The sequence below is a fragment of the Lampetra planeri genome, chromosome 3 (assembly GCF_965212315.1).
Source record: "Lampetra planeri chromosome 3, kcLamPlan1.2.h2, whole genome shotgun sequence".
NCBI classification, from domain to species: Eukaryota; Metazoa; Chordata; class Hyperoartia; order Petromyzontiformes; family Petromyzontidae; genus Lampetra; species Lampetra planeri.
Window position 1 is genome coordinate 25,048,558 of NC_136109.1, and position 144,179 is coordinate 25,192,736.

At 44.2% G+C, this 144,179-nt stretch overlaps 1 protein-coding gene across 4 annotated transcripts; it reads right to left on the reverse strand.

Annotated features, from left to right (window-relative positions):
• Positions 1 to 16,673: 16,673 nt before the first annotated feature.
• On the reverse strand, positions 16,674 to 94,403 carry UACA (uveal autoantigen with coiled-coil domains and ankyrin repeats). Of its 4 annotated transcripts, none has more exons than XM_078624816.1 (21): positions 94,215 to 94,403; positions 90,147 to 90,207; positions 42,449 to 42,573; positions 39,871 to 39,959; positions 39,089 to 39,153; positions 37,938 to 37,995; positions 36,498 to 36,568; positions 35,022 to 35,128; positions 33,064 to 33,269; positions 32,333 to 32,361; positions 31,793 to 31,870; positions 30,671 to 30,790; positions 29,524 to 29,652; positions 28,833 to 28,877; positions 27,270 to 27,368; positions 25,797 to 25,854; positions 24,840 to 24,955; positions 20,210 to 23,953; positions 19,778 to 19,954; positions 19,147 to 19,212; positions 16,674 to 18,185 (listed from the first exon to the last, which is right to left on the reverse strand). In XM_078624816.1, the coding sequence occupies exons 2-21, from the start codon at positions 90,180 to 90,182 to the stop codon at positions 18,108 to 18,110; spliced, it is 5,496 nt and encodes a 1,831-aa protein (XP_078480942.1). In that variant the 5' UTR covers positions 90,183 to 90,207; positions 94,215 to 94,403; the 3' UTR covers positions 16,674 to 18,107. The 4 variants fall into 4 exon arrangements, with proteins under 4 accessions (XP_078480942.1, XP_078480943.1, XP_078480944.1 ...); XM_078624817.1 differs by having other exon boundaries at positions 94,155 to 94,376; XM_078624818.1 differs by lacking the exon at positions 31,793 to 31,870.
• Between the last annotated feature and the right edge of the window lie 49,776 nt (positions 94,404 to 144,179).

Consider the following 144,179-nt stretch of genomic DNA (forward strand, 5'->3'; position numbering starts at 1 on the left):
TAAATGATTATTATTATTAAGTTGTTGATGATGAAATATAGGCTTTGAAGAAATTTCGTTGCGAAATTTAAACGAAAAATTGATATAATTGCAGTTAACGCGGCCTTTATCAGAAGGCAGGTGATTTATTTACATCATTGCGAATGATTTACACATTCTACTGCCCAATTTCATTCACGTTCAATACGAAATGGCAAGAGTGTGACCGCATAAAGGCGGCGGAAAACAGGGGGGGTTAAAATACATAGTTGCAAGAGCCCGCGCTGTGCAGAAATGTCCTTTGGCTTGGCAGTGACAGTGACGTGGTGCTGTTGAGTGGCACGGCCGTTTGGCCCCAGTGACACATGGTATCGGTAAACGATCATTAAGCAGCGAGAGTTAAAAGAGCCCACAATCATCCAAGATATGCAGCAGGCAAAACAAGCAGGCGCCCCCACAGATAGATAACAGCCGTTTTTCACATGGTATGTGGTCACCTTTGATTCTTTATTACCAAGGCACAAAGTGTACTCTGAGTACACAAGCACGCACGCACATCTACAAAAATCCCCCGTGTAGCCTTAACAGACTGTTGGGGCAAGAGCTCTTAGCGAGCACCTATAATGGCCGACACAACACACGAGGGGGTGGGTGGCAAACACCACGCCCGGCCGCCTTCGTCTCCCTAGTGGAGATGTTTGCACATCGCACCAGGTACTCATTTGAGGCTGAGTCGACCTAGGTAAGGTCCAGGACCGGTTCAGATAATCGCCACTGGAGTTGGCCGTGAGTGGGATTCGAACTCGGGTCGCTGGGTTCGTAGCGCAGCACGCTCGCCATGACACTACTGCTCCTCACACACACGAAGACGTACACATGAACATTTCTTGTATTTAACCATGTATTATAACGAATATATAATATTAACAAGGCAGAGGCTGTCTGGAGAACCTTCTCCCAAATGTTCTTAATGACTTCCAGAGGTGGCTGTTTGGGTGCTGGACATTTGACAGCATTCGAGGAATCTTAAATATTCCTTGGTTAAGCTGAAGCATCTCATGGTGAACCACAGCTTTTAAGTAAACCAGTATTTTGCATTCCTTATTTGCCAGATGTATCCCAATTGTGGTATCAGCGTTGTAATGAAAAAATTATTAATTCGGAACACTCTCAGGTCAGTGAGTTTGGGAATGAGATATTGCAGAACGATAGTTCCGATATCTGTTCTGATGACTTCTTATCGATATTAAGGGATAATACTTGTCCACGTGCACCGCTACAAAAAGTAATGTTTGCCACGTGACAACCACATCTGATGCAGTATTTTAAATTCTCAGGGCTGTATTTAAAAGTTCAGGGTGCCAGGTGGCGAGATGTTACCTACCTCGCCTGGGATATAGGTTCAAACCCAACCCTGACGCCTGTATATTTGAAGTTTGCGGTGTCTCTCTCCCCATGGTCGTGTGGATTTTCTCCGGGTCCTCCGGGTTTTCCCTCCACATTTCGAGAAATGCGTTCTTGAGCATTTGCCTGCCATACATTTCCACATGATAAGCCACTTTATTGGTCTATCATTTGTGACCAGATCGCTTTTGAAAAAGAGTTATATATCTCAGAGGTAGAATTAAAAAAATAATCCTGTAGTTTATAGTTTTAACATGATGGGACATCGGTCATCGATGTTAGACCATCAATTCACGACACTTTTGAACCGATGTAATCATGGGTGGCTGCCCGGAATCAATTCTAGGATCTTAGCGCGATGACATTTGAGCTTCCTGGCCACTTCCTGTAAAGGTTTTTTTATATTAAAAAAATATAAATAATTATTTACGTAGGCCCTATTAATTATCTCGTGTTTAACACACACTGCCATCGTGGGAACTTTTGTTTACTTTCTAGTTATCCCTTCCCTCTTTGTAAAACAGTTCATAGGCATATCTTTGAAATTAATATTTTAAAAAGCTAGTCGTGCGAGAATGTTTTGTTTTTCATGAAGGGCAACTTAAAATTATTTGTCGCAGTTCAGTGCCACAATCACATCAGTAAGCCGTAGCAAGATGCAAATACACGCGTGCAGAATCACGGCTAAACATTGCCAAGCAAGGTTCGTGTGCAACACAGAGTCGTTTATAACCTGTTCGGGGCTGTTCACACGAATGCAAAAGTCCACTTTACAAAGCGAGTTCATTCAACAAGCAGCTGTTATCAAGTTTGTTATTTTAATGCATGTTTTTAAACTGTCGTGACGTTAGCAGCACCGACATTTGATTGCCACCCTCGACAATAAAGCTGAACGCAGGCGACGGCAGTGGGCAATTACAGCACGGAGTAAAACAGCGGTCAACGATGCACTTTATCTCCGCTGTCCACCTTGACCCGGGCAGATAGTAATAAAGCGAACTGCTGCCACCTTGTAAAAAGTGGCGGCCATTCTGAAGGGGCAGCAATCAGTGCTGATGGCGGGCTAAACCAGCAACACCTTGGAATAACCGGCCGTAAAGATTATTGTTAACCCCTGTGGGCATTTGAAGCCGCCCATTTAAAAGGGCGCATGAATAACTCAACTATCGAGAGGGGGGAGGGGGGAGGTTGCAAACAACAGCAGCTTCATCGCTTGAGTAAACAGCGGCTCGGGGACAGGCGTCGTCGTCAATGGCGAGAGGAAGGGATGGGAAAGGAGAAACACGCGATCTCCCCGCACCATTAACCGTGTTATTATTTTACAAGGGGGCCGGGCATTGCATTCGTGGCTCAGCCAAATAGCCACGTGACCTGTACCGCATGTACCTTGTGGTACGTGACGAACTTTAACATCATGGGACTTCAACGAGACAAATTCATCATAAAATAATGATAACCACGCATCTCTTTCGTTAGTCCACTCGTGGACGATGCACGCCTCGTGGGTGTTGTTTGACCGGACTTCAACACGCTGGTCACCATCGTGCGTTTGGTTGGTGAAGGGGAAATGGACAGGGCTGCCCGGAACTGGTCCAGATTATTATCGTTCGTCACCGCTGTTCGCAGCCGCGGCCTGGAATCCAACTCGGGTTGTTGTGTGGCCACGTTTCTCACCGCACCGACCGCTCGGCCACCCCAGAGGCAATTTAACATCGTGCGCGTGTTCGACATTGGTGGCCTACGTAGAACGCACGATGGCATCCACGCGCTCGGTGGCTCGCACGCGCCGTTTCGGCACGAATCAGAGGTCGCAATCGGGTACCCGATACCCGTACCCTACCCGATACCCGGCTACCCGTACCCGGCCGGGTACGGGTACCGGTTTGCGACCCTGGTGCGGCCGGGTACGGGTACGGGTAGGCCGTGAGTCACTGGTGAGTAACCGTTTGTCACTCATTTCGGGTAGGGTGCGGGTACGGGTAGGGAACGAGTACCCGGGTAGTACCCATTTGTGACCCTGGTGCGGCCGGGTACGGGTACGGGTAAGGAATCAAAACCCGTTTGCGACCTCTGGCACGAATGCTCTCCTGTGCCGCGGAGGAAAACGCGACGCGCCGTGTCAAAGAAAAACAACGTTCGCTGAACGGGGCCTTTTGTTGTTGTTGTTGTTCTTGTTTTGAAAACGTGTCAAGTATTCGGTGTGAGCTAACGGCTTGGCCTGCTGGCCGGCTGTGATGCGCGGAGACGCGTGGGGATAACAATTATCGAAGGGTGTGAATGTAATCAATCTCTAGGTTCCGTGTATTGCCTCAGCGTCTGCGCCTCAAGCTGCAGCTCCAATTTGAATTTATATAGCGTCTAAATGAAACCGCATCTCAAGACGTTTTACAAAATTGGTGGGGTGTACGGGGGGGGGGTCATTATGGGTAAGAAGGTGGTGGCGGTGGGGGGGATGGTGGCGGTGGCTGTGCAGGGAAATGGGGAGAGAGAAACTCCGCGGGGCAGCTCAATGGGCCTTCGAAGCAGTCGTTTGTCGTGAACCGGGAAGCAGCGATTGTCGTGGGGAGGCCCCATCCAGTGGCGTCCTGGTGTTTTACAGCCGTCACGGGGCGCGCCTGGTGAGCCGTCAATGGTCTAAATCTGCGGCACGCCGATGGGACCCGAGCAGTATTGAGACGAGAGCGCAAACCGCAGATTGCATCTCTCATAGCACACGGATCGTTGTGGGTAGGAGAGGGCAACGCATAGAAAAACACGAATTATTGTACCGTACCTCTATGCTCCCCACGTCTGTGCTCCCTGCCTTCATCAACCAGCACTGAACAGCGTGTTCAAGTATGGCCAAATAACTCCAAATAACTCCCTGTGAATCCGTACGCTGTGCGAGGAAGCCCTTTAATCAGCTGTCAAATTCATCCACGCCAATGGACAATTACGAATGTGTGACGCTGCGACTCCAGTCACCGATCTCAAACTAGGCACCACAGAGTAACACCACTGCCCGCTTCGGTAATTCACTGCCAGGTGTTTTTCACATCGGCACCAGGCTCAATGGCCAACCTCGGCACGAACATATAAGCTCCGCTTGATCTATTGCCCACCCAACGTATGTACGTTGAACTTCTTTCGCATCGTACGCAGCCAACAAATTAAATACAAACAGCAGTTTCTAAAAGATATGACTTTTCAATCTAGATTTAAAAGTGCATAGCTCCCAGTGGCTTCCTCGGACACAAGAAGATTCCCTGATATCCAACAACACTGTCACCACCCCGCACTCTCTCCCCCACAATCCCACACCTCTGACCTTCCCGCCCCGTGCTCCCTTTTCACACACACCGCAAAGTTTCCACAACTCGCCCTCCCCTCTGCATTAAGGAGATGCTCTTGAAACACGTTTGACTTCATAATGAACGTCAACTGTTAAATATTTAAGAGTCACGGTTTTATAATTGTATGCTAAAAAGGGGTGATTATGATCGTACAATGGGATGTGTGTGTGTGTGTGTTTGCTGTAAAAGCGTTAGGAGTGCACTCTGGTGGCTGTGTCTCAATTCCCCCCCCCCCCCCGGGTTCTGTCTTCATGCAGCAGCTTTCAGGAGGCTGTTTTTGAGCGATTGAACCTCAAACGTGGTGCTAATTATGACTAATTCCTGTTTTCCCTGCATCCATTTGAATTCTTAAAATATTCAGATCCCTGGAGTGTTTGGTAAAAGCTGCATGCTCGAGGCTAATTATGTTGTCATAGTGTCAGGAATAATACAAAACCCACCTGTTCTTTGATCACGGGGTTGACATTTCGTACACCGTATTCTGTTTCCTACTGCTTTCTTGTCGTCCCTTTTGTCAAAGTGCAAGTGATATACAGTAATAATAAACCCCTTACACGACATCACCCACGCTCATTGAGCACGGGAAAGCACGTGACAAGCGAAAGGCACTGACAGAGATAACTTCATCATCGTCAGTCACGATGAAGGCCTCCACAAGCCATCACCATCTCTCACGATCCTGTGATGCAATGTTCCACCTAGCACAGTCGCAACAGCTGATTTCATCGTTCCATCTTCTCGGTTAATGCCCTCTTGGATACGGTCCATTCCTTGCCGTGCCGGATTAAGCTAGTGCGGGGCCTGTAGCATATGTTATAAAGGGGCCCTAAATTAAAAAAAACTGAAGTTTTTAAAACATAATTTTTTTATTTACATAGTAAAGTCATTTTAGTTTTTCATTTGCTATACAGTCAGATAATACGACAAATCGCTAACCTTAAACACACAGTGGTTTATAAAAGTTGAAGGCACTATTGTACTATAGTAATAGAGCAAGTGCAGAATCACTGAACCGGAATTGATAGCTTGAAAGAATTGAGCGCGGGGCACTTGAAAGTGCAGGGCCCGTAGCATATGTAGCTACTTGTGCTACTAGGATTCCTCGGCTGCCAATCCATCGTTATTCTTGACCATCAACGACCATCAACGACCATCAACGACCATCAACGGCCATCGCTTCCAGCGACGTGTCTCACAAAGAAATATAACCTATACTCATTGCAATTCAACTGTCGGGCCTTCACCAAGACTGAAGGAACAGGGAAAATAATACTTGCTATGCAATTTCAAATCGGACATTGTTTTCACATTCATAAAGTTTCTGCATTCCAAGTGGCAATATTGCTCTTGAGTCTGATGTGTTGTTGCCAGCACTGCCCCTACAACTGTTGATTGGATGCAGGCTAAAGTTTGTCAGCTTACTGTGCCGAGATGCTTCCTCAATGTACCACTGATGGGCCATGTCATCATCACCATTGTCACCGCACCATTGCCACTGCTGCATTTTAGCCAGAACTGTCCGGGTCAATGACCTAAAACATACTTCCACGTTATGTACAGCACATCCAGTGTACCTCTCACTGTCATGTGCCATCTACTCCAGTCTACCAGCGACCTGGAAAATATTGTGTGAGAAACTAAGCCCTGATCACATCTCATTCCCCGAAGACCAGCCACAAGCTTGTTCAATCTGTTCTCATGCTGTCATTTCAGTTACGTACCATACATACTGTGATTGATCTGCTGCATGTAGCCTAGATTCACTTGTCATGTAAATTATTTTACCTATGGGTTTTTTTTTGCCAGTATCCGAAATAATGAAAAAAATTCTAGGGTTTGCCCTTTCTGGCAATAAAACAGGTGTTAAGGTGGTCAAACATCAAACAGATATCTTTTACAAGGTGAACAGATACTGGCAAAAATATCCTATAGATACGACTGCTCGACCCCTGCTATCTGTTCTGATACTTGCATCGTCTTTGTACCGTTCGCCTCTTCGTGTTCTTTGGTCTGACACTGGTGGTGAGACACGGCCATAAAGAAGGCTGTCTCTGGTGTTGGCCAATCAGTTTCAAAAACATTGCTTTTATTATAATCAGAGCATGTTTGCTTGCATGTTTTGGCACAATTATGTGTGGTTAATGCAGACTTAATTACCAAGAAGGGGAAAACCCTATGCAAATAATTTTATTTGCATTGCACGTGAAAAGTATGGAATTTTACCCTTGCGGTTTTGTTGAAATTTGCAATCTCTAGCTATTTTAGAGAGAGGAAAATAAGTTATATTTAGCACTTGGGTAGAGCTCTGATACAGAGTGATTACCACATTAAACTATGAACCCGAACATCTCAGTTAAATTCCTGGTCACAGTTGACATCCATGGTGATCAGTATCTGTAGTGGTCCTGGCCACAACTCCCTTTCCTTCGCAAACCCACACTGACCTGCGCAGTGAAGAATGGTTAAACAACCCCTATGAGCTACACAGCGTGGGCAGACTTTCATCCAGCAGTGGATGTACATTTTTAATATACAAAGGGTTTGTACATTATACACGTACACATTTATAAAGTGGAATGTGCTTGATTGCATTTTCTCTTTTGGTATCTAAATATGAGTATGCAGGCGTTCTTTGAGTTGGATAAAAAAAAACGATCTGTGCTCAGATATACAGGGTAATACATTTAAAGATACTCCCACTGCTCTAAAACGACCCTATTAACTTTCTTCTCAAAAGGTGCTTGGCAATTGTAAAAGGCTCAATATCTTGCAGGACAAAGTGTTTTCAAAAACATGTAATAAGTGCATTGAGACTGGTGGTGGGAGACACGGAGAGACGCTGAAATCTCGAATTACTCCCTGCTATGAGCGTTTCCCTTCTTTACTCCTATTTACGTATTTTTACTTCTCCACTTTTAGTGGTGTATATATATATATAAAATCGCAAATCTGTCTGTCTGTCCGTCTGTCTGTCTGTGTGTGTGTCTGTCTGTCTGTGTGTGTGTCTGTCTGTGTGTCGCCGGACCATACGCAGTTTCATTGGACGGCGGTTGCCCCTGGCAACGGGTAGCGACGCATTCGCTGCGGGGTGGACGCCATTTTTAATTTCCGTTAAAAATATGTGCACGCATTAACACGCGACTCTGAGGTAAATTCATCAAAGTTTCACGTCCTCTTCACTCCCCCCCCCACCACAATGTGTGCAATTACTATTATAGGGTCGGTAGATAATAAAATTATAGCGATTAGACAGTATTATTGTAGCGCGGGGGGGGGGGGGGGGTAACGGCCCCTGTACCCAGCCTCAGCCGGGTGGGCAATTTAGGCGAGGCCGGAGGCTCTGCACGGTACTAGGCCTCGACACCCCACCACACTATAGGCCGTACATATTACTGCACAGCGGCCCAGGAGATCGTGGCTGGGGGGGGGGGCAGGGGTAGCAGCCCATCTGTGTATATATGTAAGGTTATTAAGAAATATATTTTTCACCCGGGCAACGCCGGGTACTTATGCTAGTGTATCTATAAACGGATCAACACCGCGTAACCGTGTGGTCTCTCCAGTAATTTCCAGGGAGGGAAACTGAGATGAGCACTCGGACTGAAGTGAGAGCTAATTCTACTTACCCTGTTATCGTGTAGCACACATCATGCCGACAAACAAAAAACAAAGACAAAGATCCCCCGTATAGCTTTGCCATAATGTTGGGGCAAGTGCTGTTTACGAGCACCCATGAAGTCCGGCCAGCACGGCACACGAGGGCTTGGGTGATCAGCACCACGCCTGGCCGCCTTTGTCTCCCTCGTGGCGATGTTTACACATCGCACCGGGTTCTCATTTGATGATGAGTCGACCTAGGGGAGTCCCAGGACCGGTTCAGATAATCGTCACTGGTGTTGGCCGTGAGCGGAGGAATCGAACTCGGGTCGTGGGGTTCGTAGCGCAGCGCGCTCGCCGCTACACTACTGCTCCCCACATAGGGAAATTTAATAAAATGTTTACTTGCAACAAGGCTGTGTGTGTATAGGTACTCTGTATACCAAGAGTTTATTCACTAAGTACTCCCTGCCACCCCCATCTCTCGAGATTAGATGACATGTCACGATTCAAGGCCACAATCCAATGAAAGATTTACCATTATACATTTTCATATTGTGGTGAATGGTAACGTCTGAATGGCTGCAGTGGTGACATGAAGTGCTTATAACACACCCATATAACGTTGATTCTGATACGAAGCAACGTACTTATGACGATCTGAAGAATAATTAGCGTTCGATAAAGCAGTGCATCGTACCACCCGCACTCTATAATATGCTGTACAATCGTCAGACGTTTGCGATTCCCACTGAGAGCTGGCAGCCAAGGAAAGGAGCGCATTCGAGAGGAAGCCACTCCGCCAAGGAGATGGAGCGACGAAAGCAACTCGTGTGCTGGTGTTCGGTGGATTATTCCATTCCAGGATAGTGGGAGATAGTGGCAGCTTTGGGAGGACATCATCCAGCAGTCGATCAACCATGATGGCGATGATGAATGTGTGTAATAAGTTACAATCTTAGTGGGCTACAAGCAGTTCGTGACGTCGCGGCACAAGATCCGGCTGTAAATAGAGCAATAGGGCACAAGGTCTTCGTGACCAGAGATGCCCCTTGGATGGTGAGGTCCATTATCATTGGTTATGCAACCGTTTGTCAATCCACTGCTGGATGAAAACCTCTCAGGGCGGTCTCAGCCATGGGGGTTATTTTTTTTTATCAGACCTCACAACCCTTGGTTTTTTCGAGTTGGTAAAGGGAGCAGGGGCTCAGGACCGATTCAGATATCACTCACCATTGATCTCAACCGTGACCGGGAATTGAACTTATCAGGTAAAGTGCATAGTGCAGTGTGCTAACCACTACGCCGCTGCTTCCTCCACTCAATACCATTATTACCATAATGAATGTCTTTATCTAACCAATTCCAACTTGGGAGTAGATTTCGCGAGTTGGGTTTTTGTTGTTTTTGCTGTTGCCGATTTGGGTAACTTGTGTAAACGCACCCATTACTTTCGTGGATCTATAGGGTGATAGAGAAAGGGTCATTGTGGTGGTTAAGATCACAGTGTTAATCAGGGTCGATGCGATATCTTGTTTTATGGAAGCGGGTGTGAACAATTTAACTTGTGTTTCACGTGTGCCTGTTCTTCGGGGGGGAAAAAAGGCCCCATTTAACAAAGAGCATGACAACACATGAACAAATGGCTGAGCAATTCATCGTGATCATAACAAGAAGAAAAAGAAGAAGAAAAAAAAGTCTCGCAGTAAACATCACGAAAATTAAACGCTCAATAAAGTGAAGCGGAATGTGCACATTGTTTTTTTGGAAATCATTCACCTGAACGACCGAAAAGCGCAAATGCTGTAAAATTAAGCACAGAGTCAAGGTGCGCATGAAAGCAAACAAAACGACAGTAAAAAAAGAAAAAGCCAGGCAGATCACTGGACTTTGGCAATCTTTGTGGTTCGTTTGCGCTGTGCAAACACAGTAAAAACGCAAACTAAATAAAACAAAAGAACACGGCATAAAACCCAACGGCTCCTTCCATCTTCAACGTCGCCGTTACCCCTTATCCCCCAGAACGCCCAATTCTCTGTACGCGACGGGTAAAGGTGCAGCCCTGCAATTGCGCACTCACGACCACTGCCAGCGTGTCATTGCTCGCTCACGCCACCAGTCACCGCAGCGGGAATTCGGGCCTTTCTCTCCCACGTCGACCTGTCCATCGACTAACTGCAGTGGGTGAACAGAGGTGGCGGCGGGAGGGAAGGAGTTGAGGGGGGAGGGGAATTGAATAAACTTACTTTATTGTTTCCACCTGCTGTATTGTTTCTCGCACATCCGATTAGCACGATTGACTACGCACGGTGCGAAAGAAGCTCAATATACATACGAACAACTGCCGCGCCGGAAGATCGAATTTAAGTGATTGACCTCTGGATGGAAAGTCCAGTGTGCTAACCATTACACCACGGCAGGATCCCCCCCCCCCATGATGCCATCCGCTCACTGTAAAACGGGCTGTATAGTTGTGAGGTTTTTTGGTTTTATATGTTACGAGCCGTATAGGTGAGTCATCCACGTCCCTGTTTACAAGAAAGTGGATACAGCTCTCTGAACACCGATGAGAAGCTTCTTCAAACCGGCGGGTGTCAGCATTTCAGGCGGCGTTTGGCTTCGGTTCAGGCAATAAAAAAAACGACTCGAAAGTGCCAAGCATCGGCCAACGTAAACAGATGAATCGCTTACGTTAATCACGGGCGACACACGCATGGAAATCACGAGTTTGCGCATAAACTGCGGATGAGAAATCGTGTGAATGCATTTACACTGCAATCTCACTCCACCGTCTCAATGCTGGCTTCAAAACAGAGCTCAGACACGGGTGGTGGCGCCAAGCACAAGCAAAAGGTAGGGCCCCGTGTCGCTCAAGGGGGGCGATAGTCATGAAAAAATATGGATGCTGCAAAAATCGACCCAAATTCAGATCATAAAAAAAATGTCATCCGTAATTCTAATAACATCGGCAGCCGAAGCTGTCCAGGACTGAGCCGTGGAAAACATTGAATTCTGAATAACACTTAAAAAATTTATGTGCTTGTTATTAATCCCTTGGCTTAATGATTTCACACACCTGTGACGTTACGTAGCCGGTAAATAATATACCGCATCTGAAAATGTATTCTGCTTCGGGTACACAATCTCCTGAAACCACCATTGTGCAGAGATTCACACGGTTCTGTAACAACGCACGTGAAATCCGGTAGGGCCGGATTGATCTGCGGACCTGGTTGAGTGACGTTTCCACGAAAAGTCAACACACGGCGTTAAATAAACAGCTGATTAAATAGACCCCGAGCGAGCGATGATGAGGCTTCAGAAAGGGGCAACATGTGGCTGGCTTACAGCAGAACCACATCTGCCATCTAGTGTGCGCGGAGGGGAAGGCTGTTCGGGTTTGGAAAGGGGAACTTGATCGAGACAAGTGACAAATCGACTGCGCCCCGAGAAGAAGAGAGTGTACTCATTGTCTACCACCCGCTCTGATATATGGTTCATAAACATGGTCGTGAACATCAAAAGGCAAACACAAAGTGAATTGCACAGCGACGCACGGAGGAGAGATGTAAGTTGGAATTACATATTGATACATACAGAAAGAGGAATGTGAATTAAATAGCATACGCAGGTTAAGGACGTAACTTAACACATTTAAGAAAAAGCAAGTGATCAGGACACGTCGCTGAAAGTGATGAAGGCCGTTGTAGTGGCAGCCAAAAAGGTAGAAAATGCGCCAGAGTAAATGCCCACCAGAGTTGGAGTGATGGAATGATCAGCTCATGTGCACGTAGGTTATTGGTGGACTGTTGAATTTCGGGACCATGAGAGATGGCATAAAGAGCTTTGGTTGGCCTTCATCCAGCAGTGGATTGATCATGGCTGCTAACGCTGAAGGAGGCAGCAAGCAATTCCATTGTCAATCTTGATTTGAAGCTTTCGTGACTGCAGGAATCCATAAATTCCATTGTCAGTTGTGCAAAGGTTGTGCAAAGTCGGGTAAGGCTGTGTTCGGCAAGCCATCTCCCACTGCACGCACGGTGACACTGGAGGTGTCCATGTGTCAGTTTGACAGTGTTGGGATGCAGCCGGTTGGTGTCGCTATCGAGTGTACAGGTGATGCAATTGTGCCGTGGCAACATGGGCTAGGAGGGAGTCCAGACACTGGACTACAAATATTTATAAGAATTCAAATTTATAATGCGCATTCCATCCTATTATCCCAATGCGCAATGCATGAAAAGCAGTAAACAAAAACAGAACCAGGGCAACCGACCAAACTAAAGAGGGAAGGCCACTTTAAAGAGATGGGGTTTCAAAGCACTCAATATATATCTACAGACTCTGATTGCCTGATTTCAAGTGACAATGTGTTCCATAGCTTGGGTGCCATGCTAACAAAAGCCCGATCACCAAAAGAGCGCAACTTAGACCTGGGAGTGCTGAGCAGTTGGATACCAGAATATCTTAAGGACCTTGATTGAATATATACATGTATTAGTTCCTGCAAGTAATGTGGGGTGAGCCCTTTTAAAGTCGTATCGGTTAATTGCAGTATCTTAAAATCCACTCGGAATTTGACCGGAAGCCAATGAAGAGATAAGAGTCACGTAGGTAAAAAATGAAAATTAATAAAAGTAAAATGAAAATAAAATAAAAATCACGTTTCGGAGGCAACACAAGATTCCGTCTTCAGGTGGAACCGTCACAGCACGATAGCAGTATCAAGTGAGAGAAATTCCAAGGAAACAGTATTTGTATATATACTGGTTGAGGGTGGGAGGAGCCAAGGTAGGCCCTGAATATTATTTTGTGAGGTTCGGTGCGGCTGAAGCACGCTGTTAGGAATGCGCCTTTGTTGTGTAGACTGGAAAATAATATTCAGGGCCTACCTTGGTTCCTCCCACCCTCAACCAGTATACAGTATATACAAATACTGTTTCCTTGGAATTTCTCTCACTTGATACAGCTATCGTGCTGTGACGGTTCCACCTGAAGACGGAAGCTTGTGTTGCCTCCGAAACGTCGTGATTTTTATTTTATTTTTTATTTTACTTTTCTTAATTTTAATTTTTTACCTACGTCACTTTACCGAAAAAACCTAAGAATATGAATCATTGCAATCACGAAAGCTTCAAATCTAGAAGAGATAAGAGGATTGGTATAATGTGCTCACGTAATTGTGTGCATGGTGTAAGCACTCGAGCAACTGCATTCTGAACAAGCTGGAGTCTTCCAGTACTTTTCTCGGTATCCCAACCATTAAGGCGTTGCAGTAGTTGAGTCGGGATAACACAAACGCATGGACCAGCCTCTCCAAGTCAGCGGGTTACAGGAAGCAATACATTCTGGCAAGATTTCTGGGGTGTAAAAAGGACATTTTAACCACATTAGATATGTGTGCCTTAAAGGATGACTGGTCAAACTGAACACCAAGGTTTCTGACCTTCCATGTGGGACTGACATCCTGACCATCAATCAACAAACGAGGCGAACCAATGTTAGAAAGATGCAGAGGAGAGCCGATGAATATGGCTTCGGTAGTCGGCATTTAGTCGAAAAAAGTTTTGGAACAACCATGAATTCATTACTGTTAATGATGCAGACAGCGCAGAAGAATGCTGTTGTATAGTCTGGTCATAACCGGATATACATTTGAGCATCATCTGCATCGCAATGGTATGAATAAGCCAATATGTTGGGGCAGAATGCCCAATGGTGCCATATAGATGCTAAAAAATGATGGGTCAAGCCAGTGGCGGCTCCTGCAAAATCTCTCAGGGGGGGCAAATGTCTGGATGATTTATAAGGATAAGGTCCACCCATGCAAAGGATAAATTAACAGCTTAAGCATGTAAAGGCAACTTCACTTCTTTAATATTAATGAAAAATTAAGTGACTCTTACAATACATCTTGTTTGTTTCTATACTCACTATTAATACAATCCACTCAAGTTTCTTTTATTAAAGATTCCACTAGGTGGCGACAAATAATATTGTTGGATGCAATGTGCTTACGTATGATGACGTAAGCACGTTAGTGCGAGCCCTCCCGGAAGCCATAGAGAATGCATTGCAGCGCCCCCGTTCGAAAAAAAACATCTTTGAATGTAAGTCTATGGGGCCACTCGGGGCAATTCTCAGCCGGAGTGAAATCGCCCAAAAAGAGGCGGTACTCCACAGAACGTGACATGACGCTGATTGGACTATATCCAGAGGCACAGTGACGGCTAGCGTGACTCTGTGGTTGAATGACATTGGTGGTGCGTCGCCCAATCGCCCTAATGAAGAAACCGCCCCTGGGTCAAGCACAGATCCATGCGGAACACCACAGAGAACCTAATTGGTGATTTGAAGCCAGCCTTTGTGAAATTTGGGGGGGGGGGGGCGGGGGGGATGATGAGGCCTCCATTTCATTCTTTGCACCAGGGCCCATGCCGATCACGTTGGGGGGAGGGGGTGGGGAGGCCGGTGAAAGGTGAGTTGCTGGGAGGGCTCTGGGGATGGGGAAATGTTGGCAGGGGGATATCAATTGGTGGAATTTGAGTGTTGTGACAGAGCAATTGTCTATTTGCCTCCAGATGCAAAACAAGATACACACCTTAGGCAACACTGAGAACAGCCCTAGAAGAGAATTGCACTGTGGAGTGAGCAATGTCAAGAACCCTGTTATGGAATGTGACCCACAGGACATCCGTGTACACGTAACAAATAATTTGTGAGTTACAATACTTTGATCATTTTTGTCAGTCTAGTAAGGGCTAGCTCGTTCACCTGTGACAATGATGAACTAAGTACGGCCTTTGACCTTCAATTTATACTGGAACACCAGCCCACAGGGGATTATTGTGTCCGTCGTGCAGGGAGGGGAGGGTGAGGAGGAGCTGGGTGGGAAGGGGCTGGTCACCCCGTGGTGCCCTTATAAAACTCAACGTTTAACCTACTCACGCCGGCTTGTGCCCGCCCTCACAGTCGGGCATATTTGCAGAATACACCATGCCGCCGTTGACCCTGGCCATTGACCGAGCAACCCAACGTTCCTACCAGCTCCCTCCGCAGGAATGTGTTTATGTGCAGCTGTTTGTCACGCCACCGCCAGGATTCCCCATGTGGTCAACATCACCTCGTGGTCTTATTGGTGATCTAACCAGCGACCGACTTGGGTTAGGATTGGAGTCAGCGTTTTGTAATGAACAAAGTTAGGACAATATGCATTTATAATCTAAAGGTCGTAGATTACCACATATAAGCCACCTTTCTATATCTGTCCGGATATTACTTAATACAATGTGTACTTGAATTTAGTTCGTATTTATCTTGAGCTCAACTTGCAGGCTTCTACGATAACCTAGGTAAATTGGCTGTAACCTTTAACCTAAGTAGTCTATGGGTGACAGCATAAATTGGTACCGCTTAAGAAAGTAACACGCTAGCCGTACCTCTGTATTTATATGGCAAAGTAATATATTTTATAACCCTCTCATTTCAAATGGTTATCTCGTAATCCATTGTTTTCGGCCACGTAAGGAAATTGGAACCGCTAAAGTTAGGCCGCCTCAAGTGAAATACTGACATTGTATGTAGTACTAATCACATTCCTGCATTTCCCATAAATATGCTAAATTCCTCATGATATGCAAATTATTTTGTCGAAGCGCCCTTTCCCCCCCTCCCAACCCAGCTTATATATATGCTCCAAGCTCGTGTGCTGTTTCATTCAGACGCCGTCTCCCTGACAGACCTGGTTTTCACCTGAGGACGGCTGCTTGCGTTGTGGCCGAAACGTCGTGAGAATTATTTTATTATGTTTTATTTTATTATTTTATTACTTCCCTTCTACGTGACTTTACCAAAAGAACCAAGAAGAGAAATACTGACAATTTAAAAATTGCCTCCCTTTCTCCCACGACGCCACACCCATGTTGCCGGTGCTGGGTGGCGCGTGGCTAGCCAGCCAAACGTTTTGCAATATAGCACAGTATTCATAATCAACGTTTTTGGGTTTAGATCGCGTTATTTATAAATGTGTCGTAACCCTCCACCACCCGACACGGCCAATCAGTAAAAAAGTGTCACGTTGACAAAAGACAAATAGTTCACTGCTTTAGCCCACCGGTGTGTTGAAGCGTAAAACCACAACAATTTACAATTTGAGTACGACGTTTCGCTGGTAATTGCATCCAGCATCATCGGGCAATTCGCCAGAATGGTGAGGCTCTGCTGTGTCTCCCGTTCTTATATAGAGCAGCAGCAGGGTGACGTCATCATTAACTCATTAACTCATCATAGCACAGTATAATGTGACAATGTCGAATAAAAAAAAAATAACACGGCACAGAAGTAACCCGTTATGACACCAACCATATGCAACATATCATTTTATTTTAACATTTCTAATTTTACAAATACGCACCCCAAAAAAACATCATCAAGCAAGTATAAATAGTGTCAGCCTGTAGCAAATGGCATGTTTGTTTAAGCTTGAAATGGCCTGCACAAAAAGCCAAGCTGACAGAATGGTACATCAAAAAATATCACTATACTCTCTAAAGAAACAATACCGCACCACAGCAAAATATCCATTTCCGCAATCACTAACAGGAGGCAAAAGAGAAAAAAAATACTATGAAATAAAGTTTCTAGCCAACATAACTAGTACCTTGAATAAGAAGCAGTTTCATTGTCCAAGTTCGTTTTTACGAAAATTCACATTAGCTCATGAAAAGTTCGAGCATGATAAGTATGCCAAGTACTTGGCCAGCCAAGTAGCACTTATACATCAGTATCAAAAAATCTGAAAAATAGAGTTGCACACGTACGCACGTACACACACACACACACGAACACACGCGCATGCGTCGGAGAGTCTCGTGTCCCCGTTACGAAACACGCAAGGCAATTTATGATGCTGAATCTACAGCAATGTCCTCTTACTATTTGGCAAGGTGTTGGGTTGTTGGCTGCACTTTGTAGCAAGGAAGCATTTTTAAAATATGATTTTAAAATTTAGGCCTGGACAGAAATATCTCCCGTCTCGTAGTATAAACAAACAGCAATTACGTGTTGTTTTGTTGGTGCTGTCTCTAAAGTGGTTGGACGATTAATGTTCCCCAGTGCAAGGCCACAACTCAGTTTATTTTAATAATTGTAAGGGGACTGCATCAGCTGAATACGTTCAAATGTCGTGCTAATCGCGCCGAATGCCGCTGCGGACTTCACTTACTGAAGCCAACAGAAGGGGAGAGCATCAACAAAAGTGGGGGGTGAAATATCACCAAATCTTAGTCCACGTACACAAACACATGAATCAAAAATACAGACATTTGATGTTAGCTTACGCTGTACATAATGGAATCTTTTTAGACCAATGCATATCACAAACACTCGTAAGTATGTATGCAGTAGACTCTTGATTAACCACGCTTCTTGGTAGGGCTGGGGGGGAGGGGAGTTAAGGCCCTCACGGAAACGTGAAAGATTCAAGAAGGGCCAGAGTTGAAGGGGGAGCACGAGGGAGGGTGGCTGGGAAGATACGTTAACGAGTAGGGATAGTGCAGCAAGGGGACGATCCGACAGTTTCACAAAATCGAGTTCGTCCTGCAGCCACGGTTAAAAAATAAATTAACGGGCACGCGTGTGTGCGCGTGCGAGCGCGGTTTACCGAGAGCCCAGTGAACATACATACTACGTATCCCGTCAATGTGTTTAAGCAGGAACGAAAGAGTAGTGTGCACGTCCATCCTGTGATGGCGTTGTCCTGCGCGGTGGCAGCGCGGGACGTGAACTAACGCGGAATCAACGGAGTGGTTCCTTCGCCTTGTGCATCTTGAGGATGTGCAGGAGGGTCGACTGGATGTCCTCGTCCATTTGGCCCTGCGGTCGCAGAGATCAGTTTAAATGACTACCATTAATTACAATATAATCATTGCTTTGGGGGATTATCATCATCGGCATCATCGTTCGTGATCATCTATCCACTTCTCGATGGAGCGCCCCCCAATACCGTCGGCATCTGACGCGCTCTAGGGATGCCATGTTCCACTTCGCTCATGCGCATGAGCTAATCCCATCAATCCATCTACAATATTATCCAATCGTCCAATTACGAAATATATGCAATATTGCGGTGTGCATTATCCATGGCTTTATGGGCATGCGTAATGCACGTTTGTGATCTAACATTGTGGTGGCAAGGGTTGAGGGATCACACAAATATTGTCAAATTACCAAAAGCCTCTGCGCTGCGAATTGGCCAGGAGATGGCACAAATTTGTGGACCCTTCAGCGTTACCGTTCCCCCTGTATAAGAGCTTGTGTGTATAGCCTTCCACGCTAGATATAATTTTACTCACAGGCTCAAGAACCCTTATGAAAATGTTGAGAGCTTGCTCCGAGTCCCATCGCGCATTGAAACCAAAATCGGCTTAACACGCAAACAGAAACATTTTAACAAGTCTGCGATCAAAATCTTGCTTGAGCAATAATTGGGCGGGGGAGGGGGGGTGGAAAAAGTTTTTTTTAATTGTTTTTATTCCAACTCAATTGGAGCCGAGTACAAATCACCGACTGCGACGCAAGGAGGGGGGGGGGGGGTCGAACAGAAACTCTGTGGACAAAATCCCAGTCTCGGTACTCCAGGAGGGGGGGGGGGAGAATTGGGCTCAACGCCCCACCCATGTGGGGACCGTGAGCAAGCGCGTGGAAGTTCGTACAGGGAGGGAATGATGAGGGGAAAGTTAACTAACATACAGGGCCAAAGGGTACGGGGGCGGGGGAGAAATGTCTAGGGATGGGGATGAAAGAGGGGGGGAATGGGGGGGGACAAGGTACAGACCTGTACGGCGCAGAGCAGGTGGGTACGGTACACGGACACCACGTCCTTGTGCTGCTTGTCAGCCTCCTGGGGGGGGTGGGGGGCGGGGGGCGGGGGAACCCCAAGAAAAAAACATATAAAGTACTATCAGAGTTTCGCTATAACAACACGAACCGTGATTTTAAAAAATCCTTCAAACAGTGACACCGATAACAAATATCTATCATAAACAGGTCCAACAACAAATCACTGAAAGAAGCGTGCGTTGTTTTGTGAAGTCAGTCGTGTGGATTTTTTGTTGTTTACAGTCAAGGTGAAACGTAGCGTAAATAATAAATACGTGCGATTCGGCGCAGATCCCATATAAATCTAAGCACCGGCTATGGTTTAATACGGAACAGTGAATTTCACATATGCTGTCAAAAATGACCAAAACACGTTTGAATATTCTCCTCCTATTTCTCTCAAAGCAACACTTTCAAGTCGATTCAACATAACATCAAGGGACGTCCCAAACGCTCCCCTAAAAAAAAAAATCAGAGTCGGATCTCTTTTTAGCGTTCATTATGATGGCGGGAGGCGGGTGGGTGGGTGGGGGGGCGTGTTGGCCAAGGAGGGGGGCGGGTGAAGAGAAAGAAGCGAAGAAACTCACGGTGAGCTGCTGCTGCAGGCGCTTGACCTGGCTCTGCAGGACGTCAAGCTGCTGGCTCGCTCGCTTGTTGCCGCCGACGCCGCCGCCGCCGCCGCCACCACTCGTGGCGTACGGCAGTTGCGACAGGCTGTTGAGAGCCTGCCGCAGGGTCCCCACCTCCTCCTGCAGCTCCGTGAGCTGTGCGCACAAAACAACGGTCGCCAGGATTCATTTATAGAGGTTGGTGGGGACCGGGGGGGGGGGGGCTCATTATGTGTCTGTCAAGAGCACTTGAGCCAGTGCTGGGGATGGTGTTTAGTTTGGAATTCGGGCAGTCATTCAAGATTAGTTTCCAAAAAGCACAGCAAGTCGACGCGCCTAAGCCTGGACATCAATGGCAACAAGAAAAACATCATTACGGGGGGGGGGGGGGGTTCCACCCCTTAATATTACCTTCAAATCCTTTTGTTTCATCAGCGCAGCTGATTTATCCAAACGTTGTTGCAGCTCTTTGATTACCCTGCTGGCCTCGTCCAGCTTCTGCTTAAGGTTCGAGAGGTGTTTTTGCAGGTCCCCTGCCTTGGAGTCTGCCACTTCCCTCTCGTCTTGTGCTCCGTCAGCCTCCGATCGATATCTTGAAAACTCGAGTTGTGATTCCTCATACTTATTTCGCAGTTCCTCCAGCTGCTGCGTCAGCGAAAGAACCTCGGCTTCCAGTTCCAAATGCCTCTCGTCGGACGCCATCCGTTGCTCCATTTTCTCCAGAGACTGAATCTCTTTGTGCTTCTTGTTTAAGGCCTCCAATTGCTCACACAACGCCATGACCTCAGCCTCTTTTTGAAATCTCAATTCTTTAAACGCCTCAACGGACACAGTTTCTTTCTCCATCGTGGCTTTCAACTTTTCAACTTCACCCCTCAACCTCTGAATTTCATTATCCTTCTCCACAATGCCTTTCTCCACATTCGTCGATCCCCGCTCCAACTTTCGCGTCACCTTCTCCAGCTGCTCCTTGGTCCCAACATGCTGCTCCGTCAGCGCCGCGTGCTTCTGCACCCAACCCGCCACCTCCTTCTGCAGCCTCTGCGCGGTCTCCATCACCTCGCCGTGCTTCCCCATCATCTCCGACACCCTCTCGTTGAACGCGCTTTCCAGCTCCACGTACTTTTCAACAGGCACATACTCTGACCCGCATTTCTCAATCAACATATCCATCTCCTTCTTCTGGTTGGCCACAGTCGCCTCCAGGATTTTGGATTTTTCTTCCGCCGCTTTGCACTGTGCATTGAGTTTAACTGCATCATTCCCGAGACCTTTGATCACTTCTTGCAGCGATAGCACCATCTTTTCTTGCTCCGCCATCGGAGCCATCTGCTGCATGAGCTCAGATTGCAGCTTGGCCTCGGCCTCCTGGTGCACGTGCGTCGCTTGGATGCTGTGCTGCAGCGAATCCTCCATGATTTCCATACTCCGCTCCCTCTCCCTCAGCTTTTCATTCACTTCTCCGACAGACACCTCCAGGGCAGAATTTTCGTTCTGCAGCTCGGCAACCTGCCTCTGCATCTCTTTCAGTCGACTTTCCGAAACCTTCACCTCCTCCGTGAGTTTGGCGAGCTGGTTCTGCAGCTCTTTGCCGGCCCTCTCCAACTGGCCGTGCTCGTTCAGCGCTCGGTTCTTCTCCCCGAGCGCCTCCGCCAGCGCCTTGTCGGAATGCTCCTGCGCCTGCATCATCTCTGCGACGCGACCCTGCAGCTGAGCCACGCTCAACTTGGACAGGGCCTGCAGCTCCAAGTGCCGCTGGGGAGAGGTGCTCTGCTGCAGGATCGCGTCCCTGTTGGCCAGTTCCTGCTTCAGCTGTTCCACGTGGCTCTGCGCCGACGACAGATTTCTCTTCGCCTCTGCCAGTTGCGCGTCGGCGCCTTCCAACGAGCCCTGCAGGGACGTCCTGGCCCGCTCCGTCTCGGCGAGGTTCCGCAGGGCGTTTTCCAAGCGACGCTCAAGGTCTTTGGTGGCGGCCACCGCACCGGTGGACTCCTGCTGCAGTCGCGCCAGCTCGTTTTGGGTCACCTCGTTTTTATTCTTCCATGCCAAACGTTCAGATTCTTTCTGGGCTAAAATAGCCTTGAGCTCATCCATTTCCTTGTTATATTCTTCAAATTGTTCTTGTTTACTCCTGAGGTCGCCAATAGTGGTCTGCAGTGAAGTGTGCTCTGTTCGTAACCTACTGAGTTCATTCTGAAATTGATTGTTCTTAGACCTCAGCTCTTCCACGGTATTGCTCATCTCCTTGACGTGTTTCTGCAATGCTGCCCTCACCTTGTCGGCCTCCATGTACTTGTGCTCCGTTTCGCCAAGCTGCTGGTTAATATCATGAATCTCCCTCTGCAGTGACGCCGTTAATTCTTCATGCTTCTGCAAGGGGACCGAGCCCGTGAGCTCAGCCTGAGCACTTCGCAGCATTCCATTTACCCTGCTGACCTCCGCTTGCGATTCTGAATATTTCGCCTCCAGCTCCGGCAGCGCGTACAGTTTTTGCGACCATCTGGCATCCACCTCCTTCTTTTCATCCTCCAGTTCCACGACCCTCCTGGACATTTCCGAAATCTGCCTGCTCAGCATCATGGTTTCCTCCTGAAGCAGAGCCATCTCTTGCTCGTACACGCTCTTCGGCACCATTTCAGACTTGTTGCTCTCCAAATTCTGCGCCTTCAGGCTTATCTCGGTGAGTTTTGTTTCCGACACGGAGCGCTTTTCTGTCACTTCGGCCAATTTCTTCTGCAGATTTTCAATCTGAGATCTATGAGCAACCAGTGCCGTCTCCATGTCTGAATGTTTGGCTACCATCGAAGCCACCGCCTTATTCTTTGCCTCGAGCTCAGAGGCCAGGCTCGACTTGCTGTTCTTGGCCTCGGAAAGCTTATTCGACAAGTCGGCCGCCTCCTTCCTCTTCGCGTCGAGTTCCACTTTGAGTACTGTCTTTACCTTCTCGGACTCGGTAAACTTGTCCGTCATCGTGGACAGCTCCATTCTCTGCTGCTCCACGGTCGCGCTTAGAGCTTTCCTTGCCTTCTCCGCCACGGAATGCCTGGAAGAAATTTCGGCGAGCTGACGATCGAGGTCATCGAGCGTCGCCCGCGTCGCGGCTTTTGCGGCCTCGTGCTCTTGCCGATTCACGCTGCAGCTCCGCAGGCCGGCGAGCTCATGGCGGAGGCCGCCAATCTCGTCCTGAGCCGCGTTGTACTGCTCCGTGAGCCCCGCGAGCCTCTCGCTCGTCTCCTCCAGCGACAGGTTGAACGACGTCTCCAGCTCCTCGTACTGCCGAAGAGGCACCGACTCGGGAAGGGCTCTCTGCGAGTCCTCAAGCAGATTTTGGAGCTCTGTGGCACGTTCCTCGGTCGTCCTGCAAGACGCCCGTGCCGCCAGCAGCTGGCTCTCCAAGTCCCTTATCTGCTGCTCATAAGACACTTTAATCTTGTCAACGAGCCCTTCCGCACCCTTCTGGGAAGAGCGGGAGGAGGCGATCTGATTTTCCATTTCCCGCACCCGTTGCTCGAGGGACCTCTTCATATCGTCAACCTTCTTGTCCGCCTCCTGCCGCAGCGCCTGAGCGAGCGCAAGGCGCTTCTCCAGCTCGGCCACCTTGGCGCCGTACGTGCGCTTCAGCTCCTCCACCAGCTCCTGGTTGACGGCGCGGTTCATCGCCTTCACCTCGGACTGCAGGCGGCTCACGCTGGCCGCCGACGCCTCATACTTGGACGCGACCTCCTTGAGCTGCCGCTCGAGCTCGCCGGTGCGCTTCTGCGCGTGCTGCAGCTGCGCGTCCTTCTCGGCGTCGGCCGCAAACAGCGCCCCGATGCTCCCGGGTCCAGGCCCTGCCGCGCCGCCGCCCAGCGGCAGCGACAGCAGCTGCTGCTGCAGGCGGCGCATCTTGTTGTCGGAGTCCCGCGTCCTCTGCAGCACCTTTTCCAGGTCCTCCTGCAGCTGGCGGATCTGGCGCTCGGAGTCGCGCTTCAGGCCCTCGTACGCGGCTAGCGGCACCGCGCCAGCACCGGGCGACGCGGGGCCCGCGGGGTCGGCGATCTGGCCGCGCAGGTCCGAGAGCTCGAGGCGCGAGTGCTCCAGCTCCGACGCCAAGCTCAGGTGCTGCTGCAGGGGCACGCAGTCCTTGCTCAGGTGAACCAGGTCCGCCTCAGTCCTCTGCACAGACGACAAAGGGAATGGCGGCGGGAGGGAGAAGACCATCAGACCATCGTCAACATTCCGGCAGCAGGTTCTTAAAATATATACATATACTGTGTGACACCTGTGTACATCAATTAAAATATGCGAGGAGGCCGGGTGGCTAAGAGGTCAGGGAGCAGAGCCTGCAATGCTGAGATCCTGGTTCAAATCGAAGCAGCTGCCTGTGATTGAAGCTCGTTTTCAAGTTTAGTGAGTTGCTCGTCTCAGCCCGGGCGCCAATAACTGTACAGAAATAAAGTCGCATGAAACTTAGTTCTGCATTCAAATTGGCTCAATTCCATCTCTGAAAGTTGAAGATATTGGGTTTTACCATCATGCGATGGTCATTATTATTTTTGGAAGAGGACATACCCAATGGGTTAGGTGACTGAGATGGATCTCAGAAGTAGCTCTAGGCTGTTCTCTAGCATAGGGGGGTTGCACTGCTCTGTGAAAGTTGGAATAGACAAACTCAACTATAACTACAATCGTTTTATTTGACCAGGTAAGGTCTACTGAGATATATAGCTCTTTTTCAGTATTGACCTCGCCACAAATGATAGCAAACCAAACGCATGTTTCTAAATGTGGAGGTTAAAACTGGAGGACCCAGAGAAAAATCCACGCGACTCTAGGGAGAACATGCAAACTCCAAATGTACAGCAGCAGGTGTCATGGGTCGGGATCGAACCCACGACCTCTTGTATACCAGGCGAGGTAGTTAACATCTCGCCACCGTGGCGCCCCTCTCGCCACCGTAGAGCCCTGTGAAGAGCTCATCCCTCTCGCGTGAGGAGGATGAGGGGGCTTTCCTCGCGCCCTCCATCTATGGCCGGTGCCCCTGGAGCTCCGTGTGGCTCACCTGTAGGCGTACGTTGAGGTCGCGGTTTCGCAGGCTCAGCATGGTGACCTCGGCGTGCAGCGCCGAGATCAGATTCCGCGCCTTCTCCTCCAGCCCCGCCATCTCCCTTCCCGAATCTTTTACCAAAAATACAAATTCATAAACACGGAAGTTAGTTTCATCCGAAGGTTTTGCGTAATCATCGTCTTCATCATCAGCCATTAAACTAAAGCAAACTATATTTATTTTACTAGGTAAGGCCCAGCGCCACATAGCTATTTTTCAGTGGCAACCTGGCCACAAATGATAGCTCAACGAAGTGGCTTATCACGTGGAAATTTAAAGCAGCCAAATATGGAAGGAAAAACCTGAGGACATGGAGAAAAATCCACGCAACCACTATCTGTCCACTGCTAGATGAAGACCTCTGGCAAGCCATCGACCATGTTTCATTGCCCTGAAATACGACAATCCATCATAAGAGCTGAATTCATCGCTCCATTTCCATGGTGGGTACCATCTCAGGAGTTTTGCCTCCTTTGGCTGCAACTCTGTTATTAGTCTCTACCAACAACTTGTCCTGCCCCCGCCCACTTACTGTTCAAATTGGTCATCGTGATCCCTCCTACTTTCTTGTTTCTGTTCATATACATGTGCGACTGATTAAAAACAATGATAGCCCACTGAGGATTGTACACCCGCACCACGATGGCAAAAACCCATCGATTTTGAAATCTAATATTTACCACCAATAATGCACGCAGTAAACTTTTTTGCCTTAAAAGGCAAAAAAGTATATAATAGGTAAAGGGCCATTGCTTGAAATGTCACCCTTATATATATGTTTTTTCTTTTAAGGCGGTAGTATTATTGACGAATGTGCCGAGTTGTATTTTTAACCATGCTTGTGCACCATTGCTGACGTAGCATCTCTGTATAATTGGTTGACATGGGTAAATGTTGTAGCCATGAGCTCACCGCTGATCATGATGTCCTCTTCATCCTCCCAATCTCTCTTCACTCCGCTGGCGTCGACCTGATCACACGGTGCCAGCACCCAAATCACAACGCAGCTCATAAGTGTTTTTTTTCTGTTACATTTTTATTTACTTAAAATAATATTAATCCTCTCGAGCATCAATTATTACTGAAAGAACCAAAATAAGTCTACATTGTAGACTGCCAGTGCGCTCACTCGGGTTAAGAACCAGGCTACAGTCTGCATTATAGACTGCCAATACAATCACCAAGGTTAAGAACCAGGCAACAGTCTGCATTATGGACTGCCAGTACGCTCACTCGGGTTAAGAACCAGGCTACAGTCTGCATTATAGACTGCCAATACGCTCACCAGCTTAAAACCAGGCTACAGTCTACATTATAGACTGCCAGTACATTCACCAAGGTTAATAACCAGGCTACAGTCTGCATTTTAGATTGCCAGTACACTCACCCAGCTTAATAACCAGGCTACAGTCTACATTATAGACTGCCAGTACACTCACCCAGTTTAATAACCAGGCTACAGTCTACATTATAGACTGCCAGTACACTCACCCAGTTTAATAACCAGGCTACAGTCTACATTATAGACTGCCAGTACATTCACCCAGCTTAATAACCATGCTACAGTCTGCATTATAGACTACCAGTACACTCACCAAGATTAATAACCAGGCTACAGTCTACATTATAGACTGCCAGTATGCTCACCGAGGTTAATAACCAGGCTACAGTCCACATTATAGATTGCCAGTACACTCACTCCGATTAAGAACCAGGCTACAGTCTACATTAGTGTTTTTTTTGTTTTATTATTTTAAGTTTATTATTTTTATTCACTTTATTTATTATAATTTTTCTAACTACGTGACTTTATCTCATAATCTAACTGGATTGTTACTATTCTTAGGTTTTTTCGGTAAAGTCACGTAGGTAAAACATTAAAATTAATAAAAGTAAAATAAAATAAAAATCACGACGTTTCGGAGGCAACACAAGCTTCCGTCTTCAGGTGGAACCGTCACAGCCACGACAGCTGTATCAAGCTGTATCAAGCAGTCACGAAAGCTTCAAATCTAGAATGGATTGTTACTCTGAATGACCGTATACGTAAAGACCTAAGTGGTGGAGCTAAATGGCTGTGTATTATTGCGGAATTAATTTAAATGTCATGACAATTTTTGTAGATTGATCACAGATAATAATAATAATTATAATGATTTCACATTGTAACGTGCTGCCGCACAGTACTCGCTCACTCTCCAAGACAGAGAATGACTCAGGACCACGAGGATGAACCACAGACAAGTGGAAAACACAGCCAGGAGGTGAGCCGGTGCTAACTTCCACCCCCAAGCTCTGTGGTCCTCTATATATTAAGGTGTTATCGATGATGATGATGACGTTGCTCCAAAGGTTAGTATTGGATACCAGTCGTCAAAGTCTCACCGCTGACGTGTCAACAGCCTTCTTGAGCTTTTTGATTTCTTCAACAATCACCCACATGGCCTCTTCTTTTTCCCCCAGCTTGCTCTTCAACTGAGCGACCTGAAACAGAGAAAAACCCACGTGCTCTTTTCTTCCCGCAAACGTCTGCTGGAAATGCCACGTTTAATCTTACCTTATCTAGATTTATATATGTAGCACCTTATTCCAAGGCGCTATACAGCAACTATAACATTGTACATAAGATGGTGGTTGAAATAAAGAGTGGGGTTGTAATTAAAAGTGGCGGTGTAGTTATGGTGCCAGTTTTGAAAACAGGTGGGAGTAGTTAAGAAGAGGTTAAGAGGTTAGGGTAGTGATAGGGGTTGGGGTAGTGATAGGGGTTGGGGTAGTGATAGGGGTTGGGGTAGTGATAGGGGGTTGGGGTAGTGATAGGGGTTGGGGCAGTGATAGGGGTTGCGGTAGTGATAGGGGATGGGGTAGTGATAGGGGTTCGTGGATAGTGATAGGGGTTGGGGTAGTGATAGGGGTTGGGGTAGTGATAGGGGGTTGGGGTAAGCTTGGTCGTAGCTGGGGGGCTGGGGCAGAGAGTAGCAGTAGGAATGGGCTAGGGGAGAAGAGATGCATTATAAGGGAGGAGCGGAAGCAGGTTCGTGAAGATGATTGTTTGTTAATTGGTTTTTTAACCTTCTATCTGGCAACAAAACTGACACCTTTTTACAAGGAGCCATGTTTGCATAGACCGCAATACCTGCAGTCATAATACAAACAAAAGACATAACTCTGATAATGTGCACTGTCCTTGAAGTTGATTGGTCCACACCCGAGACAGCTTTCCTTAGAGCCTAGTCTCACATGGGTTGGACCAGATGACGCCAAAAGGCGCACAACTCAAAGACAATGCACCATCAGAGTATGAGAGCTCGGGGCAAGCATCTACACTATGGGAACCTCATTTGCCAGTAAAAATATGATAATTGGTTTTTTACCCTTCTATCTGGCAACAAAACTGACACCTTTTTACAAGGAGTCATGTTTGCATAGACCGCAATACCTGCAGTCATAATACAAACAAAAGACATAACTCTGATAATGTGCACTGTCCTTGAAGTTGATTGAGAAGGGTAAAAACCAATTATCATATTTTTACTGGCAAATGAGGTTCCCATAGTGTAGATGCTTGCCCCGAGCTCTCATACTCTGATGGTGCATTGTCTTTGAGTTGTGCGCCTTTTGGCGTCATCTGGTCCAACCCATGTGAGACTAGGCTCTAAGGAAAGCTGTCTCGGGTGTGGACCAATCAACTTCAAGGACAGTGCACATTATCAGAGTTATGTCTTTTGTTTGTATTATGACTGCAGGTATTGCGGTCTATGCAAACATGACTCCTTGTAAAAAGGTGTCAGTTTTGTTGCCAGATAGAAGGGTAAAAAACCAATTATCATATTTTTACTGGCAAATGAGGTTCCCATAGTGTATGATTGTTTGTATCGCACCATTCAATTAAGGGGTGGGTCTATATTATTTTAAATCATCGTGTGTTAGTGGATCCACGCGTTTCCTTACTTCGTTGTTGAGCTCAGCCTTCCTCTGTTTATCCGCTGCTTGCCTCTGTGTAAATGTGAACAGGAAAACAAGCGCGCCTTAAGCCGTTTGCGCCACTCTACAGATGATTTTCATGGCAACTTCGTCACTAGGCGCACACGTATTGTATCGAGTCATTGATTAACGTCAACTGTTTCGTTCACAACACATGCAACGCATTGGATCGTGTGCGTGAGAATTCATTAATTATAATTCGTTCACATTTTACGTAATGAGTCCACGAAAGTAAACTTTTTATTTTACCAGGTAAGGCCCACTTAGCTATATAGATTTTTTTCACAAGTGACCTGGCCACAAATGATAGCTCAAGTGGCTTATCAACTGGGATTTATAGCAGCCAAATGTGGAAGGAAAAACCGCAGGACCCGGATAAAAATCCACACAACCATCCCCGCCAGAACATGCAAACTCCAAATACACAGGCGCCAGGGTCGGGATCGAACCCACGACCTCGTGTATGCCAGGCGAGATAGTTAACATCTCGCCACCATGGCGTCCAAATGGGCCTGAGGCAGAGGTCGCAAACGGGTTTTAATTCCTTACCCGTACCCGGCCGCACCGGGTACGGGTAGCCGGGTATCGGGTAGGGTACGGGTATCGGGTACCCGGTTGCGACCTCTGGCCCGAGGTTGCATGCACGCGGAGCGCCCACCTCGCGGATCTCCAAGCTGCGGTTGGTGAGCTGCGTCTCGAGCCCGTGCGTCTTGTCCAGCAGTGTGCGGTGCTCCTTGCGGAGCTGAGCCAGTTCCGCCTGCAGAAGGCTGTTGTCGTCGTGCAGGGCCTGATGCACGCCAGCCAAAGCCACGACAGAGACAGACCGCATCGTAGCAGCCGATCGTCAGACCGTTTTCCCAAGCACTTTGAACTATGTATGTTGAACTTCTTTCGCACCGTACGTAGCAAACCATGCTAATCGGAGGTGCAATTTGCAAGGTTATCACGTAACGTTACATATGACGACATGGTTTATGGACATGCTGTATAGCACATGTAGAGAGAGGCCAGAGAGACAGAGTTGGGGGAGGGGGGCCTGATGATAATTACATTTTTATATTTTGTGATGACCCCTTTGTATGTCTTTTACGGTTTTTACAGGATTGCTATTGACCTTTTATCACAATTTCTGTGTGTTTTACCACAGTCACCTTTTGACAAGGGATGGTGAGGGCTCAATGGGCTCTCACCTGGCTTTATATCAATTACACGAATGAACACATTAATTAATAACCTCCTCTCTCACACAACGCATAATCCAATTGTCCACCACTTCCCTCTCTCCCATGATGATCCACAACATCTTTCCGACACGCTTCCAGGCTGTGTCCAAAACTGAATATTCAGTACACACAGTGTGTGTGTGTGAATAATACTAGTCTAAGTACACAAACGAATGAAAATTGGTGAACCGAAGTTCCCAGCATGTGCAGCGAAACGTCAGACATTGTGCCAAACTTCGATTCAAAGCTTTCGTGACTGCAGGGATTCATCTTCTTGGTTCTTTCGGTAAAGTCACGTAGAAGGGAAATAATAAAATAATACAATTTTAACATAATAAAATAATTCTCACGACGTTTCGGAGGCAACACAAGCTTCCGTCTTCAGGTGGAACCGTCACAGCACGATAGCTGCATCAAGTAAGAGAAATTCCAAGAAAACAGTCCTTCTATATATACTGGTTGACTTTACCGAAAGAACCAAGAAGATCGTGCCAAACAACGTGCAGTACAACCCAACAACACATTGGAGAGCTTTACAGAACTGTGAAAAACCTACGCAGCCATACATGATGAATCTGTTACCTGAAGGGACTGTCGTTCGGCAGCCAGCGGGGTGTAGAAAGCCCCGGACGTGTTCCCCGACATCGGGGAGCTAAAGCTGACGTTTTCGCTGCCGGGTGACGACAAACTGCTGCCGATACTCTGAAAACAACACAAACACACGCAAACCAATTCAGCCCACAAGCTCTTAACATAGAGTGCCCACATCCGGCTTTAAGAGGTTTTTCAAACACTTCTTCCGCTTCACTATTTACATTGTGTTGGGGGTGCAGAGGTGGTCAACACCCTGCGCCACGAACCCTACGGTCTGAGTTTGATTTCCGGCGACAGGCAAACGTCAATGAGCAGTGACATCTGAACCCGTCCCCACCCCCAGGCCTCGTCACCAATCCGCACTGACCAGCATGGTGAAGTATGATTAATGACGGGTGTGATGTGGGGTGGCCTTCATTCATCAGTGGATTGACCAACAGCTGTAAACTATTATTCTCCGTCGTTCTCTCTCTTCTCGTCAGTTGTTAGACTTTGGCTGACGAGGAGGCTGGTCAAATTTCTCCCACCTCTTCCTTTCTCTAGTCATTGTGATTGCTTCCTGTAGGCCTCTGTTTTTCTCTTTTAAGTCCTCCTTCATGCCTTCAATTCACGGTCTGTGTGGATGTCCAATATTATCATTACTAATATAAGATTATTACAGTGTGTGCACTTATTTCTGTCACATGTGTGTATAGATGTAAGTTTAACTTCTTTCGCTCCGTACAAAGCCAACCGCGCTAATCGGAGGTGCGGGGGAAGGACACAATTCTAAACTTAAAAAAGCATTTCTAAAGCAATTCGTTTTCAATCTAGATTTAAAAGCGCATAGCTCCAGCGGCTTCCTGATTTTGGAAGAGTGTTCCAGACGGCCGCAGAAGCGCCTCTGAAAGCGTGTGATGCAATGACCGATTTTGTTCAATGCCCAGCCAAAAGCCACTGCTGCGAGAATGACCGGAATTCGTGTGATGATGGTGTATGCTCCTTGACGAAATCAGCAAGCTATTGTGGTTCATTTGTGGGAAGCATTTTGTGTGTGATGATTGCAACCTTATAATGCATTCATTCGGCGAATGTAAAACTCGAGTGCGGTCCACCCTCTCATGCATTAACCTGGGCTGAACTGAGGGACGGTGGAGGAGCAGGGGCTTTCCGCTTCTTGCCAGGGTCATTCCGGTCCTTCCCTGTGGCCTGCACGGCAGCGGAGGGTTAAACACCACAGCCCGGCACAGACCGCTCGGCTCTACTGGTGATGATGTCGCGCTGCTGTTGTTCGCGATGAGGCGGGGGTGGGCGACGGTCATGGGACTTGAGAATTTGAGATGAAGCCGGATGAGAGGGGAACGACTCACTATTGCCCTCCGACCGTGATTTCAGGTTGCACCGCGCGCTGTATGAACTAGAGTGCGTGGAGTGGAACGTCAGACATCATGCCCAACAACATGTGGTTCGACCGGAAAACGCATCGGGAGAGCTATACAGAACAGCCTCTAAAAGCTAGCAGAAGCAGGCGTTCTATTATATATGATGCTATTATAACCATTACAATTTTTTTTTTTATCTGTGCTAGAATATGTTTCAATATTACATTGCCTTTACATCAATAATTAAGGTTTATGAGCAGGAATGGTGAAGTCACAAGCGTTTTCTCACCTGCACAGCTTTAACGTTGTACTTCTCCCCTGTTAAAAAAGAAATCAGTATTAAATGACCACCAACTCTACAAGGCAGCTGCATGGGCACTCTGAATACCGATCCCAATGGTGTTGACGTCTTGGCAGTGCAGTACATTGCCAGAACTTCAGCATAATTCAGCTGCAGTCGAGTTTGATTTTCATCATTCACCACCAGAGGGCCCTCTTGGCTCAACATTAGGTTCTTATTTTATTCCAGTGGTTGTTATTCTCCCCAAAACTGGCACCATCTTGAGGGGTAGCTATGCATTATTCAAAATAATAATCTCACAATTTATCAGGAGAGCCTCACTGTTTGTAAGAACTCATTCTGAGGAGCCCTGTTTGGGATAGTTGGCCAATTCTTTCCTTGAGTATTTTTGCATTTAGCAAAAAAACGAATGCTACATGTGAAGAAAAGAACACTAAAACTCAAGCAGACTTCCTGGATTGTTATTCTGACTTTCTCTCCTGATGATACTTGACGACATAGTTTCTAACGAAACGTAACATGTACCTGCTACATTTATTTAGTTTGTGAAAAAAATGTTTTTACTTATCAGTGAACCGAAACAACAACAATAATTGGCACGCTTGCGTGCGCACGACACTTTTAATTTGTCGTGCGGTGTCGGTCGGTCGTTGGAAGGGGTCTGAACGAGAAACATTTTTGCCGGCCGAATCGGGAACCCTGCTTTTGTGAGGACGCACCGGGGTGGTCGTGTGCGGCGGCGGGGACAGCGGGGAAGCCGGCGGCGCCCTGCAGCAGCGCCAGCATGTCCGGGTGCCCCGACAGCTTGGCATGGTGGAGCGCGTCGTGGCCCCGCGAGTCGGTGGCGCGCGTGTCCGCGCCCTTCCGCAGCAGCACCTCGGCGGCGTCGCAGCTCGCGTGCTCGCACGCCACCATCAGCGGGGTCCTGGGCGCACGTGGCAGAAGCCATGTAAATGAAGATTTCCCCCCCCCCCCACCTCGTCCCTCTCAGTGTAATGATAATGATAATGACTGATTAACTAACTTACAATTTTTTTTACCAGGTAAGGCCCACTGAGCTATATAGCTCTTTTCAAAAACAATTTAACCACAAATGATAGCTCAACGAAGTAGCTTATCATGTGAACATTTATAGCAGTCAAATACTCTAAACGCATGTTTCTACAGGTGGAGGGAAACACCAGAGAAAAATTACACGCAAACAAGGGGAAAATATTAAAACTCCAAATATACAGGTTTTAGGTTCAGGATTGAACCAACAAACTCTTGTATACCAGGCGAGGTAGTTAACATCTTGCCACCACGGCTTAAGTTCATAGACACAGGGGCAGGGAACATTTTATCCCTACCGAGCGGCGACTATGAATTTAGAATAATATTGATGCACACAACTCAGCATTACCCATTAACGCGAAATATAATGTGCGTGCCAATTGAGTAAATCGCAGAAGTGACCAAGCGCACTAACATTATAAACACAGTATGTTGCCTGGTCGAAAATATTCCTTCCGAGCACACAATAAGTGCAGCTAAGATTCTAACAGTACTGGTTCAGATTCCAGTTGCCGTTGATGCGATCCAGGACTCAGAAATTAACTCAGATTGCTGGGATCATAGCATCGTGCGTTCACCCCTACAACATTGCTCCCCACATATGCAAACGTACGCACACACACACACACACACGTGTTCGTAAATACAAGATCATCGCACAAGCACACAAACAGGCATAGGTTATTCAATAGTGCAAATTCAGCATTACATTGACTTCAATAAGCTGCCAATTCTGCCTGTCAGACCGATGTGTCAAAGTTCGTCCCACATTACGAAATACCACCATTGTCACTCTCCAGAAAAAATGTGCTAATTAGTCACGCACAAAGACACAGGCAATCCGTTACAGCACAGGAAATTCGTTTTGAATTTTGGACAGCAAAATTGAAGCCAAATGTCCAATTATGACAGCGAGGATAAAGCTCATTTGGTAGAGCAGCAGGGATCTCAATAATAATAACATTGTGAGATCACACTGAAAATATAAAACCTAATCACCGTGATAATTATCCCTGCCTTCCAACATAACAATTACACAGGCCAACATTTCAAGCGCCGACTTATTCTAAGCATTCTCTCTGCTGCTCCGATGAAGAGCCGTTAAAAGTCAAAACGTTAGCTTGCTAAATGTCGTTCCGTCACCATATAGACCGTTCGCAAGAAGGTGAATGGCGGCTTGGTAGTCGGTGGACGAGACTCGAGACAGATTGGCTGGCAAATCAGGCAGCATGCCCCTAGCAGTATGACCACCGCAGAGATGGCACAATGAGAAATCAATCATGCGCGGGAGCAAGATGTATTGCAACATCGTCGCGGGAACACGAAAGATGGTGGCGTCGTGAAGAGGCGGCCTTCATCCAGCAGTGCAAAGGACATGGCTGCTGATTATGTACATTGAACTTTTTTCGCACCGTACATAGCCAACCGTGCTAATCGGAGATGCGGGGGAAGGACAAACCAAACACCAAAAGAAAATACAAAAAGCATGATGATGACGACAGGACAGCATTAATTACGATGATAGAGGGGGACTTTTTTTAATCAATCTGTTCATATGTCACTCTCACAAAGATCCCTTAAGCTTCGGGCAAAGAAGGTCAGGCAGGCCCGCCCGCCCACGCACTTGTTGTGGTTGTCGCGTCCGTTGACCTCGGCGCCGCACTCTATGAGGTGGCTGCACACTTCGGGATGGCACATGCGGGCGGCCAGCGCCAGCGGAGTACAGCCATCCTTTGCAGGGGGGTCGAGAGGGTAGGGTAGAGTTGGGGGGGGGCGCAGAGAGGGTAAACCACCAGTGAGGCCTTTCAACGGAATGTATATATTGTATGTTGAACTTCTTTCTCACCGTACATAGGCAACCGTGCTAAATCGGAGGTGCGGTTAAAAAAATATGCAGTCAATTTTCTCACAACAAATTAAATGTCACGAATGTACTGTGGAAGCAATAAGGTGTATCTATTAATTAGATCTTTTACTGGATAACTGCCTGAATTAAAAAATATATAAACGCCCGAGGTTTCCTTAAGGTGCCCCGCCAAGCAGTGTGACAATGCGTAGATTTGTCGATCGAAATCGGTTGTTAAGTTCAAAAGTTAGTCGGGCACGCGCAAGAACCAGCTACTTTATACGATGCTCTTCATCCACAGATTATACACGTGTGAGATTGAACAAATGGGACAGAAACAAGCGAGAAAGACAGAACAAAGGAGAAAGAAAGAAAACGAGTAAGACAGAACAAAGGAGGGGGGGGGTACAAACGAGGCAGATGACACCACCCATTGTGTCATCTATACTGTACAATCTGGAATGAAAATTCATTTCTTTTCAACTGATATTTGTGTATAGTTTGTTGTCCTTCCCCCGCACCTCCGATTAACACAGTTGGCTGCGTACGGTGAAAAATAAGTTGAACATACATACTTACACAGTGTTCAGATGGTAACAAATTAGACGTACAGAATAGATGATACCATAGAGGCCGACTGTACAGACTACAAATGAGAAGCACAAATGAGATCGTACGAACGAGATATATATATATCAATAACAGCATCAAATGGTGACACTGAATTGTGTCAATTCATCAAAGGGATGAGGAATAAATTGTGAGATTGCCTCGTCCATTCACCAGTGTCGCTAAAGTGCAAGTTACGCACCGAGTTTGTGCCTCATGGAGAGGAAATGGATGCAGTTTAATGAGGCTGATATTGAATACCTACGAGTCGTTCTACGAGCTTTGCATTATTAAAGCGTACAACCTGTTTCAATGTTGCTCAACAGCCACGAGCCATTAAAATGGAATACATCCTTACAATCAATGATGCATGTCAATGTGTGCCTGTCAGGCCGCAAGGGTTATAATTACAATTGTGATAACCTGATAGCCTGACACATCAGTACGCGTCAACGTTGTGTTGCCCGAGTTTATAAAATTCCCAGCCGACAATCGGGAAACGGTGAAGCGATCGTGAAGCAAAAGCTAACACACTTTCGCATTAATATTTCACGTCTTTGACGTCGACCGTAAAACCACCGTAGGTGCGAAAGCTCGCGTGCAAACGTGTTGAAGTGGATAGCGTGCGCCGCATGGTGAACGTACTGCATCCTGGGAATTAACGGGAGCCTTGTAGTCGCACAGGAGCTGCACAGAGGCAACGTCGCCATGTATGGCTAACGGGGGAAGGCAGAAGCACAACACAAGAGGCGTTATTGGTAACGGCACGTTTCATCCAATCCATCATCTTACGAGCGCATTGCAAAAATCGCACAATATCCTTGCTCGGCGCGCCATGGGTGAACGAAACTGATCGCAGAGTTTTAACCAAGTTCAGCTTCGAGTATGTTGTCCACTCACACATGAGAGTATGGCAATATCGCATGAGAAAAAAACATGCTGCTGCTCAGGAAGTCAAAGGGAATGGTGGCGTAAAGAAATTGGAAAAAAAATACGTGAAGTCCGGCTCTTTGCGCTGCTAATTAAAGTGGTGCAGCTGGAAGCCTTATGAACAGTCAAATTCCCACGCAGCTACTCCTGCCAAACTAGGGCCTGGGGCTGCCATCTGCAGCTTCTGAATGGATTTGAGGCCTCCTGAATAGGTGCACACACACACACTCCCTATTTTCATCCGCTCCACACACCCCTCGCTCGGGCTCTGTTCAAGCTCCCAAACAATTGGGCCGTTCATCGGCATCGCTGAGCAACAGAGGGGCGACGGGCGGGAGGGTGCGCATGGGGCGGGGGGGGGATGGAAGGATTATTGTGCTGTTAATTTGCACAATGGCCACTACGGCTTGTACCCCACCATGGCCACCTCCCCATTAACTCAACCGCAAATCAATTGCGCACAAAGCGGCCAGTCGCCTGTGAACGTGTCCTCGCTACACGCGACACGTAAAACACGTAAGCCGAACGCGGTCAACTAAAAAAAAAATGCTCGCAATCCGGACGACTCAATGTTTGTTTTTTTTGACACCGACATCCCACCCACCGCCTTCCATCTCCATTCAAATTGGTTCCTTTTGCTAATTTGCTAATCTGTGCATCTTTAATTGAATTGTTTTTCCTCTGTGCCCATAAACATCAGTGCTTTTTCAGAGAAAAGGGATTAGTGTTGCTTCTCCGCGGCCAGGAAATGGTGTGGCCACGAACCAAAATGTAAATCCTTTGGATTAGGGCTGGGAGGAGGCTTGCTTCCATAACCCCAGCTGGAGTCAGATAACACGGCATCAACAAGCAGGGTTTATTCTGAGTGAGTGAGTAAAGAGAAATGTTTCGCTCGCCCATAGCGCCACGTGAATGGCCGTGCACAGCCAAAGCTGTGGGGGGGGGGGTGGGGGGGCTTTGGGAAACTGCTCACGGAGCATTCGACACAAATATTCGTAGGTTTTTTCGGTAAAGTCACGTAGGTAAAAAATAAAAATTAATAAAAGTAAAATAAAATAAAAATAAAATACAAAAATTAAAATCACGACGTTTCGGAGGCAACACAAGCTTCCGTCTTCAGGTGGAACCGACACAAAGCCCATTCATGCTGCTCACCTGCATAGTGCAGAGCTGTGCGCCCGGCTTGGTCCAAAATGCTTACGGGGCTTTTGTACTGTGGAAACAAGTTAGAAAACTTAAAATTTCGATTTAAAGCTTTCGTGACTGCAGGGATTCATCTTCTTGGTTCTTTCGGTAAAGTCACGTAGAAGAGAAATAATAAAATAAAAAAAATAAAACATAATAATTATTTTATTATGTTTTAAAAATAAAACATAATAAAATAATTATCATGTTTTAAAAATAAAACATAATAAAATAATTATCATGTTTTATTTGTATTATTTTATTATTTCTCTTCTACGTGACTTTACCGAAAGAACCAAGAATAAGTCAGAAAACATCAAGAACGTGTCAGCCAGATCATTCCTTCAGCGGGTATGTGGCGTTCCACACTGGGGGTGGTTTCAAAGGCAGGGGTGGATGGATGGGTGGATGGATGGGTGGGTGGCTGAGTAAGTGAGATGGCGAGCGGGTGAGTTGGGCGACTGGGTGGCAGAGTCAGTGACTAGATGGGCGAGTCAGTGAGATGGTGAGTGGAAGGGTGAGCGAGCGTTGAGAATGTTTTAATTTTATGAGATTTACATTTAAGGGGGAAATATACAAAAAACCAGATAAATATTTGAATACTATTTGTATTTTACCAGTTAAGGCCCACGGAGCGATACGGTTCTTTTTCAGAAGTAATCTGGCCACAAATGATAGCTCAACGAAGTGGCTTATCACGTGGAAATGTATAGCATACATATGTAGAAAACACAGCCGTGTATTCTTACAAGCACCGCACATATGGCACGCTGCCATCTCAAGGGGCAACCGTAACTAAACTCAATAATGCGCTGTGCTCTTTTGTTCATAGTCTAATATATTTTGTACCTATTTTAGTACACACTGGTCCAACCAAAGGAAGATTGCTTATGTATTCTGCACATGGTATCAACTTTGCACTTGACACAGTGCCCTTGCAGTGCACTCGGATACAAAACATATCCGCGCAGAGGCACGAAACAATCCCACAATATTGTCTACCAAAGCAGGAGCGGTCATTATTTGTGTTTTTGTGTTATGGTATAAAACGTATTCTGTGCACGTGTCCGCGTGACTTGGGCGCCCATCGGCGGTTTACAACTGCAACACATGGTGCTTGCCTGCAGGAGATGCCTCATGCATTGGCTTTGACCATTTTTCGCCGCCAGATGCAATGCGGTGCGACCTGGAAATAAACGCATCATATTACAGGCGGAGGGTTGGAGTTGATTGTTTTCAGTCTTTATTTTATTTTTTAAAACAGAAGCCTTTGTTATATGTTTTTAATTTTATATTTAACATCACAGGGGGATACAAACATGGTGTTAATGGCCAGCACATCGGGCTTGCGATCTTGGAGGAGGTCGTCAGTTCAATTTGATCTCCTGGAGCAGTGTGGGTAAGCCCAGCTCTTCCAAGACATCTCGCCAATGTAGAAGAGTTAGCCAAGATACCCTAGAGAGGGCCTCTCTATGGAGCTCTTTCTTAGTGGAGGCCCTTTCCGCCAGCAGCGGCGTGAGCAAGACATAAGCAGGGCTGCACCTTTACCTTTTAACATTGCTCCCAAAATATATATTAACTTAAACATTGTTCAATGTCGTGACATGTCACAGTTAATGGAAGCGGAGTTAATGTATCAAAGGAATGAAAGAAAACAAAATTTCCTCTCCCACGAGCAACCCCATGCACATTTTCTTTAGTGGGTTGTTTTGAAAACTTGTAACAGATAACAAGTGAACTCAGGATATCGATGGGCAGCAGATTACATAAACAGTGAATTAAGGACGGGAAATCGTTAAAGATTCCATTTGCTGGTATAATAAATCTTTACAAGCTTGCCAAACTACACAAAGTGAACTACTTTAATTTTCATCTCCGTCAGAGGGACTGCACACAAGCTCACCAGACCCATCAGTGGCCCCAGCGTCCGCCCCGTTTGACAGAAAGATATCCAGCAATTCATCATAGCCCTTCGCGGCAGCCAAGTGGAAACTACACGCACGCACGCACACATAAAAAAACATTATTATCCATCACCATCAAAACGCTGTCATATACTTCAACTCGGGACACTGAATTTGCAGTTCTCGAGGAGAGGAGCACCAGGAAAGCACACAAATTTCAGACTTGTAGACGTTATACCGCCAACTTACACGTGTTGCGTCGTTCTGGCCAACAGCTAAAAGCGTTACTTTTACATGACCGAGGCCTTCCGAAACACGTTCGTTTGCATCTAGAGTAAAAGTGCCATTAATAACAGTTCATACGTGTTTATTTGCCCACAGGTACATTCATGAAATATTCATGATGATAATTATAGGGGGGCTTCTGATAAACGCTCTACCTCCTCCCTCTTCTGCTCTATTTAAAAAAAACAAAAAATGTCAGGCTTTTAAAGATAGACAACGTCTGCCTTCTCAACCCTGTATTTAGCTCCGGGCTGGTCCTAAGTCTGGCCCCTTCTATTAGGGGGGCCCAAAACGAAGTGACATCGTAAACAGCAGAATGCTCGGTCACAGAGGACGTCGCTTGGATGATAACAAACAACTGTTTGTCGATCTATCGGCTGAAAATCGATTCTTACGCTCGCAGTGTATGGCTTGGTTATCGTGCGACGTGAGAGCGGTTTATTTACGACTCATATGCAAACGCCATCCAATTAGGATAATGGCGCCGACAAGACTGTACAAAGGAGACATAGAAAAATGTGAAACACTACAAAGTAGGCAGTAAATATTCGACAAAAAGGAACCGTTTATTGAATTTAATTGCAACCCCCGCATCGTGACAATGAATAGAATCACTATGAGTAATCTGGCAGGGGGGATATTTACATGCTTCGAAAACTGCAGCATGCAAAGCACAATCGTTCGGATGATTTATGTACAGAAAACAGGTCAGAGGATAGCAGCAGCATTTGCCTTTGTACTATGATCTGGAAACAGTTAATAAAATGCCCACTGATTATTATAAAAAAAATGTTTAAAAGCCTCGATACAAAACACAGAGAGGTTGTGCAACCATTATGCGAAAGAAAAAAAATACGCTAAGCGGCGAGAAAGAAACCTATTACGTTTTTATTGCCAAGTTTGAGTCCACTCAAACGGCCTTTCTCACGAACGGTTATATTTTTCAGGCCCCCCCCCCCCCATTTTTTTCAAGCAACCCAAAATTCCAGAAAGACCACAAATATCAACACCATCAACAGTCAGCACCTGACCCCATCTGTCTGGTGCACACGTACAGTGCGTCAGCGTTCTTTCTCGGAAATGCGCAGACAGTGGGCTCCAACGCCCTAGAAACTTATTCAGCTGAAAGGCTTTCAGCGCAAATGTTTTCCCCCAGCCAGTTATACAGTATTTTATTAGCTTTCCTAACCCATCGTACGATTTAAAGTGTAAAACTTCCTTCTGATAAACGTGGATTCCTTCCTGGATTTGAAAGTTCCACGTTGTATAGCACCACGTGTACGTTTTCGCGGTCGTGCTGCACAGCTAGTTCTATGTCATGTTCTTGGTTCTTTCGGTAAAGTCACGTAGTAGGAAAATAATAAAAATAAAACAATAAAATTCTCACGACGTTTCGATTGCAACACAAGCAATCGTCATCAGGTGTGAAAACCATAGCAAGACCATTTTAAAAACTGTATAACTGGCCGGGGGAAAAATTTAAAAACATTTCTTGCTGTGGTTTTCACACCTGATGATGATTGCTTGTGTTGCAATCGAAACGTCGTGATAATTGTATTGTTTTATTTGTATTATTTTAGTATTTCCCTTCTACGTGACTTTATCGAAAGAACCAAGAATATGAATCCCTGCAGTCACGAAAGCTTTAAATCGAAATTTAGTTCTACGTCGTGTTTTTTGAGATGTGTACTGCGTATTGTTCAGTATCAAGTGCGACAATTCAGTGTCATGTCCAAACATGCTGGAAACTTTTTTTTTTAGGAACTCATATCTGGAGAAAAACGTCAGACATAATTCCAAATAACACAACAAGTTAATTATTATTATGGTTCTTTACCCAGTAAAAGCCACAATGAGTCTCAATGCTATTTTTCAGGAGGGTCCTGCCAAGTTGTTCGCAGGAGGCCAAAAGCAATGGGAAGGAAAATGTTCTGCATTGGTATGTTTCGCCAGTACCACTGATATTGTGCGTTTGTCTCTTTATATATGGCAGGAAACTGGAGAACCCGGAGAAAACCCATGCATAAGAGGGGAAAGAACATACAAACTCAAAACATAGAAAGGCACCCAAGTCAGGAATTGAACCGAGGCTCTTCTTGTGCTACTACTGCGCCATCATGCCGCGGTACAACCTGAAAACACTTTGGCGACCTCATTCGCCGTTGTACCCTCCAAAGGGTAACGTTAGTGGCTCCAGAAAAGTTAGCGCCCTGCCATATTAAGGGCGCCATGGGAGATTGCCCTGCCATTGGGAGGGGACCACCACCAGGAGATGGAACAGAGCTCACTCACGCCGACTGTCCCTCCGCGTCGAGCTTCGTGGAAGAGACACCCTTCTTCTGCAGAGTGGAGGACACGCGCTCGGCGTCCCGGCTGTCCACGGCATGCAAAAGGCGATCGTCGTACTTGTTCCATTCCTAGCGAGGACATGAGGCATGACGAGTGAGCACGGGGCATAGGAACACAACTGTGACGATTCGTTACACGCGTGTCACCGCCCTCCACGGCCTGGGGAAAAAGCCACGTACGGTCATGCAGCGTTCGGAATCCAGGCTAATGTGAGCATTGTATAAAACCGTCAGACGGGAGGCTGGTAGGGCCTGGTTGTCAGCAGACTTGTCACAAATAATATTTTGAAAATATAAAGTGACGAAATACAGGCGCATCTCAAGAAGTTGGGATTCTGCCATATTATAATTATTAGCAGACTGTACTTATAAATTATATATTTTTGTAATATTACTCTTGATTACCCAGGAAAGACTCGCAGAGCTTCAACTAATTTTGGAAGGGTCCTGCCAAGTTTTGGCAGTAGGGGGAGAAATGTTGCTTTGTGTGATCCTAATTGAGTAATTTGCAGGTCTTTTTTTTTAGCAGTGGGATGTTTGGCCAGCACCAGTTTAATTAGATGATTTGTTTTTAGCTTTGGGAGGAAAATGCTAAACCTGAAGGAAACCCATGCAGAACACGGGGAGAACATTCAAACTCGACACAAAAAGGCACCAGAGTGAAGAGTCGAACCCAGGACAATCTTGATGTGAGGAACAAGTATTTCCACTGCATCACTCTGACTGACACCCACTTTCAATCCAGAGGTCACCGTTGTTAAATACCCAGTGCGGCAGATAATATCACGGCCAGGTTTCTTAAAGTCCCCCCAAGTATAAATGGGCACACCAGTTTCTTAATCAGCAGGAAACTTGGCCGTGATACTCCAAGACGTCCAGCCAACGTGGATTAGGCCAAAAATATAATCTAAAGCTTTTTCTAGTGAAGGGCCTTCCGCCAGAAAGTGAGCAAAAAAATCGCAGAGCTGCGCCTTTATCTTTAACTCAAGACGCTGCACAAGGCAGCTATATATAAAAATACTCTTTGGTTCTTTCGGTAAAGTCACGTAGGTAGAATAAATAATAGATCACGACGTTTCGGTTGCAACGCAAGCAATCGTCATCATCCTGCAGTCACGAAAGCTTCAAATCAAGATATATATAGTTGACACAAACTACAAGGAAATAAAGATAGCCCGTTTGCATGGAAATTATACAGACATATTTAATATGCACATATTTACCTGGATTAATTTTTACGTAATTAACAAAGATATTAGTAATTACTCTCTTCTGAAAATTGGACTATCAAAAACACATGTGCTATCCGTTGTAAGATTTAGCAACTGTTTTGCCAATTTCAAAATCCAAATCCCCAGACGATGCCCCAAGTATTCCTTTGCAGTAGAGAGCATGTCATTGGCATTTGAGGTTTCTACTGCAGAGAAGCACTCACAATTTATCAACTGCAGCGCCACACAGCTCCTGATAAGTCATCAACGCACATCCAGCTGTGATTGCAGCGTGAACACATAACCTGAGTTTGCAAAAGATTAATGTTTATGACACTCCACGACAAAACATCAAGATGCATGCTAGGTCATTTTATATATCCGTTGTTTGACGTTTATAAATGTTATGTTGCACTTCTGCCAAATGTAGAACACACACACACACAGACACAACAGGAAGCCACTCGGTTGGTTAATTTAGTGGCACCGAGCTTAGGGGTGCCAGATTCCGAAACCGTGGTGCTCAAATAGGACGGGATGCTGATGGATGGACGTGACCGAAGTGTTATGCAGGTTCAGCCCATGCTCAGTCTTGGGCTGTGAGCAACCGTTATTTATGAACATGGCGTTCTCTTCAAAAAAAAATCAGAGGCGGCGAGCCCGAGAGAAAAAAAACACACAATCTAAAACTTGGCGCACATTTTTCAGCCTGCGCCAGAGTCAATTTAACGAATGCCACCGCTGTAGTTTCATGCCACCAGTATTACAACCATAAGCACAAATCGTGAAGCATTGCATTGCTTTCCATGGCAGTGACATTTGCTTCCAATGTTTAGTTTTCCTGATAATACATTTTATTGTAAACTCGAGGCAGAAATCCAAAGAAAACCGACAGGGCGCAATCATCAAAGAGCTTAGTCTTATGAAGGGTACTTCAGCTCAGCTTCTGTTATGATGTTAAGCTTCTTAAAAGTGTATAAGGTTATTAGAGAAATGAAACTTTGGCTCAACGTAGACAGATTTCCAGTCTGTAATAATCGGTCTGAAAACAGACCCCTTCCACGTCGTACTAGGGCTTCCAAAAGCAATGCTGTAGCAAACACACACACACAAAAGAAGGCTGGGCCACACTCAATGAATACTAGAGTACGTGCACGAGGTCTTCATGAGGAACGATGCAGTACAAATAAAGAATTCACGAGGCATACCGCGATCCGCGCATTCACGGGGGTGCACGCTGGCGGTATCAGGCTAAAACACAACGGCAGGATAAACTACCTCTGTGGGAATTGCTGTGTGCCAGGATGAATGCCCTAATGCTGTGTTGCTACAAATGGGGTGTGTTTCATAATGACGCTCAATGGGATGTTCCGTGCTATTTTCTATATAAGGAACGAAACAGTAAGACTTCTCCACAAATCTGGCTGTCGCCTGATGAAGCTAGTTGTAATTACTGGCGAAACGTTGTACTCAGATTGTAAATGATGTGGCTTGGCTCTCCAACACACCGGTGTGCTGTACTAGTAACGAATTGGCCACGTTCTGTTTACGTGACAACCCTTACTAGTTGGCTGTGTCGGGTGGTGGCGGGTTTTAACGACACATTTAGCTATTTACGCGATCTAACCCAAAAAACCCTATTATGGATGATATTGGTCGCGAAAGCCGACGTGTTAAACTATTTTCTGATTGTATGGAGTGGAGATGTAGGAACAATAATGTCGTCATCTCCTTTCAATCTGGGGGGTTGGCGATCCAACAACCTCCTTAATCCATCACAACTTTCGAATTCGATCAGTCAAAGACAAAACAAGTCGAATGTTACATGGCACCGGGTGCTGTTCATCTCTGTTCTCAAACGAGAACGAGTGGTGGAGACTGCGTATTACGACTGGTCTCTGAAGAGAAAACCCTTTGGTGAATTCCCACCATTTGCCACAACCCTGTTAGGCTGATCGGCTCAGCTGACCCCTGAATGGGGTTTCAACTTATGTATTCCTGCCGGAAGGCAGCCACACTATGACAGTCTCATTAGCACGAGTGACCGGGGAAGAACAATTCTTGCGGGGTTAAGACCTTCCCATGTTGTGTCTTGGTGGGTGTTTGTGACTATTCTACGCCAACACTGGTCAGTGGGGGCTTGTGGGTTGACCGCTTCAGATAATCACTCGCAACCAATGTGACCAAAGACTGGGACTCGAACTCAGGCCCCTGGGTTCAGAGCGCAGTCACGCCGACCACTGCGTCATCGCCCCTCCACCCTCCACTGAAGCACAGAATAATTATGGGGTCAGTTGTCTGTTTACTTCCGCGAGATTATTTATATTCCGGCTTATATTCATTCACCATCTGGACCCAGCCAAGACACCCTTTGAACTTCACAGCCGACCAACCCACACCCTCGCCTGCACAGCGCCCTCAGCTGGATGGACAGCTAACCACAGCCCTTTTTCTGGATTTAATTTTGCCTTTTCACATTGGCTCATTCTGGCAGCATTGGTTAACTGTCTTCTGCTGCTGCTGCTGCATGCTCGGGTGTATGCAGGCATGTAGCTGTGACTATGGAACAAACAGATGAGGGGAAAATATATATTCCGTGGCGGACTTAGGGTAATCTGATAGGGGCACGACCTCGCAATCTGCTATACTCGTTACGCCCCAGGGGACAGGCAAGACCCTGTTGATTTGGTGGTGTCAGCGTTTGAAATAAGTCTCAGTCACTTCACACGGGACCTTGAACTGCCTTAATTGAACAAGTGGCTGCAATTAGGTTCTCAAGCGCAATTAGATTCCGATTCACCGTTGCAAAAGTGTGTGAAAACAGCAGGATTCTCTGCACCACACCGCACTGATGGACAACATTAGGATATAAATGAAAAATTGTTGTCAAATTCATTTTGCACAATGCTTACTCTCCATAAAATACTTGTAGCGTAATTGCTCACCAGATTTAGCACTTATGCATGACAGAGTTGTTTTAAAATAAATAAATAACACTGCCAATACGGGGACTACTCCAGGTTATCCACTTACAGTCTCACATATTTTTATTGCAAAAAAACAGAAATTTACTGCTCGAAAATTCACACGCAAAACCACATGAATTGCATGGAGCAGCGATCCAGTATGGCACCGTAATCTCTTAATACAGTAGGCTAAACTGTATAATCCCTATCGCATGGAAAACGTAGACGTCAGATTGGGATGCCAGCTGCATGCTATAGGAAAACTGACAATATCTAATTTTAACGCAATAAAATTTAAACTTGTCTTTGTGCAAACGCCAACATTTTCGGAGCAGAAGGTTAACCTCCTGTTGAAAGCGATACCGTTCACATTCAACACGTTCCAAAGCCATGCATTTTTGTTTTAAGTGTATGCGAAGCAGATAAAATAACAGAGACGAGGAATGTGAGCCATGTTTGGGTAAACTGAAAAGAGATGGGCGATGAAGGGTCACGCGAGGTCGGTGGTGCGAGGCTTGCAAAAAGACATTACGTACGGTCCTGGAGGAGTTGCAGAGGAGAAACCGCTTCATTTTTCGGCACCGGTTCAAGCCGTCCGCGAAAAGCCCTTCCTGCCAGCTCCCGGCAATGAGAGGCAGGCGAGCGAGCCCGCGAGCATTCCCCCACCACGACCTGCCGCCCCACGGACCCCAACGGAGCTTTGCAGCCACCGCCGGAGCAGAGCCACCCTTCTCCCCCCCCGAGCGACCTCACCCCACTGCTCGCTTCTCCCCGCCGGCGAAGCCGCAAAGCTCCGGTCCTGACTCTCACTTTCCCTTGGGCGAAGCGGGCATACCCTGGGCATGCATTGGGCGCTGCGTAAAACGCACCGGCTGTTACGAATCTGCGAATGCGCCGCCAACGGAATGCACGTCGCCGCTGTCGGCGCAATCGAAGCGCTCACGGGTTTTCCCCTGAAATACGCCGCTCGGATTCGCTTGCTGATGGCATGACAGCGTTCTCTGCTGTCTACTCTTTGAGTCCCTAAAAACCTTGCTCTTCTCCAGCCCCGGATCTAATGCGGTACCCCCCACCCGCCCGCCCCCCGCTGCGATCGCTTGCCTGCTTATCAATCCGGCACGCTGCACAGCGCAGCGCTCTCAGGCAGACGATACAATGGTTAAAACATTTAATAGTCAACTCACGGCTACAGTGAATTCCTGCCACAGCCACAGGCTATGACGTACAGCGCGACAAAGGTAAACCCCCAAAACTGTTTGCTCCGTGCTCGTTTCACTGAAGCTTAACCTTTTAACTACACCCGGCTCCCTTTGCAACCATTTCTCTTATGCATTGGGCTGCTTTCAAGTGCCGCAGTAGACACAGCGGAAAGAAGTGAGCCTCGGACACATGCGCACACGCACGCGTGCACGGAGGCTTATCTGTTAATCAATTTCCCTGGGCTCTCAACTGATGCAGCAGCGCAAGCCCTCACACGTTTCACCCACCCGTTTCACGCACACCCGGCCCCCACGAAATCCGCCCTCAGCCAAAGACACCCGGTATGAAATTCTATCACGCGAGTTGTCTTGCTGACATCCGCACGGTCAATGCAGAGAGAGAGAGAGTCGGGGCGCCCAGCGCCCAAGCTGCCCGCAGCTTCTCTCTCCCTGTCCGTGCCCGTGTTGTATGGTCGCTGCTGCCCCCCCGCCCCCGCAAAATGCAGACCCTTATTTAACGCCGACCATAATCCCCGTCTCCCCACGGACAGCCAGTGGCCAATCCAAGCCCCACCACGACAATGCTGTCAGTGGGGGCTGGCCAATCAGCCTCCAGACTTGTTGTTACGTTTTTTTGGTTGCTCACCCACCCACCCATTTCCCTCGCTCCTGCTTTCTTTCTGAACAAGATATCACACCATCCTTTCCGAGTTCCAGTGTCACGCAATCTTTCCGAGACCCTGACCGCCACTCCCCCGCCCCTCGACCCCACCCCAACACCTGCCCCCCCCCCCTCAGTCCCTATCCTTTACACTCCCATAAAACCTCCCAATCCATCCCCTCTCAGTGACCATTACAAGTTTAGGTCCTGACCAAAAATTTGCACGCAAAAAAAAACTGCGGGCACTCGCTCGCTCGCTCACACCCTGCCCGAGTCAACCCGTACACCCATGGACATTGAATCGTTAGCGTTGATGCGTGCACGAGTGGTGATTTCAGAACCTCCGGGTTCGATTGTAACGGTCCAGCCGCAGTGCAAGCTGACACGGAAGCTGCCGGCACGCCGGGGCGAGCTAAATCTGTTGCCGCCGTCCACGGGCGTTCCCCTCTGGGACATTATCACGATTAGGGAGATCAGCACTGATGGCCTCTCGCGGAGGATAAGGGCTAATGAAATCCGTTACGCTGCCAGGTGGAGCTTTGCCCAATTTGGGGTCCTCAACTCGTCTCCGACATTCGCTATCGGCTGCCATCGCACGGCAACGCCGTGTGGCGAAACGACGTGTAAACGAGCGCGCGTGAAGACCGTAGATTGTCTGCGCCGAGTCAAACGATGGTCGCCAGAGGTATATAAATACGTCCCTGAGATATGCAATTTGGAAAAGGGTACAGTGCTTTGTGAACAATAACACCGCACACTGAATGCAAATTTAATGAACATCTACGCAGTGGTTCATTTCAGATTCATTGTTGTGCCAAGTCCCTTCCTGCATGGCTCCTTTGGACTTGTAATGCATGAATGCAGGGGACAGCGAATTGATCGCAACAGCCAGAAAAGCTAAGCATTGTTCATTTGCAATGTTTTTGACCTTTTTAATTTCCCCCTGCCATTGTACCGTGACTCTGAGCATCGCAGCAATGAATGGTGAATTATAACCTCCACACTGTGCATGTGGTCTTCCGCATCCATGCTGCTGTGGTGAAAACAAAAATCGGCAATGCCTTTGAAAGGTTCCACCTCGATTTACACACAATTATGGATAAAACAGAGCTGACCATATTGGACAGAGAATGGGAATTCAATAGCAATTTCCACAGCCTGTGCCGACTGAAGAGCCCAGCATAGAACACTCGTGCAGCTCCTGCACCACGCTCGCCACTGTGAGCCGGCTTGCATGAGGTCATCGGTTCGATTCTTTGCCACCGGCTGGGGAAGTTCTGTGGGGAATTTCCCAAGTACATCTTCTGCTATAAAGAGGACATTAAAGACCCCCATGTGGAATCACCATTTACAAGCAGAGACCATCGCACGCCAATGTCATAACCATCAATCTAAAAATGAAAATCATTGGCAGAGTAGGGAAAGCGACGAAATAACTGCTAAATATAAGTACTTTACGATAATGGTGAGGTAGCGGTTAGCGCACTGCGCTATGAACACAGTGACCGATTCAATGCCACGGCTAGCATTAATGGCAAGTGATATCCGAACTCACCTTGCCCACCCCTCTATTTTACTCATCTGCACTAGCCAGCTTGGTGAAGTATGGTCGAACAACCCCCCCATGAATGACATAGCATGGGGGAGCCCTTCATCTAGCCCTTGTATTTCAGGCTGTAAATTATTGTTTCATTATTGCAATAAATCGTTAAATAAGAGGCCACAAATTAAAATGCAAGTGTCACGTCTTCCCAATATCTGAACGTAAACAACCTCAATTCTCAAATGATGATATCGATTGCATGGTCATGCAACTGGCAGTGATCCCTAAAAGATGGCAGGCCTACGACTACTTTGTGCAATAGTTCAGGAGAGGAGGGCAGTTGCTGTGGCATTATGGTGCGTGCCATCTCCTGAATGCCGAATAGGATGACGAAGGTCATGTTAGTCAGCTGCACAGAAAAACAAAACTTTTCTAAAAGGGCCCTTCTAAGGTCTGACCCTTGTTGGAAGTGCATAACGGAGCGCGAATTCTAAAATACAATGATTACATCACACTGCTGGGCACTCAGTAGTCTAATCCTGTAATTATTTGTTTACAAGTTATTTGATTTCAAAGAAACTCTCAACATGTTTCTTTTTTTAGGAGAGTGAATTGGAAGTTCAGCCTATTTTCTAAAAATGTTGCATTAGGGAAGAAACTGCAGTGCCTAAGAAGAAAGGAATATGCATGCTAAAGAATAACACATGCAAACTATCACAGATGTATCAGACATCTACTGTATGGACTGAAATTTACTGTCATTCATTTAATCATCATTAGCCATGTTCAATCCCCTGCTGTGTGAAGGCCTCTTCAATCAACTGTCATCTCTCACATCTCTGCGGCTTAAATAATCCACATAGCACCTGCACACAAGCTGATATCATCTCCATCTCCCCGCTCAGGTGCTCGCCCTGATGTTTATTCCTGACCATCATCCATCATTCCTTCTCGTCACATGTCCTGCCCAAGCAAACAGACTTTTTTTAAGAGCCTAAATATTGTCAGTCTGCATATAATCAACGATTTTTGGGTTTAGATCGCGTTATTTATAAATGTGTCGTAACCCTCCACCACCCGACACGGCCAATCAGTAAAAAAAGTGTCACGTTGACAAAAGACAAATAGTTCACTGCTTTAGCCCACCGGTGTGTTGAAGCGTGAAACCACAACATTTACAATTTGAGTACGACGTTTCGCTGGTAATTGCATCCAGCATCATCGGGCAATTCGCCAGAATGGTGAGGCTCTGCTGTGTCTCCCGTTCTTATATAGAGCAGCAGCAGGGTGACGTCATCATTAACTCATTAACTCATCAGGTGCAAAGATTTGAGGGGGGGGGTTATTGTAATTATATACTTGATTAGTAATAAGGCTATTGTTACGATGCGAGTTGTAGATTAGTAATCATTTGGAATGTGTTCTATTGTGATTATGCTACATTAATAATCAGTTAGTGCTTGTTTCCCTTATAAGGAATTGTAATGCATCTTATTTAATAATACGCTTCCAGGCCGCACTAAGCCTGTAGCTGTCTGAGCGATTAAAGTTATTTCTGTTTCTCTCAATCTCAATGGATTCTCTAATTAGTCTTTGCCAGTAGTAACTAGTTTTACACAACACTTCAACGTTGTCAAAATCAATTGAGTGTCCCTGTTGACAAGCATGTTCTGCCACTGCCGACAGTTGTGTTTGCGATAGTTTAATATTTCTCTGGTGTTCTTTTAGTCTTACACTAACGTTACGCCCTGTCTGTCCAATATAGCATCTGCCACATACACAATTAATCCGATATACACCTTCTGTTGATAATTTAGGTAATTCGTCTTTAGTGCACGTTACTAGTTGTTGAATTTTGTGTACTGTACCAAATCTTACTGTAATGTTTTGCTTTTGCAAAACACGGGCTAATTTGTCAGTTACTCCTGAGATAAATGGTATTTTTATTGTTTTAATAATCTGATCGCTTTCAGCAGTGTTGCTTTGCGATCGTGATTTGGCATTTAGTGCTCTGTTAATTTGAGCATTATTGTAGCCATTCTGTCTTAGTGCTTCTTTAACATGTTTAATCTCTCTCACTAGACTTTCATCATCTGACACTGTTTTAGCCCGATGTATGAGCGTCTTGATTAGAGAGGATTTCTGAGCTCATACATCGGGCTAAAACAGTGTCAGATGATGAAAGTCTAGTGAGAGAGATTAAACATGTTAAAGAAGCACTAAGACAGAATGGCTACAATAATGCTCAAATTAACAGAGCACTAAATGCCAAATCACGATCGCAAAGCAACACTGCTGAAAGCGATCAGATTATTAAAACAATAAAAATACCATTTATCTCAGGAGTAACTGACAAATTAGCCCGTGTTTTGCAAAAGCAAAACATTACAGTAAGATTTGGTACAGTACACAAAATTCAACAACTAGTAACGTGCACTAAAGACGAATTACCTAAATTATCAACAGAAGGTGTATATCGGATTAATTGTGTATGTGGCAGATGCTATATTGGACAGACAGGGCGTAACGTTAGTGTAAGACTAAAAGAACACCAGAGAAATATTAAACTATCGCAAACACAACTGTCGGCAGTGGCAGAACATGCTTGTCAACAGGGACACTCAATTGATTTTGACAACGTTGAAGTGTTGTGTAAAACTAGTTACTACTGGCAAAGACTAATTAGAGAATCCATTGAGATTGAGAGAAACAGAAATAACTTTAATCGCTCAGACAGCTACAGGCTTAGTGCGGCCTGGAAGCGTATTATTAAATAAGATGCATTACAATTCCTTATAAGGGAAACAAGCACTAACTGATTATTAATGTAGCATAATCACAATAGAACACATTCCAAATGATTACTAATCTACAACTCGCATCGTAACAATAGCCTTATTACTAATCAAGTATATAATTACAATAACCCCCCCCCTCAAATCTTTGCACCTGATGAGTTAATGAGTTAATGATGACGTCACCCTGCTGCTGCTCTATATAAGAACGGGAGACACAGCAGAGCCTCACCATTCTGGCGAATTGCCCGATGATGCTGGATGCAATTACCAGCGAAACGTCGTACTCAAATTGTAAATGTTGTGGTTTCACGCTTCAACACACCGGTGGGCTAAAGCAGTGAACTATTTGTCTTTTGTCAACGTGACACTTTTTTTACTGATTGGCCGTGTCGGGTGGTGGAGGGTTACGACACATTTATAAATAACGCGATCTAAACCCAAAAATCGTTGATTATGAACAATATTGGTCGCGAAAGCCTACGTGTTAAACAGTCTGCATATGTTCTCTATTTCACGTGGTCCTTTTTATGCCTTTCAACGCAATTCAAAGCGTGGATCTCTCTGCGCTTCATTGCGCGCTTTCATTTATTTACACAAGACATGTTTACCGTCGCCTCTATTCATGTGGGCGTTGTATAACCTGTACATTTATCATTTTTCATAGCTCCATCTCCACCACACCGCATTCCGTTCGGCAGTTTAAACCAAAACTTTGCCCACAGCCGAGTGCCCTGGTGTTTCTACCATACACAGGAGAGGAAGGCGCTTGGCTGAAATAGGGAACCGATGCCCTTGACACTGCACCAAGCTGGAAGAGATCAGCAAAAAAATGTTCGGCCCGCTCCGTATATTTAAAAAAAGGTGCTGCACGTGGAATGCGTTTAATGGTGTCAGTCCGGTTTCTGATGACGACGTGAAAAATACCCATCCTGAAATGGCACTGGCACCTGATTTGGAGTACTCGGCCCTGAGAGGGCAGAGTCATGACAGAGATGGAACGAAGCGGTAACTCGCTTCTTCGGCACGGCGGGCAGAGTTGGGGAGGGGGTGGGGGAGCGAGCAACAGAAATTGAACGAGACGGCGGGAGATGTCTCGAGGTGTCTCGGCGTGGAAATGTTCCCGGACTGGAGGGAGTTTTCTGAGCACGAGTGAGTGGTGGGATTAGAGCGAACCTCCTTGCCCACTGAACATACTTTTGCAGGTTTTTTTGGCACACGCACACACAGGGATAGGTCAGTCGATGCTAAAAAAAAAATCAAGTCTTACATGCTTGTAGCGGCTTGTTTTCAACCCGGATTGTACAAATGCGATTGTATTTCTTCTCTCATGCCACTCCGCATGTAGGTAGATGCTTTCAGGCAATACACTAAGGGTATTATGAATCTGTGTTTTAAGCCAACCTGCCCCACCATTTTTACTTGCTCTGTAATAAATGTCAATCTTCCCGCACCATGGCTCAGATTCCAAATGAAAACCTGTCAAATCTGGTGTGACGCACCCCAAGGCGAGCACAGCTGTTAAATATCCTTAACCCTTCTGTATCCCTCCATAACTTACATTACCGTACTGCTGTGTGTTGAACCACTGTTGTGTCTGTCCAGTTTCTACGCATGCAGACTTTACGTTTATGTACTGTATAAAAGCGTGCAGCCTGTCAACTTTTGGCACACGATGCTAATTGTTCGTATTTAGTATTCACAGCATATTACTTGCTACAAGTTTAACAAATTAATAAATGCGTACATCGATGTGCACAATTATGCTGCTTGTTACAATGCTTGTGGCACACGTGCGTTTCGAATGCAAGCACGTGAAATCACGTATATTCAAATGACTTTCGAGTGATAGCATTTCATCCCAGAAATGGCAGCCGATGTTTGAAAGTCACAGTTAAATGTTCTGCCAGTCACTGAGCAGAGTTCTTTTAAGTTTTCGATGAAAGAAGCGGTGTTCGCACAAGGTTCCCACGGACCATCAGGACCATGACTTTAATTAATATAGCGAAATGAAGTTAATTAATGAGTTCATTACTATTCCATTTTTCTACGCCTTCCACCGTGCCAAGAATTTTCTATAAAAGCTGGTGACGTCAGTGCAAATCAGTCGGCTTTGCTCTTTCTGCACGCCTTTGTTTTGGAAACACTTTTCATTAAGATAACCTTTCACGTGATGTGTAATCGCACGGTGGGTAAAAAAGTACTTATTTTATCATTTAATTGAAACGTAACCATTGTGCCCTTTCTAGCATGGCATTTCTTAAATTCGCAGGCATTTGTGGTATCAATTACCATTTACAGTTTGCCTTTCCTCCCAAACAAACACAAACAAACGTCTTTACCACTTTTCGAATAAAATATTACGCATCGAATAAACTGCTGGAATTACTCCCACAAAACCGTTATTCAGGGTGATGCCGAAAATTGACTTGGCATATTTTTCGAATAACAAATATGAGTATACAGCCCCACATGAATTATATAATGACATCCAGCCACACTGCAGGTTATATATCTATGTTGAACCGTGCTAATCGGATGGTAATTGTTTATCAGCAAAAATGTTGGGGAAAAAAAAATCCATGACAAGTCGCATGGCCCCCCAACTTTTCACGATTTCATTTTTAGTTACACTTCACACGAAGGTACCGAAAATAAATGCAGAACAGTATATTCACAGCAGTTGTTTAATGTTCTGTTAGGGAGTATATTTTTTATTTGAACAGATTACAAAATTCAATATTTAATCAAGTTCCTAGTAATGTAAGAGATAATCCAACCATACTATGAGTAAATATCAATTATAATACAGCTCACGACAAGACTAAACAATCAGTGACAAATGTTTAATACTGCCTAGTGTCGTGGCATGGTTTCTTCCAGTATTACCAATTCACATTTCTGTAATTAAACTAAAAATCACATGCAGTAATTTTCAAGTGGATGTCCCACCGAGCCATAAGACCTTCCAAAGTTACTAAAACATGATTAGCCTAAGTTTTGCTAATTTAAGTTATTGCACCTTTGTATAAATATATACACGACTGCCATTATACTTTAAATAAATTGAAAACTATTTTGGTATGTGAATTATGTTGAAGTTTATTTTATCTGTTACAAGGATGATCCCATTTACCCAGTTTTCTGGATACTTTACATGGGAGATCCGTGGTGCATGAGCACAGCAACAACGAAACAAAGACAACAACGTTAAATATTTCAGAGAACGCATACCGGGTCCTGGAGGAATAGTGCATAACTAGGTACAGGTACAAGTATGCTCTGTTTTTTGGTTTAATAGAGTAAAAGAGAGCGGGAGAGAACGGAGGGAGAACCAGGCTGTAGATTGGCAGCATAGGTATTGCAGAATAGGGTATGTATTGTGAATTGACTTCATGGCATGGTTTATCGTCAGGCCAGTCCTTGGCCACTTATTACGGAACCCTGCAAAAGCTGCAGCGGTTTTCCCTACCACCGCCATCAGTATGCAAGGGATGCTCCGTGTTGATGCAATGTGCATCACAAATGACCCAGAGACAATCCACACATCTCGCAATGGCTTCAGTAAACACGCGCGCGCACACACGCACGCGCGGGTAAACATGCCCGCACACGTACACGTGCGTGGGTGGGGAATAGCCCCTTACGAGGCATAGGAGGAGTCAGAATTAAGCATGGCTGCTGTTGCATATTAAATAAATAAGACAGGCACCCCTGTGCCAAGAAATGGTTTTAAAAAACACTTAGAAAATAAGGGCGGCTCCGCAGAGATATGTTTAGAAATCATGTTGAAAATATTACGGCAATGCCCCCGCGTCGTAAATCCATCGTCCAGCATGCGACCGCCGCTCGGCTCTTTTTTTAGGCTGCATCGTATTTAGGAGTGAGGCTGCCGACACTGATGATGCAATTTGGCAAGGATAACCGGGAATATACATCTGAGCCGGTGCCATCACGGCACGATAACCCAACGCGGGCCGAGCCCCGCTCATCCATCAACAAGCACCCGGCCTCCCCGAGCCTGGCAGGGGGTGGGCGCGTGAGCGAGGTTCTGGTGAGGACCAACAGGGGAGGGCACACAGGGCGAGATGAGTGTTGGGTGGCCTTGCTGCTGCCGTACACGAGGCATATTTGTCACCATAGGTCATGGAAAATGAGCGGTCAGTGAACCCGTTATAGTTCATCCGAGGTTTTAATGTCACCTTCTTAAAAACATATCTATTACATGACATAATGCAAAAGCCAGTCTGGTTGATATGTATGTACAAGGTCATACATTCTGAACATTAGTTTACCCTATTGGTTAGTTGGCTTTGAAATTGACCATTGCTTGGTTATCTTTGATCTTGGTGAATGGGGTTATGTAACTGTGATACGAGGGAAATGGGTCTGTAATTCTTAAAATTAATTTTTTCTCAGTTTGTTTTCATAGCAGAATGACCGAATCATCATTCTATGAGTGAGGAGTTTCATTACTGTGCAAAAATTTAGTAAATAAGTCCAATAATTCGAATTCAACAGCTGGTCCCAACTTCTTTGATGCTCAAGATCAAGATGTCATCATGGCCAAAGCCGTTGATGCCACTACAACTCACCAACGCTTTCTACCCTTTGCCAGATCCCACAGCTGTTGCGCAGCTGACACGTAACTTCCAAGAGCTGCACTAACAGTATCCCACAATCTGGTCTTTGGTCCTTCCCCTTTGGTAGCTAGACACCGTGGAAACTATTCCAGAATCTGTCTCATCAATCAGCCCAGCCCCATCTTTCACATCGGCTCACCCAGCGCATCGTTCATATCCGTATTATACATCTCTAGGCATTTGCATGTGTTGCTCAGAGCAAGTCAAAATTATTCACCTGTAAGAACGACATATTTTATGGTCACCGTCTTTTTAAACCCTGTCATTATCTTCGTCCTGTCTTTGGCCATGTTGAAGAGTAATAAGCATTGCAACATTCTCTGATACCGTCCTTTGTTGAAGGGACGATGACAGCAGATGGACGAGAGCGGAGATTAAATTGCAGCCAAAGGAGGGAACACGTCCAAGAGACGGGCTACCACACAGATGGAGCGATAAGATAATCTCATGCGCAGCAGCGAGATTGATTGTGGCATCACAAGAACAGGAGAAATTGTGAAGATGTGGGAAGGCCTATCATCCAGCGGTCGATAGAACATGGCCGACGGAGATGATGGTGCTGAACAATGAATGCAAAAGCTACAAAATATAAACGGGAATACTTTGAAAAACTTTAACACGTGCACATTTCGCGTGATATATTAAGCGACTGAGGGCCGCAGCGTAATCTATACATGGCCGCAGCTGACGTTTTCCTGGCTCAACGCGAGCCATGCAAAAGCACTCATGTCAGCACCTAGCTATTAGTCAGGACTGACGATTCACTAATTTAACATTTTACAAAGCCTTGACAAAAGGTTAGGACATGTTCAACCAGAGTGTGTGCTGTGCAAAGTTCCAAACAAACAGCTATCTCCGTCATAAAACATTTTTGGGAGTTTTATTTTGCGTCTACTAAAGTTACGGCATTACTCTCAAACAGGGATTGGCCACAAATAGTCAGCGGTAATGTCACATGGTATTGTGGCTACAACTGATGTTTACTTGGGCAAGACTGTATTTCTGTGCGAATCACATGATGTTCTTGGCATACAAGTTTAGGAAGTATCAGCTGTTACGGTTAATATTTGTTTGTTTTAGAATGTTTAATTGTTTCGATGCTGCCCACAAAATGTATTGTGTCATAATCTAAATATGTCTGATCACAAGGCCTGTGGAAAAAGTGGCAAGCCTTATATTTTAATAAGCACATGAAAACATACTAATCTCCACATTAAGATATCCGTGTCAGCATTTCAGAGACAACGCTGGTGTTGGTGTAAATCCAATATCCGAGGACTAATTATGTGGTAAATTTCTTGTTTGCAATTCAGCTCCAACTTACCGAAATCTGAAGAAACATTACGGGATCTCTAACAGGGCCATAACAGTGTATGCAGCAGTATTTTACACAAGCAGGCCGAATAATTAGCCACCCGTTCATTAGCACCCAGCGGCTAAATGTGGAAAATCACGACAGCAGCCGAATAATGCATATTGTGCAACACGTGTCAAGATAATATTGTAACGTGACACACTTAAAAAACAAATCAGATATATATTTTTGGATTAGGTTCAGAGTAAATCACATCTCTATGGCAACGCAAGGCGATTAGCAGAACATGTTACGTCAACAAAACGACCGTATACACTGTGCATGAAAAACTGTCACGTTGCATAATACATTTTCTATGTTTATAGCATCACAAATGGTAGCTGTTTGCTGTATATCGAATCAAATGATTATTATATTTATGCTTCTAAAAAACCCTCAAAGGTCAGTGGAAGCGTTCAAAATACGTAAAAATGTAAAGGTTCAGCCTTGTAATTATTTTCTCATGCCACTGCTGCCAGACGGGCCTTGATGAGAGGGAGCTCCAGAGAGCCCCACTTAAATGGTATCTGGTCTACTCTTCCAAACTGGCCAGATGACTCGGAAGAGGTGGGAATACCTACAATTTAAACAAAAACTATTTAAACTGTAAACTATTTGTATTTCAACAGGTAAGGCCCACTGAGCTACATAGCTCTTTTTCAGAAGTGACCTGTGGAGGGAAAAACCGCAGGACCCAGAGAAAAATTCACTCGACCACAGGGAGAACATGCAAACTCCAAATATTAATGCGTCAAGGTCAGGACCAAACTCACGACCTCCTGTATACCAGGCGAGGTAGTAAACATCTCGCCAGCGTGGCGACAACACGTGACCTGCCGATCGACCAACTGTGGTTGTACCATTTACTCTGCTCGAATGATAGAGGCGGTGGTTGGTGGGTTTCAGAAACACGCCCCTTGTTTTAGCTTCCACACCAGGAGATCAAACCGGCAACCTCTGGTTTGCTGTTTGAGTGTGCTAAACCAATCACACCAGGGCAGCATCCAAAATAAATTACAGGTTTCTAATACATGTGTGTTCTTCAAATAAGTGCCACTTGTGCAAAATAAATAAATTGTAAAATCAGTAGTTGGATAAAATGTATAACCATCATTTACAGCCCTTTGTCAATACACTGTAGGATTAAGGCCACCTTCCCATGCTTACTGTCACGGGGGAATACAGTATTTGATTAAGTCACTGGACCTATATGAATACATTTTAATTTGAATAAACCGAGTTAACCCTCCATCTTCTTATTGGGAATCCGGTGTATCGGTAACAAATGAACTGTAATTGCTTTCCCAGACACTTACAAATTTCCACACAAGGAGGCAGAAGCCACAATATCACTGCCATTTTCTTCAGGAACTGACAAGGGTATCCAGATATTGCCAGAAATGGTATATAAAGCTTAACTGAAGGTGCAAGACAACATCGCTTTGTGGTTCACGACAACAGAAGAGAAAGGAGGAATATTTGGCTTAAACATATCCGGATGATCTGCCACAGATAGCACCAAGAGCCTTCACTGCCGCTATGGCTAAAATCCACGTGGGCAAAACAGTGTTGTGAAAACCTAAATGTAGATTCAACAAAACCCAACATTGTGATACTGCGTTGGCAGTGATGCACAAACACACGTAACAAAAACTCACATTCACCAATGCCACACTAAAGCAGGGAAAAAAATACTATTATCGATTTGTATTTCACTACCTATTTATGTGAAGTTGAATTGCCCGAAAAGTCGCCTATTATGCGTTTTCCTATGTAAGCCAATGTTAATAATGAATGTGTTGAGCTTTTTGTTATAAAAAGAGGCAGATTGGTGACACAAAAGCTCAACGGTTTTCCCCTTGCGATGAAAAATAAGACCACCAGGTGGCATTATACGCATTCATGAAAACAGCATTGTCTGAGGCCATTATGAATAAGCAGTTGCTTGGACGCAGAAGTTTTTAGGGGCCAGGTGGCGTGACATGTTTGATTGGTCCCAAAAAGGCAGCTTTGGTGGCCTGGAAAAGGCAAACACACAAAGGCCCTGCAGACACTGTATGAACCTTTGTACCTGGGTAACGCACCGCAGGTGTAAAAGAAGAGTGCAATCCGCTGCGCAGAAAAGAGTACAATACACCACCACGTTTAGGAACACAGTAACAAGCACTGCAGGCTTCACCGGCTCATTGGGTTCACCAAACGGGTGGGGAAGGGAGCAGCCATGAAAAAAAACGACTTCTTTTTTGGATTGGCTCTGCATGCCTGCACAAACCCTCGGACTTACAGCACATTAGCTGATTTGAAGACAAAGGTGGTGTTTAAAACCCGCCTCGTACGTATGGTGTGAAAGAAGTTCAACATACTATATAGCTCTTATCATAAGTGGCCTGGCCACAAATGATAACTCAACGAAGTGGCTTATCATGTGGAAATTTATAGCAGCCAAATACTCTCAACACATGTTTATAAATGTGGAGGGAAAAATCGGAGTACGCGGAGAAAAATCCACGCGACCACGGGGAGAACAAGCAAACTCCAAATATACAGCAGGCGTCACAGGGTGGGGATCAAACCCACGACCTCCTGCAAACCAGGCGAGGTAGTTAACATCTTGCCCAATGGCGCTCATACAAGACGGCATTTCTTTTCCATTACTTTTGGTTCTCTCAACTTGACAGTTGTTTGAATTGCACAGTTGAATGTTGGAGACATGGGAAAGATAACGTTTTTGCTACACTTCCCCCCAAGACGCTTGAGTGATCATGAACAGCACATGACAGAAAGCAACAGTCAAAAGTCACAGCCAAGATGCTGGTAAACACCAAGATTTTGGAGGGGATGAGCCTGAAATGGCGAAATATTCACACCACGAAGTGTGTGTGTGTATAGCTATATTGACCCAGCTCAAATAACTGTCTACAGTGATTACAATTATTCCATCGTGGTTACATTTTTGGCTGCCCTGTTTATGCAAATGTTTTTTTTTGTAAGATCTTTCTCATTGCAATTTATGCCAGGCACAGATCTAGTGGAAATAAGCAAGAGCTAGATAAGCCGGTTGCTCTTTCAAGCTCTTTGACAGTATTCCAAATCCTAAAGTATGAATTTCAGTTGCGTATATAACTCACGAAGGCCATACACCACGTGATTAATTTTGCTTACTTTGAACCTTAACCCTCTCGTGCATTAATGATTTAAAAGTAATACCAAAAAACGTTTTGTTGTTTAATGTGATTGAACGCCCCCAGAATGTATTAAAATTTTGTCGTATAGTTTCATAGCAATCATGTAAGCAATAGAGGTCAACCCCAGTGGACACTGAAAGCAGCAGACAAGTAAAGCTTTCACCTGGCCTCGTCTGTCAACATTTCTTGGCCTGTGCAGATTCTGAAAGCTAGTGAGAAAAGTGAATGGCACTACAGTAACTCAAATATCGGATTGAGAGCCAAAGGTGTTGAGTTATACTGTCATGGGCTGATTTATAATATTTTTTATTTTATTGTCATTTTTAATAAATCAAATTTCATTAATATTAAGTGATCAGTTTGGCGCTCATTATATTGTGCCGTATACTGTATGGTATGAAATTAATATAAACATTTCCCTTAAACAAGTGTTGACATGAATTTAGCGATGTGCAAATACAGCATAGCATCATGCAATTAGCACTAATTGTGAGGTTTTTTATAATTACTGAATAGAGTAGTCAATTGATTTTGTTTTGTTCTGCATGAATATTGCACCCTTAAAACAATTTTCCTCGTGGTTTTCCCACGGCTCTAAATGAGTTGTAAAATAACGTCATGGATTTCGACCAAACTTACCATTAAGCCTTGTTTATGTCATCCTGCATACCGACCGGTTTCCCACCTCCAGTCCCTTATGACTCTGACTGCACAGCTTTCCGTGATCACGGCCACCCAATAAAGATTTTTCGAGGCCTGGAGTGAAATGTCAGATGATGCCCCTGAGGTCCCCCCTTGGCTTTTCTAAAGCCCACTCAGGTCTGAGGGTCTCTGCCTGAGATCCCTTGCCCGAGGTCCTTGTCTTCAGGTGGATGCCGTGTCTTAATTTGCATATGAATTGCAAAGATTGGTCATTTAAAAAAAAAAAGGTGCACCACGAGGGGTCGTGTGGACTGGAGTTGAGGAACACTGATATGAGGACTCGTGAAAATTACATAGAAAATTACAATGGACGCTATCTCTCCGACAGACCTGTTCTTCACCTGAGGACGGCTGCTTGCGTTGTAGCCGAAACGTCGTGAGAATTATTTTATTGGTTTATTTTTATTATTTTATTATTTCCCTTCTACGTGACTTTACCGAAAGAACCAAGAAGATGAATTACAATGGTGTTCTAAAAGGGGCACCAGATGTGAAATGTTGCACAACTATATTCAAGCCTTCCACTTGTACTTTCATATATGTATCTGGAAACCAAAATGTTTAAATATTATAAGCCCACAAAATTAATTTATGGAGATTGATAGGTTTCAATCATAGAGTGGAGCCAACCTAAAGTCCTACATTGCATCAAGACTGATGCCAAAAGGCAATATAAAGCAGGCAAAGCTCGCTACTTCTGCAGTTACAAGTAACGAACAGCATGAATATGTTTTGGATTAAGTGCACACTGTTTGGCAGGTTGCGTGTGGTCGGATATCAAGTGCGGGTACCTAAACCCTCTTCCAAAGTGCCTGGCCAGTGTGAAAGAGTAGGCCAAAATACCCTCGAGTTCCCCCTAGTGGAGGCCCTTCCACAAGTAGACCAGTAGTTGTGCGAGTAAGAATGCATAGCGTTGAACCTTTTACCCCTTTTTTTAAAATCCTTTATATTAAGTTCACTTGCTTGCTTGCGCGCTTACGACCGTGCAAATATTTCAGTCGTTTTTTAACCCACTTCCCGTGATCCAATCGAGCTGACATTTTGCACACAGACTCGTTGTGCGTGACAATTTCTTTTCTTGAAAACTTTTTTCCAAAATGTTACACTTTTTAGGTAAGATTTTTTGATATTTAATTACCAATTGCTTAATGGTGGCAGGCAATCATCTGACCCATAGGTGGCAGCCATCTCAAGCCAGAGGACGAGAGGACTCTAGCCGCCCGTTTCAAAGACCAATGTGGGCTGGGTTGTGGCCCATTGAACACACATATAAAGGATTTATAGTGAAAAACTTAGTTTTTACGGGTTAATTTTTTTACACTGCATTCAGGAAACGGTAATGGCAGTGGTGCCGTGATTAACACACTGTGAAGTGCACCCTGCGACCCGAGTTCTATTTCTGGCCACATTTAACATCAGTGGCGAGTGACATTTGAACCAGTCCTGGGCCCTTAGACCTTCACCAACCCGCACTGTGGCCAGCATGGAGAAGCATGGTCAAACAAAGCACCATGAACGACACGGCATGTTAATCCCGCTTGGATTGACAAAAGGCTGTACAAAAATACAGTCCCTGTATTCACTAGGTGACGTAATTGATGTGCAGGTTCAGACAATGGGCAGAAACTGAGGCCTTTTAGAGTAGTCTCGCCTCAGCCAATGGAATTACTTTTAGCATCTTTGGACAAGTTGAGATTGAATGTTTTTTACCAACTTGTGGTGTACATAAACACATGATTGTAAGTGACACTGAGAGCCACATTGAACCTTTTTTTCATAGTATTACATTTTTAGACATATTCCCACAATATTTCACATCGGAGTCATTATTAGACATAATGAACAATGTCTCATACTCAATAACTGCATTACCAAATGAGTCATTCGGTCACAGGAGCGTATCGCATTGTCTTCCTAAATAGCATGCGGCCTGGCGATAAAAACAGAGGCCATTTGCATGCCTATAACCATAAAACAGCTCAAGTGGAATTCCATTCCATTTTTGTCTCTTTCCTCCCTTCTTTTGCTTTTCTTTTAAATATAACTTATTTCATACTTCTCCAAGAATGCAAACCCGAGTCCTTTTTCACATTTGTCGACACAAGCCAAGTGCCGTTTGAGCGTTCGTAAAATGAACGCGCGCATCAGCGACCGCCAGAGGAGATGAAGTAATAAGAAACACGCTCAGACATGAAACACGTCACCAGTTGCAACTATTTAATCGAATTTCTTAATAATTTACTTAATGGCGAGATATCAAACGAGATAATCTCTGAAAGTTGTTTTTATCCGTATCCGGTGTTATTTTCCGTCTAGGTTACCACTCTCTTTTCTGTCACGTTGTGGGCTTTTTTTGCAGCCATTGTTCACACAACCTATGGCACGGCATGTTTATTTTGTCGTTTGAAGGCAAAGCAGTCTCTCATCCATTTCAGTTTATGAAAAATAAACTCTCTCAAAGCTGAGGTTCACTTGAAAAACAGCCATCATTGAAATGTTCACATTTATTGGTTTACAAACACACAATTAAAGTTTAATTTCAGATACTCCACGAATATTCGTTAAAAATTCAGCAAAAATACAAGAGGTTTATTTTAAAACTTCAAAACCCCAAAATGCACAAGATAGCCAACACCCCTTAGATGCTTTACATTCGTAAGGAATTCGTCACTGTACCCACGCCTGTAAGCGAAAACAGAAATTCATCTTGTCATTCTTTTCTATTTTAAGGATAATTACCTTTGTCAAAAACATATTGTATCACTCCTAAAATATTTGACTGAGCTTGTAACAGAAATACCAAGGTTTGTCCCAAAAATCGAACTTTTAAATTGCACCGTGAACTATATAGGTTAGTCATTAAATAATTGTAATACCTTACTTTCATACAAGTTCTGTTTTGCCAACATAACATATGGCCATAGAGCTCACTGATGTGTGTCCATGTTGCCCTGCCCATTGCTCTGTATGCTTCTGGGGTGCTTCTTCAATAATTGAATTCAGTTCCTGAAGAAAGCTCTCAGGACATGGTTCGAAACGTCAGACATCCTCTTCATGTAGAAGTTAACTAATGCCAAACGGCGGTCATCAAAGTTGTCGCGTTGCGAAATCGGTCATTCCGTCCTCGTGTCTGCCTGGCGTTTCCCATGAGCTGTGGGCCGTGGTGGGTCTGCGTTGCTGCCAAGGGTGTGGGGAGGAGACGCGTGATCGGAATGCAAAACCCCTATGTTATGATATCCAAGTGTTGTCGAATTGATTTGCTGACACTTTCTCATAAAACGAAGAGAAGCAGAAATTAAAAACAGAAGAAAGTTTTTTTTTCTTTTTTTTACCAAAGCAAAACATATTTGTGTCCACAAAGGCCTCGTAGATCTCGTGCCAATTTAAAACTGAAACTTAACACAAACTTGGACATGTCAGTAGTATGTTTTCCCTTATGCCACAATGCAGCTGCCCTCCCATCCTGTTTAGGAGCCAATCAGCTGCAAGCTACCCAGGTATGTTGATTGCATCTGACTAAGAGGGATTGCAGTAATAAAATCTAAGTTGTAAATGCTCTGTTTTGCCCGTAACTGTTACCTACAACTTTGCTCCCTACAACAAGCGATAAGTTAAATATATGTTTGCAAGACATGGTTTTTAAAACACATTAAAAACGTACGTTTAATTCTACGATGCAGACAGATGGAATGTGCTCGATTCATGGTCATTGTGCGACTGGGTTCGCGGGTCTGCCAGCAGAACTACATGCTTTAAAAAAAAAACACAAAAAAAACTGGAATTTTAATGGTTGTTAATCATGACTTAGCCAGAAGGAAATACGCCAACCTTTTATAGAAACCCTACTTATGACCGTGCAGTGGAAATGCTGGTTGCTCGACTTTTAACAGATTAGCACAACTTATTTAACTATTTTTTTTAATGTTTTGACGCTACAGTATTTACTAACCACAACTGAAGATATGTGCAAAAACATCACATTTTAACTGGAAATGCGTGTTCTCAAAATCGACATTTCAAACTAGAATTGTTGTCTCAGGTACAATAAACTAGGATATATTTTGGAAAGAACAATATCTCTCAACACCGGAGGAGGGAACTACATGTAAATTGTCAATGAATTTGTCACAAGCGGCGTATTGCTATACAACTGACAAAAACCTCGATTTTAAATGTCCCAGGAGACCTTACTGATTTTTACGGGATGATTCTGGAAAAATTAGGACCGGTGGCAACCCTCTCTCCAATAAATTACTGGAATTTCCGAAGTGAAATTGATATAAAACATTCTGCGGCAAGGCTGTACATTGTACAACATGCATTGACCGAACACCTGCATCGTTCCACTTTACAACTCATTCCTAAAATAAATTTCATCAAATCCCTTTGTGAGCTGGAAGTGTTTCAGAATCACCAACTCAATTCTACCCTGGGGGTCTTGCCCAGGCCTCCCAGAGGCCACAGAATAATCTAGTTCCCAGCCCGGCACGGCGGCTTTCATTTCTTAGCGAGGAAGTGGGAATCGATGGTGTCTCATGGCGAGGGAGCCCTGCCTGGCATCACAGCTGCATCAGGCAAGCCGAGAGACCACGCATCGATTTTTCGCGATGGATCAAGCCTTCCAATGGCCACTGAGAAACATGCGTTCATTAAAATAAATGGTCGGTAAATTGCGGCGCTATAAACCGTTTCGCGACGATAATGCTTCTATTTGGATCGCCTGCCACCGCAAGTATTGTCCTGGGAAAATACTGAAAATGCTTCGGCCGTGACGAAAATTAATTACAGTGATTCGCTGACCTACCTCTAAAAAATGTACATTAGTAGATGCGTTACTTCCAAAATGTTGTTCACAATGCTGCGTTATACAGGATTCTCATTTTTACAGTAGTTTATTAGATGGACCCTTTTGTCAATCCACTGCTGGATGAGGGCCTCCCCCCACCCCCACACCCCCCACACCGTGTGGATTATAAGCGATTATTTTACTATACTTTCCCACGCTGTTCAGTGCGCATTGGTGAAGGAGGGAAACATCGACATGGGAGCACACAAGGCCACTACAGAAATTGATTTTGCTGCATTGCCCTCTGCTGCTCGCCACATGGCTGCAAAGCCTATAACACCTGCAGTTAAGCATGGTGGTTGCCCATCCAAGCACTTTCTTCGGCTCAATCCTCCCTGACCAGACTGGGCACATTCCGGGTGATTTGGTGATAGGCTTGCAGTTTTATTACCAGCTTCAAATCTGCCCACTGTGTTCTCGACACAGTGATAATATGTGGCACACTGAGAGTGGTAGAACCACTGCTGTTCTGTTCTTGGATGTTTATAGTGTATTTGATAAGGCTGAACAAAAAATGTCATTGCAGCATCTGGAACATCTCATTGGAATAACAGACAGTCCTTGCATAGTTCCAGTCAAAAGATGCATGGTCTAGACATTGGGCAAACATTGCAAGGTCTACCACGTGGTTCTGTATCAGACCCGATGTTATTTTCAATTCATCGCAGCTTGCACCACATCTATGAGGGATGTCCTGCAGGATCTGATAATCCACAAAATCCATTGGCCATAAAAGTCGGCTTTTGTTGAGAGCAGGTGGATAAAGTGATTTTGTTTTAAGTTCATTGTATGACCATCTGCGGGGACATAATATAATAAAAATTATCAATAGTGGATTCCAATGAAGCTATCATGGGTTATATTTGAAAAATATACACATGTGGTTTGTCAACATTTTCCGGGGTAAAATATCATTTGCTGACCATGTGCATATCTATGTAACCGTCTCACTCAGATCTGATACCACTAAATTACGACTTAATGAGTATCTTAAAACACACACTACATACATGTGTTTAATGAAATAAAAGGCTTAAGTTTGAATATAGTCAATCCCTCCATTTTATTTTTTGGCCCAAAATTAAAAGTTTAAGTCAAATTTGGAAACGTGGACCTTGGCAGAATCCCAGAAGCCTGTCAATGTTTGGGTGTTCATTTTGATTCTGGTCTCACTGTGTCTTATCAAATAAAAAGTACAGTAAAAAGACCTTCATATTTTGAACTGTGTGAAATGTCAAAACTGTCACTTGCTGTTTTCTACGTGATTTGTTGCACACGTTGGGGTACACTTATCTTCCCTTTCCAGACCGAACCAACATAATGCTCTTTTGTGTCATCTTACCAGCTTAGCAAATCAAAACAGGAATGACTCGTCCAAAGTGTGGTTTGCTAGAATGATTTACCAATGAATTAACCGTTTGCCAGTGCATTTTTAGAACACATTTTTTTTAATGCATTGGGTTACATACATATCACTTAATTGTTTAGCGGTTCCATATATTTGCGATCTGATGAAGCCATATAAAAGTTGACAAAAACACTCTGCTCAAAACGATGTGTGAATTTGGTGGCTCCACAGGCATGGACATGGTTGTGCGGTGGTTGCATTTGCCTACACTGCACGGAGGTTTTGGAACAGTGCTTTCCAAAATCTCGGTGCACGTCATAGTCTGGTGTTGCGATTTTCAATTCAGGTCTTATCAAAGACATAATTTTTCGCACCGGATTTTTCCACAATGATTTGTATGTTTATTGCAAAGGGATTTTGCTTAATTTGCAAAGTTGTATATGTTTTTCTACCCTGATTTTTTTAGTTTTTGCACCTCTGACTAGCATGTTTGGCTACGTACAGTAAGAAAGAAGTTCAACATACATACATACCCATCGTTACAATGCAATGTTCTCAATAATGCTTAACAAGATTGGATTAAAATGGACGGCAGAATACGACAATAAATTGTTGTATCGCAGGATCATCCAACATCCAGCAGTGGACTGACCATGGCTGATGAGGAGTATAATAACAACAAAATAAATATTCTTGTGAAAATAGCTCAAGTAGTCACATCCTCCTTCAAAACTATGTTGCCCCAACGGAACAGTTAAACTTTCAAATGTTATTACAACTTGCCTTTGTGTATGGGTGTGTGGGTTTGGTTATGCGGGCGTGTGAGTTTGAGGATGTGGGCGTATCAATCCTATGACTCATACCAGCGACAGATACAAGGCATGGTTGTGGTTTATGGATTTCCTGCCTGCCTTAAATGGTCATTTAAAATCACAGATCTTTAGTCGGCATTGTAGAAAATTGGCTTATGAAGAACTGAACAGTTGACCAATTGCTCTCCCTTTTATCCCCAACGCATGTTCCCCAGTCCATTGGTTGTATCATTACGCGGTGGACATCCATGAAAGACCTGCACAAACTACCCATACAGGTTGGATAGTTTTACAGATGCAGAACTCTTGTCCAGTTGCAAAATGATTTAGGTAAAAATATATTTCCATATTCTTCTAGTTATAAAATAAAAAAAACTAAAACACACAAATCAAACTTCTTCCCAGTCCCAATAAGGTTATAACAACAATCTGGTCAAGCTATAAGAAGTACAGCTCTAACTCGTGCTTTAAATTGCAGGGAAACGGTCCATCTTGTAATCCAGAGAATACGGTACATCATGAAAGCATGATTTTTTAATGCATTTTTAACCTGCAACAAATAACAATTACAGCAACTGCTCTCTTGAAAAAGCTTTACGATAATGTAGAAGTAACTGGGACAATTTTAAATGGTATATCAAAAGAGCAATGTTGTCATTAGAAATTACACAAGGCTCTTTCCAATTAGAAATGAACGTTATTTCAAGTAAAATTTTTTTTTTTCTATCAACAAAGCACCCAGTTAAAATGCAAATGGTTTTGCATGAATAAACATGTGTATTATCATACGTACACATGCTTTTGTTACTCATTATTTTGCCACGAATGTAATACAAATTCACATTTAAATGTGAAGCAATTGCAAATCCAAGCGAGCAATATGATAAAGATGAGGCATAAACCTAACAAGCAATCAACTGAACTGCAGAAGAATCATGCAAATCCAATTCATCCGTTCGAGAGCTGCATGGGCCGGGGAGACTCATGATTTCGCAATGAGAGCCCTGTGCAGAGGTCGCAAACGGGTTTTGATTCCTTACCCGTACCCGGCCGCACCAGGGTCGCAAACGGGTACCCGTACCCGGCCGTACCCGTACCCTACCCGTACCCGGCCGGGTATGGGTAGGGTACGGGTATCGGGTACCTGATTGCGACCTCTGGGATGAAGCCATGTTGCAGGCGCGGGTGGGTTGATTCTAGGAACTTGAATTGTGAGAAGAGACAAGACGTTGGGAAATGAGTGACAAACAGTTACTCACCAGTGACTCACGGCCTACCCGTACCCAGCCGCACCAGGGTCGCAAACGGGTACCCGTACCCGGCCGGGTACGGGTAGCCGGATTTCGGGTAGGGTACGAGTATCGGGTACCCGATTGCGACCTCTGGCCCTGTGCCACCTCAAACCGGGAGCCTGAGTTGCAGTCTGGGCTCTGGTGAACCGACACCAAACCAGGCCCTCGAGCTGAGCAACCACGATATGTACATGATGGCTGATAATATTTAAACTTTTAACGGACACAATTCTTGCTCAATTTCAAAGAGAGAACGACTCAAGAGACGCGAGGAAGAACGACAGACTGGTGGCGAGCCGGCGGCAAATCCCCCCCCCACCCAAGTTCTGCAGTCCTCTATATATATTAAAGTGTTATCAGGCAATTAAAAGGTACAGTTGATCAGTAATTATCCGGCGCGCGATGATCAGGCTTCCAACATTATCTGGCGGTCCCGGGCTGATCCGGGGAAACCGGCAAAACCGCTCCAGTGATCGGTACCATGCGGGTAACAAAAAAAAATAGCTACGCTTCATTTCAGTGTTAGATATATAGTACATTATACACGACATACAACTTAAACAACGAAAATACCGCACGTATATGCATCACCCCACGGAGAGTCTTCGAGATTGGAGTGGTAAGTACGGTAGTAAATAAAGTAACTTTTTAAAGTAGGAATGTTATTTTTGTTTGTTTGTACTGTATGTTTATGCCAATTCCATATAGTAAAGAACTAAAAAACACGTGACACCTAAAAACATGTCATACAAAACTGTGCAAAAATAATCTATTTTAAATAATCACGTATTGATTATCCGGCGTTTTTGTAAATCCGGCACCCCTTTTCCCCTGAAGCCGCCGGATGAATCGATGACCTACTGTATTTACATCACGTGGGAGAGACCCCACGCATGCGAGGGAGCAACACTCTATCCTACACAGGATGGACGGATAACATTAGTCTGCACTATGCCACCTTCTCCTAGCAAGTCAGCGAATACACCTCGAGGCCCACGGGAAGGGAGCTCCACAACATTTCTGTGATTCACCAACCCTCTTCCTCAACAGTGCTGGATTACAGGCGTTCTGGCAAGGACGCTTCTACGTCTCGTGACATTACTCTGATAGCACACAATTATTGATGATTTTAAGAAAAAAGTTACATAAAAAAAACAAATCGGCTCAGTCTGGGCTGATTCCGGCCACCTGTCTCCTTCACAGAGCAGCAGCCTGCTACGACCCCCCCCCACTACAGGCGAGACGCAGAGCTTTCTGCAGCATTCCAAGTGCGTCTGCGGTTACTGGCTCAGATTTCTCTAAACGTGCCCAACCCCGCCGCATACTACCGCACACCAGCGAGTCAACACCATCCTTTTTTTTCTATCAAGGAGACCGATTTAAACAGCCCAAGTGAACATTTCCCCCAAACAATCCAAGGGAACACTTCGGCAAATTTTTTTTGTGCTCACAACTTCATGAAAATCTCGTACACAAGGGGGGGGGGGAGGGGGGGGCATGCCCCAGCTCTTGGCTGAGTGAACGCTGCACTTCAGCTCACGGATGCGTTTTTCTGGTTGTATCGCGTACTGTTCAGCATTACGTTCTAGATTTCGCTCCACGTGCTGGGAACTTCCGTCGATTTAGTCCCTGAACAGCCCTGGTCTCAGAATGTGGACCGAGAGCTCTCAGGACACGGAGAGACAACGTGGAGACATCAGGCCGAGCAACACGATGCAACTCGAACACACTCCAGAGATCAACACAGAACCACCGCGAAAACCTACACGGTGGGAGCTGCATACTCCTCTTGTGAGATGGGAGGATGGCAATATAACACTGCCATGGACAGCTTTCAGTTTCAAGGCTTTACAAATACATTTCACAAATCGTTTTCGACTCATGGCCCTGCTTTGAAAACTCATCGGATACATAGTTAGATTGATAAGAGTTATCTGAAACTTTTGAAATATCAGTGGATAATTACCGTATATTGCCTTCCGATTGTTCGAACAGATTTATTTTTGTTAATATTTGCGATATATCTAATTTCTATGTTCGTAAGTGGTATCTTGTTGGCAGAAAGTGAATGGCAGATGGGGCGTTGTGACGTCACAGCTCACGTAGCCTCACCAAACCTGTCAGATATTAAAGCGTCACCGTATAAATTGTGGTTTTATATTTAAATTCTGTCCCAGAAATTAGTCTGAAGACATGACCAGTCACCGCACGTATCCTGTACATATATACACCGAGTAACTTCTATGCAATAATACACGTAGGCAACTTGAAGATTTTAAGATTCGATGTTATTGCACAAGCATGAAGAGCAACACAGCCACAGGAAACCACCTCTCATGTGCAGCAGCAGCAGCAGCAGCTATGTTTTACCCAGAGCTGATTAACGCCTCCCCAAACTATCGCCATCTCCCACGTTCTCGCTAAGCGACAATCCACGCAGCACCATAACACAAGCTGATTTCATTGCTCAATCTTCACGCTGGATTTAAACTCAGGCGTGTTCTCTCCTTTGGCTGCCACACATTGCTCAACCACGAGCAAGCATCCCTCCCTCCTGCTGACATGTCCTATCCAAGCCCAGAAACAATTCCTAACGGTCGATATAATGTCTTTAAATGTGCACATTTACCGATCGATGTGTTCCTCCTTCCTCTCTCTTCGTGCAAATCAAACCATGCACCTCTCTTTGTACAATCTTAGGAAGCCACTGGAGCTATGCACTTTGAAATCTTGATGGAATAGTAATTTCTTAAGAACTGCTTTTTGTCTTCTTGGTTCTTTCGGTAAAGTCACGTAGAAGGGAAATAATAATTTTATTATGTTTTATTTTTATTACTTTATTATTTCCCTTCTACGTGACTTTACCGAAAGAACCAAGAAAATGAATCCCTGCAGTCACGAAAGCTTTAAATCGAAATTTAACTGCTTTTTGTGTTGAGTTCGTTGTCCTTCCCCCGCACCTCTTGTTAGCGCAGTTGGCTGTGTACGGTGCGAAAGAAGTTCAACGTACATGTTTGCGCACTTTTCTGACTTTGTTCCTTTTTCTGTATCAACGTCCATGTCTCTGAATCGCACATCACAGCAGGTGATATAAACAACCTAGCAGATCGTAACACCTATTATGGACTTATGATGCATCATACCTCGAGCTCTATTTAAACCAAATGGTGGGAAAGAGGTACCCCCACACCAATTTCAAAACTAGCATTAAAATCTAGATGTGAAGCTTTCGCAACTGCAGGAATCCATACTCTTTGGTTCTTTCGGTAAAGTCACGTAGGTAGAAAAAAAGAATAGATCACGACGTTTCGATCGTAGCAACAAGCGACCGTCTTCAGGTGAGAGAATCAGACTGAATAATGCCTCGTCCACATCAGTCTGATTCTCTCACCTGAAGACGGTCGCATGTTGTTGCGATCGAAACGTCGTGATTTTCTTTTTCTACCTACGTGACTTTACCAAAAGAACGAAAGAGTAAGCATTAAAATGTTTTAAAAGAGAAATTGACATTTAGGGACCATTACATAATCAGCATAAAATCAGACTGACCCAAGAGCTGCGATGGTAATTCGAGATGTCACAGGTGCAGCTGACAGATTAAGTGGCTAATTACCATAAAATTAGTGTTCACATGAAGCAATTGTGTGATTATTACATTAAACATATTAGTTGCAGCATACGATAGTACGGGGGGGGGGGGGGGGAAAGGCCAGCGCAATTATGTACTTTGCCGAGGCTGCCATTTAGTTTTTACTTGGCACTGAGCGCACAGAACTATAATGCGGAAATAAGTTCATATTGCACGAGAGAGAGGCGTGAAATGGCATTTAAAATTGTACAGTACAACACTGCAGCGCATTGCTGCTGTTGTTGCAGGCGACTGAGTGAATTACACGGTCGTTGAGCGTTGTTGCAGTCATGCAACATCATGTATTTACTACTTACACCATTCTCTGTTTGGGATGCTGCCAAAGGGTTATGGTTTAAGCACAGACTGGCAGCGTGGGCAAGAGGGTGGAAGGCTGCAACTTTACTCTTACATAATTTTTATTCTCGATTTAATTTTGAATCTGAGAGGTTGTGGCCGAGGGCATAATTAATCTTCTCAAACTATCAATTAATTACCAAGAACACTTTACTACAGCACAATATTATTTTTGTACGGTATTTTTTCGTGTGCTGACAAGGAGTTCTTAATTTAGAATCAGTGCTCTCATTGATAGTATCGAAGCAGTGGAAATTGCGTGACGACATCGCGGTCCAAATTTGGCAAAATTAGATGAAAATTACACCGCCAATGACGTAATTGCGAAATACTGCACATAGCAGCATCGCCCGGCGACTGCGGAATCTTAGCAGACCCTCCTGAAAAAGAGTTGAGACTCAGTGACGTTTTTCTAGCCAAACAAATGAATGCATCTGAAAAACATGTATTCATTTAGCAAGCCTAACTGCTGGTGGCCAAATACAAGGAGCATAAACCATCACGCGAACTTCAGTCATCCTCGCAGCGACTTTTTGCTGGCCATCGAACAAAGACGGTCACCCATCAAACAAAGACGCTTCTGCGGCCGTCTGGAACGCTCTTCCTTCTGATATTAGGAATCCATTGGAGCTTTGCACTTTTACATTTAGATTGAAAACTAATTTCTAGAAAGGCTTTTTGTGTTTAGCTTATTGTCGTTCCCCCATATCTCCAATTAGCACGGTTTGCTACATACGGTGCGAAAGAAGTTCAACATGCATACATAGATGATACCATGGTGAGATCCACAACTGCTGCTGATGAGAGCTGCGAGGTCAAAAACTGGTACATTGACAAATGCTGCTGCCAATGTATTTATGGAAGGCCAATGCAGTAGTTTGAAGTATTGCATTCATGTAGAGATATAGAATAGACAACCATCTATTTATTTAATGTAATGCTCACAGACAATGATCAACATACAGACAATTCAAAGAGTGAAAGTCTGTTTGACATTCAAAGCTTTAGGGAGTATATAAAGAAAGCGCAAATTACATTCTTGTACTCGGCATACATGCATGGAGTAACTCGTATATGAACAGATTACAGGATTCACAACTCGTGAAAATTATTTGCAAATTTTGTTTAGTATTTTAGACTAATGCCATGAACTAGACAGAACAAATGAAACAAAATTTAACGGACAACAATGCATTTTAAAATCGAATTGTGACCTTCAATTGTAATCATTCATTGAATCGGCACATTGGCACTTTCCTACACTGGAAATAAAGTGACCTCTCTGCCTATGGACAAGCATCCGGTCCACTCTGACCTTGATGGGTAGCCCCTGTAGGTTTAGTTTGTTTAACCAGGGTGAGAACTCAAGAATACCGGGGCAGCGGTGTCATTTGCACGAGTGACGTGGATAACCCAAACGACAAAAGCAAAAATAAATAAAATTAAAGAAGATTATCCTTGGAGTATGCACTGTAGCGATAATAAGCACGTGTTTTTTTTGTATCCGAGACAAGTAGGAACTGTAATATAAAAGAGCCACCCAATACATGATTTATGACGAAGGTATTCAGAAATAAACCAAAAGCGTCAATGAGATGAATGTTGGAGTCATTAAAGCAAGGATGATTCTGACAGGCAATCTCATACATGAGGGTTTTTTCCCTCTGGGTACTCCAGTTTCCTCCTACACACGAACAAAAAAAACCCAAAAGAAATTCATCAAACATCCGAAGGCGGGACCCTCTGGAAAAAAAAAACATCATGAGTGTCAGTGAGGAATTATTGGGTAAAGGTTACTTTGTATAGACACTACACAAAAGCCGATTACTGTAGTACTACTTATTGTGTGTAATATATTGTGATGTAGATTCAATATTGCTGCATCATGCCTCACTTTTACTGGGAGTTATTTAAAAAAAACAAGTCACACACACAAAGACAAAGCATTGTGGGTTTGTAAATCACTTAATGAAATGCAACAAGCTCTGTCTTGACAATCTCTGTTTGCTAAAAAGATGCCTGTGATCCAACCAAGTTAGCCCCCCCCCCCCCCCCGTGACGTAATGGTAAGGCTCCAGCACCGCCGCCACCACCACTCCTGTGGTGGGGTCAAATTAAAGGGTGCGGTGGTGGCGACGGCGGCGGCAGCAAGCCCCCAAGTGTTTCATCACACGAGCTCGTGAAGACCTGTCCGGGCACGGCAGCGGTCTCTCTCTCTCTTCCTCTCCAAAATCCCATCCCCACGCCGCACCCTGGCCCATTCCCAACCCTACCCTGACAAACGGCACAAGCTCCGCAGGATTATCAACTTACGACGGAGACAATGCGGCGCTCGTAAACGCATGTAACGGCGCCCGTCGTCACAGCGCCATCTCGCTCGCAGCCGGGCGGAGGTGGCTATGCACACCCGTGATCCAGCACTGTGGAGGAAGTGAAGGTTGGTGGATCACCAGACAAATGACAAGATGTTGCAAGACTACCTTCCCGTGGGCACCGTGGTGCAATACCCTGGCTCGTCAACAGAATGCTGAACGGCAAAGTGTGGACTGACATCATCTGTCCGTTCTGCATGGGATGGAGTGCTGCCCCCTTGCATGTGTGGGTTTTCTCCGGATGATCCGGTTTACACCCACATGCATAAACACTCACTAATTGGCTGAAAACATCTTAATATGTAGAGAACCGCCGAGCAATTGTTGGACATGGTTCACCGCCTGGCAGCCTTCCAGCTTCGTCTATGTTTTCTACTCAGTGATTGTCAGATGCAATTTGCAAGTACAACACTGTATACAAACGAAACATTGGATTGTTGTCTTAGCAGCTCCCCCACCTGTCCTTAACTGAACCACAGCAAGGAGCAAACTCTCAAGGTGGACACATCACCCGCGAGCCACAACCATGAACACCCACACCGTGCAATGGAAGCCACGCACAGCTGTTCAAGGACTAACAATGTGCCATGCTGCTGAAGACGTCACAGCAGGGCTGTAAAAACTACGGCCCATGGGCCATATTGGGCACCAGCTGAATTAAGCCAGCTCACGATGACATTGAAATCAACTTTTTGTGTACGACTCTCACTGCAACTTTTTATGAAGGTGATGATGATATGAAGATGATGTGCCGTTACATTTAGCCTAGTGGCCGCAAACAAAACTGTATAAATCATAAACGATATTAGAAGCAAAACAAATGAGATGTTATCAATGAACTACAATAAAAAAAACACTAAGAAGGTAGCACGAAAGAATTATGAATCGAATCATGGCCCCAAATCTTGAAAATTAAATAAATCACTCTTTGGGAAGGGTGGAGGGGGAGGAAGTTAATTGTTAAATGCCTCCTATGCAACACTTAAAATACTGAGCACAGAGCAATAATTAAAATATATATTTTATGAATATTGCAATAAAAAATTCCTTAGTTGGAACTGCCATAGCTCCCTCCCCCCACGAAGCCGTGCTCGGGGTGATTTAATAAGGGTTTTTTTTCTGAACTTGGCACTGCAACACTTAGAATTTGCCAACAATTTCACGCGATCGCACAAATCCGGTCTTGCTAATTATATGCCACAAGAACCTCTCGAGTCGCATCAGTGGCACACAACTTAATTCTGACACATGATGCCAGCCCTTACCAAAATTCTCTGAAAGATCTTCATGGAAAAGTTAGGGCAAGACTGTCAAAAGTTTGCAAAAAAGTAAAAATAAAAGATTACCATTGCCACCTTCAAGAGCCATGGGATGCACCTGCTAGGGAAGCTTCAGAATACAGATTATAGATTCGACAATGCATTTTGCGTGCCTGTGCATGTAAAAAGAAGCTGGTGAACGTTGTGGAAATTAAACTTTCATAAGGCCTCACAGTAACCTGGCTTCAATTTCTGATCATGCAAAACAATGCCAATGTAAGTTATGATCTATCAACCTAGTTATGGGCCTCTGCTGATAGGTTAACTCAGGCAAAAATAAGTACCTAGTACATTAGATCAACACGAGCATGGAAAAAGACCAAACCAGCCACTTAACACATCCACGCTAACAACATTTGTCCAAACTTTCAACTCATGCTGAGAGCAGGATTCTTTGTATTATTTGTTTATGTACAGTGATCATTTCATTCACAAAGTTTATTCATATTTCAGGAGTAAGACCGATGCTCACTTGGGAAATTATTCAGTAGAAAATGGTCAATATATAGCAGGTCATGTGTGTGAAATATCATTTATATGTATATGTGGGCATTCAAAATATGTAGAATTTTCTTTCCAATGATGGCCTTTTTTCATTGCGCAGTATCACATCTTTCAGTGTTATCACCCCCAGGGTGAGTTTCTATCACTCAAAAATCCATTTTCACATTAGAGCACTGCAAAAATTGTGATTTTGCCAAAGGTTTTGTATAACAAATTGCAGGTCCTGTACAGATTATATGCAGAGTGCAGAAATAAATGTTTTCACCATTTATTCAGAACATAAAATAACATGTAAAAAAAATACGATGAAATTTCCACTCAGATGAAATATTACAAAAAATATTAAAATCAGGAAATATAGCACTACACTCTAATACTGAAATTTGATGTTAGGGTATGAACACAAATATCCTTGGTAAAATGTAGGAAATTTTACAAGTGTAAAATGATACTGGATTTTAAGTTTTAGAGATATTGTTACTACCATTATCCAGAACCAATATCTTTCCACTGCTGGATGAAGGCCTCACAAGGTCATCACTATTCCTCATGGTCTTGAGATGCCACTCTCCATCCATCTTCACGACTTGTTGCAATTGTGACTGTATACTTATGTTATACTCATAGAAAATACATAGATTTCCTTATATTATTAGGAATTATCTTTTTTGATCCAATTATAAAACAAGTGTTCCACTGGCACCTTTTGCAAGTCAAAGATGAATTACATCTGCAACTCAACTTGATGGGAGAATTGTGCATCCTGTAACGGAGAAATCATAAATAGAATACCGCAAGAATGTGCAAAGCTATTATATCTTTAAACATACAACGCCCTCGGTAGAGATGAGTGCTTGTTTTGATTTATCTCCGATTCGTGTCATATCAAAAGCTCAGGATGATCAAATTAAGCACACAGTAATTGCAGTTTTTTATGTTCTGGTAAAACCATCAGTAACCCAAAAGAGAATATCAAATTACGAGAGTACATGAGAATTCTATTACACTAAGTGGCATTTGCAGATATCTCAGATCAGTATCTGCATGTGGCCCTTAGTCCCCTGAGTCACCCAGCATCCTCGATCCTCTTACACACAACCATAAATTTTACACTGCACACAATAATGGAAGTTTCAATCGAGCGAAGATGCACGTGCTAGCTTTCTCCACAGGCGTGCAAAATGCATTTAAAAAACGTCAGAAGCGGTCGGACGCATGACTTGGTAAACAGAGGGCTTTTAATATAAATAACCCTCAAACACTTCATACCTACTCAGGCGAAATATTTTTTTTTTCAAAGAAACTACCAGAGCTAATGAAGTAAAGATTTTTAAAAAATATAACCTAATACCTTGAACACGTATGTTACTAAGCAGCGTCCTTTCGTATCCCCAGTAATGTTTAAAAAAAAATCGAACAACTCATTCACACGAGTGCAACAAAGCAGATTCAATGCCTCAAGATGTAAAAACACTAAATAAGCTTATTTTCGGCCACATGCTGCAGGCATTCCCCAGAAGGAAGACACATTTACGATCCCAAATATGTGCCAATGCTCTTTCACAAGAACACTGCACTTTTGAGAATAAAATGTACATTGTGTACAAGGACAAGAGACCGTACTGTCCTAATGTTCTGTAATTGGAAATTTTCAACGGCACGGTCCATCTGCTTCCGAGGCCATCAACAGATTTAGGACATCAACAACATGCAAGGTGCTTGGTGCACATGGCAGGTATTATGGCTTTAAAGTCGGTGTTTTATTACACTGAAAGATGTATAATGAGCTGTTTATAAATTTCGAAAACCGCATGCTTGCCCGTAATACATGTGAGTAATGAAATTATTGGCTGTACATGGTAAGCAGCAAAAACATTACATCGGTTGGGTTACACCGTTACAGGAACTACAGAACGGTATTATTTATAGACCAAATCATTTACTCCCAACAAAATGACCTTGGAACACGTGTATTTGAGAACATACGGAGGTAAAATACGTTACAGCTGTTATTAAAAGTAACTGAGCATGGACAAAATACGTCATCGCTAGGAGAGACAATGATCAATGGTCAAGACTAATGATGGCGTGGCAGCCAAGAAATGGAACGCATCCACTGTGGAGATAAAAGCGATTACCAGTAAATCAGTTTCTTGTGCGGGTACTAGGTGGATTATTACATCATAACAGATGGTGGTAATTCTAGATTTGAAGTTTTCGTGACTGCAAGGGTCCATACTCTTTGGTTTTTTCGGTAAAGTCACGTGGGTGTTCATACAGCAAAATTACTGTGACGGTGCCACCTGAAGACGGAAGCTTGTGTTGCCTCCGAAACGTCGTGATTTAATTTCTTTTAATTTCTTTTTTTACCTACGTGATTTTACCGAAAAAACCAAAGAGATGGTGGTAAATTGGGCAGGGCTTCATCCAGCAGTGACTTGAGCATGTCTTATGATGATGATAATACAATCATCCTGATTACAAGGTCAATCTCCAAAGAAAGACAGCATGTCCTCAAACATTCAGAGTGTGTGTAGACAAATAATGCCGAGTGGATGAAAACCGGGTCAAAGTGAAGCATCAAATCAACGATTTTTTAAAAATCGTACTCGTTCATAAATATATATAAACTGCGCGTAAGAATGAATGAATGGGGAAACAGAAAGAGTTATATACCTTCTTGTTGGATACTAGTAGGAAAAAAATATTATCACAGAACGAACAAGCTGTGTTGATTTTAAATTGTATTCAAGATAAAACTTTTAACAATGAGCGGAGCTCGCTGCTTGCCAAGTGCATGTGCGCGGCACAGTTAAATATTTTTCCCCATGTCACAATGCCATTCAGTGGATATTATCACATCTGCCACGAACAATGGGGGGACGTTTCAAACGTCCAAGTGCAAACACAAAAGCAAAGTGCAGAAGATGCTTTTGTGCACAGCATAACCCACTGTACCCACACAAAGGCCCATTGTGTAGGCGTCAAATGCAACAATAAGCAGGGCCAGGGGGGGGGATTAACTATCCCATCCGAAAACAACATTTGAATAATGACAAAACCTCATAAAATGTGTGTGTTTTTTTTAAAGAACATAAAGCACAAAGATTGTATTTATGCGAGTGGCGTTGTAAAAAGTATTAAATAACCTTCGAGCTTTGTTGGAATAGGTGTAAACTACGGGCAAGCCATTGTGCAAAGAGTTATTATCACCTTTGGGGAGTTTGCCATTACCAGCTGTTTCCTGACAAACTGATAAATGCACCAAAAATACTTTAATTTATGCCCGAATAGATTTGGAACAGGGCGACCTACTTTGTGTGCTGGAATATTAATGTTTTACAGAGACCACTTGTTCAGCACAGCTCACCCCCGAGCTGTTTCAGGTATCCTTCATTCATCGCGGTCGAAATGTGTGGACCCTCAGTTCCTACAAAAGTATAAAGAGACCTTGTGCACGTTTTGAAGTTGGGCCAAGTGAACGCGTCCTCTGCAAAATCAATTGCAGATTTGTCGGGTTTTTTTCCCTTTCAGTCAGCATAAACTAGCGAGCCTTCATGTTAAGACTTTGAAGTTGCGTGCATTTTTTTGTGAATCTGACCATGCTTTTCTTGTAGAAGGATGCTAGTAATTATGTGGTCAACCACTGTCCCCCCCCCCGTCCCGACTGCAGGCTCAAGAAAGGGGATATATGTTTATAGACGGTGGAATTATGCAAAGAAAACAGGTCACGGTACCCCCAAGTGTGCCATGACGGCACAAATCCAGGCCAGAAATTGAACCCCTGTGCTCACAGCTGCTTCGAAAAAAGCATAAGTGCTGTTACTTTTGTGTTCTTTTTTCTTCACCAGTGCCAATTTGGACAGCGAACTAAATTGCCTCAAATCTATCCTTGTCAACAGCACCTTGCCAACAGCCTTCTCTCGTCTCCAAAGTTCAAAGCAGCCAAAGTACATACAGCTTTTATGGTTTTTTTCTGCTTTCTCACATGCATGCTACACAACTAACTAAAAGCAGTTCCAACTTAATAATAAACAACAAAATCCATATCAACAATGCTGGTCTAAAAGTTCTAGCAACACCAGACATCAACACGTTGTTAATAATGATTAATACAGTACATCCGCTATTTTCAGACTGGATTAACGGAAAAATAATTGTCTTTCCAACCCCAAGCCCTGCACATTACAGTGCCATAGCGACATGACATGGAGAAGACCCCTTCCTGACAAAATGCACACAATTGCTGCCAACTCTGGCCAGGAGACTTTGTGGTCTTTTTTTATTTTGTCAGGATGCCTCTGAACCGTCGATGATGAACTAACAAAACAAAAAACCCTGGGTGCTCGAGTCACTCGAGCGAAAAGGACATCTGTCCGGTCTGAGCTGCAACTGTGCTCACGCGGGAATTATCGAGCGCGGCACCGAAATGGCGCCGCAGTTGCGGGTGGAACGGCGGCGGCGGCGCGTCGGGGATCAATGAGCGGAGTGGGGGGCCTCTCAACGCCGCATCTCATGGCCGAGCAGAGCGTGGGCTTTGGCGCACGGATTCACTCGTGCACAAAGCTCGCGGTGGTCGACACGCCGGCCTTGGAGCGCGTTTTCAAGCCGTCATGCAGCCACTGGGAGGGAGGGGTGTTCTAAATTGTGCTCTGCGTCTGTCCTTGGATTAATGTACAGGGTCGCACGCAGAGGGCTTTTGTAGTGCATCAACACGTAAAGTATTGTTATTTTGTGAACACCAAAAAAGACAATTTTAAGTTAAATACTGGAGGAGTGATGCAGTGATTTGTTAGTTAGATATCGCTTCTTATGCTTGCTATACGTGCAACCCATTGCAGGTTCCAAAATCTTTTTGTATTTCATTCGTATATGCAATATTCAATAATTACATTGCAGGATTGCGAGGGATGGTGGCAGATTGGGGAGGCCTTCCTCCAACAGTGTATTGGCACTGATGTTGATGATGTATCCAACGTGTACACGTGTCTTCTACGACTACGGTACATTCACTACAATGTTAAAAGAAAATAATTGATTCTGGAATCAAATCAAGGCCACAAATCCTGACAATGCAGTGAACGATATCAGGGAGACATGAAATCATTACAGACCTAGAATGCAGGAATTTGCAGTGTATAAGCATGGAATGTATTTATTAAATACCAAAAAGAACGATCTTAAATGTCACAGGAAAGTAATGACAGTAAAATGACAATACTTTATTGAAGTCCTGTTCACTTAGGTTGCTTTGAAATCCAAGATTCTGTTTATTTTTGGACATAATACATTCCAGGCAATTCTAAAAAAAATAATCTTGGATGTCTGATGAAACATCGCTTAAGGTGGAATCTGCAGTTTTATCACAAAGATGTTTTATATTTGTTTGGGCGCCCAGTTCACTCGACTGGCACGGAATTTGGCACAGAGAAATATAACAAAACCAACACATACATGTTCAGTACTGCACAAATATTCTAATGCACGACTACATTTGGGATTAAAGTACATGTTAAAACAGATGATTGCTCATAGAACGTACCACTAAAATGATCGTAAAGTTGTCAAGCATTTTGTTTCCTGTTACGAGTGTAAATACACTGTACGCACGTGCCACTTTTGCTAACTACATGTACAGGACATGCCCATAGAAACTTCGATTCTAACAATAATTTACATCCATTAGTCAATACACTTTTTAAATGGTTCTCCCCATGCTCTTATTGGTCATGGGGCTTTTTGCCCACACAAAACCCATGTTGGTCAGTATGAGTTGAAGGGAGATGGCACGGCGCTGTGGTTTAGATAGACGTCGTCGCTGAAGTTAGCCATGGCCAGGATTTGAACTCAAATTTGCCAGGTTTCATGGTGCAGCAAGGTGAGCCACTCTGCCCCACAATGTCACTCTTCTTGATAGGGTTAATCGCTTCAGGCAATATTTTGAAATCACACATTGTTATGAACGTATTCCATTTCAATTACAATATAATTAAGTTTTACAATATACTTCCAACCCCACTAAATTTGCAAAATAGCATGAAAATATTTTTCTCAAAACTGCAAGGTCATCCTGTTCCTCATGTACCGCAAGGATTGACAGCAGGTGCAGTAATAAAGGTATTAAGAATATACTGGCATGCAACCATTTTCAATTACAGTACCTCTATTGGACACACCTGGAGTAAGAACGCAATTTTTAAAAAATAGTTTTGTATGAAAGCTCCGTATGTGCCACTGTGGAACACTATGGGTAATAACAGGAATACATACACTTCCATTTTTCCCTCGGCAGCATGTGTCTGCTGATGAGACCCGGAAGAGATCGAAACTCGTCCAAAATTTTCTTATTTAAACAAATGCTGCTCAAAATCATAGGGCTGCAAAAGTTAATCCTTTTTTATGCGAGGAGATGGAACTGGGGTTTGGAAAGTATTTTAAAGCTTGAGTAAATCCAGTATATAGAGTCGTAATGTATTGTAATGAGAAAGACTTTGCCTAGAATTTAAAACCTTATAGAAAATTGGCTCAACAGACTAGATAAGTCTAAGAATGTGATATCAGTTTCAGACAGTTTAAGTGCAGGCATTTTTAGTGCTTCACTTGTTTACTTTTTTACTTTCAACATTTGTAGATGTTGCCTCTTAGGTGCTTTACCAAGCCCCGTTGTGTAACTTAAAGAATTCCTGTGCATACATTCCTGAGAAAACATTTAATACACCAACAAGATATAATCGATCTACAATATTAGGACAGAGCTAGCCAAAGTTTGTTTAATACATTTCTCACTTGCAGCGCAACAAGAAACCGTTTTTTCTACGCCCTACAATAATAAAACTTGTCCAACAACGTGCATTAACAAAAGCGCATGTGACACATTCCTCCACAGCTCTACCCTTTCACATTGACCACGTGCCATGGCACTGTCGGACTCTGCGCTGTGTGGTTGCCAAGCTTCGTACAGGGGCCTAAGACACAAAGTAGCAACAACTAGAACTACAGTACAACACCTTTCAACAGGGACACTTGAGCTGCCGTGCTTAGGTTATCTGAAGAGTTGTTTTCATGCACAGCAGAACAGATCGCATAGGCCTCACCTGTTATTCTTAAGCATGCCCACTCTAAGGAATGTCCTTGCCGCAAGCGCGCTTGGGAACACTCAATGCTGCTGGCAGATTTCTACAAGCAGCCGCATTTCCACCCACTGAGGTATAACTGCCCAGAGGCAAGAGGCCAAATGCGATGTTTTCGTTTTTTAACCTTGCTTTTTACAAACACAGGTAGTATAACACGAATATAATTGTGCCAGCTTTTATGAGACGTCCAACAAAAGCCAGTACGTACATTTTCTTAAGTAGAATTCCATAAATACCGAACTCTGTGGCGCCTTGCTTAAGAATGCAACAAAATATTTGTTGCAAAAGCCGCCAAAAGGTTGGATTATTATTAGCAGCAATTATTTGTTGAAAGAACGCCTGCCCTTTCACGGACAGTGGGCGGCAAGTTCTGGGGCAGTGCTTACATCCAAGCACAAAATCCTACACTTTCAATGCAAATTATTCACAAGGAGTGCAGATGAAGATGGGAAAGATTTTGCAATGGCATGGCCTAACTGTGCAGGCACAGAGAGCAAGTCAATCCTATCGTAAAACACCTGACTTGACCCCATGCAATCAGCAGGCAAGTCTGCTCATTGAAGAATGGAATGGGACAAGCAGGCTTCCTCCTGATGGCTCAGACCTTTGTACTTATTCGAGAAAATGTTCTTAGCAAGTCGCTGGACTTGCATGCGACCATATGGTCCATCACGTGGGGGCCATCGAGTGCAATATCGATTGCACTAAAATCCTTGCACCAGGCAAGAGCTCAAGGTTCGCCAGACTAAAACCCAGTCATTGCACTTGTGTTGCAGACAGGGCAGTGCAAAAGGACACCGTCTTCCAGAGAATGTATAATGCTTTCCAACCCATCTGCTCGCACAAACTCATAATTCTAGAACAAGAGGTAGCCAGTGTGGCCTGAGGGAGGGGGGGGGGTGATGTTATGACTGTGGTGGAGTACTGAGCTAGCTCTGCTGATATTCTATAGATGAATCCAGGCAGCCACCAGAGAATAGTATCCATGAAATAATGAGATGAAATACCTTGGCGATTGCAGAAATGCTGGAAGAATGTTTCCATGGGCTGATTAGTAAAATTGGGCTTATGGATAGTGAAGTAAAAAATACCCAAGGCGAAAAATCAAACCCAAGCAAGCATTGTGTGCCAGTGTCACAGCCAAATTAACCCCCCCCCCCCCCCAGAATGTCAAACACTCACTATTAACTACGTTGTCCTTTAAATGAGCATACCACTACCATCTGATAGTGTTTTGTCTGTGTAGTTACCACTACAAATATGTGAATACATCTATTTAAATAATTTGTTATGCATTTGTTTTTATTCAGCATATCTGGCACTGTGTTCTAATTCTCATGTTCTAATTCATATTGAGTGACGCACTTGCCCAGTGGACTGCCTTGCCTCTGAGTGAACAGCAGCCTAAAGTGGCGTTATGATGACTCTGGGCATATGTTGAAATAGCTGGCTATAAAATGTAATGCTTTGATTCATAGCTCTTAAAATTAATCCCTAGGCTTTACACAGAGACTTCATGATCTGTTGATGTCTTTGCAATTCATTAAAAGTCTATTCAATCTGTGCTCAACAATGGCCATAAACAAGGTTTAACCATACAATTTTTTTTAACAAGTTCCACAACTATTGGTAATGTCAAAGGTCACATTTCGGATAATGGCCAGGACACTTGTTTACCTTCAGCAATAAAATTAAATAATTTGATATGGGGGTCAAAATCAAACCAAAAAAATGCCACCAATACTTAAATGAGCACAGGGCAGATGAGGGCACAATTTCCTACCCCATGCACCCAAATCAGAGCTCCTTGACACTTACTCTGCATATATCACTGCTGCTCTGATAACGCCATTGGCTCATTCAGGTGAGCCTTTTACAGAAGCGGGTGAAAGCAGCGATTTTACCTGTCTAAGGCGACGAATGCACCAGTTCAGTGAACAGGAAGGTCAATGGAAAGCCACTGGAGTGGAAAATTGTGAAAGGCACGTAAATAAAGCAACACAGGCATATGAATTTGCAATTTCTGCTGCTCCAATAGCCAACACCACTTCTGAGATTTTCACACGTTTTTTCACACAAATGGCTGTTTTACGAACTGGATCTGTCACAGTGTATGTGGTGTTTTGGAAATGGGAAATTGCTCAAGGGGAAAAATAAACAATTGCACGACAAAAATACGACTACTTTTTTTCCTGTGGATGATTATATAGCCTTCTCTCCACAACGAGCATGAACAGTACTTTTACTGAACTCTGTTGGCAACAAATACGAGTTATATTTTTTAATCTAATAAATAATTCCAGTGGATAAAATAAAAACATGAACCGCAGAAGCAATCAAATTTAAATTAAATCGATACATTTGATTTACTCAACTTTATTTGAATCAAACATTATTTTGCTACAAACATAAAAATGCAAAACATTTTTGCATTCAAGTTGGAACATAAATTTTCCAGTATCTGGACATTTACTGTAGCAAAAGCAATTACGGCATCATTTACAACCAAGCTGGAGGCAATGTTGACATCAGCATTGTCACAACGCTGGGATGTTTAAGCGGTTCGTAATCGCCAAAAGTCTCTCTATGAATCACCTCACTAAAATTGAATTTATAAATCGGTCAAACCGCGTCGGCTCTGCTTACATAACTGAAACTAATTCACCACTCAAGCCATAAACACTGTCTCATAACTGAAAACTATGCAGCAGGCTAAACATTTGAGGCAATTAACTATTCTTCACAGCAAAGGGTCACTGTCAGAAACATTTGGTCTTCTACTGCACTGTGTACGTTATTCTCGCCAAAGGAGCGAACGGGGGCACGTTCACCGCGGAGATGGAGCGGTAAAAGTGGCTCACGTACACGTGCTAAATAGATTTGTCGCGGCGCAAGACTATGAGAGATCATGGGCGCCTCAGGAGGGTTTCATCGAACAATTCGCAGATCACGGCTGATGAAGCATTGCTGTTTTAATGACGCTCGTGAGTTTCTTTTGTTGGCGTGCGCTTGTGAACCACAGCCAGAGTACATGAACAAATGCATTGATTTCTCTTTACCCTTTAAAGAAATTGTCAATTTAGAGTGCTTTTGTCACATTGTTAAACTGCAATGTGCTCACACGCCTGCGTGCGCACCTGTTCTCGTGAAAGGTAGTGCTTGTCATTTCACGCTTGGGGGCTTCCGTCTCTGGCGGTGTGTGGCTTGTGCTGGACTCAATTTTACCGCCCCGATTTGCAGGTGCGCCACTAGTAGCCACGCTTCAAGTTTCACATTTTGTGGCAGGCACATTAGGCTGCCAGTGGCATTTGAAAACTGCGGCCACCTACCATGTACACCTGTGACTGTTACAGTGTCCAACAGAAACTCACCTGGTCGTTCTCACTCAAGTCTGGGAGCAAAAAAAGCAAACAACCTTCTGGCTATCTGTAACAAAATATATTTGAACCAACATTGCACTGCCCAGGCATCTCGCGCAAATGGTTAGTTGCACTGTGCCCACCACTGCGTGCCTGTGATCAAATCACCCTGAAGAGAGTTTGGATGGGTAACCAGTACGGTGAACTATGGTCAAACACAACCCCCGCAAGCCACATGGCAAGAGGAGGTGCTAATCCAGCAGTAGTTTGACAAAACAGCACATTACCCACTGGGAAGTCTACTGGTCTCAAAATGTACAGTTTGGTCTAATACATGACTAATACTTTGTTTTCCACAAAATATAATGCAGCAAGATTTAAAGTTCGACGTTAATTTCCACAAAAACACTCACCTCACTCTTCTTAAACCTGGCTCTTAAACTCTTCATTTCTGGAATGCAGCTTTACAACCACCTGGAAGAGAGGCAGATACGACCTTGAAGTCACCTGTGGGAAGTTGATTTAAAATTTAAATCACCGCAATAACACTTACCAAGCCCGCAGAGTTGCGTCTCGAGACTGCATGGCATGGGACTCGAGAGATTACGGAGAATTATGTCCTTTTTTTTATCGCACGTGCTAACCTCCTCAATATCCTTCCAACACCGCCACAACAATTCAATCGCACGTTCCAGAATATGCATCCTTTCTCATACTGTACTTAATAAGTGGCCTTGAAAAGTAAAACACCTTATTAGCACATGCTGTGCAATTTAGCACAAGCTACACCATGGCATATTCCACACACAATTTTCATACATTTTGAAATAGTAACCGTAGCTTAGGCTAATTGTAAGAATACAAAATAACGGGTACAAACGAGCGTCTGGAGAGCAACACCACAGCTAATTTAGAGCATTTGAATGCGTGCGCTGTAGTGGTTTCTGCACTGCACTTCGAGCCCAGCCACCCGAGTTAAATTCCCCACCAAGGATAGTTAAGTAAATCAGTGGTGACTTATATCTAAATTGGTCCTAGGCTCCCCATTTCACCAACCCACACGGACAGCTGATTTGGTTATTAACACTGTGCATTTTAAATATATATAGCATTTGCAGATACAGGCAGGACCAAAATGATGTCCGTGTTTTTCACTCTTGAGCAAGGGAGCAGCTTGGTACCCAAAGACGTGGGATTTGGCTCGTAAGTTAAGGCAGTGCCAACTACCTTAATCTGTTTTTGAAAAAGAACCCCTACCAACAAAAACACCTATGTTTCTATTTTAAGTGTTTTAAAATACTCCAGTTGCAGTTCATGCATTCCTTGACATTTAAGGCACTGGGCACTGCAGAATGATTTTTTTCCTTAAGCGTTAAAAACGTTTACACCCATACCGCTTGTTATGTTTTCGTTACTTAATTCATATTAAACTGCGCATTTGTGGTGAAAAATGAGCCGTCTGATTTTCCTTTCCTGTTTGGCGCAGTTCTTGATATATAAAAAACTGCCCATTATTTAAGCAAGTACAAAAAGCGTGTATATCGTGTACCTCGTTTTAAAACCTAAATATCTCAAATTATATTTCGAGAAGCAGTTTACCTCTGAACAAGGCAGCGATTGCAATGTTGTGCATAGAGATATATAAACATACACACAGCCACGCTCAAGATTTTTTCAAGTATGTGCGATTCACAGAGGAATACTTTTCAAAGTTTAAGATTCAAAATGCCCCAACACCGACTGGATTGGAATGAGCCAAAAAATGCGAAGCAAAAAAGAATCAGAGTAAACTTACACATTTGCTATAAACTACAGATTGTGAAGGGCATGTTTTAATATCGGTGCATATTAGTCTGCTTTAAGAAGCTGAAGCTGACCCTACCATTCTACAAACGTGTGACATACATAAATGTGATTGTGAACACACACACACACGTTAACAACACGTATTGCACATCACTGATGGAAAGAATAATGTTCGAGAAAGGCTGACTGCAAAGATGGAATTTGGCATGAGTGTAGTCGCAGCATAATTGCATTGATAACAACAAGCACATTAAGAACTTAATCACATATCAGATGGGGATAGCCTTTGCTAACAGGACTGTAACGTAGATATGTGGGCTAACACGTGGGCTGTCACTACGACGCCACTCTTCAGCCTAACAACGCAACGCTGTAGCACACACACACACAGGCAGTCTCACACACACTTAGACAAACACTGTACACAAACAATCTCATGTACATGCACGCAGATACACACACACATAAAGACATATAACGTATAAATATAAAGATCCCTAGCATTAACAGGCTGCTGCAGCAAGTGTTGTTTCAAATACCTGTCAACCCCTTATCAGTGCCTCCCTTATTACAGCCCAATTCAGAGCTTATTGGTCACCCCGTGCCCTTATAAATCTCATCTTACAAAGTCCCATCACAAGGGAGAAACACAAACAAAGACAATTTTTATTGTTGTTGCCCCTATTCAAACGGCTGTACACGCCGTGTAGACCTTCAAACTCAATTTCCCTGTACAAGAATACGGGGTACACCGTATGGGTTGACAGGTACAGTATTTAATTTATTTTATACCTACGTGACTTTACCGAAAGAACCAAAGAGTATGGATCCCTGCAGTCACGAAAACTTCAAATCTAGATAGGTTCAGTATGTTGTGAACGAGCGTCTATTAAGGCGGGCACGGCACAAGATGGAATGTGTGGGCCAACACCACGCCCGGCCGCCTTTGTCTCCCCAGTGGCGATGTCAACTACACATCGCCGCACCGGGTACTCATTTGAGGCCGAGTCGACCTAGGGGGAGGCACAGGACCGGTTCAGATAATCGTCGCTTGGTGTTGGCCACGTGCGCGCACACTCACACACAGACACTCGCATGCCACGTGCTGGGTCTTGTCACATTAAAAGTGAAAAACAGCAATTATAGAGTACTCTTAAATTAAAAGTGCCACATGCAATGTTTTATTCCCAGAAAGTGTCTCAGTCGCGTGGCCTGTTAATTATTGTTCCGACAAAATGAGTGGAACAACACCTATGCGAGCCACGAGACATGAAACACACACACACACACAACACGTGTGATGATATGTCACTCGCCACTTAACGTGTTATCCCCGGCCGGGTGTCGAACTTAACTTTCATGGCACAACACCAGAACGAACCAGTTCTGACGCCCCTTGCCCTGCCCCCCACACACATTGCCCTCATCAATCCGCAATGACCAGCGTGGTGAAGTATGTCTAACAACACCAGAGCCGTGTCGATCAAATGGGGGGCTTGTATGTAACATAAATCACCCTGTTGGTAAAACAACCCCCACGTTGTGTATCTGTCACGGGATTATTATTTTGCCAGCGTGGTGAGGTTTGTAGAAACAAACCTCGCGACTAAACAATACATCGCCTGCTGCCTTTATTTAGTCCAGCAGTGGATTGACATTTCAAGGGATACTTTATAATGCATACAAAGACAAATCTCCCCCGTGTAGCCTCAACAAACTGTTGGGGCAAGTGCTGTTAGCGAGCACCTACGAAGGCCGGCACGGCACACTAAAGGGGGTGTGTGGGTGGCCAACACCACGCCCGGCCGCCTTTGTCTCCCCGGTGGCGGTGTTTTTACGCACCGCACCGGGTACTCATTTGAGGCCGAGTCGACCTAGGAGAGGCCCAGGAACGGTTCAGACAATCGTCACCCGGTGGTGTCGGCCGTCAGCTGGAATCGAACTCGGGTGGCCGGGTTCGTAGCCCACAGACCGTCTAATGCAGAAGAAGAAAAGACTCATTGAGTGTGGACATCTCGCACACGTGCACGTGAAATCTCATTAAACGGCGGAGTTTCACAGGCAGCCAAACCACCCCCACACACACGGGCTCGGGCGGGCAGGCAGGCAGGCAAACATTCACACGTACGTGTACAAGACAGTGTCTTTCTCTCACACTTCACAGTCTATCTCGATCTCTCTCTCGCACAGGCACACACACACACGCGTGATCTCATTCAAGTTTTTCAGGCAGCCAGTCACACAGCCTCAGGCAACACGCACATTCGCTCACATACTAGACAATCTCTCCATTGCGCGCACACTGTAATTGTTTCACACTTTGTAATTGTTTCACACCTACAGTGTCTCTCCCCACACAAGAAAAAAACATGTTTAAGCCATTGTATCGCACTACAATCTCTCCGTCTCACAGACACACACGTATAATACATTGTCTCACTCACCGTCCATCTCGTACACACACACACGTGTTTCACACTTACATGGGTATCCACGTCTCACACGTTAGCACACGATAGTCTGTGTGTGTGTGCGTGTCTTACAGGCGCACAAGATAGTTTAAGACGACAGCGTCTCACACTCACAATCTGTCTGCCTCTCACACAGTCACATACCTCCCAGCCATTCAGCCGCACACGCGCACACTCGATTGTTCAAAGTGCGCTCGCAAATACCGCATGCCCCGGCTCCCCTTCCTCCTCCTCCTCTCGCAGCTCTCGGACTCCGCTCGCTCGTCCCCACGTAACCCGAGCAAGGGCAGAGAGCCGCCTTTCTTCCAGGGAACACAGCAGCGGTAGCTTCACCGGTCTCACCAGCCCTGCATCTCAACCTAAGAGGCAGCAGCAGCAGCATCATCATCACCACCATCCCGCCCACCGCAGCCCCTCCCTGCCTGCCCTGCCTGCCCTACCCCGAACTCAAGCCCTCCCCCCTCGCCTTCCATATACTTTGCCTTGCTCTCTGCCGTACCCCGAAGCCTGCCAAACCCACAGCGCTACGCTCGTCCGTCCACAACTCCCCTCGCTAGACGCAACTCTCCGTCTTGCCAACAACCCTCGCTGTACCCACTGGGTTAGCCTCCGAGCCTTGCCCCTCCATCGCCAGACCTTGCCCTGTTCCTCCCATACCACCAGCTTCTCCGTGCCATTGGTGGCTGCCTGTCCAGTTCAGTTTCATTTATTTGGTGTAGCCCTGTGAGCCATTCGGCTCTTGAATCGGGTGCAACCACAACAAACAAAAGACAAAAACATGAACAAAAAAACGTCTTAAAGTGACTATGTGACTATGTGCAATCAGAAAATCTAGGGAAAAACAGCAAAATATTCCAGAAAAAAGCACCGTACACCAACGCTGTGTGCAAAAATCCCGGTGGGATGCAAGTCAAACAACAACCACAAGACAACTTAGATTAAGGCCATCAGTCTAACTCCGTACTACAACAAACACACATGGTCAAACCAAAAAACTTTTCGAAATCACCAAAATAAAGCCATAAAAGCAATGTAACAGTGATCATAGGAACTGTGACCGAATTTTCACAATAAACGACATAAACAACATACACCACCAAACCCTGCAGCCACATGCTGCCCTACTGATAGAGCCTCATCTTTCCAACCCAAGCTGAACATTTTCCTATCCCTTCACCTGCCAATCACTAGCTTAGCCATTCCTATAGTTTTGCCAAACCATAATCCTACCTATCCACACTGCACTGAGTACAGACCTGTCGTGCCAACTATTCTAAACAACCTCACTTAGTCTTGCACTGCCATAACTTAGTCATTACCTCCCTTAAGAAACATGCTCAGTGTGTGATATCATAACCCCTTTCACTCTCATTCCTTACCCTACCCTCTCCATTACATTCCTGCTCAATCAGCCCACCTTGCCCCGAACCTACAACTGTAAATTACATTAACATATTCATCATAACACTGCTGTGTTATGATGAATATAAAAGCATTTCTAGCAGGCTAAAGTTTCAGACACTGGTCCGTCTTCGGAGTATATATGGAGAGATGGCAGCGATAGTAACAGTAATGGGTTAGAGTCCTAGTACTCTACACTGTGGGACCCTGATAAAACGTTATGCTAACATAGCAGTACAATGCATCAATATTCCACCATATCCCTGGCTAACATATGCACTGTAGTGCCCACCACCACCTACATCTGGGCAATGTCCACCTCACTAACGAAAAAGATCCCCCGTATAGCCTTAGGGCCCGTCCATAAATGACGTCACGCGAGTTTGGACGATATTTGACCCCCCCCCCCTCGTCACACGGCGTCACAAAAAGTCAGACCCCCCCCCCCGTCAAATATGACGTCACAAAGCTCTGCCCTCGCCCCAAAACCATATTTCCATTTTTAAAATAAAACATGTTTCAAATCGCTTTAAACTATTGTCATTGTAGTGCGTATTTAATGTGGCGCTGCACTCTGATGTTGTAGGAGAAAACATGTATTAAAAAGTCTATTTAATTAAGTAGAACGTGTTGTTTATATTTATTAAAAGTTGGGACAAGTGCCGTTAACGAGCCCCTCTGAAGGCGGGCACGGCGCCATGAGTGGGGTGGGTGGCCACCACCACCACCACCCACGCCCGACTGGCCTTTGCCTCCAGAGTGGCGATGCTGACACACACAGCACAGCACCAGCGCCTCATTCCAGAGGCTGAGTCGACCGAAGAGAGGAGGAGGAGGAAGCCCCTTCCCACCCCCCCCCCGGGGGACCGGTGGCGAATAATAATTCGCGAATAATAATTCGCCACCGGTGTTGGCCCGTGAGCGGAGAATGGAACTCGGGTGGCCGGGTTTGTAGCGCAGCGTGGCTGGCCGCTACACCGCCGCTCCCCCTGCCAACCCACGCAACACCCCACGGAACCATCTCCTATTCACCCCTCCCCAAGCTCCTGTAGCCCAGTTCATTGTCTCCTCTCTGCACCCCGCGGGGCTGGGGAGTGAACGCGACTTCTCTCCCACCCACCCACCCCCCAGTCTCATTACAATGCACGGTGTGACGAGCTGCAAACAAAGCGTAAAAGCTGCGGTTTGCACGGCGGGATTTTCAAAATTCCCGCCGTTTTCCACGCCAGATTTGCAAAGGGGCGAAGATGAACATTTGTGATGCTTATCGCGATGTTCTTCGATTATTGCGAACGGCGTTACCACGTATTACGGAGATGAAAGCCAATGTCGAAGTGTGCCAGTGACGACGACGGGGCTTTAGGACAGAGTTCGTGTAGGTTTGCTTTCACTGGACATCTGTGAAAATAGCATCGTAGCTCATCGGATATCTGCGGAATAAATAAAGATTCTGATTATGACATTCCTACGTTGAAGGAGTGCAGACGACAGTCGTTTACTTTATGCTCCATAGTTTGAGTTGCATGGCCACAATCGCACTATTGTACTGTACTATGGTTTGTCTTTAATGCATCTCTATGTTTCTATATGAGTACGGTACGTGTATATGTATCTTCGTGTTTCTATGGGTTTATTCTATGGTCCATAGTTTGGGATGCATGGCCACATTTATGAAGATGTGCGCATAGGCATGTCGATGTTTTGATGCGGTTGATGGTTACACCGGTGTCACTATGTAACAAACAATAACTTTACCAAATAAGATACTTATCGCTGCATGACTGTCAGATAATTTGCAGGAGGGTCCTTACTATGACAAGTCTGGTTTATCTGTAATAACAAATTATCATACAAGATTCGAAGCCTTCGTGACTGCAGGTTCTTTCGGTAAAGTCGTGTAGAAAATAATAATAGAATACGACGTTTCGGTTGCAACACAAGCAGCCATCATCAGGTAAGAATGAATGATAAAACACAGACACGGAAACAACATGGGCAGACACACATGCAGAGACACACCGACACACATGCAGAGACACACCGACAGTGTGTGTCGGTGTGTCTCTGCATGTGTGTCTGCCCATGTTGTTTCCGTGTCTGTGTTTTATCATTCATTCTTACCTGATGATGGCTGCTTGTGTTGCAACCGAAACGTCGTATTCTATTATAATTTTATTTTCTACGTGACTTTACCGAAAGAACCAAAGAACAATTTCGATTTAAAGCTTTCGTGACTGCAGGGGTTCATCTTCTTGGTTCTTTCGGAAAAGTCACGTGACTTTACCGAAAGAACCAAGCAAACCAAACAACAATTATCATGTCTTTGTTTAGACATAAAAGATCACTTGACGACGTTTCAGGAGGTTCCAATTTTGGGGTGGTGGAGGGTATTTATTCTATTTGTATCAGTGACAAAACGATCCACGATTAAAGTTTCACTTCACTGTTGTAAAACGATTTCCTGGGTGCGCCTGTTTTCGGATGTTTAAATGTCAGGTTTGTTTCGTTTGTTGGAATTTGGTTACAGCTTTTTTTTTAAGGGCAACACCCTACATTTTCCCGGTATAGTATTTGTTTTATAAACATTTTATCAGCCCATGTTTGTATACGCATCACATTTGCACTGGTTGGTTTGTTTTTGGTCACCCAGTGCATTACTTTACAGCATAAAGTAATATCCAGTATATTTTAACTACAGTCCTCTATACACAATATTGCAGAATTCTTTGTAAAGATCTGCGGGGCCAGCAGCCAGTCGCTCTATAAAGTATTGAAACTCATAATGGTTGGCTTTCGGAATTATTTTAAAAGCATAATTTCTGATGTTATGGTCATTTACATTACACATACATTTCTAATGCATTCGCGTTAACGATAGTGACACAAACTGACAGCACGTGTTGACGAGGGTGGTGTTGAGTTTTTTTTGTTAATTCCTCATCATTTTTTTGGATAAATTCGAAACAAACATTTCGGATAGTCCAAAATTTGGCATCTGGCCTCGAGATGCGAATTAATCTTAAGCTCTGGAAAATATCCCTAATCACTAAATGCCGTACAGAATCCCCATGTCCTGTTTCACGCATGCAATCTATTTGTACCGCGGTGAGAAGGGCTCCAATTCAATTTTATGCAAAACACAATAAAAGCAATGTACGAGATGGGAGTGGTGTGGTCGGCCCTCTGCATGGATGACACAATACAATACCCTATTGGCATTGGCTTCTACAATACTACGACACTCCAATACAATTTTTTTTATATAATTCATGTTAAAATGTTGTGGCTTGGTTCTCCAACACACTGTTGTGCTGTACTCATGACGAATTGGCATGTTCTGTTTACGTGACAACCCTTACTAGTTGGCTGTGTCGGGTGGTGGCGGGTTTTAACGACACATTTATATATTTACGCGATCTAACCCAAAAAAACCTCTATTATGGATGATATTGGTAGCGAAAGCCTACGTGTTAAAAAGCCTACGTGTTGAACTAAAATCTTACTGTGAATGCTCAGTCGTTACAAGCATAGCTACAGCACACCGATGGGTAAGCGTTGCAGCTCTACGTACAGGTTGGTCTAGATGCCTAGTGACCCACATTTAAATCTCAAAAACTTAATATATATTTAAGTAAGGTTCTTTAAAACAGAAATTAATATCAAAAGGTACAAAAATACTCCGGCTCAATTAATTCGGCGTCACAAAACATCTGGGCCATCCTGTACTCAGACCTGATACATTTCAACTCATATGAACACAATCACAGCACTGCTTATTGTATTTCTTTAAATGTGTGGTGTGCGTTTGTAACCGAGGACTCGCTTTTACCAGAATGACTGTTTCGTCTCATCTGTACTGTGTTCTTGCAACCTTGCTAAATTCAGGAAACGTATTACCCCTCACATAATTACAACTTTATACGTGCTGCTTATTGCTGGCAGCTTGGCCTTTTGGACTTTTTGATCAGCAACCGTGATATTAAAATAGTGATTTAACGCGTGTGTATTTTCTTTCTCTCTCTCTTGCCAAGTCGTTATTTGAAACGTCTCGCATAGACTGACGCATCAGCAACACATAACAACTATGTAAGTGGTATGATCCAGAGCAGGTGAATTGTTTTCTTAGTAAATACTGTAACGCTTTAATAATATGTTATGTAGTTCAGGCGGAGAGTGAAGATATGTCGGAATTTAACGATAATACTTCAATGATAGGGCAGTTCTTCGAATGCAATAGCACTAGTAAGAGGACACTGACCGACATATTCCAATCCCTTTATTTTCTAAAGTATGTACAGTATTTCTTTTTTTCCTTAGCCTTATTTATTTCACAGTGGACCACGGCTCGATGTGCTTCTTCAAGGTTCTAAAACGTAATCGTTTTTTTTCATCTCCCCCCTAATTATTGCCGGCAATGTCATGGAACAACCCACATTCAATTCAATTCAGTGAGCAGTGCACCTTCTTGCGTCTCCGGACCATCTTTTCAAGTCCCTGTCAATAATGCCGACCTAATTGTCGCACGGCAAACGCTAAAATGCGTAATCCTCAACAGCTGGGAAGAGCGAAAGCGAATCAAGTGGAGAGCAAACTTAATCAAATGTGATGGATTTTATTTCGGTGCAGTCATTGGTGACCCGCCTAAGGCCGCCGACATCTCGCTATGGTTTTATCACGGGTGGTTTCCCAGCGTAAAAAAGCCAGAACGTATGCAGTGTCGGCTCAGTGTTCCGACACGGTATTAGCCCTCGTGAGCCACCTTCATGCCAAGTGATTCTAAAAGGGCTTACTTACGCAACGAAGGAGGCTACTGCATTGGAATGTTTGTCTCGCTCCGATTTCTAAAATCATTTTTTTTTCATGGTGGGAGTACCCGACCGTGTCCGGGGAAACCCCCACGTTTACAAAATGATGACTTCTCACACTCTCCTGCAACCGAGAAGGGTATGGCAGAAACCTACTTGCTATACGGCCAACTGCTTGTCCACATCGGTGAACATCTTCCATCCACGTGTGCTCCATCAACTTCGCCCCCTTCTACGCCCCAATCTAATTTTATGGATGTCAGGCATGCACCGCCAATTTTGGCATATTTTTGCATCTCTACTTGTTCCTCAAGTCTCCTTTGGTGTTCTGGGTTGATGTTTTTTCCTGAATTTTTCTGTTGCGTGTAGTCACTTTATGATGTTTCTTGTTTTTGTTTGTTGCGGTTGCACCCGAGTCAAGAGCCGCATGGCTCACAGGGTTACACCTAATAAATGAAACTGAAAACTGAAAACATACTACTCTAATACTGTAGAATTGTACTTTAATTAGGTAATGTGATATTTAATGTTCATCAACTACCTGTTTATGTTAAGTTGTATAGCAATGATAACATACCGATCAATGGATAAGATTGCCCTCTGTGGTGTCATCCGAAGCGTTTGCTTATTTTATATTCAACGTTTAGTAAACAAAGTACAGTGCTAATTTTTGCGGTACAATGTGTGGTTGCTGTGTGTGTGTGTGCGCGCAGGAGTACACGGATCACCTGTATATACACACACACACGTGGTAAAGATTGTACTAATACACGCGCGTCATTATCTACACAGAGTATGTTCTCATCGGATGTCCGATACATTTCCAGACTTGGTGAGCAAACGCGTTGTCAGCCTCGGCCGTCAATATTTTCAGTGAGATGGATGACACGCACATCTGGCCCCACGTATACAGGAGTGATTACACTAAAAGTGTGCAATGAATTATTCACAACCACAAGCAGTGCTAATACGGCAGCGTTCACATGCCACGCTGGCGTACTTTGAAAACTGTAGATAATTGCATGATTTGCATCCCAAAAAATGCATCTCAAAAAAGCGTAAAATTGTACATGCTCGTTGTGAGAACAATTGGCCTGGATAACAAGATTATAACTGCTTCATGCTTCTCTGGTGAGATCATTCAAACTCCCCTAGTTTTACAATGGACTGCAGTCGCCGTAGAGATTCAAGTTGTTCATTGTTGATTCTAATGAGACAGCTTGTTCCACGTCATTATAGCCATAATACGACTAGTTAACAGTACTGTACAAGGCATATCCCATGTACAGTGCAGCTTGTTACCAATATTTCAGAATGTCAGCCTGCACTTAGACGCATCACGATTGCGGTTCTTACTCATCACGCTGTGGTCGTGAATGAGGTGCCGTGTAAATGAGTGACCTAATTGCTGAGCCATTGTTTGTGCTAAGTCATTTAAAAGGGAATTTCCATCACATCCAAAACAATTACATACCAGGACACGTGGAAAATAATAAATTTTAATCCACAGATGTCCCTTAAAACAAATAATCTCAATGGAGTATCACTTATATTCTTGGTTCTTTCCGTAAAGTCACTTAGAAGGGAAATAATAAAATAATAAAAATATAAAACAATAAAAATTCTCACGACGTTTCGACAGCAATAATTTTTTTCTTGCTGTGGATTTCACACCTGATGATGATTGCTTGTGTTGCAGTCGAAACGTCGTGAGAATTGTTATTGTTTTAGATTTTTATTATTGTATTATTTCCCTTCTACGTGACTTTACCGAAAGAACCAAGAATATGAATCCCTGTAGTCACGAAAGCTTTAAATCGGAGTATCACTTGCAAATATTTCCCAACGATAACGAACTTACTGCCTTGTTTTTGTACTATTTGACAACCTTTCAACATTTATCAGACGCTTTACAAGCGAATCTTATAGGAAAGTACAGCCATATGTACTATAAATTATGTTAACTGTACATAATAATAGTCAATGTTATTTCTTGCTGATTTGAGCGTGGAGGCGGTGCTCATCTCATATTCACAGCCCCTGACCCTGTGGTGGAAATTCCACATTCATATGGCGGAGGAAAGTCTTTATATTAGGAGAACAATTGTGGACTTCCACACAAATCGGTAACCCACCACCAGGATTTGAACTCGCAAACCTTCTAGACTGCGAGCCGATGGCTCTGCCACTGAGCCGCAGTGGTTGGCGTGTTGTTGCGATGATCCCGGTAATCTGAATTTTATTCGCCGACGTGGCTAATGTGAGTGGCGTGTGATGTCTGAACCGTCCCCGAGATTGCACTGCCTTCTCTCGCTATCTCAAAAACATCCGACTGATCAGCGTGAGGAATGTTTAAAATATTCCCCATAATCGATAGCGTGGGGGAAGGCTTCACTCAGAAGTCGATTGACAAAGGGCTGTAAAGCTCTCAAGAGCAATGCAGTATATTATTGGCGAGTAAGGGGGAAAGATTTTGAATTACAGGGTAAGAAGGCATACCAAAATTTCCCAGAACATTAACACACCAGGGCCTACTTTGTGAAGTGTCGTGTGACGTTTACTGCCATTAGAAATATAGGTGGCAGAGTTCACTGAAAGAGACCTGCTTACTTGATTGTGTTTTCTTGTATTGACACAAATCAAGCCTCTACATGTTTGGCCTGACTGCAATCCCCTAGACTCCTCGTTTGAATTTGAACCTTAAATCACGTTTGTCAAAGGAGCAGCTGTAGGCACAGTGTTCTGGTAAATGGTCATAAGTGTAATACATTTCAAAAACGTAGCTATAGAGCTACTTGCCAATCGAAAGCTAATTTGTATTCGTTAATCATTCACTGGTCCGAAGATGACCTCAGATCTACACACAATGGAATTGTTCTGTACTATTGAACAAAAAACGGAGCACTTGCGTCAATAGCACTATCCGGAAAAAAATGAGGCGACGTTTCAGGCAATACCCCTGCTTAAAAAGTACAGTGAATGACCGAAACGTCACCTAGGAATGTGTTCAACGTTTGTTCGTTGTGCTGATGTACTACTGCCGACGCAGTATAGTATCACAAAGGGTTGTGTTGTTTTAATAATTGCCTTAAAGGGATATTGAGCAATGTAAAAATAAATATGATGCAAACAAAAAACCGAATGCCAAAATTAGTGTGATGCATCAGGTTTGTGATTCATCATAACAACTTTAACAATCTTGTTAAACAATTTTTGCCATAACTTCTCCATGACTCTTCACGCACATGATGTGTAATGTAAAAAAATGAAAGATCACCTCTTGACATGCCCCGTATATTCCCGAGGGCACTAGCGTTGACCCGTTTTACCACTTTCAAGAACCTGGCGGCTTCAATTTAACTGCTCTATAAATAGTCTCTACTGTACAGCGTGGGGGCAGGAATTTCATGCCATGTGGTTAGTCAACATTTGCGTCATCATTACGATGGTGACAGTTTTGTGAAGCAAAATCCATCAAATGAGAACGAACTGTAAAACAGCAATACATAAAATAGGCACACGTTTATTGTTGTTTGCTTTCGATTGGTTTACATTACATTCCATGACAGGAGGACCGTGCTGTGTTTTCGGTTTCTTACAAAGAGCAAGACATTAAATTACAGTACGTGTTCAATGGGCCAGAACCCAACCCACATTGGTCTTTGAAACGGGCGGCCTGAGTCCTCTCGTCCTCTGGCTTGAGATGGCTGCCACCTATGGGTCAGATGCAACCATTAAGCAATTGGTAAAAAAAAACAAAAACCCATCAATTACGATGTAAAGTTGAGCAACTCAAAAGTGTCAACGGGCCATAGATTTGGTAAACAAGCGTGGCGTGGTTGTGTTGGTTGGTTTCCATCGGAAAAAAGGAGAAGTAGCCCTTGTCGAGTGTGCATTACCAAACAGAGCACACTGCCATTTCGAAAACTCAACACATTCATCAATAACACAGCTCCAAAGTAAGGTAAACTGCATTGGAGCTTTCATATATTGGCCCTTCTTTAGAGCACAGATAACACGTTCCTTCGGAGTGAGCAGGTAGGAACTTGGTTAGACAGCGCATTCGTGCACGACAGACAAATATGCACGACAGACAGACAAATAATCCCTGGTGGGCAGTGTGGAACCTGCTGTTCCTACCTGTATTATATCTCTGCTATAAACTAGGACTATTTGCCAAAACGTCGCCCATGACAGTATCTACTTTGTTTTCCTTTTAGAGTTGTGTTATTGACGAGTCTGTTGAGTCGTGTTTTCTGTTATTTGTGCTTGTTGCACCACTGCCAACACGAAATCACACAAAAATGTGCCATTTCAGCACGGATATATGAGCCTCCTCCCAGCGGATGAGTAAGGTTTAGTGTGCATGACTGCCGCTCGCTCGCCTATAGTTAGATCTCCTGTGTCCTCATGTAGCTTTGCTATCTGCACAGCACAACATTCGCTTTAGGCAACAGTCCGGCTCAAATTACGCATTGCACGACGCTGTAAATTGTTGCAGAATATTCCATACGTCCATGTACCGTGGTTGGGGCAAAAAGGGAAACCTTTCTTCTGGAAAAGTACAAACACAGAATTTCCAATGACACACACACTTTTTGTCTCTGCATGTAAAAAAAAAATCAACAACCACCCACATTTGTGTTTAATTTTCAAGTAAATAGTGGGGAACTGATTTATCATGCCACGTTCCAAAATGAGAAAACAACAATAAGCGACTTCGCATGTTCATTGGGTCCGTGTGACACAAAAAACACAACCCAGAAACCCACTGTGGTGACTTGCGACCACAGCAGACTGTATGCATGCCGCATCGGTTCTCAAACAATTACACACCACGTCTTCTTCTCTGCATGCACACGCGATTTAAACATTCAATAAAACAGCTGTTTGCCAGATATACTACACACCGACCCGTGTTATGTCAATAGCTTGAAACAATAACACGTTGTTCTGTATTTATTTGCGTATACAGTATTTAGCCACTTACCTGATGGGTGATACCTGCGTTGTCAGTGTAGAGTGGTGGATTTATTTATTACCAACAAACATCCCTCTCAAAAGTGAAACGCAAGTCCAAAATATGTATTGCGAGTGATCATGTCCACGAGACCTTAAACAACTTGTTTTAGAGACGTTCTTGAAAATCTTATGATGTCTTATAACGATATGTGTGTTGTAACAGCAGACCTTGAAGACCCGTGATCCAACGAGCGTGTGGGTCACCTGTTACCACAAATTGAAGGAACCCTGGAGCAGAGATGCTGCTATTAATAGAGGCACCCAACACACACACACACCGGAGTGTCGACTGTCACCTTCCAGTATAGATAGGGGGCGCTCACGTGACATACATCCATGTGTGAATCAGTGAATGAATGAGCGCACTCACCACACACAGTATCACATCCAAAAATACATGCAATGCACGTGTTCAACCTTGATTGCATTCACATGTGCACGTTGTATGTACTCGCATACGATCCGTACACGTAGTTTTCATAGATTTGACAATTTGAATTAACTTGTATTGCTACCATGTGGCTAGCAGATTACTGCGCTTACGATGCTTTGAATATATTTTTTCTCCACAGGGGGTCAGTGCTTACCTGTATCGGATTTTTACCAAAAGTTCTGGCATCACATTTTTTTTTAAACCAATAAAAAAAGAGCGGAGCGCTTCGGGATAACACATGTTTTTTTTTTCCACACAAACTATAAATAAGCGATCGCATTGAGTGAAATATCATGTGCGGAACAGAGGACTAACATGTGTTTTTTTTATGAGGTATTGGAATTGTTACCCAGAGGTTGGCGACTCATTGGCGGATGTGAGATGAGGTTATAAAAGCAACGCTTCAGGGTCACTTGTTGACTGCGTAACATGGGGGGGGGGGAAGCTGAAATCGTGTGCGTACCATCAGATCATATAGTGGGATGAGACTGTAATAGCAGATCTTAAAAGGTCGGCTGTGCAACGGTGATGGAATGTCAGAAAATAGAAAGCGATGGGTAATGGGGTGGTGGCAGCAAAGACGTTAGACAGGATGACTTATTGATGGTCAATCAAATACATTTATACTGCTGCCAGCTTTGGACAAAACAAAGATGGTGTCAATCATTTCCATATGAAAGTTGAAGGCTTCCGACTATTGCTTAAAACCTACCACGTCCATTCATTTAAACAAAGTCAGCCATAAAATACCAACCTGATTTATGTGTAACCTCTCTGACAAAAGCGTCTCGAGAACATGTGATGCTGTAACTCAATATTCAACCTCACCCTTGGTGTTACAACTTTCACACAAATCCAATCAGAAGGTGCTAGAGCAAGCACAGTGGCAGATATGAGACATAATTTTTAACCTTTTATATTTGGAGCAGCATTTGTACATTTGAGCAAAATGTTCAACTGCCCATGGCAACGTAATTCATTGCTAACATGTGGCACCAATAATATCATTCTATACTATTCCTTTGCCTGCATTCTTTGTAACGTCATGTTATATGTGGTACATCATATAATGTGTGGTAATTGAACATTAGCTGGGGAGAATTAAATTGTGACGCGAAATAGCACTGCGAAAGGAAACATTTTCACCAGGCAGTATTTCAACCAATTTCTAATTTAATATTTATCTCTGAGGGATAAGTGAATTGTTTAAATACATAACTGATCTTTCTTTTCAGTGTCATACAATCTTGATTTGAAGCTTTCGTGACGGCAGGAATCTATACGCTTTGGTTCTTTCGGTAAAGTCACGTAGGTAGAAAAATAAAATAAAATAAAAAATAATATATCACGACGTTTCGATCGCAACACAAGCGGTCGTCCTCAGGCGCAAAAAAATAATCCAGCAGTGGAACTGCTGAACCAGGAAGAACACAGCGAGAGAGATGTTACAACAAGAGGTTATATATGTGGCGAAGGGCAACACCATAACCTTGCCATACATAGCAGGTGTTACCAAAAATATTTCCAAAATCTTAAACAAACACAAGATCCAGGTCCAATTCAATACAGTACACAAAATCCGTGATTTGATCCCATCTGTGAAGGATGTCATTCCTGACATGCAATACCCTGGTGTCTACAAACTAAGTTGTGTCTGCGGCAGCAGTTACATTGGGGAAATGAAACGACATGTCTCGGACCGTGTTCGCGAACACAAGGCAGATTTGAAACACGGCAGAACCAATACCTCTGTAATGAGAGAGCACACTCATGGGCGACGGAGGGCTGCATAGGCACTGCTGCATCGGTCATAGCCAATCAGGGCAACGGGTTCCATTTGGGCCAAAGTTCATGGGCGCAGCTCATGGGTACATGCGGGAACCATCAGGAAGGTTCTGAGGGGGGTGCACGGTTAGAGGCGGGGCTTCGCTGGGCCGAGAGGGATATAAGGAGAGGCAAGGGGAGGTCTCGGGGTCGGTGTGGAAGCCTGGGTCCGGACTGCATCTCCTCCATCTTGTCATGTGGCAGCCTCGAGGGCCGAAGCTCTCCTGACTCCCGGCGCGCCGTCGACCAGCGGTGCCCGGGGAAGCGAGAGCGAGGGAAGCCACGCGGGAACGGAGGAGCAGTGAGCGCGTGCATGTGGCGAGAGGGAGAGAGGGTGACCATACAGAAGGGAGTGCGGAGCCGAGCAGTCATCACTAAATATAGACAGGACGCAAGTCTCAACCTGTCGTGGAAGTCGTTTATTACACCTCTGCCGTGGCCGATAATTGTTATAACACAGTGGGCTCGCACGATATTGTTTTTTCCGAGACCAAGATACTCTGCAAACCTTCGGGCTACCATTAAAGATTTGTCCATGAAGCCATCCAGATATATAAACACGAGACAGTTTCAACCGAGAAGATGGGTATAAGCTGAGCAATCATTGGAAGGACGGTATTTACCAGGCAAAGTCGTAACTTGCTGTGGTGCTTCCATTCTTCCCTGCCGTTTGGCTGTTATCTCCAACTCTCTGAGTTGCATTGCCCTGGGGTCTCACTAACATGGCCACCTCTGCTCCTTTAGCCTCGATGTATCGATGGTTCTGGCTGTGTGATGGGCTGTGTCTCACTTACGCGACCACCATTGCGGTGGTTCTCTTGCGTGGACGCGCTTGCCTCTCAGCGCAGTTGGCAGCGCCGCAGCTTGTGTTACACATAGACATGACATTAACTTGGTAATCCCCCTAATCTCTCTGCCTAATCTCTCCCATCAACTTAGTGCTAATCTCCCATTAACACTGCTGTTGTGCGCATATGCGGGGACGATACTTTTATGCGGCGACGGAAGCTCATTTCATGCTAATCTCTCTCCCTAATCTCCCCCATTAACACAACTGACGTGCTTGCGTGCGGGGATGGAATTCCTTTCCAGCTCAGACCCCACCTGCTTGCTCGTCGCCACGTATATAACCTCTTGTTGTAACAGCTCTTTCGCTGTGTTCTTCCTGGTTCAGCAGTTCCACTGCTGGATATTTTTTCCACCTGAGGACGACTGCTTGTGTTGCGATCGAAATGTCGTGATATATTATTATTATTTTTTACCTACGTGACTTTACCGGAAAGAACCAAAGAGTATAGTGTCATATAATTTTCTTTAATTATTGCTCACAATTAAAAAATGTTGATGCTCCAGTTAGCAACACAATTCTGGGACAGAACTTTGCTCTACATACTTCTTGGTTAAACCACTGCTGGACGAAGGCCTCCCCAAGGCCCTGCCACCTCTCACGATACTGCACTAAGCACCGTGATCCACAAGAAAGCTACGACCAACAATTTACGAGGATTTAACTCTGTAATGTACCACAGTATAGCAATAATGTACTCTTACCATCTAAGTTAAGATATGTATGAATTATATTTATTTGCCGTCAGACCAAACGACGTTTGTTCATGCTTTTGTTAGTGATTACTCCTAGGTTTTTTCGGTAAAGTCACGTAGGTAAAATAAAAAAATACTAAAAGTAATGATAGAAATAAAATAAAATAATAAATCACGACGTTTCGGAGGCATACTGTATTAATACAGTAAATTCAGCTGTGACGGTCCCACCTGATAACGGAGACTTGTGTTGCCTCCGAAACGTCGTGATTTATTATTTTATTTTATTTATATTATTACTTTTAGTAATTTTTTATTTCTTTTTTACCTACGTGACTTTACCGAAAAAGCCTAAGAGTATGAATCCTTGCAGTCACGAAAGCTTCAAATCTAGAATTTGTTAGTGATTGTCCTGATTTTGCTTTGATTTGCCCTGAGATCCACAAAAAATATCCTATCGTCTTGGCCACTGCTGTTCTACAGGATCAGCTTTCACAACAATATGCTGTTTCTGCAGTACTGCAGTTCTTCTCTTCACATTTCAAATCTAGCATTGTGCCCAGGTGTAAGCCATGATTCTCATTTTGTTGAACACTGAACAATTTATTAAATTCCCTCCATCTATGTCCATCCAGGAGTACAAATGTGAGTCGGTCGGTAGGTCACGTGTGGTGGGATAAACGTGTGGGTACTCCCACCTCCTCCCAGATGTCTGGTGTGACACATACTCTTGGTTCTTTCGGTAAAGTCATGTAGGTAAAGAAAATAATAATACAATAAGCATATGAATAAAAGATAATAAAAATTGTTTTTAAATCATGTGATTTAAAAATGTGATTTCATTTAATTTCATAATTTGTTTTCTAATTTTTGACTTTACCGAAAGAACCAAGAGTATGGATCCTTGCAGTCATGAAAACTTCAAATCTATAATGGTGTGACAGAGTAGGCCAAATACAATTTAAAGGAGCTCCTTAGAGCTCCCTGTGAGTTGAGGTGCTTCTGCCAGCAGTGGCTTGAGCAGCAATTGCAGGGATGTACCTACATTTCATTCACAGACGTATTCCTTTTAAGTGGCACAGATATGAGAGTGTGCAGCCGCATTTATCAGCATATAGTCACCAATATTCAGTACACTTGTCACACTAGCTCGAAATGAATACGGTATTAATGATGTTTGATACATAGACAGTATCTCCTTGCAACGGTGTTATTGTTTGGAATGATGTAGAGACAATTACTGTACTTCAATAATGTAAAATGTCACGTTATATTTGGGTTTGAATTTGTTTTATCCTTTAAACATGCAGATTGACAGCCTGGCTTTTATTTTTAGCTCCAAAATAGCTTCTCATTTTAGCGCATTGGATACACTTTAAGGGGAATTTAAAAAAATAACCTTCCGGGATTAAAAAAGTTCCAAAATCCTTGCTTTTTTATTAAAACAATTATAGTAATAAACTGTCACATTCAGGCGTAAGAGCTTTTATTGCCAGCACATGTAATTACTGTTAAATCTCAACGACGCTTTCAATACCACCCTGCTTTCAGAACATATGATTTGCCATAAGTGTGTCCCATTAAGTACCTTTTACATAACTTATTTGACAGTTTTTTTACGTGATGTCCCATAACCAGGACATTACATTGTCCTCCTCAAAATCTCCATGACAACAATGATTAGGCTTCCACTGTGCTTTGCCGTGATTATCCTCATCAGTCGCTTGCTCCTGCCTGGAGCGGAGCGGTCCCTACAGGACACCTGAGCGCGCCGCCACGCGGAGTTACGGTCCAAGTCGTTCATGATGTTTGACGTTAGCCTCAAACGTGCGCGTCCACATCAACCGTTGCCTACCCCGAGATCGGCTCTAGTTCCTTGGCAGGCCGCTGATCATGGTTCCGCAGGGCTCCGGTGCGATCGGGGCAACGTGTGTCCGAAGAGGTGATGTCTCCTGACCCTGCCGATGGACCTCGGCGTTGGTGATGTGCTCGTTGAAGTGAGGGCGGAGTGACCGTGGCAGACAACCCCTGGTCGAATGCGTCCAGTTTCCTACGCAGATAATCTGTCATTGGCCACGTCTCTGAGCCAGAAGTCGCAACCGGGTACCCGATACCCGTACCCTACCCGATACCCGGCTACCCGTACCCGGCCGGGTACGGGAACGGGTACCCGTTTGCGACCCTGGTGCGGCCGGGTACGGGTACGGGTAGACCGTGAGTCACTGGTGAGTAATTGTTTGTCACTCATTTCCCAACGTCTTGTCTCTTCTCACAATTCAAGTTCCTAGAATCAACCCACCTGCGCCTGCAACATGGCTTCATCCCAGAGGTCGCAATCAGGTACCCGATACCCATACCCTACCCGTACCCGGCCGGGTACGGGTAAGGAATCAAAACCCGTTTGCGACCTCTGCTCTGAGCCGAACAGCAGTGCGGCGAGGATGTACGCGTTGCATAGACGGATCTTTGTTGTCGTTGTAATGCTGGAGTGCTGGGTGTATCCGTCGAGCCGTTTCATATGCACCGTGATGAATTCGGTTGGCAATATGTGAAGAAAAATACATGATGGTAAGGCAATATGTTTGTATTGCTTTAGAGTATTTATTCACTTAAAATAAACCTGCTGTCATGAAGCCTTTTCGAAAATTTGACAAAGGTGGTGGAACAAAAGTTTGAATTTTTTATTGAGAAACAAAAAGGGGAACACATGGATTCGAAAAGTGAATGGGCTTTGGCAGAACACGTCATGTGAAGAGATGATGGTCATCAGTCACCACAAACAAAGGAGGTGTTTTTCCACCAGATCTGAATATTTTAGCTTTGCTGGAAAAAGGTTTATTGGAGGTATTTTACAGGGTATAATGCTAACAACTGCATTTTTAATATCTCTCAAACATCAGCTTGAAAAATATGCATACTGTACAGTATTTAATTGCTTATTTTTGATGGCGAGAAACGAAATGTTTTAATAAAATAAGAATTTAAGTGAGGAATCCTTAATTATATTTATTATGCCAATTTCAAAACAAACCAGCTGCCATAATATTCATAATTATTGTTACACCGCACTACAATTTGCATGCTCATGCTTTTACCGGCTCGGCTTTGCCAGGCACCACACTCTTCTTAGCTTCAATGATTCTCTGTCATGATGATATTAGCATACTGTCAAGATAAATTGCCAGTTAATATAACCAATTTTACCCTCCTAAAAGCCATACAACAAACTGTAGAATATACACAATGCCATGTACAGTACTGTAACTTGGCTTAATAAAATATCGGAATGTGATATTATATTAGAATCATGCCAATGTTGACCAAAGTATTATCATCAAAGCATAATAACTACGTTGTATTAGTATCTTGAGGCTATCATCGCATCAAAATGTTTACTTTAACAAAAAAACTAATCGAAAACCGAAATTTCGATTTAAAGCTTTCGTGACTGCAGGGATTCATCTTCTTGGTTCTTTCGGTAAAGTCACGTAGAAGGGAAGTAATAAAATTATAAAAATAAAACACAATAAAATAATTCTCACGACGTTTCGGCCACAACGCAAGCAGCCGTCCCCTTCTACGTGACTTTACCGAAAGAACCAAGAAGACGAAAACCGAAAGTTGAATTTAAAATATTCCAAGAACAAAAAGGACAGTGTTACATTGCTTCGTGAAATTTGGCACGGTCATGGTTAAATTGAGCAATATGCTCTGCAGCATGATCGCTGGAGATTCATCATGCGGATGTGTAACCCAAAAGGTTCGCCTTTCCATCGCCCACGCTTACAAAAGCACTAATTATCCCAGCAATCTCCTGCTACCTTATTAATCTCGTTGAAAATTAATATTATGGTAAAAATAAACAATGTATTTATGCAAACGTGATTCGCAACAAATATTGAACTAAAAGTGATGCTTCATGGTACCGTTTGTCAAAACTTGCTGTGATCACAAATCAAGATTGTCAATTTGTAATATTTACCGTGTCAATAAAATTACCTTTATTTGCCATTGGACAAATTAACTCATGTTGTATGCTGGCTAAAAGGCGGTAGTTTATTTCACATAAAGCAAGCCAAATGAAGCATTGCTCTGCTGCAGTGCAATGGTTTTTTTCGAACAAGATAGAACGTCACATTCTACATTCAACATTTATTTTTTTGTTCTTCATCAAAAATATAAAAAGATTCGTTCATTATGTTTCTTTCAGCCGCTGCCTCATGGTAGCTTGAAATTATTGGCAATTTAAGCTGCTTGGAACTTACCAAGGCAATTGTATCAAAAAGATAATTATCTTGTAATGAGGTAAAATTATTCTCTGGGCGCAACATTAATCATTAATACAAGAAATGTCACTATGGAAGAATATGCATCTTCTCTCTATTTACTATGTTTGGTGCAAATGTTTTTTTAAGCAGCAGCAGCAATACAAAAAGTTATATACTGCCTTATAGGTATAACGATGTGTTTACATTTCGTGTGAATCGTTTAATTTTCCATTCAAACGATTATGTGCTCTCTCAAGATGGTATAGTTAGATCAGCAAAATTATTTAACACTGCAAAACAAATCTTGACTTAAAGCTTTCGTGACTGCAGGAATTCCAATTATTTTGGTCTTTCGGTAAAGTCACATAGATAAGTTCAAAATTAATAAATAAAAAATAACAAAAAGACCACGATGCTTCATGTGAAGTTGGGCGTACAACAAGTACAAAAAGTTGTTAATTTCCCACATTAACATAACCATCTCCACTTATGCTGGCCCCAGGGCAGAGGTCGCAAACGGGTTTTGATTCTTTACCCGTACCCGGCCGCACCAGGGTCGCAAATGGGTACCCATTCCCTACCCGTACCCTACCCGAAATGAGTGACAAACGGTTACTCACCAGTGACTTACGGCCTACCCGTACCCGTACCCGGCCGCACCAGGGTCACAAACGGCTACCCGTACCCGTACCCAGCCGGGTACGGGTAGCCGGGTATCGGGTACGGGTATCGGGTACCCAGTTGCGACCTCTGCCCCAGGGTCCTTGTGCCCCGCCCACTTAGTAGGGCGCATTACAAGTTGATGCTTGGGCTACGCCCATCTTAAACCTTTAAAGACAGCTTGCCTTTGGGAGCTTTCCCCCCCTTTTCCACCTGAAGACGATTGCTTGTGTTGCGATAGAAACGTCGTGGTTTTTTTGTTTATTTTGATTAATTTTTAACCTATCTACGCGACTTTACCGAAAGGCCCAAAGAATACTGCAAAAAAAATTAACCCGTAAAAACAAAGTTTTTCACTATAAATCCTTTATATGCGTGGCGGCTAGAGTCCTCTCGTCCTCTGGCTTGAGATGGCTGCCACCTATGGGTCATATGATTGTCTGCCACCATTACGCAATTGGTAATTAAATATTTAATTTGTTTTCCCTAAACAGTGTAAAATTTTGGAATTTTTTTTTCACGAAAATTAATTGTCACACACAACGAGTCTGTGTGGAAAATGTCAGCTCGATTGGATCACGGGAAGTGGGTTAAAAAACGAGCGAAAGATTTGCACGGTCCTAAGCAAGCAAGCGAACTTAATATAAAGGATTTAAAAATATATTCGCCTGTGGAGGACGCGGGGATCGATCCCGCAACCTTTGGCATAGGAAGCGAGGGCGCTACCAACTGCGCTACTCCGCCACGGCCTGTGGAGGGGTTACGTTCTGGGCTCTTACACTGTGACGTTCAGCCAAAGCCACGAATGAGTTCTATTTGAATATATGTAAAATCATTTTTTTTTGCCTAAAAAGTGTAAAATTTTGGGAATTTTTTTTCACGAACATTAATTGTCACGCACAACGAGTCTGTGTGGAAAATGTCAACTCGATTGGATCACGGGAAGTGGGTTAAAAAACGACCAAAAGATTTACACGGTCGTAAGCAAGCAAGCAAGCACGCAAGCAAGCAAGCAAGCGAACTTAATATAACCCGTAAAAACAACGTTTTTCACTATAAATCCTTTATATGCGTGGCAGCGAACTTAATATAAAGGATTTAAAAATATATTCGCCTGTGGAGGACGCGGGGATCGATCCCGCGACCTTTGGCATGGGAAGCGAGGGCGCTACCAACTGCGCTACTCCGCCACAGCCTGTGGAGGGGTTACGCTCTGGGCTCTTATACTGTGACGTTCAGCCAAAGCGATGAATGAGTTATATTTGAATATATGTAAAATATATTTTTTTGCCTAAAAAGTGTAAAATTTTGGGAATTTTTTTTCACGAACATTAATTGTCTGGCACAACGAGTCTGTGTGGAAAATGTCAGCTCGATTTGATCACGGGAAGTGGGTTGAAAAACGAGCGAAAGATTTGCACGGTCCTAAGCAAGCAAGCAAGCACGCAAGCAAGCAAGCAAGCACGCAAGCACGCAAGCAAGCAAGCAAGCGAACTTAATATAAAGGATTTAAAAATATATTTGTATTTCATTCTTTTATTTCTAAAGGGAGATGAGAACCATTTTAACAATTACTTAACCGTTCGCCTGCTATCACATCTTCACACATATATAAATGGATCACAAAGTCATAGAGAACTGAATAGATAATTTAGAGGCCAGCCAACTAACCTCGTAAGCAAACTGTATTTTGAAATGGGGTTTGTACCACCATAAACATACTATCAATGCCATTTTAGCAAAGACAACAAATAAATATAAAATTCCATTCTCACAATTTAATATTAAATGAGATTATAATTGGCTTTTGTGGACTAGGAAAATGCATTTAACTCAGTGGAAACTAACCTGGTTATCATTATTCTCACAAATCAAGGCCTTGAAAGCAACAGGCTGCTTTGTACATCTCCTTCATCAATGGAGCATTAAAAGCAAGCCACAGTGTGGCTGTTGCCATGCAATCTAAACTATGGACCATGTGGTAAACAACTGTAGTTTGCGCTCCTTCAACGGAGAAATAGCAAAATTATACGAAATCTCTGCTGAAGGCCCCTCGTGGCTAGCTGTCCTGGACATTGCCATTCAGCTCCTGAATATATTGCCAAATGCAGTAATGAAATAGAATTAAAAACAATTATACAGAAATGATGATGCTCCATATTAAATGTCGATAAGAGTCAACCAGGAAGACACATTCTCGCCGAAGTTATTCAGAGCAATATTAGAAGACATAAAAAATAATGGAGCTGATGAGATCGGGGACATTACAGATGAATTTGGTCATTAGCTACAAATAATGATTTTAAATGTATACGCGGTGCCCTGTATGCTGCGGCGTCTCTAAGTGTGCTTCATACCACATCTCATTTCAAACATTTATAAGGGCATCCTCAGTGGCAACCGTCCCTGCGGGCACAAGGGATTCTGCACCTAGCCTGCAAATGGGCATTAGTCTGCAAATCAGGGGCAGCGATTTGTATGCACAGTACCAATTGAGGTATTTTGAAGTGTAATTTTTGCAAAATTTGGACTCTGACGCCGGGTACACAATGGCATGCCCTTGCGAATATTTAATGTGCACCGTGAAGCAGACGGCGTGTAGTTTTATGGTTGTTCTTTCCGCAGTAATCATCGGGGCGGCCGCTTGATTGGAACAGTGGACTTACCCAACCACAAGGCCATGTCACTTGCCCATGTTTAGAATGTATATTTTTTGTATTGTATAAATATACATCCTGGATACCTTTACCTTCTCATTCTTATTTCAGTATTCATCGTTCGTGAATAAGACTTCATCACTGTATCGAATACTGATGATATCTTCCAGAACTGAATTGCAAGGACTCACGAAGATTATTCTTCCATACTCCATAGGCATTGTGGACATGATCAAGCGACCTTTATTTTGCTCAACTTCTCTCACTTTTTATCCATATGTCCATCTACACATTTATTTCCTAATTTAGTTGTATATTTTATAATTATCTTACCTTGCCATTTTCTATTTCAATAAATATTTCCACACTTTTCTCATGTTAGTATTCTCTCCATCATCCTTGCCATGGTGATCATGTTGAAAGAAGGATGTCATTTGAATACTGATTGCAGACATATTCAACACTTGTAAATTTCAGACGAGCTGTTTATTAATGACCAATTACAACTGTTTTAATAGATTAAACATTAATGAACAAATTATACATGTGTTCATTTAGATTTTAGTGGATGTTGTGCATGAAGATGTTTTGCTGGGGTAGTTTGGCAGCTTTCATTTTAGGCACAATTTATTAGGAACTGAACTCTCTCTATACAGTATATAAAACACTCTACACTAACTGTGACTGCATGTGTATTCTAGGAATGGGTGTTTATACAATTTGGCTTGGAAACACAAAGCATGTGCCCTTCACTGTATATGTATCCATATATAATGATTACAGCAGTTTGTATCCGCAGGTTCACTTCCAAACTTTAAATTATACATAACACCGCTGCCAGACTTATCACCCATATCCGTAAGACAGCAAGACCCCAATTACACAGATCCCTCCCTTGGCTCCCAATACATTCCCGAATAAGCTTCAAAATTGCCTTGACCATCTTCAAAATCCTCAAAAGACTCGCCCCATCTACCTCTGTCCTCTCATTTCATTTCACACCTTTCCAAGTACCCCTCCTCTCCAGCAATTAAGGCCTTATATCAAAGCCTACAGTGAACCTTCACTCAATGAATGGGAGGATACTCCTTCTCTGCTGCTGCTCGCTCTGTCTGAATTCAATTCCTCTGTCCATACTGATGAGAGCAGTCATGTGTGGAAGTCCAGGCTTAAGACTTTCACAGTTAACATTTCGTGGTGGTGAGATGTTAACTACATCGCCTGGTATACATGAGGTCGTGGGTTCGATCCCGACCCTGAAGTCTGTATATTTGGAGTTTGCATGTTCTCCCTGTGGTCACGTTGATTTATCTCCTTGTCCTCCGGTTGTTCCCTCCACATTTACAAACATGTGTATTTGGCTGTGATAAATGTCCACGCGATAAGCCACTTCATTGGGCTATCGTTTGCGGCCAGGTCGCTTCTGAAAAATAACTATATAGCTCAGTGGGCCTTACCTGGTAAAATAAATACGAATATTATTATATAATTGTATTATGTTTTATTTTATTTTATTATTTCCCTTCTACGTGACTTTACCGAAATAACCAAGAAGATGAATCCCTGCAGTCACGAAAGCTTTAAATCGAAATAAAATACGAATAGTTTAATAGTGTTTAGTAAAAGTTTATCTGAAGAGTGCTGCTGTTTTAGTTTCCCCCAAACTGCCCGAACGATCACTGCTGGTGTTTTTAAAATAGTTTACTTCGGTCTTCTGCCATGGACTGCCTCTCCATATCCCAATGAAGTGCTTTAATTTGCACATCGACCGACTGTCTCTCTGGCTTTAGCATTATACCCACTCTTTCCCGTCTAGAAATAAAAAAAATATTCAACCCCCCTCCCGCCCCTCCATTTTATATTCAAATTCTCGAGATGTGCGATGTTTTCTCCTGATCGTACAGATGTGGTCACTATCGTATGCTCTGTTAGTCCAAATTGTATTGTAAAACACAGGATGTACAAAATTAACAGGAGAATGTGTTAAATATATCACACATGGGCATGCTCACGCATTTGTTTAATATTGCTGTAAATTCAAATTGTTTAACATAATGTAATTAACCTGAATTTTGATGATCGTTAAACATGTGACTGCACGTGGATTAACAAAACATAGGGATTTTTTTGTACATCAAAATTAAAACGTGGAAATTGATGTGAATTAAACATGCAATCTATGCTCTATGTGTGCCATTACCATAATGTGTAAAACACGTTTTAACAGAAATAATTATTTGTCCAATTGTATCTCATTAATGCTGCAAATCCACTGAGATGTAACACAAGGTTCATAATAGCAGAACAATTTTTTGTTGTAAGAATAAATTGTAGTCATTTAATAATTCATAATAGCTACATACTCTCAATGTTAACATTGCTAATTTATTCAGTGTTCATTGTATTGTCAAACATGTTTAATATGCCCTAAAAGAGTTTCAGCCTTCTCGAATTCACTGACCTCATACAACAGCAGAACTTTATAGTAAAACAGCAAGAGCCCAACACGCACATGGGTATAGTTTAGGGTTGCCCAATCGACTAAATGACTCAAACGGCTCCAGGAAGATTCGACAAAAATCGTAAATTGACATTGGTGCACGTTCCCAGTAGAACTGACCGTTCATTCATTCGTAACCCTTGCCGACAATTCATAACCATCAGAGTCACTGCTCGGCAATTTTCGCAGATTCCTTGACCGTCTGACCTCAGCGAGCCGCACATTTGCACGACTGGCAATGCAGAAGCTAACCGAAGTCATGCCACGGGGCAGCTGACAGGAGCACATCCCCGCACCTCTGATTATCACGGTTGGCTACGTACGGTGCGAAGGAAGTTCAACATACTTACTTTACATACATGGGCCGTTATCTCGCGTGCAAGCCGAGCCTGATCTTATTGTGGGTCTATTTGCACAGCACATCCACCATGAGGTACCTCTGCAAAGCAACCTAAATAAAAAAAACTACTATCAAAATCACGGTCACTTTGATGGGTGGTGTCTCTTTTAGACGACTCGTTTTCTTATCTTTGAAAGCCAAATACTGATAGTTCTTTCTGAAAGACACCTTATCCTGGGGAAACGAAGTGAAAATTTACCTTTCACAGTATCGCGTCCAATTTGCTGTTTGTCCCGTGGTTATAGCATCTGAATATTGAATAAATTAAATTATCATTTATTAACAATCATAAAATAAAATAAAAGATGAGTTGCACAATAACTTTAAAATATTAGGTGGTCTCTGGCTCTTAAACCGATTGGCCCTTTTATAATAAAATCTCTTGATATCAAAGGCGCATCTGCACCCATTTATGTGCATCGTGCTTTTTAAAACGTGAAATTAAAAAAGCCGTTGCAAATAAAAAAAAACATGTTATTAATTAGGCAAAAAGGATTTTTAATTAAATTTGATCATTTACATTTTTCACAGTCCACCGTACAATACTTCATTTGTAAATACCTGGAAACAAATAATCATTTGTTTATTTCTTAATTAAAACCTTAATTATTTTTGAATGTTGTTTGTCCACATGCCTGCTTTACAGCGAGGCAGCTTTGTTGTTTAACTACTCGATGAGATTGAACATCTATTGCAAAAAGATCATGGAGTGGAGATGCGCATCTTCAGCCAATGTTTAATGAATCTTTATTTTCTTACAATCGCTTCTTAAATGTTACCCAAAACAAATGCAGCTTAGGTATACATGTGCATATACGAATGTATCATTGGATATTGCTTATCTTCAGAATATTAGATCTATTGTCTTGTCATTGAGATATAATTTTCTCCAGAGTGGGCTGAATATTTCAAAAACTTTCAATAGTGCTGCCAAAGTAAAGCTGAGACTCCTAAATTAAATCTCATAACTCGTGGTGAAATTATAATTCCGCTGGGATCTCAGAGGACGAGGAAAACTAAAAAAACGCATCCGAAATGTAATCAACATTCACACTTTATACTGGTAGGAACGAAGTGGACCAGACCACCAATAGATTATATCGTCCGTCCGTCCGTCCGTCCGTCCGTCCGTGTATCAACATCGACCCCTACTGCAAACACTTGGCAGGACCCTACAAAAACCTTTTGACTCAGTGGGGCTTTCCTGGCTTAACAAGTGTAATAATACATTATGTTTATATTATTTGGTTATTCGTTCCTACCAGCCCACCCCGCAGGGTCCTGTTCTTTACTTAAAAAGTGAAGAGAAAAAATCATGTTGATAGGCTTTTTTTTCACTCGGATTGTTGTAAGGGGTGTAAGAGCAGAGGATGTATGCTCTTTAAGCAGTGCATATTCCTCTAACTACTGGATATCTATGACTACTGGATATCTGTGACTACTGGACATATGTGACTAGTGGATATATGTGAAAAAGAGCTTCATAGCTCATCGGATTCCTGCAGAATAAATACAGATTCTGATTTCCGATTCTTTACAGTATGCTCATGTGTATTCATTTGGCAAAAGAGCTTACAAGATGAAAGGCAGTTTCCCATTGAAAAAACATCTGATATTGTCATCCTCTCTGAATTTTACTGGAAATTGCAATACTGTATAGTGCATCACTTTCCGATTCATCTAAATGAATAAGACGATGTAAAATTACCTGCCGTTGTTCCACATTTCAAAAACATTGCAGCACTTGTAAATATATTTTTTCTTTTGATTTGAAATAGCAATAAAAATGCAAGCTGCAGCACCATTCAAAGGAGTACCGACATGACCCCTCTCCCCTTCGATAGGCAAAAATTCACCATCTCATGAACAGAGCAATCCACCAATTGCGGTGATCTTTTGTTGATTCCATCGTCCGAGGATCCATATTGTCTGCATAATTTTGTTTTTAACTTATCTCCTTACCTAAACGTTTCCTCAATGTCACCTTTAGCTTGTGGTGCGTTTGAGAGGAAGAGGTGGCTGGACATGGTGCTGGCCAGAAAATCGGCTGTGAGCCCCAAGTCTTTCTTCCTGCATCCCAATGAGCGTTATAAATACTGGATAGCGTCTCTGATCCGTTATGCAACCAGAGGCCACGGCCTCTTAGGTACAAAACAAATATTATTGGTTCATATGTCATTTTTTTTTATTTAAATCCGTTTACCTAAATGAACAAAAAATAATATATGTGATAATGTTTTTCCTACGAGTAAAAAAAAACAAAAATATATATATAAAAAAACATCAATCCACTCTTTGGCTTAAAGCACAGCTTTCTGAGTAAATTTGAAATTGTAGGCACTTTCAAAGCGAAATTGTATTTTGATGCACTTATTGGAAATAGGTAAATAAATTAATAAGGGAAATGTTTAATTCAAATGCCTGAATGCTTTTGTGCCTATTTACTACACCTCGTAGCACATGGACATGTCATCCTGCAAATGCATTTTGTCCACTCTCAGTATTGTACTTTAAAAAAATAAACGAAGTCTACTAATCATATAATATCCTGAAGGGTTTTTTCCTCAACTAGAGCTGAATCGATTGTAGTTGCTGTCAGTGGCATTATTGGGAAGAACAGAGAGAGGGGGGAGGAAAGTTACATTCACGAACATTCACGAGCGTAGAACAGTGGTTAGGGGCCGTCCGTAAATGCGTCACGCGATTTTGGACGAAAATTAACGAAGTCTACTAATCATATATCCTGAAGGAGTTTTCTCCCCCTTCGTCACACAGCGTCACAAAAATCAGACCCCCCCCACATATTTGACGTCACAAAGCTCTGCCCCCCCCCAAAAAAAAAAACATGCTTCAAATCGCTTTAAACTATTGTCATTGTAGTGCGTGTTTAGTGTGGCGCTACACTCTGATGTTGTAGGAGAAAACATTTATATAAAAAAAGTATATTTAATAAAGTAGAACGTATTGTCTATATTTATTTAAAGTTGCGCATTTTGATGTGACGTCACATTTCTCAACCCCCCCCCCCCTCGTCACACATCGTCACAAATGTCTGACCCCCCCAAGTGCGTGACGTCATTTATGGACGGCCCCTTATCTCATGAAGCACGGTTAACAAAGATACCGTTGCTGTGGACTAAATAGCAGAATATGGTAAAGGTGCAACCCTGCAATTACTTGCTCTCTCCGCTGCTGGCAGAAGGGCTTCCACAAGAGGGAGCTCTGGAGAGCCTCTCCAGAGGTGGGAGTAGCCACACTTCACCCCACGACACGTGGCCTGCCGATCCGCCGTGGTGCACAAATTGTTTTAGCTGCCGTGCCTGGAGATTTAGAAATCCAGTGGGCTAACCGTTACATCAGAATGATGTAGTGGAATCGCTGGTGAGGGCAAGAGGCCACACACCTATCTCCAACAGGACGGAGCATCTGTTTTCCCCAGGGGTTCCATGAAAAGACCATGGTGAATCGGTCGGTGATGCTGCCGATGGCTGCAATGCAGGTCTTTGACGCAAACGACCTTCAGCGTCTTGGATATGGGGGGGTGGGGGGGGGAGAGAATGATATATTTAAAAAAATAGAAAGTTATATTTTCTGTTGGGCTTCAGTATGAAAAGCAACCCGTCCGAAGAAAGCTCAACTTTTTTTGTTATAGAAATACAAAAAAATCACGAGAAGGCACAGTAGATTATAAGCTGATGAAATTTTTTGACATTATATATACACACACGCATAGCCTAAATGAGGTTTACTATCAATTACGTGCCATCATCGTTATCCTGCTCTCTCCTTGGTTGCTAAAATGAGTACAAGCCAGAGGTCGCAAACGGGTTTTGATTCCTTACCCGTACCCGGCCGCACCAGGGTCGCAAACGGGTACCCTTACCCGGCCGGGTACGGGTAGCCGGGTATCGGGTAGGGTACGGGTATCGGGTACCCGGTTGCGACCTCTGGTACAAGCTGGTGAGGCAGCGCCCGTTATGAGGAAGTCGACAGCATAGGCCGGTCTCAATCATGGGAATGTGGAACGTTTTATTTACCTCTCGTGTCCTGGCTCAAGACGTAGCAACAGGGATGAGCATTATGAAATGTTTGTACAAAGCCTATATATATTTGTATAGAGGGTGCGATAAATATATTTGGAATATATAGGGTGTGATTATATTGGGAAAATCGGGTTCACTATTGCACAGTAATCCGTTTGAGTTAAAATACAATTCATGTGTTCTATTTTTAGCTCTTTGACCCCCTCTCATATGTAGAGGATATATATAAAGATAATTTACAGATCTTTATTTAATTTACTGAATTGTTTTCCTTTCCCCGCACGATTAGCACGCTTGGCTATGTACGGTGTGAAAGAAGTTCCACACACATACATACAATATCTCCCAATAACAAGTCAGTTATGGATCCGTTTTTTTGTAATACTTCTCCGCACTGGTCAGTGTGGGTTGACGAAGTGGGGATCCCAGGACCAGTTTAAATATAACTCGCCGCTCATGTTTATCTGTGGCCGGGATTCAAACTAATGTTTGCAAGGTTCATAGTAGCCACCACCCTGCTCCATCATAAAAAATCACTGTGACATACTCTACCCAGTGCCGGATTAAGCTAGTGCCGGGCCTGTAGCATCTAACCTATATAATTCATTTTTTGTCTGTCCGTCCGTCCGTCCGTCCATCCGTCTGCGTACGCTCCCTACCGGGGGATTTAGCTCTCGGACCGTGGGGTTCGGCGAGATTAAATTTTGCAGGTGGGCACGCCCCCGGCCCCGCGGTAAACTTAGGCATTTCCGATGTTTCGTCTCTAAACTTTAAATCGGACCGATTATCGATTTAGTGCGATTTATCTTTATTTATTTATTTAACGCTTTCTTTATTTCTTTACTCTTGCCGGCCGGCGCGGACCACGGTGGTTGCCCCTGGCAACGGATAGCAACGCGTTCGCTACGGGGTGGACGCCATTTTGAATTACCATTAAAAATATGTGCACGCATTAACACACGACTCTGAGGTAAATTCATCAAAGTTTCACGTCCTCTTCACTCCCCCCCCACCCCAATGTGTGCAATTACTATTATAGGGTCGGTAGATAATAAAATTATAGCGATTAGACAGTATTATTGTAGCGCGGGGGGGGGGGGTTAACGGCCCCAGTACCCAGCCTTAGCCGAGTGGGCAATCTAGGCATGGCCGGAGGCTCTGCACGGTACTAGGCCTCGACACGCAAGTCTGTCAGGCGTCGACTTTGTGGTATAAACTCGATATACCCAGCGTTGCCCGGGGGGAAAATACATTTAAGATCTTCTGAAAACTTTAAAACATAACATCCCAATGAAAATACAACTGTGTAATTAAAACTCTAAACCCGACCGCGCCAAGAATCGATTCTCTGAATCGCGAAAAGGAATCGAAGCTTGTAGATTCATTTAGAATCGCCTTATTTCCGTTTAATATTAGTTGGTTATAGAGTTGATATAAACTGCTACGAATGGGAAATATCCGGCGTTGACCGGGGCTAAAATATAATTAAAAACTCCTGAAAACTTTAAAACATAACATAACAATAAAAATAAAACTCTGTAATTAAAAATGGAAACCTCCTATGCGCCAGGAATCGGTTCTTTGAATCGCGCAAAGGAATCATCGAAGGTTGTAGATTCCTTTAGGATCGCCCTTAACATGTGGTGAGGGGGAGAGTGGTGAGGGGGAGAGTGGTGAGGGGGAGAGTGGTGATTGGTGAGGGTGAGGGTGAGTGAGGAGAGTGAGTGGCGGTTGTTAGTGGTGATTAGTGAGGGGTGAGTGGTGAGGGTTAGTGGTGAGCATGAGTGGTGAGGGTGAGTGTTGAGCGTGAGTGGTGAGGGTGAGTGGTGATTGTTGAGGGTGTGATTGGTGAGGATGAGTGGTGAGTAGTGAGGGTGAGTGGTGAGGGTGAGTGGTGAGGGTGAGTGGCGGTTGTGAGTGGTGATTAGTGAGGGGTGAGGGTGAGCGTGAGTGGTTAGGGTGAGTGGTGAGGGTGAGCAGTGAGGGTGAGCAGTGAGGGTGAGTGGTGATTGGTGAGGGTGTGATTGGTGAGGATGAGTGGTGAGTGGTCAGGGTGAGTGGTGAGGGTGAGTGGTGAGCGGTGAGGGTGAGTGTTGAGGGTGAGTGGTGAGTGGTTAGGGTGAGTAGTGAGGGTGAGTGGTGAGCGTGAGTGATGAGTGGTGAGCGTGACTGGTGAGGGAGAGTGGTGAGAGTGAGTGTTGAGCGTGAGTGGTGAGGGTGAGTGGTGATTGTTGAGGGTGTGATTAGTGAGGATGAGTGGTGAGTAGTGAGGGTGAGTGGTGAGGGTGAGTGGTGAGGGTGAGTGGCGGTTGTGAGTGGTGATTAGTGAGGGGTGAGTGGTGAGGGTGAGCGTGAGTGGTTAGGGTGAGTGGTGAGGGTGAGCAGTGAGGGTGAGCAGTGAGGGTGAGTGGTGATTGGTGAGGGTGTGATTGGTGAGGATGAGTGGTGAGTGGTCAGGGTGAGTGGTGAGGGTGAGTGGTGAGCGGTGAGGGTGAGTGGTGAGGGTGAGTGGTGAGCGGTGAGGGTGAGTGTTGAGGGTGAGTGGTGAGTGGTTAGGGTGAGTAGTGAGGGTGAGTGGTGAGCGTGAGTGGTGAGTGGTGAGCGTGACTGGTGAGGGAGAGTGGTGAGGGAGAGTGGTGAGGGAGAGTGGTGAGGGAGAGTGTTGAGCGTGAGTGGTGAGGGTGAGTGGTGATTGTTGAGGGTGTGATTGGTGAGGATGAGTGGTGAGTAGTGAGGGTGAGTGGTGAGGGTGAGTGGTGAGGGTGAGTGGCGGTTGTGAGTGGTGATTAGTGAGGGGTGAGTGGTGAGGGTGAGCGTGAGTGGTTAGGGTGAGTGGTGAGGGTGAGCAGTGAGGGTGAGCAGTGAGGGTGAGTGGTGATTGGTGAGGGTGTGATTGGTGAGGATGAGTGGTGAGTGGTCAGGGTGAGTGGTGAGGGTGAGTGGTGAGCGGTGAGGGTGAGTGTTGAGGGTGAGTGGTGAGTGGTTAGGGTGAGTAGTGAGGGTGAGTGGTGAGCGTGAGTGGTGAGTGGTGAGCGTGACTGGTGAGGGAGAGTGGTGAGGGTGAGTGTTGAGCGTGAGTGGTGAGGGTGAGTGGTGATTGTTGAGGGTGTGATTGGTGAGGATGAGTGGTGAGTAGTGAGGGTGAGTGGTGAGGGTGAGTGGTGAGGGTGAGTGGCGGTTGTGAGTGGTGATTAGTGAGGGGTGAGTGGTGAGGGTGAGCGTGAGTGGTTAGGGTGAGTGGTGAGGGTGAGCAGTGAGGGTGAGCAGTGAGGGTGAGTCGTGATTGGTGAGGGTGTGATTGGTGAGGATGAGTGGTGAGTGGTCAGGGTGAGTGGTGAGGGTGAGTGGTGAGCGGTGAGGGTGAGTGGTGAGGGTGAGTGGTGAGCGGTGAGGGTGAGTGTTGAGGGTGAGTGGTGAGTGGTTAGGGTGAGTAGTGAGGGTGAGTGGTGAGCGTGAGTGGTGAGTGGTGAGCGTGACTGGTGAGGGAGAGTGGTGAGGGAGAGTGGTGAGGGAGAGTGGTGAGGGTGAGTAGTGAGTGGTGAGGGTGAGTGGTGATTGGTGAGGGTGAGTGGTGAGGGTGAGTGGGGAGGGTGAGTAGCGGTTGTTAGTGGTGATTAGTGAGGGGTGAGTGGTGAGGGTGAGTGTGAGTGGTGAGGTTGAGTGGTGAGCAGTGAGGGTGAGTGGTGATTGGTGAGGGTGTGATTGGTGAGGATGAGTGGTGAGGGTGAGTAGTGAGGGTGAGTGGTTGTTGTGAGGGTGAGTGGTTGTTGTGAGGGTGCGTGGTGAGGGTGAGTGGTAAGAGTGAGTGGTGAGGGTGAGTGACGGTTGTGAGAGGTGATTAGTGAGTGGTGAGGGTGAGTGGTGAGGGTTAGTGGTGAGGGTGAGTGGCGGTTGTGAGTGGTGATTAGTGAGGGGTGAGTGGTGAGGGTGAGTGTGAGTGGTGAGGGTGAGTGGTGAGGGTGAGCAGTGAGGGTGAGCAGTGAGGGTGAGTGGTGATTGGTGAGGATGTGATTGGTGAGGATGAGTGGTGAGTGGTCAGGGTGAGTGGTGAGCGGTGAGGGTGAGTGTTGAGGGTGAGTGGTGAGTGGTGAGGGTGAGTGTTGAGGGTGAGTGGTGAGTAGTGAGGGTGAGTGGTGAGGGTGAGTGGTGAGGGTGAGTGGGGAGGGTGAGTGGCAGTTGTGAGTGGTGATTAGTGAGAGGTGAGTGGTGAGGGTGAGCGTGAGTGGTGAGGGTGAGGTTGAGTGGTGAGCGGTGAGGATGAGCAGTGAGGGTGAGTGGTGATTGGTGAGGGTGCGATTGGTGAGGATGAGTAGTGAGGGTGAGTGGTTGTTGTGAGGGTGAGTGGTGAGGGTGAGTGATGAGGGTGAGTGGTAAGAGTGAGTGGTGAGGGTGAGTGACGGTTGTGAGAGGTGATTAGTGAGTGGTGAGGGTGAGTGGTGAGGGTTAGTGGTGAGCATGAGTGGTGAGGGTGAGTGTTGAGCGTGAGTGGTGAGGGTGAGTGGTGATTGTTGAGGGTGTGATTGGTGAGGATGAGTGGTGAGTGGTCAGGGTGAGTGGTGAGGGTGAGTGGTGAGGGTGAGTGGTGAGAGGTGAGGGTGAGTGTTGAGGGTGAGTGGTGAGTAGTGAGGGTGAGTGGTGAGCGTGACTGGTGAGGGAGAGTGGTGAGGGTGAATGGTGAGGGTGAGTGGTGAGTGGTGAGGGTGAGTGGCAAGTGGTGAGGGTGAGTGGTGATTGGTGAGGGTGTGATTGGTGAGGATTAGTGGTGAGTGGTGAGGGTGAGTAGTGAGGGTGAGTGCTGAGCGGTGAGGGTGAGTGGTTGTTGTGAGGGTGAGTGGTGAGTGGTGAGAGTGAGTGGTGAGGGTGAGTTGTGAGGGTGAGTGGTGATTGTTGAGGGTGTGATTGGTGAGGATGAGTGGTGAGTAGTGAGGGTGAGTGGTGAGGGTGAGTGTTGAGGGTGAGTGGTGAGTGGTGAGGGTGAGTGGCGGTTATGAGTGGTGATTAGTGAGGGGTGAGTGGTGAGGGTGAGCGTGAGTGGTGAGGGTGAGCAGTGTGGGTGAGTGGTGATTGGTGAGGGTGTGATTGGTGAGGATGAGTGGTGAGTGGTCAGGGTGAGTGGTGAGGGTGAGTGGTTGTTGTGAGGGTGAGTGGTGAGGATGAGTGGTGAGGGTGAGTGGCGGTTGTGAGTGGTGAGCGGTGAGGGGTGAGTGGTGAGGGTTAGTGGTGAGGGTGAGTGGTGAGGGTGAGTGCTGAGTGGTGAGGGTGAGTGGTGAGAGAGTGGTTCGTTTTGAGGGTGAGTGGTGAGGGTTAGTGGAGAGTGGTGAGTGGTGATTGGTCAGTGGTGATTGGTGAGGATGAATGGTGAGTAGTGAGGGTGAAGTTGAGTGGTGAGGGTGAGTGGTGGTTGTGACGGTGAGTGGTGAGGGTGAGTGGTGAGGGTGAGTGGTGAGGCTGAATGGTGAGGGTGAATGGTGAGAGTGAGTGGTGAGTGGTGAGGGAGAGTGGTGAGTGAGAGTGGTGAGGGTTAGTGGTGAGGGTTAGTGGTGAGAGTGAGTGGTGAGAGTGAGTGGTGATTGGTGAGTGGTGAGGGTGAGTGGTGAGGGTGAGTGGTGAGGGTGAGTGGTGAGGGAGATTGGTGAGGGAGGGTGGTGAGTTGTGAGGGTGAATGGTGAATAGTGAGTGGGAGTGGTGAGTGGTGAGGATGAGTGGTAAGGGTGAGTTGTGAGTGGTGAATGGTGAGGGTGAATGATGAGTACAGTCAATATGCACTGCTGTTATCATACCAGGTACCACCACCACAATATGTACTCCTCTCATCATAGCAGATACCACCACAGCAGTATGCACTGCTGTAATCATAGCAGGTTCCACCACAATATGCACTGCTGTCATCATAACAGGTACCAACACAGCAGTATGCACTGCTGTAGTGATAGCAGGTACGACCTCAGTCGGTATACACTGCTGTAGCGATAGTAGATACTGCTATCGAGTTGGTAGATACCGCTATAGTAAATACTAAAGCAGTCAGTATATATGCTACAGTCAGTCAATACTGCTACAGTCAGTATATACTACTATACAGTCAGTACATACTACCACGGTGAGTAGCTACTAGAGTCAGTAGATACTATTATAGAGTGAGTAGATACTGCTATAGATTTTGTAGTTACTACTATAGTCAGTGGATACAACTATAGAGTCAGCAGATACTATACAGTTAGTCGTTACGAGTATATAGTCGGTAGATACTACTGTAGGCCCAGTAAATACTACTATGGTCAGTAGTTATTACAGTCACTAAATACTACTACACAGTCAGTAGCTACTACTGGCTCAGTAGATACTACGGTACAGTCAGTAGATACTACTACAGAGTCAATAGATACCACTTCCTCTGTTGTATGTAAGGTGTTGTTAGTATATATACCTACGAGGGGTAAAGATATTTTTTGAGGGGGGGGGGGAGACCGCAATTTTCGGAAACCTTTTGACATCAACTATTTACCCCACACTTTCTACAACTTTTTGGACTTGTGAAAGCCTCTTATATATTTGTTGGTGGAGAAATGTACAAACAGCCCACCGGGCTTTGACAATACCTTAGTATCTGTGTATATATATGTAAGGTTTTTAAGAAATATATTTTTCACCCGGGCAAAGCCGGGTACTTCCGCTAGTATGTTATAAAGGGGCCCTAAATTAATAAATAAACACGTAAATATTAAAACACATACATTTTTAACTTGCATAGTAAAGTAATTGTATTTTTTCATTTGCTATACAGCCAGATAATACGACAAATCGCTAACCTTAAACACCCAGTCGTTCATAAAAGTTGAAAGCAGTATAGTACTATGGTAATAGAGCAAGTGCAGAATCACTGAACCGGAATTGATAGCTTGAAAGCATTTAGCGCGGGGCCCTTAAAAGTGTGGGGCCTGTAGCATATGTAGCTGCTTGTGCTACTAGGATAATCCGGCACTGACTGTACCAGTCATTTTTGTTACAATACTTCTATCCGTTTAACGTTTGTCGTTTAGCAAATGGCTTTTGGACCACAGATCATAAAAATAACGACAAAATCATTCCCATATGTCACCTAAATAGCAGCACCTTCTATGTTGTGCTCACTGCAAACGAATAAGTGGCTCTTTTCTGCAAAACACACACACCACACACTTACCCATCGTGTAAGGCAGACAGGCAAGGAGCTCGATAAACAGACTGCACATAATATCCACTGGGTCTTTCCGGGTGAGCGACCGAGATAATATTTCTGTGTCCAGCACACCACATCAAGTATTACCTCTTTCTATGGCTGTGACAACTAGTCACGTGTCTACTCCAGTTTTCCAGCGATCCAGAAGTAATTCAGTGGGAAATTTAAGCCCGATATTTATGCGTGCACGTGGCGTGCGCCCCACAATTACCAGACCACCTGTATCCAAGGCAGTAAGTACCCCCATCTCACAGTTGTAACATCTCATTTGGCAATGCTCAATTGCTCTGTTGACGAACATCCCAGTGGGCACTTTGCAGCATTCAACATGTGTGGAGAAAGGAACAGTGTAAACAAACAACATAATGGCCTTCATGGTTGGGCACAAAATGGAATTGTGAACGGAGCTGATGAACAAAGGTTTATTTGTTTAATTCCCAATGCCATCAATTGTGTTATTTATATATACTGGACTGTGTAATGTATAATAACAATTTACAGCCTTTGTCAATCCACTGTTGACGGAAGGCCCAAGAGTTGTTAGAGCGTAATTAATTCACCATTCTGTGGATTGGTGAATGGGATCCTCCATGACCAGTTCAGATATCACGCGCCACTCACGTTAGCCGTGGCAGAGGATGAAATGCACATCGCCAGTTTCAAAGCACAGTGCATGAACAACAGCATTGTTTAAATTAATTACGCCTGTTTGCATGACGAGTAAATGATCATTGTCGGTCAACTTCCGATGAAGGCGAGTTAGCCAAAGCACAGTTATTTTTTCAAGTGAGAGGAGAGACTCAAAGTGGTTCTTTGTATATTCTTCATCATATTCTTTGGCTCTTTCGGTCAAGATTTATTCTTCATCAGTTCATGTTCACTTGCTCTAAGAGTAACAATTTATTATGATGCACTGATTAACCCGTATTTATAAAGCCTACTAAACAGTGAGCAATGTTCCTGTACGATGCGAATTCAGTTCCAGTTCCGATGGGATACTTTTCATTGCATACGCGCAGAATCATAAATGTGACTCATTTCATCACTCTGTCCCCGCCAGTGCCGCTTAGTCTCTAACCACGTGAGACTCATATGCTGTCCGCTTCCCTTTTAAAACAGATGCATTCGAATAAAAACAAAAATCTCCATTTCTCGCGGCTGGCCGATTGATTCACCATGGCAGGTGTGTATTTGGGATCCCTTCAATTCCGTTGCGTGTGGTCCGAAAAAGGATCTCTCCACCGCATTTCCATCGCTTCTGCTCAGCCTTGAACATCCAAAACCCCATTTGTGATCCGTACGAGCGCGAGTTCCCCCCGCACAAACAATGAGGGCGGCATTAACGCGTTATTCGCGCAGGGATGAAACATGACCGATCTCCACCGTGGCGTGACGCCGTTAATGCGATACGTGCTCGCATTGTGATCTCTCAAAGATTGAAAATTTACCTTGGTCAGTGCTCTGTGTAATTGCTCTTCGCGTGCAAATAAGATCGGCATGTGCTGGGAAAGGTATGATGCCGAGTGGATCGACCTAACACGAATATGCGGGCACCTTATGGATACAATCGTATTCAAATGCTCGTCGTGTAGACCTGAAATGAACGGTGTATTTAAAATTAAAATACTTCGACAGGTTTATGGGTGGGCTCAGAGATCAGAGCAATGAGCCAGCAGCTGCTCAGATTGTGGGTACGGAATCTGGGCAACGACCCATGAATAAACTGGGGTTTTCAAGTAGATTGAGTCTCGGTCTGAGCCCCAATGACATTTGGTTTTGGACTTAAATGTGGCTAAGTAAAAATGTCGGGTTTGATGGTCATGTGACGAGTCATTCCATGGGAGGGACGAAAGGTGTGCCTCGCAATGTGTCGAGGATAATAACAATAATAAATATGTTCTAGATTTGAAGCTTTCCTTGCAGTCACGAAAGCTTCAAATCTTGAATTTATGCCCTCTACGGGGAGGAATTTCACCTATTTGTTAGAACTTTTAACAAACAATGAGACAAGAAGTCACAGCTTCTCGAGAGGATGGCCTTCCTCAAGAGATGCCGCGATAACAAGGTAATACCCATCTTGGATTTCCCTTCACTTAATACAGTAAATTTGGCTGTGACGGTCCCACCTGAAGACAGAGACTTGTGTTGCTTCCGAAACGTCGTGATTTAATTTAGTTATTTTCATTTAATATTATTTTTTACCTACGTGACTTTACCGAAAAAACCTACGAGTAATAATAAATGTGATAATTGAATCATTTGATGATCATATATCAATGACTTAAGGCCACGTAGGATTTTTTTCGGAAGTCCTGTGAAAAAATACATTTCCGCAGCCTCGTGCATGAGTACTGCTTCGTGATATTTACAAATTGATTGTTTGTCACAGGACACGATGCCGCTAGCACAATGGAAATACATTGGGAGAGGGGGAAAATACCAAAAAAATATTTCCGCTCAGAGGGAGATGACCCAACATAAGCAGTCACTGGCCTTGGGTAGTGGCAGAGACGTGTATGAATGTTAAAAGCTCTAACAGATGTGTGTATGAATGTTAAAACATCAACCATTCCCATTTATGCAAGATCGCATGCTCGTGTGTCTCACTCGTCGTGAGCAATGTGAGCGTCAAAACACATCTGTCTGTTCCCCATAGTGCGGTTTCGTAAACAACAATTCGTTTGTTAAAGAGGATATATATTTTTACATATTCAACTTATAACCTCGGAAGGATGAGTTCCAGGTTGAGGCGTTATAAATAAGAAATGATTGTAGGTGATTTCATCTTTTGGTGAGGTATTGAACATGTCAACAAGAGTAATAAAACCCACCTTGGAGGTTACTGGCACCATATGGTCAATAAGAATTGGCATTAGACGTTGAACCCCAAGGCTAAATAGAGCTGCCAAGAGCCCACAAGAGCATTGGTACGGCGAAGGCATTTGCCCTCTCATCTGAAAAATAATATCCCTTTTTACATGCGGTCTGTCATGTTACATGCTTGGGTGTAATGAATTGCATGTTGTTTATTTAGGATTTGCATATAATGCAATAGTAATTGTATGCTGCGTTTTTATTTAAACTCACTATAGCTGCAGAGTATAGACAGCGACAGTAAATTTTAAGATGAAGGGAATATTAAAATATATATATATAAATACGTCTAGTATTCCCTCGTCAAACACAAATTCGTTATCCACAATTTTGGCTATCCGCGAGTTTGCATCTGGAACTCCACGTATATAATATGTATGCTGGACTTCTTTCGCACCATACATAGCCAACCGTGCAAATCGCATGTGCGGTGGAAGGAAAGTGATGAGAGAGAGTGTGATGACATAAAGAGATGAGAGAGATATACACGTAGAGACAGAACTTTTCGAAGCTTCATAAGAATCTGCAGACATTGCGTGTACGATGTTCGTAGGCCAATATCATCATCCGTGAAATTTGCAATTCATGAGCATCTCCGGAACGTATCCTTCGCGAATAACGAGCGAATACTGTGTAATATTTGACAGATTAAGAAGGTCTTCCATCTCAGATGTTGTGCTGTCAGCTGATACATCGTTGCTAAGCAGGACCGGTCGTCCGTGTAGCGAAGCAAATCTTTCATTTCGCAGCGCGGTTTAAAAGTGTGGCAGAAACAACAGATTTTGCATGACATCACGTCAGGGTGTGAAATGGCTCAGAAAGGTTCTCATGCGTTTGTTATCCACTTGTTTTTTTGTCTGCCATTCCCCCCCCCTCCCGCATGTATTGGTTTCTATTACTCAATGAAGAGGGCATTTTATTTGTACCAGTGTACATTGGCATTTACTTTACATGTGTGTACCTTAATATGACTTGATAGACATGAAGTAGTTTTAGCTCCAAATCAGATTGTTCTAAGTAAAGCACATCACCACACATGTATTCCTGCAATTTCAGTCAGCTACTGATTGGACCATGGTCAGTGGCATAGCGTGGTTGGAATGAGTCCTGGTGCAAGGAGTTAAATGGGGGCATCGCCTGTCCAATTCCCCCCCTGTTTGGAGCCCAGAGCCTGGTTCGTTCCCCTCTGGCCAGGGGGCCCTGGTGCAGTTGAACCATCTGCACACTCAATAGCTACGCCACTGATCACGGTGGGTATGTTCTCATTGCTCGTGTCTTTTGTGACGTATTAAAATTGCCACATATAACCAATACAAATCCATTGTGTCATATTCCTTGTGTGCCTTTGCACACGGTGTTGGGGTGTCATGGTGATGAGATGTTAACTACCTTGCCTGGTATACAGGAGGTCTTGGGTTTGCTCCCGACGCTGATGCCTGCTGTATATTTGGAGTTTGCATGGTCGCGTGGATTTTCATCTGGGTCTTCCGAGCTTTCCCTGCATATTATAAAACATACGTGATAAGCCACTTCGTTGAGCTATCATTGGTGGCTAGGTCGCCTCTAAAAAGAGCTATATAGCTCAGTGCGCCTTACCTGGTAAAATAAAAATAGTGAATAGTAATACAGTATTCCACATACACATGCTGTTAGGTCAGGAACTAATATACCTCCTGGACAGACTGGGCTGTTTTGTTTGAAAAGAAAATGCCGTAATCCAATCCACAGTACTCAATCCCAGCCCTTAATGAAATTGTTAACGTGCGCAAAGCATATAAATAGACACATGTTATTCATGCTAAGAAAGACAATGGAACTCTTTGTGATGGTCAGATGTGAACATTGAGAGACCGGTGTTGCTGCTACCCATTCTGACAGCACTGCTATTTTAGAACACCGCACCCTAGTAATTTTGAGCAGAGCTTTACCTTAATGCTACAGCTACTGATGGCAAATTGGCTGCAAGAAAATCATGGGGGGAGTTTTTTTCTTTTTGCTCGTGCATGGTCCAGAACAATGCTCTTTGGTGCACGCGCAGAATCAAAAACTGTAGCCGTGAGATAGCGCAATCAATATCACAATAACAACGGCATATTTGTGTGCTTGTGCGCGCCATGCGCGTGTGTGTGTGTGTGTGGAGCGGTGGTGTGGCGGTTAGCGCTACGAACCCAGCGACCGAGATCGATTCCAGCTCATGGCCAACACCAGTGACGATTATCTGAACCGGTCATGGGCCTCCCCTAGGTCGACTTAGCCTCAAACGAGTACCTGGTGTGGTGTGTACACATCACCAATGGGGAGATAAAGCCGACAATCCTTATTCAATCCTTGTTCTCAAACCTGCATTTTTGTGTCCTGTCAGTATGGCTTTAATCACATTCATTCTTTGATATTAATGCACGAGTTGCCATGAACTTTCCCGTTGGGTATGTTTTTAAGCTCACACTCGTCTCATGTGTCATTTACTCAAGAGGACGCCATCGTTATTTACACAACCACACTCTGAATATTTTATTTTCCCCTCCATTCAGATTGGTGTCAGCAGAGAACGTGAAAATGCCTGCTCGCCACACATACATTAGGAAGCCACTGATATTAGGAAGTCACCGATATTATGAATACACTGAATCTATCCGCTTTAAAATCTAGACTGAAAACTAATTTCTTAAGAACTGCTTTTTGCGTTTGGTTTGTTGTCATTCCCCCGCACCTCCAAATAGCACGCTTGGAGAGGTACGGCGCGAAAGAAGTTCAACATACATACATATACAAGCCTAAAACGAGCACTGGCAGGCTAAAGTCAAAGGTTTAGCATTTTGCACGTTGTGTTGAGTGTCTGGAACAGTTGCCAGCGGGAATTCAAAATCCGCCTAAGAGCATCACACTGTGCTGGCGATGACTCCATTGACAGGAGAAAGAGCCAGGGAATTGCAGTGAGAGACTGAGAAAACCTCTGGGATGGATTACACATGCCATCCACTCGCGAAAGGTTCCGCTGACCAAACGTCTTGGACAGCACCCTCCCTCATGGTGTGTGAACTCCTACAGGCAGATACGTTGGAAGAAAATAATCTGCTGGGGGCTAACGAAAGTAATTTTACAGTAATTTGCCCACTGTAGAGAGACTCACGTTTTCAGTCAAATGTGATGTTTGCGTTAATATTACAAGTATCGTAGTGTTCAGTGCTGAACCCTCGCGAGACACTCAAAGCATGAATAGATTAGTTTTTTCTACTTGGGTTAGGAAATTAGCTTAATTGAACTAAAGGGCATGTCTGACAATGTATCTTTTTGTTAGCAAACTCATGTACAATTATTCATAATCCAGTAATTAATTCTGCATTTACCTGGACGTAGGATCTTTTTTTTAAAGCATTGACATTCTTAACATTCCAAAGATGTTTGTTTTCCCTTCCTAGTTTATGGGTTATAATATAAAACAGTTATGGTTTATGGTTCCACAGTGAGGAATAAACACAAGTCTGCTGTGGGTTTTCCAGTCTCGGCTTCCACCAAACCAGCTCTGCCGAGGAGTTGCATGGACTGCATGTGCCCATCTCTCTTGGAGAAAGCACTGACAAGAACTAAAAGAATGCATTTCATGTGTAAAAGCCTCACTGAGTCTTAAGACTCATTTTCAAGGAGAGGTCCTGCATTGTTGTGTTTGGTCAATTATATATATTGAACGAATCAATCCACCGCCATTGCATTGCCTTCAAAGCCCTGTTCAATGATTGCATTCCCCTGCACGTGCCATCGGCTGAGACTGGGAAATCCCAGGCAGAGTTTATTACCACCTCAATGTTAAACAGAAGCTACCATTGATATGAAGGTAACTGCATTTGTTTTAGTGAGCATTGCATTGCATTGCACAGTTCATCAACTTACCCACAGCCGTTCAACACCAACCTTGAATACAATTAATCGCCTGGCGAACTGCCAGAAAACGATCCCCCGATGTCTGGAGATTCAACACTTTCCCTCCGTAGCAGAATGAATTTTAACCAGCTTCCTCAGCCAGGAATCACCACGAAAATGCCAAATTTTTTGGACAAATTTTGAATGCGAATATTCACGCTAGGGTTGCCATCCCTGGTGTACAAACATAGGATATATAAGAAAGTGAAGAATATCGTACAATACTGTGCCAGGAGAGGGGAGAACTACGTGTACATTCATAGCCGTGAACTATTATTAAACGGATACAAAACTGGGATTTTTTTATGTACCCGACAAAAAAACGCAAAGATTTCTCAGGATCAAAAAACGGTTTTCTTGCACACGACGTTGACCAATTTCTCTTGTAGCCCCGCCCACCACCCCCACGTTCCATTCCCTGGTTACCACATTCAGATAAGCCCCTCCCCCCTTGTATTTAAGGGCTGGTCTTTTGGAATTTTCCTCACTTGATGCAGTAATTTTATCTGTGATGGTCCCACCTGATGACGGAGACTTGTGTTGCCTCCGAAACGTCGTGATTTATTATTTTATTTCCATTATTACTTTTATTAACTTTTAATTTTATTTTTTACCTACGTGACTTTACCGATTAAACCTAAGAGTAAAAAAACGGAGGACGATCCTGAGAAACCACGACAGATGGCAACCCTAGTTAATGCACAACGAGTATCTGGCTTTCTGTCACAAGCCACAGTTTTTAATACGTTTTAAAAAAAAATATTTGCTGGTTTATTCCAGGATGTTTCTGTTACGCGTCGTCGCTTTAAGATGTTCTGTGTTCATATTTTGTTTGTTTCGGTTGCACCCGACTTAAGAGCCGCATGGCTCACAGGGCTATACCTAACAAATGAACTTGAACAGTTGCAGCACTCCGCCATTTTACAAGTCTGAGGTGGAAGTTTGTTTGAAGGCGTTTCTAGCGCATTTCTCTTTGTAATTTTCATGGCATTGTTCCATGACCTTTGGTGCCAATTGAGGGTGTCGCCAGCATTCACGTGATCGAGAAACTTCGCTTTACCGCCACTGATTGTCATTCGATGAAACGTGCCTCAAGCAGGGGACCCATTATTTCAATAGGAACTGATGAAAAGCGAAAAGCATTGTCATATCTTGTCACCGCAGTGGTGGTTTTATTCAATATCGGCTCCCACACCCTCTGGAAAACGTGAAGCGTTTGCAGTGCCAGATGCCGAGCGCGGTGCTAGGAAACGTAACTGAGAGCAAGTTCCTAACAATGACAGAAGCGTCATCCGCATCCGTCACCATCTATTGTGGAGCCGAATCCAATTTTCTGACATCATCAGTGGACAGCAGAGCGTGCCCTAAGTGTCTACCAATGTAAATCTTGCATGGCTACACAATTAAATTTAATAGAAGATGTTATCCACTTTAGAGGTTTGGGCTGACCGATGTGACAGGGTGACATGATAAGGCTGGATTATTTCCCGCAATCGACCGTTTTGTTTGAAGCCACGGAGAGTGCTGAGATCTAATTGCATGCCTGCATTGTTCGCTACGAGCGCAGGAATGAATGCCTGTCATTGTCAGCTTTGAGATTTGCACACACGGGGGGCCCTTGATGTTTCACGATGTATGACATTGCTGCGTGACGTGAAGAAAACAAGGCCTGGCCTTGAGCCACATCACCGAAGAATCCCTGTTGCACATTTGGCTCACTCTACTAGTTCACTCTTTGTAAATGCACGACTGGATGAAGGCCTCCTCATGCTTTCTCATTCATCGGTATCGCTTGACCAATCTTCACCATGCTGGCTCGTGCGGGTTGGTGAAGGGTGGGAGGGTGGGGGGAATAGGACCGGTTCTGATATTACTCACCGCTGATCGTAGCCATTACTGGCAATCAAACTCAGGTTGCTGTGCATATAGTGCAGTGCGTTAACCACTTCACCACTGCTCTGCGCATTAACGCTCTGCTGCTGAGCCTAACCATCCAATTATGACTGTGCAGTTGATACTTGAGTCGCTATTTCTGGTCTAATCTGGCTGGTAAAAATGTAACTTGCACTATCCTTGCTTTGATTACTTGTCTCCAATGAATGATTTCCTTGACTAACTTGTCATTACTCTTTGGTACTTTCGGTAAAGTCACGTAGGTATAAAATAAAATAAATCACGACGTTTCGGGCGCAACACAAGCGTCCGTCATTATGTCCCCCCATTTTAAATGTAGCATCCATAGTGCTGTGAATCTATAGAACCGACAATGATTTGAATCACAATTATCTAGAGTTAATTTGTAGTGATATAGAATAGACGTATAGTATATCAATATTAAAATAACCGGTAATCTGAACGCAATTCCGTGCTTTTATTGTAGGCGTAAGAATGTACTTTAATCAATGAATCCCGGAATTGCGACATGTCTACTGGCAAGGATTGCACTTAGAATGACTTTGATATCAGCTGCTGACTAAGGAATTTATCAATCAGAAATATTGTGTACTAATTGTGTGTATATGTTTGAAATATATATTTTTGCATATTTTTGTTACTCGTGCATTAATATATCCTCCACCAAAATCATCCATTGTGTATGTGTGGACTGTATGTATGCATGCATTAACATTCATCGCTGTAAACGCATGTCGTTTTATACTGCGGGGGCTGTAGTGTCGTGGTTAGCGTATTGTGCTACGAAACCGGCGACCCGAGTTCATATCCAATAACAGTGGCGCATGTTTGAACCTGGTCCTGTGCCTCCCCTAGGTCGACTCAGCTTTCAATGAGTATCCGGTACAATGTGTAAACATTAGCACTCGGCAGAAAAAGGTGGCCACAGGTGCGACTCGCAAACAGCACTCATCCCAGCAGCCTGTTAAAGCCTCAATGGAGAATCGTTGTCTTTCTTCGTATGTACTGTGTACACTTCTTAAAGTGCTCAGATATCATGCCAGCGGTGATGCAGTATATTTTTTTTTATCATGCTGTTGTGCCGGTGGTGACATTGGGTTGCGTGTCTTTGTTATGCATCACATTGGGCACACACATGCAAATGGATTGACAGAGCAAACAACAATGCCTTGGAGGAAATGCCTTGGCGCACCGGCTGCTGCAGAACATTGCGGACTATGTCGATATAGTGAGAGCAAATACTCATGTCAGCGTATTTTATTTATCAATCTTGACGATGATTTTTGAGTGTAAGTAGTTTGCCTGACATCTAACGGCCTATATCTGTTAAAATACAGCCCTGTGAAAGTGCTGCACTCTATTTTACGGGGCCTGTTGGCGAGAGTGGGCTATATCCGGCTGTGTGAGAAATGATGGAATTCGTTTGAGAGAGACCTCCTCCACTAAGGAGATGGAGCGATGAAATTCGCTCATGCTCAGAGGTGCTGGGTGGGATTGTTGCATCAAGGGATCGAGGGAGACTGCGACGGCTTGGTGAGGCCTTTATCCAGCAGTGGATTGATCATGGCTGATAATTGTGATGAGGAATGTTACGTCATATGTAACTGCTTTATACTTGGGTGTTGGTTTGTGCCTCCTGTGTGGAGAGGTGGAAAATGTACAAAAATCCGGTTATTTTCAGTTTCGCATAGCTTCTGCTTGTGGTGTAACGTATGGCTTTGACTGCGAAGGCAACAGTTGATGCACCGGTCCTCCTCCGCTATCTGACTGACCAGTTCGCCAGGTGAAGCTGCGTGGACTTTGTGCACTGCAGCACGCAATGGCGGAGCCAGGATTTTCAGGTAGGGGGGGGGGGTAACCCCTCCAGCAATGAAAAATGATAGAGGAGTAGTTAGTGAGTAAGGACTTGTCCCTTCCTGTTAATTCGACGCGTGTGCGTCGATGGCGCACCCATCGATCGAGGGTCGAATTAGAACCGCGTTGTGTGATCGGCATCGTGCTCGCTGAAGGTGAATGCCTTCAGGGAAGTCGTGTACTGTATACGCAACTGCGCACAATTCTGTGAGTCACTTATAACTGCTTTTCCGTTACTTATTGCCAATTATAGACTCATACTATTGTCCTATCATTTCATAGAGTCCCTGGCACGTAATAATATGCTACATAGTGGCAGTGGGGGTCGCAAAATGCCGATTTATTACCAATAAACCCCAATGATCCGATCCAAATTAGGGATTTCGATCGGATCATTGGGGGGGCACGTGCCCCCACCCCTACTGGCTCCGCCAGTGGCAGCACGGCTGGAGTGGAGTTTTCCACCTTTCAACAATTGAGCCACCCATCAGCTGCCAACATTTTCAAATCGCACATTTTTTTACTCTGATGAAACGATGGATTTACTGCTACGACAGTGTGACGTCTCTTGTCTGTGCAGAGGCTCAGGCAAAAGTATGAATTTAGCAATACCGGCAGACTGTTGTACCCAAATAAACGCGAATAATATTGCCGGTATTCACGGTGATTCCAATTAATCACAGTTTCCAAAATAATAACAGGATAAGTTACCGACAGTTGATTGAATTTTCCACTCATCAATGAGCAGTGTGAATAATACGAGCATCGGATATTAGGGGCCTCGGATAATAGGGGTTGCGCCGTAGTCAACTCGAGTGGCTGAGCTCTCCCACACATTCAGAACCATGCACGCTGTGAGCACGACGCACGGAATCAAAGTGTCCTCGTGCGCACAAAGCAGGCTCTCGTGCAGCGCAGATCAATGGAGAGGTCACTCATTACACACGCAAGGTGTCACGGGGTTCGTGCTCATGATGGGACGGCCACTTTCGTTTAGAGAAAGCCCGGTGTGTTGTGTGCACATGTAGCGTGCAAATTATTACGCCTCCATAAATTCATGTTGGAGAGTGGTGGGGCCGCGGTTAGCGCACTGAGCTATGAATGCGACAGACCCGAGTTCGATTTCCAAGCATGGCTAACATCCCTGCCACGGCTGACATCATTGGCTAGTGATATCGGAGAACCGGTCCTGTGGTCCAACCTGTAGTGTATGTTTGTATTTTGAACTTCTTTCGCATTGAATAAAATTAATCGCCCGACTAACTTGCAGAAAACGACCCCCCTGTGTCTGGAGGCTCAACACTTGCCCTCCATAGCAGAAGGAATTTTAACCAACTTTTTCAGCCAACCGCGCTCAACGGAGGTATGGTGCAAGAACCCCCATGACCGACACGGTGTGGAGAGACTTTACGAGACAATCAACTGTGAATTAATACGACTAATTCTTATAATTATAAATGCTATTACTTCAGTGAATTTTATCTGGTTTGTGTGTACACTTGCGGCAAATTCATACGAAAAATGATTGCCATATAACAGGTATGCTGATCAGCACAAACACACCTGCATGGAAACTCCACGTTCAATGTTAAAACATATTGAATAAATGGCATTCACGCACTGATTAATGCACTTGCAGAACTTAATGCAAACTGCTGGATGAAGGCTCCGCACCGTGTAGGGCATGCGGGTTGTTTGGCCATTGGTCACCACAGTGACCAGCAGGTTGCTGAAGGGGGAGCCCAGGACTGGTTTGGATGTCGCTCACCACTGAGTTTATCCACGGCCGGGAAACACGCTTTTGTTGGTACGTAGTCGGGGGGCGCTAACAACTGCACCACCGATCATCCACCAAAATTTCCATTTCCAAAACAAAATAATCTTTAAGGAGCTTTATGTACATTGATCACCACCATGCATATATTTTTATGACAATAAGATATTCAATCATTATTCTGGGATGCTGAAGCCCTTTAATGATGTATTTACTGTAGGTGTGGCCTCCACTCCATCACTCGAGTTGCTTTCTTTGTCTGTGCACAACCTTTACTCGCATTGACCTAATAGCAAAGGCTAAGCCTTGGATTATGGCCATCTATGGATTATTAAGCAATATACTGATTTTACAATGTTAAGATGCTAAGTCAGCAACGAGAGTGTTGGTGTGTGTGTGTGTGTCAAATACATAGTGGGGAGCGGTAGTGTAGCGGTTAGCGCGCTGCGCTATGAACCTGGCGACACGAGTTCGATTCCCGCTCACGGCCAACACCAGTGACGATTATCTGAACCGGTCCCGGCCTCCCCTAGGTCGACTCAGCCTCAAATGAGTACCTGGTGAGGTGTGTAAACATCGTCACTGGGGAGACAAAGGCGGTCGGGCGTGGTGCTGGCCACCCACCCCCTCGTGTACCGTTCTGGCCTTCATAGGTGCTCGCTAACAGCACTTGCCCCTACAGTCTGTTAAGGCTATACGGGGGATCTTTATCTTTGTCAAATACATATAGACAATTGTGACTGACTGATTAAAATTCGCAAAGTGTTCTAGAAGGGCTAGAACAACAGAACCCAGTACAAACACAGTCAAGACAAATTCTCATTTCTAGAAACATCTGAAATCCCATACCTTTGAATGAGAGCATGGAGGTTTCTTGGTTGTACTCCTGGGGTATGGTCAGCCTTAGATTAAATGTAAGATGCAGCCTTGCAGTTATGTGCCCATGCTGCTGCTAGCAGAAGGGTCTCCACTAGAGCGAGCTCTACTCTTCCATGTTGGCCGGACCTCTTGAAAGAGGTGGGAACACCGACACTCTACCCCACCAAGCACCACATACCGAT

Bases quoted from the DNA above. Each gene is read 5' to 3' on its own strand.
- UACA (XM_078624816.1), bottom strand. From the start codon at position 90,182: ATGAAGAGTTTAAGAGCCAGGTTTAAGAAGAGTGAG. The intron at 35,129-36,497 runs GTACGTTCACCA...CCCCCTGCAAAG, and splicing joins CCGTTAATTCCCAGGATGCA to GATGGCTGTACTCCGCTGGC. The intron at 23,954-24,839 runs GTGAGCCACACG...TCGTCTGTGCAG, and splicing joins ACCTCAACGTACGCCTACAG to AGGACTGAGGCGGACCTGGT.